Source organism: Nycticebus coucang, chromosome 19 (assembly GCF_027406575.1).
Source record: "Nycticebus coucang isolate mNycCou1 chromosome 19, mNycCou1.pri, whole genome shotgun sequence".
Taxonomy (NCBI): Eukaryota; Metazoa; Chordata; class Mammalia; order Primates; family Lorisidae; genus Nycticebus; species Nycticebus coucang.
Window position 1 is genome coordinate 23,393,104 of NC_069798.1, and position 144,179 is coordinate 23,537,282.

General features: G+C 40.0%; 2 protein-coding genes and 1 long non-coding RNA gene across 8 annotated transcripts in view; 2 read left to right on the forward strand and 1 right to left on the reverse strand.

Annotated features, from left to right (window-relative positions):
- Positions 1-5,257, forward strand: part of TTR (transthyretin) — a 6,348-nt gene extending 1,091 nt beyond the window's left edge. The window contains exons 2-4 of the mRNA XM_053571128.1: positions 452-582; positions 2,704-2,839; positions 5,022-5,257. Coding sequence (XP_053427103.1) covers positions 452-582; positions 2,704-2,839; positions 5,022-5,129 — 375 coding nt within the window. The 3' untranslated portion in view covers positions 5,130-5,257. The remainder of the gene's footprint in view (positions 1-451; positions 583-2,703; positions 2,840-5,021) is intronic.
- A 17,115-nt stretch (positions 5,258-22,372) lies between these two features.
- On the reverse strand, positions 22,373-85,978 carry B4GALT6 (beta-1,4-galactosyltransferase 6). Of its 2 annotated transcripts, none has more exons than XM_053571126.1 (9): positions 85,745-85,978; positions 63,738-63,854; positions 54,086-54,199; positions 40,888-41,012; positions 35,331-35,447; positions 27,161-27,348; positions 24,718-24,840; positions 24,331-24,432; positions 22,373-23,475 (listed from the first exon to the last, which is right to left on the reverse strand). In XM_053571126.1, exons 1-9 carry the CDS (start codon positions 85,857-85,859, stop codon positions 23,328-23,330), a joined length of 1,149 nt encoding a protein of 382 aa, XP_053427101.1. In that variant the 5' UTR covers positions 85,860-85,978; the 3' UTR covers positions 22,373-23,327. The 2 variants fall into 2 exon arrangements, 1 of the variants encoding a protein (XP_053427101.1); XR_008375927.1 differs by having other exon boundaries at positions 23,341-23,475; positions 24,708-24,840.
- Positions 85,979-86,952: 974 nt separating this feature from the next.
- Positions 86,953-113,288, forward strand: LOC128571595 (uncharacterized). Of its 5 annotated transcripts, none has more exons than XR_008375932.1 (4): positions 86,953-87,085; positions 88,523-88,615; positions 103,987-104,134; positions 112,538-113,288. It is a non-coding gene; the product is annotated as an uncharacterized LOC128571595 (long non-coding RNA). The 5 variants fall into 5 exon arrangements; XR_008375928.1 differs by lacking the exon at positions 103,987-104,134 and having other exon boundaries at positions 112,538-112,626; positions 113,034-113,288; XR_008375931.1 differs by lacking the exons at positions 86,953-87,085; positions 103,987-104,134 and adding an exon at positions 87,175-87,275 and having other exon boundaries at positions 112,538-112,626; positions 113,034-113,288.
- The last annotated feature ends 30,891 nt before the right edge of the window (positions 113,289-144,179 follow it).

Genomic DNA, 144,179 nt, shown 5'->3' on the forward strand with positions numbered 1-144,179 from the left:
CACCACCACTCAAATCTGAATTATTTTACAGTAAGAGGTAGTTACTATAATTATTTTACAGTAAGAGGTAGTTACTATAATAGCAACTGACTAAAATGATCTCAGTAAATACTATTTGGATCTTATATAGCAAATTATCTTTTCAGTCATTCTTCAAATGGAGCAATTAACAAAGCCACTGTTTTCAGAGGGCTTATTTTCTCCCTCAAAATTCATTATTCATGTCCCTGGTCAATAACAGCATGTCTGGAGGCAGAAACCATTCTTGCTTTGGAAACAGTTACGCTTGTGTTACGCTGAGTGGGGAAGCTCATTAACTGTCAACATTGACATTCCTGGTAATGGGATCACTGCACTTTCTATTTTACTCCAGATTTCTGACATTGTAAAGAATAAATCCTTTCACACTGACCAATTTTGTTAACTTCTCACTTGTCTTCTCCACGCCCAGGGTGCTGGTGAATCCAAATGTCCTCTGATGGTCAAAGTCCTAGACGCTGTCAGAGGCAGTCCTGCTGTCGGTGTGGCTGTGAAAGTGTTCAGAAAGGCTGCTGACGGGACTTGGGAGCCATTTGCTTCTGGGTAAGCCAGCAAAGAACCCCGTCACGGGCCTTGATCTTGTTTTCCTGCCCATCCGCTTGCCAGAGAGAGGGCCACAACCTGAGCTAAAGAATCTGCGAGTCGATTGAAAATGTGCAGAGGTCCAGTTGCCCTCAGAAGGATGCCCTCTTCCTGCTTCACTTAGCTGGGAAGTGACCAGGAAGCTGAACATCATTTGGAGCAAATGGTAGGGAACAGAAGGAGTCATAGCTTCTCTCCTCTAGCAGTGGTTTTTAGCCCTTTTGGATCATAGACCACTTTAAATAAGTGATGAAATATAGGTTCCATGTCCATAAAAATGCATATATACACACTATACAAAAACATATACATAATATCAGGAGTTTTACAGATTCCCTGGTGCCCCTGGGCAAGGTAAGAGTCTTTGCTTTAAAATTTTAGGAAATACGTATATTGTGTATGAGCCACACCTCATGTACACCTACAATTACCTTCTTAGTCAAAGGAGAGGAACTGCGGAGCAGCACAGGCAAGGCTCCAGTCTGCAGTATATTTGGATCAGCAGAAGTCAGGGCTCGTGAACACTTCAGTGCACCTACACGTGCAAGTCCAGGGGCTGTCAAGATCAGTTAAAAAAAAAAACACACAGAAAAGTGGGGCGTATTAGGCAAAGTACAACCACAGACAAATCTTGTAGTCGATTAACATCATGCAAGAATGACTTCTCACCTGTTCTGACCATTTCACAATTTTCATGGAATTTCTCTACCTCCACTAGCAAGAATTTCAAAGAAAATACATATTAACCAACCTAAGCAAAGTAACTGAAAGTAAGAACAAACAGAAAAGCCTCAGCCCCTAGCAGAAGAGGAACTGCTAAGTATGTATGTCTCCTGGGAGAGGAATTTCTGTTGGGTTTTAATTGCAAAACCCCAAGAACCACACTAGCAACTATCACTGGGAAGGTCATTTTCTTTGGTGTGGTTTTAATTGAACTCGTATCTGTTAATTCATTTATGTTTATATGTAATCCCAAGCACAACATGGAACTTGGCCAAGAGACTATTCCAAGTGTGAGATTACGTGGACACTGAAAATATTCCTATGTTCTTGGGAATCTTTTTCCTTGTGCCATGATTTTAAAAAAAGGAAGTGAAAAGGAGCGGGGGGAGGGGCATGAGCAGAGTTAGTAAAGACACCTACTTCTATTTTTATCTATCTCAGCTTTTGCAGACTAACAGGGAGCGATTTCTAACATTCAACTATTGAGCTAGTGTTTATAGGGAAAAGGAAGTGGTCTAGTATTTGTTGCTGGCAAAGAATTATCCAAAAGGTTAAATATGTGAAAGTGATACAGATACAGATTCTGTTCTTACTTTAGTTATCCCACTATGTGTACAAATGATATTATCTCTGAAAGGTATCTCTACAGGGGAAAGGAGTGAGACCCTACAGAGTTAAAGCAGCATAGGGCTCCTGCCAGGAATAGTCATGAACTTCCATCCAGTCATTGACCTTGAATCACAAGGATTCTTTCTTTCTTTTATTTTATTATCTCTTTATTTACTTTTGAGACAGAGTCTCACTCCGTCACCCTGAGTAGAGTGCCATGGTTGGCATTATAGCTCACAGCAACCTCAAACTCTTGGGCTCAAGTGATCCTCTTGTCTCAGCTTCTTGAGTAGCTGGAACTCTGGGCACCGGCAATGACACCCAGCTAGTTTTTCTATTTTTAGTAGAGATCAGGAATCACTCCTCCTCAGGGTGGTCTTGGACTCCTGAGCTCAGGCGATCCACCTGCCTCCGCCTCCCAGAGTGCTAGGACCACAGGTGTGAGCAAACGCACCTGGCCAGGACTCTTTTTTTGACATTATACCTGTATTTTACTTGCATAAGAGAAAAATATCTGTAGTGAGCTTTTAAAATATTTTTTTTTATAATGAGCTTTTTGAAATGTTTTTATAAATTTCTTGCCACTTAACTTCAAATGGTTACTAGAGTTTTCCACCTCTTGGTTGAGGAAAAATATATATAACACATGTACACAAACACACACACAGAAACATGTGCGTGCATGATGTCACGTTGCCATGCCATTTACTTCCTCCATGACTAACTTAACCCAGATTTCTACACTTACAGGAAAACCAGTGAGACTGGAGAGCTCCATGGGCTCACAACCATTGAGAAATTTGTAGAAGGGGTGTACAAAGTGGAACTGGACACCAAGTCCTACTGGAAGGCACTTGGCATCTCCCCGTTCCATGAATATGCAGAGGTGAGTGTGTAGAACTTTGAGTTGCTTTGGGTTTTGCTTTTAATTCTAGGAAATACAGATTGTCCTTAACATACTGTGAAAATGTCACAGGAAAGCTCTGAATGGCAGCTTCCCTTTCCCATTCTACAGTCAGAAATCCACAACACTCTGAGAAGCAAACCATTTTCTGAGCTGGTGAACTCATTTAGTAACATGACCTGAACTTGAATGATGCTATTTATAGTCTATCCATTCCATTTCTTAGGAATATTTATTTGTTTGCAGAAAAAATAATAAGTGTGAATAAGAGGCAGCCCTCCAGGCCCCATGTAGGGTAGAGAGACGCACCATTTTACTTTTCTAAAACCTAAAGCAGTCTTCATTCCAAAACACATCTCACTCCTGAGAAGTCTGGATAGGTAATTCTTGGCAATTCGTACAGGGACAATAGATTTAAAACAATAATGGCAACACAATGATAACATTTACAAAGCACACATCACAGGCCAGACACTATTGTGTTTTAATTAGTCCTCTTGAACGACCCATTGACAGCAGTCCTATTATTATCCCCATTTTACAGACGAAGAAAGTGAGTCACGGGAAAGTTAAATAACGTGCCATAGGTCACGTGGCTAGTAAGTTGAGGGTAGAAATGTTTATAACTAGGGCTCAGGCTGGGTTTAGCCTCAATTCTACTGGGCAACACCTTGTGCCTCAGGAAGCTTTTTCCTTGTGAGAAATCAAGCTAAAAAAAAAAAAAAGCCACATTTTTAATATACTCTCTTCTTCTGCTAATGAGGTGGTAAGGATCCCCGAACACCTCAAACAGGGATATATCTCCCTGCCTCCTCCTTGTGTCATTTTCTTAAGGCATTTAAAACATATGGCTGTCAAACAAATAGAATCCAGACATGTTGGTCGGAGTTAAAGATCAACTAATTCCATCAAAAATAGCTTGGCATAAAAGGGAACTATTCTCTCTGGCTTAGTTACAGATGAGATGTTCAATTGACATAAAGCAGTTCTCTCAGTAGACAGTGTTACCAGGGAAACTGCAGGGGCCTATTTGACTTCTGGGGCCCACAGTTCACTGAGACAGCCCCATCTACCAAAAAGCATGTCTCTGTTAGTCCCAGCCAGGCAGCAAGGCAGTGAGCCCAGTCAGGGCGCCCACCATGATACGATACGACTGCCCCTAGATTCTCAGCCCCTGCCCTTAAGCAACCAGATCAGCCTCCCTGGGAGCCTTATCTGCCCTGGGCCTTAGCCTGGGGGGACCATCCGAAAAGATTCACTGCCACATTGCCCACAGCACATAGCTCCTGTTCACTAGATCTTGGCTTCCTTGTCTGCTATGCACATTTTTTAGTATTCATTCAACAAACATTTTAAACATAAAACCTTCTATGTGTCGAGCACTCCACTAAATGCCAGAGATTCACAAGTGAAAACACATCCTTGTTCCTGGAATGAAGGGGGCAGGGACTGATCCAAGACAGACTGGCAGGACCACGAGCCCAACTCAGGGCCCAAATGGATATGGGGAACAGGTGAATAGAATACTCTGTATTTCATTTCTTGTTATATGCATATGAATATACTTCATGTCAGAACATTCAAAGAACAATGGGAGATAAATCTCTGTGCTTAGAGACAGGAAACTTACCTTCCTAATGTGGCTCTGCCGTTATAGGGACTGGGGCAACACAATAAACTCAAAAGATAGTCTGTAAAGTGAGAAGAAAGTTCCCCTCTAGCTCAAAAATTCTAGGTTTCCAAGTCCCTGGTAGGATTGGAGGTCACCATTCTCAGCAGGTCTTTGGTCCCGGAATGACAGTTCTTATCTTCTCACCTTTTTCTAACACCAAGAAGATAGGTGAGAGGCCTTAGGCTTGCTGGAATTTTCCTCTGTCAAGCTATTGCCACCCTGACTTTTCGTGTGAATTTGCAAACCAAGAGACCTAATTCCATAGTGAAGAATAGGCAACAGTGAAGAATTCTGGATTGAAAGTCTGTGCAAGGCTCTCGGGGCTTAGCTAGCCAGCAGATTTGGATGTTTGCTTTTTGTTCAAACTGCTCCAAAAAAAGAAAGAGAGGAATACAATAATTAATTTGGCACCGGACGTCCAGTCTCTGCTTGTCTGTGGTTCACATTTTTTTTGGGCTGGGTTGGAAACACGCTGTGTGTTTTCTCTCCTAGGTGGTGTTCACGGCCAACGACTCCGGCCTCCGCCGTTACACCATCGCCGCCCTGCTCAGCCCTTATTCCTATTCCACCACGGCCTTGGTCAGCAACCCTGAGGTCTGAGGGACTTGCGCAGTGGATCTGAAGGAGGGGACGGGATTCCATGTAACCAATTTTTACTAAAGCAGTGTTTTCACTTCATAAGCTATGCTAGAAACTCAGGCAGAGACAATAAAATGTTCCTGTGAAAAGCACTTCTCCTTTCATTTTAACCCGTTTTTTAAATATTTCCTTAAAAAAAAAAAAAAACACCCAAATTTTACAAAGAAGTCAAGGAATTCTAGAAAGTCTCTGGGCAGACCCTTGGGAGAGCCAAATTTCCAATGTCTTGCAAGCAAAGCGCTTGTTGAACATTATCTGCTGCCATTAACAATACACATTCTGAAATGAGAATGCTTTATTTTCCTTTAACCTTCAGTGAACAGCAAAAGACAAATTCTGAGGCCCACTTCTTTACTCTGGGCATTTCTTTTAAGTGCTTTACTGATTTCAAGAGTAGGGCAGCTCCAACAGGACATCCCCGCAGCAACTTAGGCCCTCTGATTTAGCTCGGACATGCTGCACCCTGTGACCACCTGAGTAAGAGACACGACCAGAGTCCCCTCCCACACCACGCTTACTGAGACTGACCCACACCTGTGTATGCAGAACATGCACCAGGCACTATTTTAGGTGATCTGAAAATAAAGAATAGGACCTAGCCCTACGTTTATCTAAAGAGCTCACAAGCCTTTGAGAAGATAACTGTGTCATCCTGGTTTGACAGAGGTTATAGTACAAGGCAAAGTGAGGGGCGAAGTTGAAGGGTGAAGAAGCCAGCAGCCTGGAGAAGTCAGAGAAGGCTCAGGATGGGCGTCACTTAATCTGAGTCTTGGAAGTCTGTCAGCTACAAAAGGGTGAAGGTATTCCAGGCAGAGAGAAGAGGGCTGGAAAGTCCACACCAAGTGAAACGACATTTCAAAATGGAGGGACTGGTTATCCAGAATGGATAAGGTAAGGGTATTTAGGTGAGCTAGGTCGTACTGCTATTAACAAATGACTCCAATCCCAGTGGCTTCCTAAAATCAAGATTTCTTTCTCTTTCATCCCAGGTCCAACATAGGCGTTCTTGCTCTGGAAGCACTGCTGGGTGGCTTTCCTGCTCATGGCGACTCTGTGACCCAGTTTGATTCAGTCTTTTGGCTTCAAGGTCACCTGGGTGACATCGAGCCAGTGGACTGAAGAGAGAAGGTGCGGCATTGTCTTTCTAATGAGAATATGTGCTAAAGTGTCACATGTGAGTCCCACTGACATCTCACTGGCCAGTGGTTGTTACATGGTCCCCATTCAGGGCCCCAAGGGATGTGTTCCCTGGCTGGGACTCATGTTCACTGAACAACTCTACTTTCTGGGAGAGAAGCACTAATCTCAGTTGTTCAACAACCATCTCTGCCACAGTAGGGTTGGGAGTGGTGGAAAATGAGGCGAGAGTGGAGACTGTCTTCACCTACCACCCATTAGAGCTGTGAATTTATCTTAAAGGAAACCTGGATCCATTGAGGGGAACCTTGACATCAGTCATCCGCCATGTGTCTGAGCAAGGACAGTCACTGGCTGACCAGTATCTACAGCCAGGATTCTCCAGTAACATCCGAGTCAGGCCCAGTGCAGTGGCCTATGCCTATTGTCCTAGCTACTTGGGGAGCAGAGGTGGGAGGATCCCTTGAGCACAAGAGTTCAAGATCAGCCTGGACAATACAGCAAGGCCCCATCTCAAGAAACAAAATGTAAAAGCCCGATATACAGCTTAGACCAAAATACAGCTAAGCGGTCTTTCCATTTCCCTCCAAATTCAAGTCTAAAATCTTGCTACCCTCTAGCTGGCCTCATAGAGAGAGCAAGAAATTTGACGAGATTGAAATGTAGGTTTAGACTTTTTGACATACGCTGAGTTTTCCCAAAATACTTGGCCAAAAGCAATGTCTCTGACTCTGTTCCATGTTGTTAGCAAGTTCTTGTTCCATGTATATTGGTGAATCCATATCAAATTGCCATTTTTTTGTAGATTAAGTGGTCAAATATTGGCAGTTTCATGAGATTCAATTTGTTACCTACAATGATGGTATTGATTACTAACCTGACTATTTATACAATGCTACATTTCCATTTGGATGGGTTTTTTTGTGTTTTTTTTTTAATTTTTATTTTTTGGCTGTTGTTAAATAGCTATGGATTTTTATAATCAAAACAGTTTGAAAATTTGAATCAATTTGAATATATGGATATATTTGTTTTAAGGAGTTGGCTCACTTGATAGAAATCCATCAGGCAGGCTGGGCTCCCATAGCTCAGTGATTAGGGCACTGGCCATATGCACATTTTGTACATAGAGCCAGACTTACTCTGTTTTGCTAAGGACTTTGCTAAGGGCTTTCAACACTCCCCTTTAAGCTCAGCTGAAAGCTCAGAGTTTAGCAAAAACTGCAAAATCCTGTGAAACCACAGCTCTCCTTTGTAAGCACTCCCCTTACCCTATTGATCTAACCTTGCAGGTGTTGATTTTTATGAAACTCAGCTTGCATTAAGGACTCCCCCTCCCCGACTAAAGCACCTTATAAAATGTTTATACTGTGCTTCTGGGGGTCAAGAGACTTTGAGGCGTGTAAGCCTGCTCTTGACCACCGGCCAATGAAGGCCCCCGGCAGTAACAAGTGCTACAAACCAGGTGGCTTGAAACAACAAGTTTTGTTGTCCCACAGTTCCAGAAGCTGGAAGTCCAAAATCAAGATGTTGGCAGAGCTGTGCTTCCAAAAGCTGTAGAAGATTCCTGGCTTATTCAAAACTCTCGGTAACTGAATGGCGATCTTTGGCATTCCTGGGCTTGCAGCTTTGTGGACTTGGGCTATAGCCTTTGGCACAATTCTCTCCTCTTCTACTTGAATTCCATTCTCTATTCTCACCAGCCTATGATGCTGCTGCAACATTGTGTTTTTCCAGCTTCCAGTGATCTTCCTCTCCCAGTCCTCTTTCATGCTGCCCAGAGATTGCCAACTGCACAAGTCTATGCAGTTGAATCAATTGGGTTTATTACTGTTTCCAGCAAGAGGAAACCTATGCCTTGGGACACTAGGGGGCGTCTCACAGAGAAGATGTGAGAAAGACCTGTTATAGAATTTGGGCTTTGGCTGGTGACTATAGACAGTCTGAGGAAGGGGAGATTAACTCTAGATTGGATGTAATTTGAAAGCAAGGGGCAATTCAATGATCGAGTGGGGTGAGGGGAAACATCCCCTTTCCCCTGAAAGTTCACTGAAAGATCAACTCATGATTAACGCCAAATAATAAGAGAAATAGGTTTATTTACCATGTGCATGGGGAGAATCACAGAGTAATTACCCAATATCCCAGGGGGGCCATTTTAGACTTTTAGAGGGGAGGAGAAATGAAGAATATAGGTAATTCTGTTTAGAGGCAATAAATCATTGCTAGGGAGGATGAATGGATGGAGCAAAGAGATTGACATACACATGATCTATTGGGGCAAATTAAATTAACCTGATAGACAGGAGTTATATTTAAAATGGTTTGGGTAGGTCTGGTTGCACCCTTGAGCTACTTTCTTGCAATATATATACTAAGATAACAAAAAGGAGAAGGGAAGTCAGTTGTTCTTGGTGGGTTCGTCTGGTTTGTACAGATAGAGGGAAAACCTGCTGACCTCTAAGGGCCTTTCATTCACAATACTCTTTACACCAGGGAGTCATATTTGGGGGTGAGGTTCCCTGAGCGTCTGCATTTGGGTGTCTCCTATAGCGAATGAGGCAAGAGCAGAGATAAAGGAGCAGCCGGTAAAGCAGCAGCAGTTACTCATTTTAGTGACAGGGACGTTTGGTGAGGTGTGGGTTTCGCAGTGATGTCACCTTTGTCTTGTTTGTCGTGGTCTCAGTGGGACTTTGATGTTGATATTCTGTGAGATTATGTCCAAGGGAACAACACAGCTCAGCTAGGAGAGCCAGATTAGCTTGTAATCACATTGAGGCTGGTTCTCACATGTCCGGATTCTTTATCTTTTCCTCTATTCCTCAACATCTAAAGAGTATTTAGAATAGAAAATCAGCAGGTAATTGGTGATAGCTTTGTCGTGGGCTGTGAGAATTGAAGGAGTCTCGGAAGTCCCAGGCTTCTCCCTGGATAACAGATGAGCCAGTGACTGGGCAGAACAACAGACTTGGAGTCAGAGATAATGAGTCTAATTTTAGTCACACTGAGCCTGAGGTAATCAGGCCCATTTGTAATCTCCTAACTTTGAAGTTGGCACTGTGTGCACACGTAGTCAGAAAACAAAAATCACTAATACTGTCTCCTCTAAACAAAATTTGCAAATATTAAAATGCATCTGAAACATTCTGACAGCATCTGTCAAATAAGAAAATTCAAGGTACTACATATTTCTGTCTCTAACTCCATTCTGTCCTCCAAGAGCTACAGCAGAGGCAGTGCTTGCCGAGAATTTTTATTTCTCATCCAAACCCTCACTTTTACAGCTAATTCCTTCCTGTGATTTCACAGTTCATGGAACACACCCACCCTGAGCCCCATTACTTCTTACTGCCTTTCAAAATGGAAATCAGCAAACAATCAATTCTATTTTCCTGGCTTCCCATTCTGTCTGGGTTAGAACTGCCCCAGTTAATTTGAAACCAAGGCAGATGGTAATTCATCTTTGGCAATCAATGCAAATGCTGAAGGTCTGCGCTGGACCCACTGTTTGCAGAGAGAGCCGGCCCCTTTCAGCCTTTCTTAAACAAACACTGGAGGTGTGCAGCTTTGCTTGGCTCAGCAGTCACCCACCTGCTGTTGCTGCCAGTGATGCTACTCCCCAGAAGGCTGGAGCCTGTGAAACTGGGCATGAGGCAGAAGGGGCCATCGTGAGCTTCAGAGAGGCTGCTGGGGCTGGCGGGAGAGCCCTGGGCAGCTGTGCGGACACGGACCTGTGCTGAGCTGAATGAACACCACTCCACAGGCATCATCTGGAAAATGTATTTGGAAAAGATATTGGAATATACTCCCAAGTATCTGGGGGACAGTGCCTAGCACGCAGTCAGTGCTCAATAACTACACGAGCAGCAGGGTCAGCAGCATCAATGAAAGGCTTGACCCCAGGCAGGAAAGTAGTTCTCTTGTGATCTCTTACCGACTCCATGGGCCTTACCAGGGTGTTTTTTCCTCTCATATAAATATGAGAAATGACACCACGGCCCACAGGTGTATGATAAACAGACCAATTTGTTGGGAAACACTAGAAAACTACCAGCTTCTGGGGGTTACGCCCTTCAAATATTGAGCACCAGTTTCTGCAGCCTTGAATTGATTTCAACAACTTAGAATATTTAAAAATAGAGCCACTCTGTTTAAAGTGTCCTTCTCACCAGGGCCAAGACCAACAGAATAAGGGTCTCTTCCTTCAAATGACAATGAAAGCCAACTGAAAGGGTTTTAGTTCAGGGTCTTGGAAGGCAAACATCCTCTGCTGTTCCAGGTCTCCCCACAGAGAGGCAGCAAGTGGTGGGAACCCCGCCCGGAGCCCCAAGGCACCGCTGGGCAATTGGAGCCTGCACAGACAGTGAGGGGCCTACTTGGGGATCTGGGGACCTCACAGGGAGTTTGGGTCCTGCTCCGGGAGTTGAAGCTTTGCCAGAAGTCAGGGCCATGCCTGGCATTCCTCTATAAAGGGGCAAATGCTGGAGAGAATTCAGCAGTATAATGACTATTACAGCCACACCACCCACAGCTATGTCATTCCCTCTCCCATTGAGTAGCAATAGAAATGATCTCACCCTTAGCTCTAGGAGGAGCTCACTGGTCTAAAGTGATCACTGAAATATTATCTTTGCCACGGTGTTCAATTTAGAGATGGGCAGGGGACCTAAAATGGCCCAATGAGTGGGAACCCAGGACTTCTCTCTTACTCCAAGACTGGACAAACACAACCCTGGCAAGTGCGGGCACCCATCCCATGAGGGTGAGGGGTGCCATTCTCGGGAGGAAGCCAGTTCCAGGAAAGTAGAATGTGAGTCTCGGCAACACCGCTGAGCAGCTAAAGCACTTAGTATTTGTAGAATTTTCACTGCCATTAATTGTTTCCTTTTTTTAAGTGAGTTTGATTCAGTTACTTTGTTACTTGTTACCAAGAATGTCTCAAGTGATAAAGCTGTGAAAATATTCATTTTCTCTTAGTAAAATAAAAGGAAGTACAAAAAAAAACAAACCCAGAAATGCATCTAAAACAGGCTTTTTGCTCACACATAATATTAAACTGAAAGACTAATCCTACAATTTGTTGAGAATTGTCAGAATTTTTTCAAAAGTATTTTATTAAAGGAAATTTAAAGAAATTAAAATTATAGTAATCCACAGTATTATGACAATAGAATGTTATTAATACATTATAAAAATATTTATAGTTTCATAATGTGAAATTATTTTTAAGCTTTAATACTTTTATCTCAAATAAGTTCTCACATTTTTCTGTAATCTTTATAATTTTCATTTTTGAAAAAAAAAAGGTGTTGTTTATATACAGCAACTTAATTATACCACCCCCGTAATGTGATATACTTAGTTTCAACTTAGTTTTTTGTACTTGTAGTTAGCGTTGCAATTAACATATTTATGAAGCATCTTTTTGCTTCTGCTGAATTTGAATTAAATAGCTGATGCAACATTCCTCGGAGTACATGACTCCTCAAGCTACCTGGGAGGTTCTGGCTCTATTATTACAAACTATATTATCTTGGACAGATTATATAAGGTTTCTTGCCTTCAGTTGTGTTTTGCCTTTTCATATATGAATGGGAATAATCATAGCTCCTACATCAGAGAATGTTAAAAACCAGTTGTCATAATAGATATAAAGGGAATTAAAACCATGCTTGGTACTTAATAAGCTCTCAAAGATACAGCTGTTATTATGTGGAGTAATATTAGTGCCTTAACACACGGCTGTATGGAGTTCTGTGACACGGCAGTCTTTACCAGTTCCTTAATAAACATGTTTTGTCAATTTAACAGATATGCCATTTCTCTTATGATTGCCTTAATTTTTATTTCTTTAATTACTAAGGCCATTTCTTCATGTGTTTATTTTTATATGTATTGTCTGTGTCTTTTAATAGACAACTTTATAAAGTATACCAAATTGTCTAAAGAGTCTGTGACTTACTAGTTTATATAGACATGTGTATTAGTTTCCTATTTCTACTAAAATGCATTATCACAAAATCAGTAGCTTACTTGTAAAACATTGGAAGTAGAAGTCTAAAGTCCAAGTGTTGGCAGGGCTGTGTTCCTTCCGGATGCTTCAGGGAGAATAGATGTTCTTGCCTTTTTCTGCTTTCTAGAGGCCACTTGCATTCCTTGGTTTATGGCCTTTCCTTATAAAAACCCTTACAATTACACTGAGTCACCCAAATAATCAAGGATAATTTCCCCATTTTAAGACCCTTAATTTAATCACAATTGCAAAGTCCCTTTCATCGGGCAAGGTAACATCCATAGGTTCTGAGAATTAGCGTGTGTAATCTTTGAGGGGCCATTATTTAGCCTTCAACAGCATGCATGTATCAATTCACTCAACACATGTTAAGCACCTACTCCGTGCCAGGTGCTGGAGCTATAAGATTCATGAAGATGTAGTATGTTTGCAAGGAATATTCTTAGCAATGGCAAGGGGTGGAGAAGGACGGGAGACAAGGAAGGAAGGGAAGGAAGAAGAAAAAAGTCAGAGTTGCCATAGAAATATTTAAAAAGCTATGATAGCAAAACAGGAAAATGTGCTCTGATTCCTGGGGGACCCGGAGGCTTGGAAGAGGAGGGGACAATTCTGTTAGTCCTTAGATGTGCAAGGCACCAGGCAAACAAATTGGAAAAAGCCATTCCTAGAGAGAAGACTAAATTGCACAGGGACTAAATTTCAGACAGAGAAAACCAACTGATTTGGTTTAGTTACAGGCTATGTCCCCCATGATCGGCAGAAGGAGGAACGGTCATGTCAAGAAATTAAAGAATCTGTGGTCAGGTCGTGGGGAAGTCAGTGACGGTGGGAAGGGTAATGAATGAGCTGATCTGATTGATATTTTCTGAAGCCCAGTCTTGTGGCTTACAGACGCTGAAGGAGGGCTGGAGTCGGAAGGCTGTGACAATCGCACAGTAGAGGGGTGCCAATTCCACTTACATTTCTCTTTAAAAAATTTATGTCTAATAAAAAGTAAAGGAAATGAACCACATGACTTAAATTGTGTTTCATGATCCCAATTCAATTTGTACCCCTAATGGGATTAGTAATTACAATACTTTAGCTTCTCGGCCCAGAGGGAAAAAATTACATTTACTTCTAGGAAATGACTTTTAAAAGAAGTTTTTAGGTAAGTAGCTACTAAAAGTCATTATTAAAAAATTATTTCCTCCAATGAATCCTGTTTTGCATTTCGATAGATTTTACTTCCTTTTTTTTTTTTTTTTTTTGGTAGAGACAGAGTCTCACTTTATGGCCCTCGGTAGAGTGCCGTGGCCCCTCACACAGCTCACAGCAACCTCCAACTCCTGGGCTTAAGCGATTCTCTTGCCTCAGCCTCCCAAGTAGCTGGGACTACAGGCGCCCCCCACAATGCCCGGCTATTTTTTTTTTTTGGTTGCAGTTTGGCCGGAGCCGGGTTTGAACCCGCCACCCTCAGTATATGGGGCCGGCGCCTTACTGACTGAGCCACAGGCGCCGCCCTAGATTTTACTTCCTTACAAAAGTTTAAAAGAAATGCCACCCTTTTTTTTTTTTTTAAGTTCAATGAAAACTACTTCTCTATATGGCTGCAGAGTGCTCCACTGTGTGGGTGACCCGAGCTCCAACAAGTCCTCTCTGGACAGTCAGGTGGATCCAATCTTTTGCTACCCTAAATAAAGCCCGCAGAAACTTGCCCCTATCCATATCCCTGGAGACACACCTAAGAGATGATTTCTGGGACAATTGGTAAATGTTTATAGTTATATTTTTGGATATTGCCAACTTCCCCTCCGCAGAGATGGTGGCCTCTAGCATCCTACTAGCATCGTATGACAGTGCCTGCTTGCCACAGACTAGTCAATGGTGTTTGCGAAACATTTGGATTTTTGCTCACTGATCAGAATTGATACTTACAAATAATTTTAATCTGCACCTCTCTTCCTGTGGCTGAAGTTGATCATCTGTCATGGAAGGCATTTATCTCTTTTTTAAATTTTAAATTTTGAGATGATTGCAGACTTAAATGCAGTCCTAAGAAACAATTCAGAGAGTTCCCGGAGCACCCTTTATCCATCCAGTCGTCCTCCCCATGGTAACAGCTTTGAAAATCACAGTAGGTCACAGCCATGATATTAACATTGGTACAGTCAAGATACAGAATAGCTCTTTACCTTTCTTTTTATGTTATGCTTTTATGTGAGTTGAATAAAGTGGGGGTAAATTCCACTTACTCCTCCCACTAATAACAAGAAAAAGAAAACCTTGCCAAAATGTGTGACTAACTTACCAGAAGACTATGAAAGGTGTGATGAAGAAGGCGAATTGACCACGGACACCAGGACTGGAGCAAGAGCCCAGCCATGAGTTCTGGGAACTCAGTTTTTCCTGTCTCTTTAATATCCCACCCTGGATGCTAGAAAGGCCGCACCCCAGAAATGCCAATAAAAACTTTTTTTTTTTTTTTTGAGACAGAGTCTCACTGTCACCTGGGTAGAGTGTGTGGTGTCATAGCTCATAGCAACCTCAAATTCTTGGGTTCAAGAGATCCTCTTGCCTCAGTCTCCCAAGTAGCTGGGACTAGCCCCAAACAATGCCTGGCTAGTTTATTTTTTAGTACAGACAGGGTGTTATCCTTGCTCAGACTGGTCTTGAACTCCTGAGCTCAAGCAATCCACCTGCCTTACCATCCCAGAGTGCTAGGATTACAGGCATGAGCCACCGTGCCTGGCCAATAAAACATTTTTTCAAAACTCCCATGAGAAAGTGCTCTCTGTAGTGTTAAGAACATAGGATCTGTAGTGTATAACACAGACAAGAGCAGCCCTTTTAACCATACTTGGTTGTCCTTGGGAAGAGCCCCCGGGAAGAAGCCACCCCCTTCCCTGCCTGGAGGTAGGAGGCTGTGAGGACCCTCTCCCTCACCATGTCCTTCACATGGCCTCAGGTACAACTCTGGGAACTTTTCTCTTTTTTTTTTACGTGACCCGTCCAAGACATTTACTCATTTTTTTGGTTTCTAAGTAGGTTATGAAATACTCAAAGGAAGAGAGGACTGGCCCTTTTGAGAAGCCCTTGGCAAGCATCTCCCCTTCCTGGCTTTGGGCTATAGTGTAAGGGGAAGGGGGAAAACCAGATCTCATGCCCCCACAGGCCTCCAGCACCGAGCACAGTGCCTGAGACATAGTGGGTATTGTTAATAAATGCCAAAAAGTGCTGGGGTTGGAGAGGCTGGGGACAAGGCTGTCTAAGTTGCTAGATGGGTTAAAAGACTGTATAATCACCCTATGCAAAATGACATATCAAGGTCAAGGGAAAAAAGTACAGTGAAGGGGAAATCTGGTTACCATAGTGACCCTGTTCTGCTGGAACAAAAGCACTCACAGGGTTTCACGAAGTCTCTAGGGAAATTAACAGCCATCATGATTATTCCTGATCCTAACAAAGATGGTGGTGAAGAGAAGGAACGGGACAGGGGAGGGGAAACTGTACAATCCTTAGAATAATCCTTGGAAATTACTAGATACATTTTAAAGATTTCCTCAGATGGAAATTATGTTCCAGAGGTAAAGAAACACCTCCTCTTTGAAGAACCAAACAGGTTTGCAGCATCTGCTCTCAAACTCTTCCATGAAAATATTAGCATTGTGAACATTATTTTGTGGGAAGCACCATTTCACTTTTCATGTTTGATTTTTTAAAAGAAAAACTGGCAGTGAATTCTTTGCTATTTTAATTAAGTTCTATTAACTTTTAATGTGGTAAATACTTTTAAATTTTAAAAATATGCTGAATAAAAAAGACCCTGGTTCTTTGTTCAGATATATTTGTAAGTGGGTCACACATTTCGACCATGGCCCTCTGGTAGTTACAATTAAAGCACTGATCCTACTTTTAACATGGTCCAGTAAATAGGAGGCACATGTATTGGGCAGTAATGAAGAATGCTGTGAAGATCTTCCCTACGAGATGGCTAACAGTGTCCCCTTGTCAGAATCATTTATTCATTTAGCACTGTGCTAAATGCTAAGAGTACAAAAATCAACAAGATACTAACTGGTACTTTCAGAAAGTTAATAGTCCTTGAAAGAAAAGAAAATTTGTTAATTGAGTAAATGCAACAATGTGAGTAAGCTCTGCTTTAATAGTTTAAGTACCACAGGGCAGGGGCACAAGAAAATGAGTGGCAAATTTTTCTTGGTCAGGGAAGCCTTCCAGAGGAGCTTAGTAATCGAGTCATAAGAGCTATGTAGTAAGTCGTGGATAAGGAAGAAAAGATGGTGTGCAAAGGCTGAGGGCCACCGTGAGTGGTGCACAGGTGGCTAGGGGATAAAAAGGGTGGGGCATGAATGAAAAGGTAAGTGTCATTCTGGAGAGGCAAACAGAAGTCAGATCAGTAAGGGCCGGGTACAGAATCAGAAATACTTGGTGGGACCTTATCCACAGACAATGAGGAGCCAGTGAAAGATTATTTTTTTGAGACAGAGTCACTTTGATGTCCTTGGTACAATGCCGTGGCGTCATAGCTCACAGCAACCTCAAACTCTTGGGCTCCAGCGATTCTCTTGTCCCAGCCTCTTGAGTAGCTGGGACTACCACCACAACGTGTGGTTATTTTTAGATGGGGTCTCTCTCTTGCTCAGGTTGGTCTTGAACTCCTGAGCTCAAGCAATCCACCTGCCTCCCACTCCCAGAGTGCTAGGATTACAGGCATGAGCCACTACACCTGGCCTCAAAGAAGATATAATCTTGCAGTAAGAAAAGATTAAGCCCAGAAGTTTGAGTCTAGCTTGAGCCACATACTGAGACCCTGTCTCTTAAAAAAAAAAAAGGAAGAAAAGAAATGATTGGGAAGGATCTGGGAAGTTGTTGAGAAAACAAAAGACCAGAAGGATTGGAGATAGAACTCTCAGGTGGAGAGTTAATGTTGACTGTGTGAAGGACAAAGGGGGAGGATGACTGATAGATTTGTCCTTTGGATGGAAATACAGGAGGAAAACTAGGGTTTGAAGGAGGGGATCATAAAGGAGTTTTGTGAACAAACAGGAGGGGACGACCAATAAATTGATAACATGGGTCAGGTGCTAAGAATAATTCTGAGGACTGGGGAGTTTCCTGCATATACCGAGGGGGTCTGTGTAGCTAAAGCTTTTGAAGTACAAGAGATCACCTGCTGCATTTGACTATTTAATGGAAATACAAATAAAACATCTGGTTCCTTTCGCAAGTCACATTTCAAGTTGCTAAGAGCCGTCTGTAGCTGGTGACTGCTACATCAAACAGCACGGCCATGGAACCCCTCCATCGCCATAAAACATCCCATTGGACATAAGGAAGTGAGTGTTGATCCAAAGATTGAAGATGGGGTGGGGTTGAATGGAAGGCAGAGGGAGACAGACCTTCCAAGAAAACTGAGGAGAGGATAGGTGAAAAGCCAGACTCAAAGCCAAAGTAGGAGAGAGTGAGCGGCTCAGGCACGTGGAGGACATTCTGCTTTTCTGTTATGAAACCAAGAGAATTAATAAAAGCCATCCATGAACTACGTATTGTAACAGGTGCTTTTCATGTTGTCCCCTTGAAATCACACAACCTTCTAAGGAAAGGGGCACTGATTCCTATTTGCTACATTTCTTCTCATGACTATCACAGACAGAGTTCAACTGTGCACTTTTACCAGTTTTACTAATTGTTTACATATACTGTAATCACAGACTCCATTTCCTAGTAGAATTAAATGCATCATTTTTTAAATATAATCCAAGATAATTTCTATGGAAGAAAAGCTTGCTAATCCAAAGCTGAAAAACTGACAATGTGAGCCAACCTTTGCTGAGTGTGTCAGGCACTGAGTAAGGGTTCCGTTTGCTCTGTTAGGGTCACGTCACCTTAATCATTGCAGCGATCCTTGGGTAATTACTATCATCCTTGATGGAGAGATCGGGGAACAGGACCACTGAGGTTTGACATTTTGCTAATATTTCACAGATGGTAGAGGATCCCTGAATTCAAGGACCAGTTTGATTACAGAGGATTTGCTTGTAACCCACCTTCCTCAGAGCCCTCCTTAAGCAAAAATGTTAACCAAATCCTTAAGTTGTACTGCAGAAGAACAATGATCTCAACTGCCTTTCTGAAGTGCACGTTTCAGAACGTGCTGAAAGACTGCACCGACAAAAACTGCTCGAGGAGCCTGACATGACTTTAGTGAGACAGAAAACCAGTGTCTGCAGAGGACTTACACAACAGCTTGTTTGACAGCGTGTGGCTCTTCTGGTGCTCCCATTTGACACGTAGAAGACATACATTCCTGAGCATAGGGAATGTCTGATAACTCGTGACATCTTCCAGAGCACAAACTTAAACTGATAAAATAGGGAAGATTAAATTAGCAGTGGTCTTCAAATCCACCAAAATGTTACAGGAATGTGTTGAGAAGGATGCAAGTTTTATTTCTCTTTTTTTTTTTTTTTGTGATTTTTTGGCTGGGGCTGGGTTTGAACCCACCACCTCCGGCATATGGGACCGGCGCCCTACTCCTTGAGCCACAGGTGCCGCCCAGTTTTATTTCTCAAATCAAATATTTTTCTTTTAATTGTAGCAAAGAGATGAATCCCCCCCCTTTTTTTTTCTGAAGTCACTTAAATCAAGAGCAATACAAGTGGATGCTTCTAAGCACAGCCTTCTCTAAATGAATTCTGGTCCAGGGTATATCCGTAATTTTAAATCCCTATGTTTAAAGATAGTGTACTTTAGCAAACTACATATACTTTATATATATAGATATTTAATGTGTCTATTATTAAATTGAGTTGGCATGTTTCACCAGAGGGCACATTAATACCATACATAGGTAGAAACTTGGGGCAAACTAAGCCAACTAAATTCTATTGCTTCAAAGGACTTAAGATGGTAATGATTTAATAACCAGTTCATTTGTGATATACAGCGACAATATCCCTACACATCATTCTATGCATAAAATCAATTAACACTTAAAATTCATTATGCAAATAGTAAGTTGACAGACACCACGATCTCACAATCCAGTCCCAAATACAAATCTAGTCCTCAGGTATTTCTGAGATTTGAATCTTTGCCTCACAGGTTGTCAATACTACTTGATAAAAAACAAGAAGTAAACTGACCATAACATACCAGCTTTGTTTATTATAGTTGTTTAGGGAGAAGAAAATGTATGCTAAAAATGAATTCTTAAATATTTATCTTGATACAATAGATTGCTCAGTGTACTAATGAAAAATGTGTAAATATTACCTTTTTTGAGGTAAAAGAGATGAGGTGATCTCTAAATATATTTATGCTGTAGTTTCCTTATACTTATGTTGCAACTCTAGTGTCAAACAACCAATAATTCACTTAAAATTTAGGATAACAATTTAGAGAAAGGGGGGGAGGGATGTAACCCCAAAAAGTTTCTGAGAGAAAATAATTACATCTTCACACAAAGTCTTTAGAACATTATATTTCGTAAAAGACAATGATAAAAAAGTACAAACATTTCCATGAGAAGCAAAAAAAAAAAAAAAAAAATGAGAGTACAAGGAATTACTAGCACTTATTTCAGTGCATTTATGTAGAAGCCTTTCATATCTTAATAAATAAAATAATCTTAAGTACACTTTCTCTTTCTGATAAACACAATGACCATTTTAGTTCTCTCAACTGGCATACCTGCAAGTCCAAGGCAATAAATCTAAAATACTACTTATCTGTAAGACATATAAAGAAACATAACAGAGTTAAGCAAAGCCAAAATAAAATGATACCAAATCTGCTTTCACTTTTAGGGAGCCTCCAGAAGGAGACTATCGTATTAGATACATTTCAATTTTGTTTTAAAATGGATATTAAGATCTTGGCTGAAAAGGAAAATAGGCAAGTTTTTAATACATAATTTTGAAATTACATAATATTGTAAATAAGGTTTTCTTACTGAACACCTGTTCACAAAATACAAACTAAAATTTCAATTTAGATTTAAAAAAAATACTCATTAAACCCTCGTTTTGGCAAAAATGACTATCTCCACCGTGAATTAGACATAATACTACAGTAAAAATACTACGTACTTTTCCTCTTTTCTACAAACAGGCCCCCTGAATCATTACTTCTCAAGCTGAAAGGCACGCCATCATTTTCCCAGTAGTGCCACAGGGAATCCTAATAGCTCTAGATCCACATATGCAGGTTTCTTGACTGCGAGACTAAGAAATATAACAGATAATTTATCAGAAAATGTCCTCATAATTTTAGAAAGGTTTCAATTTGTCTCACATGATTTGTTTAGAAATGAAATAATGCTCTTTCATATAAATACTCGGCAGTATGTATATGATACGAAGCAAGCAACACATTCATTAATAAATCTACAAAAAATAGTTTGCATTGGCAATATATGCATTAATCTTTACAGATTAGATTTACTGTCAAATAATGGAGACAACAGAGCAAAGGTCTGTCATTCTTATGGGAACATGTTATGGGAACATGTAAGGGTCACTGTTTATAGATGAAAAATAATTTCAGGTTTACACTTAAATACCAAAATCAAACCAAACAAAAAGCAAACTAGTGAGGTGGTTTACACAGGATAACATACTGCATTCAAAACTGAAAGAAGCAAAACGTCCGCTTCTCACTCCTACAACAAAAATTAATCTCAGGCATACTGCAGGAAAATAAGGCAGATGTTAGTAGTACTGAATTTTCTTGAAACTGTAAGATGTTTATCAAAATGAAAATATACGAAATGCGGGTAGTTCCACATTGGAAAGAGAAAAATGTTTCCTCTATGATAAGACTCAGAAACGGCCCTCGTGTTTCCCCACCACTAAAACATTTTAAGTATTATTGGGTTAATGATCAACAAATGTTAACCTTCCCAGTGTGTTTCATCACTTAACAAATCCATATTGGTATGAGAGATAGAAAATGAACAGATACACAAATTAAGTACAAATATCTTAATTTTTAGAACATTTGATTTTTCGTTATTTTGAATGCCACGAAAAAAATTAACAGATAAATATTTTGGACATATTCCTAAGAAATAAATATGGAAAAATTCTGTTTGGAATCATAAGGAAGAGGCTATCTATTTTCTCAAAGTATAAGAACTTTAGTTTTTTTATGATTTGGCTTGTGGTCATTTGTATCATCAATATTGCCATAAAAAATGACATTTCGATATCAAACTTACAACCTGAGATAAACAACCATATTTCTGTTTCAGGTGAACAATCCAAGAGGCATATATTATCCAAACATCTCCCATACACAGATTTCTATTGTTCTTCATGTTAAAGATTCACTTTATAGATATATAATTTTTTAAGTTTGTAAAAATATCTGAAGACATTTTAAGGAATCATTTGTAATTGATAATTTTCAAAATAAGAATATTGTTTGGTTTGGCCATGGAAAACTTCAAGCAAATTTAAGATAAATGTACTTGATATCAGGTAGTATTATGAACTGTTTTCAGAGAAGTGCCATAGTATCAGTGCACTTAAATAACTGATAAAGTATTTTAAGATAATTCTTCTAAATTATACTTTTAATGAGGAAATTTTACTAACATCAGAGATGTAATTTCTTAAAAGTAAAAAAAAATGATGGTGGTCCCAGCCAAACTGCAACAAAAAAATAGCCGTGTGTTGTGGTGGGCACTTGTAGTCCCAGCTACGTGGGAGGCTGAGGCAACAGAATCGCCTAAGCCCAAGAGCTGGAGGTTGCTGTGAGCTGTGACAGCACAGCACTCTACCGAGAGTGATAAAGTGAGACTCTGTCTCTAAAAAGAAAAAACGTTCGAAAGAAACTGGTTGACATTTAAGGGTCCCTTTCCAAAGTGAAATTCTATGTCTCAGAATTAAAACTTGCTTTTATCTACTAACCATTTATCTTCATAAAAATAGAACATTTAATTTCATATCTAATAGTATAATTCATTTGTATATTACAAGTACTACTGGGTTTTCCATAGATCATTCTTTAAAAAAAAAAAAACAAAACTGGATTTTTTTAAATGAAGATATTTTGGCTCTTCTGAACTAGAAATAATAAAAGTGCTGTTCACTGTGAATTAAAAAAAAAAATACAGCATATAAACACACAGCCTTGAGAACAGTTTTGAGGCACAAAATCCCTGACACTTACACCAGAGGTACATGAAAGACATTTGAACATAAAGAGGTCATTTATATCATATCACATCACAACTTTTAGGGTTTTCTTGGTTAATACTCATGCAATATGCATAAACCATATGGTTGTGATTTATAGCAAAATCTGATGAGGTTGCAAGCAAGGAAAAAAATAGGGAATCCCGGTAAGAAAAAAAGCTGTTTAAGTCCTTTCTTTTTTCCCTTTAAAGCCCTAAGAAAGCTGTGACTTCTCCACATGAAAGGCTGAGGTCTAAAGCTCAGAACTAGTGTAACAGTTTACTGTATTAGTTGGCTGTCAATTACTGACAGATCCTTCATTTCACACAGGGGTTAACCTTTGTTTAGTGACAGTTTACAGTGGTTTTTTTTTCATGCAAATTAAAAAATGTCTATAAAATTCCAATAAAGGCATAATCAATCACATGCAAAACTGCAACATATCTTCTTTTTCAACAATTTAAACACCTTAATTTATATCACATATGTACAAAATATGTCTAAATGGAAATAAAAGCATTCTATTGGTTAAATTACAGATTTTAGTATAAAAAAGCTTCTCTTTATAGGGAGCTCTCCATTTCCAATCTTAAGCAATGGCTTTGGGTTTCTGCACTGCTTGCTGTGGGGGTGCGTCTCAAAGCAGAGAGGATGGATGGAAGAAGGTCGATTGTATCTAGTCCCACGCTGTAAACATTGAGGACTGCTGGCTCTTCTCCTTTTCAGAGAACAGGGCACTGTGACATAACCGATCACTGACCTCTGTTAGAGTGCACTCCGAGTTTATGATCCAGCACTGTGGTCTATCTTGCCATGAGAGTTACTTCTCTAATAGTCTTCGATTGGAGCCAACTCTGGCATGAGGTTTACAGATATATTTGTATACAACCTATCAACCAGTATGTTTGGCCTATATATCAAATTGTTCAACCCATCGATGTACTGACGCTCTTTAGAATACCTTAGTAATTTATACCTATAGTGTTAGAAGAAGAAAAAAAAGTTAACAAAAACATGTTCAAAAAGGAAAATTGAAGAGGAATATGCTCAAATCAGCTTCTAATTAATGAAAGCATTTAAAGCTCTTTACAATTTCTGGTTCACGTGCATTAACTGAAAATGTCTAAACCCTTATTCTGAATTAGCAATTTTACTAGCCAAGAATTACCACCTGAAAAACAAATGTATGCAATTAAGTTCACAGACTCCTCCTAGAGAAAGTGCTATGTACTTCATTGCTGCATATCACTATCACCTTTGAAATACTCCCCTGGGGAAGGTTTGCACCGACGCCAGGGCCTAGCTCACTCTTCAAGTCAATGTTAGAACTCCTTCCTTAGAATCAGTTGTAGTGCAGCATACAAAAACATGCAGTAAGGAAGCCGCTAAGCAAGACCCCCCCACACATCAACATGAACACAGCTGTGAGACGCTGCTATGTCAAGGTAGGAAACTTCAGTGAGTTTGTCCAGTGCTGCCAACGTGAGCACATGGGGACAAGTTTGTGAAATTGTCAGGCCTCATTCTATGACTACTTGCTTTCAAGAGTCGACTGGGAACTGGCATCAGTGCATAGCTTCCCAAGGTGAGTACTTCAAAAGTGACCATCGTGATATTTAGCAATGAGGTATGTAGCACATTTTCTATGATGAGTTCATGAACTCATGTCAGACATCATATGTGCATCTCTTCAAAACATGCACCCAAAAAAATGCTTTCCTTCCACAAAGAAGATTCCCTTCAGCAGATCTTTTTGGGTGTAATACACTTTTATCTTTCATATATTAAGTAGCTTTGAAGCCCTGGTATCTGAAGATGACATTAAACTCACCGTCCTAAAAACTGGACTTCACCTCGATGGTGGTGAGGAATAGACTTGTACTTTCCTAAGTCTCCCTCTGGTCTGGTTACATTATATCCGGCATAGTGAACTCTACAATACAACATACAGAAATGAAAATATAAAAGAAATAAAAGTTCACAGAAGAATAGATTATGTGGGTTCAATTTTAAAATGCAAAAGAATGCTCTAATCTCTATGCTGACAATAATTTCAGAAGACAGTTTTAATGAAAAAAAGAAGAAACACAAACAAGATTTAGGAACCTCAATAACTTCCCACCCCATCCTTTCTTAGAATAGATGAATACTAGGATTTACCAAAAAGTACTAAGATGTATAAATATTCTATTGTGAAGCAATTTGTACCTCAACGCACCTGTTCCAGAGGTCATCATCTTCTCCGCCCCATCCCCAGAAGGCGTTAGGAAAACCATTGATCCTTCTAAACTGTTCCACTGTTAGTCCACTCACACCACCAAAAAACTCTTTGTATGGAAGACTAAAAAAGAAAGCAGGATATGGCCTTCTAAGAACGAAATCCTCACAGTTTGCCCTGTGAAATCAAGGTCTCTTTCATGTACTTTGCAGAATATACCCTTATTTTCCATATAAACAATTATGTTGATTAAATAGTATTCTGGAAAATGAGAAGTATTCCAAAATATGCCAAGAAATAAAATATTTTTAAATTCTACTGAAACAAGTAGTAAAATGTGTTGTTACACACATAATAAAACACTTGTGGCTACTGAAATTTAATATCTGAAATATAAATAAAACTCAAAACAAGACGCAGTGATCAAAATTTATATATTTTACAACAAAAGTAAACTTAATTAAATGTATCACTAACTGTCAATGCATGCCAAAAGTTGCTGAACTAAAAACATTCTACAAACTAAATGTACTGATAAATTTATTTATAAATTTATTTTTATTATATAAAGCAGGACAAACATAAACTATAAAAGACAACTCTTAGAGGTTACCTTTGACATGACTAGCTATTCCTATTCCTAAAATCATTTTATCTGTTGGGATTCTCTATTCCTCAAATACTCATGGATATTTATATTTACTTTTAATGTACTAATATTTAGAAAACTAACTATATTTTAAATTTGGGTTTTATTTTCCTTACCCTTCCTTAACTCATAGTCCAAGGAATCTGTCAAACTATACAGTAGTTTCTAAACTATACTTTTAATTATCTGAGTTGCTAGTCTGGATACAGATTAGTTTTCTGTTGTTGAGGTAGCATTCCCAGACCTGTCATCCTGAATAAACTCTCATGTCCAGAAATCTTCCTGTCTCTATATCCTCCATCTTTCACCCCGGCCCCTCCTGAGACAGCAAGACCACCCTCTCCTCTCCAGGCTCCTCCAGTGTATATTTTTCTCTTCTTTATGGATTTTCTTAATGACATTTTCTTTTCTCTACTATACTTTATGGTAAGAATACACTATGTAATGCATATACAAAATACATGTTAATCAATTGTTTAAGTTATTAGTAAGGTTTCTGGTCAATAGTAGGCTATTCTAGTAGTTAAGTTTTGGGGGAATCAAGTTATAGCAGATTTTCGTCAATGCAGGAGGCTGGTACCCATAACATAACCCTGCACTGTTTATGGTCACCTGTATTTTGCTCATTAGAAAAATGATACTTTCGAGTATAAAAAATTAATTCAGAATGCTTAGTGTACATGCCTTTTATATTTTTTAGTATAAATCAGTTACTCTGCAGCTAATCTGACCCTAGAGAAGATTGACCAAAATCAAGTTTCCAGAAGGGCTAAGAACCAGATTGGGAATAGAACCTTGAGGGCTTTCTCCACGGTAACCCCAGACCTGGAGTACAGAAAAAGGCTTTTTTTTTTTTAAATTAAATCATAGCTGTGTATATTAATGCAATTATGGGGTACAATCTGCTGGTTTTATACACAATTTGAAATACTTTCTGGTTAACATAGCCGTCACCGCATTTTCTTAGTTATTGTGTTAAGATATTTATATTCTACACTTAGATTTAACATGTACCCTTGTAAAACGCACTTTCTAATGACAACAATGACCAGTAAAGGGGGGGAGCATTCTTTTCTTTTTTCCTGTCTTAATGCTAATTTCTCTGCTCCACATCCTTGAGACTTTTTGCCTCTCTCTACTCTACAAAGTAGTACCAGGCAAACCTGTGAGTCAATATCTTCCTGATCCAGGCAACAAACAGCAGCCTCCTTTCCTCTCCCCTTCCATTAGCCAGTGACAACTGGGATCACGTTCCCAGATTAACCTGCATCCTTTCATGTCAAAGTAAGTCACTAGCTCGGGCTGATGACTGTTTATATTTTAAGATACCTCTAGCTGGAGAATGAAAAGATTTATTATTATGACTGAGTAAGTGAAGAGTGACTGTGAACCATCACTGGAGGGAGGAAGGCAGGGGCAGCCAACAGGAGTCCCGCACCTACCACACCGCAGGCCTATCAATTATTCCAGTGAACAGGAAACCAACCCGCTGAGGTGCAACTACTAACCAAGTCCTATAAGTATGAGAACCCAAATTTAAACCTGCACGTGCCTGACTGCAGAAACCATGCTCTCTTTTCCACCACACTGCACTCAAACCTCTGTGTAAAGAAGTGACCGGAAGAATGAAAGGCCGTGCTGAGTCCCGGCTCTCTAGGAAGATGTGTTGCAGTTGAAGAAGATTCTTCAGACTCCTGAGCTCTCTCAGGTGTAGGCATGTAATACCACCACCATTTCAATGCTGTGATTGTGCTAGTGTACCGTATGATATCGGGGATGGTGCCCACTACTTACATGTACATGTATTTATCCAGCTTTGCTGCAAAATGACGTGGCATTTCTCCACATCCATAATAGTTGCGGTCATTTTCAGGCAGATGATCCACATCATGGAAGATGACGCAGTCCCAGACACTGTCTTTCATGGCCTCTTTGAAACCCACATTGAAGAGCATCGCACGGTTAAAAGGCTGTGTGCCAGTCTTCACAGAGCAAACCCAGACAGAAAGGTACAAATGTGTTCATGCTTTGTCATCTGACTTTTCTAATATGTTCCATCATGGTCAAATAATAACAATATTATACCCAAATCAAACAGGTAAGTAATAAACATGCTTTAGGATTTTCCAATATACTATTTAAATTTATTTACTGTATTATTTTATACTTTAGTAACAGAGAAGAGAGAAATAACCATATTTCTGTTATTATCTGTGGGTGGAAAAGTAGATATACTTAAAGGAAGAGTCATAATATCTTGATGTGCTTGCATTGCTAGAAATAATGATTTGATAAACTCAAAACTAACTTTTAATTGTTTACTACAAGAGGTTTAGGAATTAAGAAAATGACTGCAAAGGATGGGCAGAGGAGACCAGAGACTGGACAGATGTGGATCAACAGAAGCATGGACCCATTCAGACTATGACCGCAATACTAGGTTTCTCCAGCTGGTTGTTAGAGCCACAGCCACGGTCTGGGCCTTAAAAATAATCAAAAGGCATTGTTAAAGTTCCATCTCTCCACGAATATGACTGGCTCAGAGGAGGCACAGCTGCCCCATCAGTAAGAGTTGATGCTGGGAGTCAGAAACAGTTACAATTAAAGAGCCAGATAGGCTTAGCACCCATAGCACAGTGGTTACAGTGCCAGCCATAAACACCTAGGCTGGCAGGTTCGAACCTGGTCCGGCCAGCTAAACAACAATGACAATTGCTTGCAACAAAAAAAATAGCTGGTGTCGTGACAGGCGCCTATTGTCCCAGGTACTTGGGAGACTGAGGCAAGAGAATTGCTTAAGCCCAAGAGTTTGAGATCGCTGTGAGCTGTGACGCCCCGGCACTTTACCATGGGCAGCATAGTGAGACTTTGTTCAAGAAAAAAAAATAAATAAATAAAAAATAAAGAGCCAGACAGATGAGATTAGCAAGAATGCCTTATCTTGCCTCTTGCCAAGGTGAGAGAGTATCCTCTTTCTCCCATTTCTCAGTATGGCATGGCCAGGTCGCCCCCACAAATTTCCACGTGTCTAATCACTCCTCGAGGAATTTGTGTGCATGGCCTAAATAGGGTCTGCAGCTGGTTTCCTGCCTTCAAACTGGGTCCCTCTGTTCCTTGTTTTGTGTTAGATACTTAAATAACTTAGAATGGGATAAGTAAGAAGTGAATCAGTTTGATTCAAGTAGCTACCCTATTTCCCCGAAAATAAGACAACAGTGTCTTATTTTAAGGTGTGCTCCCAAAGATGTGCTAGGTCTTATTTTCAGGGGACGTCTCATCTTTCCTGTAAGTAGGTCTTATTTTCGGAGGATGTCTTATTTTCGGGGAAACGGGGTAGTTTAAGACATAGTTTAACTGGGGAATGCAAGCTCAGCAAGAATTAAGATGTAAGAATTTGGCCTTCTCCTACTAGATGTATGAAATAAATACATAGCTAGTGGAGTCAGGGTCTTCACTGAATCCTCACAACTAGAGGCAAAGATCCCTTGGCCCGCACTGTTTTTAAACTTGAATCTGTGTCTGTCTTTTCCTTTTCCTTTATTCTTCCTTCTCTGCCATGCACTGGAAGGACCACAGTGAAGATTGGGGCTGGTTCCCAACAATTATCTCATCTACTGGTACATCATCATATTTATATAATAATATATTTCTGTTCTACTCCAAATGTATCAGGATATGTATTATTTGAAAAAATAATACAGAAAAAATAAACTCATTAAAAATAATATAGGCGTTATTTTTAGTGGTGCTTTCCATATGCCATCGAGACTAAGAGAAGCAGAAAACTCAAAGGTAACTCAACATAACAAAGCCAGGGAGATCTAACTTGATATTCTTAATGCTTGTAATAAAGAGCATATCAGGGGAAAAAAACAAAGGGAAATTATTATATAAAACCCAGCTTAATTTATTATAACCATTGACATTAGGGAAAAAACATCAAAGTGCAAGGGCAACAAGGTGTTTCTATTATTCTTGCATATGAGGAAGACCAAGGTCATGTTAAGAGACAAAAACAAAAACCCAACCTAACTTGTTACACAGAGCCCAACTTCCTATATTACAACCATTTCCTTTATTTACTAGTGAAACTATAGTAAGGTGAGCTGGCAATAAACAAGTTTCATTCTTTATCTAAAGAAAATTAAAGAGAATTTATTGATGTCTTAGCAACATTTCTCAAAATCATTCCCAAAGTTTTAAACAAGAAAGGATTATGACAGAAGTGAATGAGACACATGGCCACAGACATCACCAGAGGGCTTCCTCGAAAGTAAAAAATTACTAAGTTTTAGTCCTGGGTCTTGTACTAACTTAAGGTAATAAAAATCAGTTTACTTTTTTTTGAGACAGAGTCTCAAGCTGTCACCCTCGGTAGAGTGCCGTAGCATCACAGCTCACAGCAACAGCAAACTCTTGGGTTCAAGCGATACTCCTGCCTCAGCCTCCCAAGTAGCTGGGATCTCAGGCACCAGCCACAACGTCCGGCTATTTTTTTCTTTCTTGTTGGAGTTGTCATTGTTTTAGCTGGCTTGGGCCACATTCAAACTGGCCAGCCTCAGTTTACATGGCCGCTGCCCTACCCACTGAGCTATAGGCGCTGCCTACTTTTTTTTTGAGAAAATTTTTCTATTTTATTTTTATTAAGTCAAATTCACATTGATCATGAATACATTCATGCATATGTAGGGTACAATGTGCTGGTGCTGATTCTTTTTTTATTTTTATAATACAATCTGAATTTTTTCTATTTTTAGGAGAGATGGAGGTCTCACTCTTGCTCAGGCTGGTCTTGAACTCCTGATCCCCCAAAATTCTCCCTCCTTGACCTCCCACTTTACTTTTTACAACCTCTTTTCTTTCACCAATGAAATGGAAATAAAAAAGAAAAGATGGTTATTACTGATACAACATCAGAAGTTTTAAGAAACTACTTTCCTTTAAGGTTTTAAAAATGGTTTTTATTAAATATGGACATAATACTCATGGGCTTATAATAAAAATAAGTTCCGTGTCTAACCCATCTCATCCTCCAAGAGCAATACATTTCAACTCCTCCAGATGTTTATTCTGGTATTTGTCTCTGTATTCTGGGGTAATGACAGTTCTGATATTTCTTGCTTCTTTGACTGTCAACTCTTTAACTTCTTATCATAGTAGTGGAGAAATTAACTCACCATATCCACTGCCCTTATCTTCATTCTCACAAGATAGTTATAATTCTTGATTAAATCAATAGAATTCACATGATTCAGACTACACAAATAATTCTTCAGTGCTGAGTGAACTGATTCTGTTTTCCTTCTCAAACTAGGATTAGTCATAGTTTTCTATATAACTATTACTACTTTGTACAAAAGGCCCAAGAGATATGCCCTATACCTACTAATAACTGATGTAATCATCCAAGCACATCAATCATCTGTCAATTCTTTTTCCATCTCCCAAGCCCACCTTCCAGACCATGAGTGGCTATCACTGGGGCCTGTCATTTCCTAAATCCCCCGTCTCCAACTGGACTTGCTCAATCTTCTGAGGCACACATCCTTCAGGAGCTTCCTAAGAAAGGAATATTTCTTTTCCTAGAAAATAAGCTCTCAGTCAATGAATGATTGAAAATGCCACTAGTTTACCCTCACACTTGACTGACATTTTGCCTGAATAAAAAATTCTAGGTTGAAAATAACTTTTCCCTAGAAATTTAAAAGCATGCCTCCATAATCTTCTAGCTGTCAGCATTACTGAGAACATTCCTACCTTTCTGATTCATAATCATTTGTCATTTTTCTGGAAGAACATTTATTTTTTTTTTGAGACACAGTCTCACTCTGTCACCTTTGGTAGAATGTCATGGCATCATCGCTCACAGCAACCTTAAAATCCTGAGCTCAAGTGATCCTCCTGCCTCAGCCTCCCAAGTAGTGGGACTACAAGCATCCTCTACAATGCCCACCTAGGTTTTCTATTTTCTACTTTTAGTAGAGACAGGGTCTCGATCTTGCTCAGGCTGGCCCACATTAAAACAACAAAAAAGGCACATTTCTCTTCCTCCAGTATTCTATTTGTCCACAGCTCAGGAACCAGCAATGCCCTTCCTTGTTAAGGACAAAAGTCCTGGCATCATGTTTGACTATTCTCCATCACTCACACTACACACTCAATTCATCAGCAAATACCACTTTTAAACCCAACATAGTACAAACCCAACCACTCCTCACCACTCTTTCATGACTACAGGAGCCCACGTTGTCATCAAATGCTCCCTAGACAGCCACCAAAGCCTTCTAATGGCCCCTTGTTTCAGCCTGAACATTACAGCTTATGCTCAACAACGCAGCCAGAGTCATTCTGTAAACATAGTTAGACCAACTTATCCCTCTACTTAAATCCTCCAGTGTCTTTCTGACCTCACCTGGAACACTGCAAGTATTCACCTGAACTATTAGACCTCATTATTTGCTTTTGATCTCCTCGCCAGCATGCTCTTCCCCTGGCAACTCTGGTAATAGTGACCTCTCTGCTCAAACACATCAAGCAACCCCTTGCCCGGCCTGGAGTGACTCCCCCACATCAGCACTGTGCTCCTTCATCTCTTTGGCAAGGCCTTCCCCAAATACTCTGTGTAAAAGAGCATCCTTGCCTGCCCTGACTACTATCTGCCCTGAGCCTCCACCTGACATAGCACACAATTACTTACCACCTGTCTTTCTGCACAAGCACAGGAAGGAGCCTTTTCTTGTCTGTTCATTGCCACATCCCCTTTGTTGAAAAGAATGGAAGTGGGTGGCGGGGAGGTGATAAAGGGAGGGAGCAGGGAGCTGGCCTTTTCCTTCAAAGACCTCCAATGTCAGATGGGTTGTCTTTTTCCTGAGGCTCATCTATTTCTTAATAAAGACATCACTTATGTCCTGCCGTTCATTAGAGGGGTAAGGGGATTCATGCATGGCTGCTGGCTTCAAAAAGCCAGACAGGGAAAAGGCCAGAGGGTCCCCAACCTCCACAAGCAGACTCCCTGTCTTTAAGCCCCAAAAGGTAGCTGTGTCAATGCAGTCAGGAGCTTCTCAAGTACAATTTTTCCAGAGGATAAACTTTTCACTTCTATAAGATATAACAGAGTAATCCCCTGCAACACAAGCAAAGATGAGCAACTGGGGATTTGACTGTTTGGTAGTGAAACTTCTAACAACCTCCTTACTTTACCCCAGTGCTTCAATCTACTTTGTGACATCTTTCAAGTGCCGAGATTCTCAGAGGTCTGCCCAGAAAACTGACGCCATTCTTGTCACAACTATCTGCCACAAACACGTAGGTTTGGACATTCTCTGCTCTGCTAGGCAGCTGTCAGCACTCCACCTGCCTCCTGACAGCCAGAAATGTGTTGAAATCTCTCTCCTACTACCCTTTCTTTGTCCTTGTCATTGATAACTTTTTCAAAGTTCTTTCTCTTTCACTCTCACTTTAGGAGTTTGGAAAGGAGAAGAGGTAACCCCGTGTTCCACTTTGATATTTAACCAGGATTTCTGAGCTGCTCTTCTGCTAGGCACCCATCCAGCAGAAAAATTACTCTCTACTTCACATGTGGTGAAAATGGATGTTTCTAGCTTAAACCCACATGCTATCAATTACATGGTCCTGAGTCAGTATTGATTAAGGCTGAGACTCAGACTTAAGACATTTGGAAAGAAAAATGTGGATCTTAGTTGCTTTGCAAAGATTTCTTCATCACACCACACAAAATAATTCATCAGTGGAGAATATGCCTTTAAAATCCCAGAAACACAGTGGCTTACCCCTGTGTCTAGCAGGGAGGCCGAGATGGGTAGACCACTTGAGCTCAGGAATTAGAGACCAACCTGAGCAAAAGCAAGACCCGGTCTCTACTAAAAACAGAAAAAAAAGTAGAAAAACTAACCAGGTGTGGTGGCAGGTGCCCGTAGTCCCAGCTACTCAGGAGGCTGAAGCAAGAGAATCACTAAGCCCAAGAATTTGAACTTGCTTTGAGCTACAATGATGCCACAGCACTCTACCCAGGGTGACTGAGTGAAATTATGTCTCAAAAAACAAACAAAAAAAAACCCACACAGAGACAGGTATCTCCTTTCCCAATACATTATGGGAAACTGATTATTTAAAAAAAGGAAACCAGCAATTGAAAAAGCAGATTTAGAAATCTACAACTGCTGTTATCATAAAAGTGGCTAAAAATTTTGATTTGTTATTAGGTAAAAAAAAAAGTCTGTTTTCATTGTATAGATTATTACATTAAAAAGAACATATGCACTATATACATCATAATATGCATAAGGCAGAAAAAGCAGAGGCAAAAAGCTAAGAGAAATTTAAAAAAAGGGCTAGAATAAACCACAGGAGTTGGAGAAACTATAATCATCTTAAGAATATTTAGATGAATATTCACTATGAATATTTCTATCAAATAAACGTATAAATATAAGCCAGGTCACTTTGTGTATTATTTATATTATTACGTATCTATTGACAAACAAGGAAATAAACCTGGCATACTTTTTGGGAGGAAAGTGACAAGCAGATTGAATAGAACAGAATAATTACATTAATATAAAATGACTATGCACCACACGCACTGTATGAGAAATACAAGGTGACAATACCAAGCAACAGTGGTATAAGTGGAGATTTGGTCTTCAAGTGTTATCACACTGTTTTGGTTTCTGAAGTCTCACTTTATCCATGTTTAAAAAGAATGCAGAAAAGGTTCTTTGTATTTACACTTGACACAGCCTTTATATACAGACTATAAAAAGTGAGGGTCATTTCAACTCTATTTGAATTAGACTATATTGAAGAATTATGATTTACTCAGCTTTGGTAATATCTATTCAGAAACAAGTGATCTTCTTTCTTCTTTGCCTATACTTGTGAATAATACTCTCTTCCTGGTTATCTCTATTTCTGAAAGAATCACAGAATCTCAGATTTGAGAGAGTACTGGGCCATCCCATGGTTTCGTGCTTTGTTTCTGGAACCTGTCAGTTCAAACTGAGCCTCGTCTATATTCTGGAGAGGCTGGTGTTTCATTACTAATGTCAGCAAAATACATGTGGCTACAGCAAAAACAAAGTTCCTCTATTAAGAGAGATGACTTTGAAAATGAAAACAGGATAGCCGATGTTCAGTGTCCACTAATTTACCTGGCTCCCATTCAGGTGCCTCTGATTATCTAATGAAGCTGACCCAACATTGACTCTCAGGCTAGCCGAGCCAGCAAAGAAATCTGCAATCAAGAACCACCCATGCTTTGCTGTTGTGTTAAAAAAACAAAAATAAAACCACAAAACTTACCCTTCACTTTCTGTACTTAAATTCATGGGTCATAAACTGAAATGCTCTTTCAAAATTAAACACTGTGAACAGAACTGAGATAATTCCAGGGTGCTTCAGTATAATTTAGAATAAGACTTTGAGTTGCACTCCAAAGTGCACCAGTTATTGAGTCCAGATGGCAGAATGTGAGCCTAAATGCTCCCAAATACCCTGAATTAACAAAATAACCAGTTTCTCAATTAGATGAAACTTTATAGAGGTTTTCAGAAATAAAGATCATAAGCCTAACAAAAGCATAAAAGAGCAATACTATAAGCCAATGGAATATTTAATTCTATATGGTAAAATCAGTTATATAGTTATTTTTAAAAATCATACTTTGACAATCCAATGTTTAGAATGTAATTTAAATACATCAAGCCTATCTTACTAAAGTTAAGCATAGTTGCATCAACTCATTTGACAAAATTACAATTAGCACAAGAAAATAACAATTATTACAAGAAAAAAATGCAAACTCAATCTAAAATGTAATTTTATACAACCATAAACCAAGGATTTGAGTTACCTGATTAATCTTAAGTTAAATATTTTTAATCAAACCACATCTAAGAGTTTGAATCCTAGTATACTTGGTGACTATTTTGAAAAATATCCTCACCTGTTCAATGACATAAAAGGCAAATTCCAGCCGCTGTTTCTGAAGCATTGGAATCAGGTGCAAGAAAAAAATTGGAAGATGTTCATGGCGATTACGGAAAGGAATGAGAACTGCCACCTTTAAAAGAAAATAGTCATACATGTAAATAAAAGCAGTGGCAAATCCTAGAGGTAAAGATAAAGACTGATGCTTGAAAACTTCTTATGGCTTTAAAGCCACACCCTCATGAGTTTCTCACCAGAGATATCACAGAGAGCAGACACAGACATGGCCCTTGCCTCTATGCTGCTTGTGGTCTTGAGAAGCAGGGATCTGAAGGCCCTTCTAAGACTGTGGCTTTAACTTATGCACACCATGGGAAATTGTTTAAAAGAGAGACAAGTCAAATTTGGCAACTGCAAAGACTACTTTGGCGGCAGTATGTAGAGTAAATGGAGAGAACATTGAAGCCACCATGGCAACGCTAACCCCACAACCAAGAGGCCACTCCTATCCCAAGTAATGGCTCCCAAGGGGCTGGGAATTCCCTGCTGATGGGCTTTAGACCCAATGGGTGGTATATTCAAGGAGTTCCCAAATCAACCCACTGCCAAACCAGCTCAGGGGCCCCAGCTTTACTCTTAGGATTGGGACTGCTATGAGAAGAGGAAGGCGTCGACAGTGAGTACATACCCTACCACTGGCCTCATCTGAAGGGTGTCAGTGTGAGACTTTCTAGCCTGCTCTTCCTGGTTTTGCATTTGGCCACAAGCCGGCTGCCTATGACATAATATAAATGGACCGTAAAAGCAGTTAAGGCAAATTATAGACATTTAAGGGAAGAAGTTATTAAATGGCTCCAGAGTTCATATTAAAAATAGTCCGTATTAATTAAATATAACTAGGCCAAGTGATGAGTTGAACATTTAAGGATAAACAGAGGTAAATCTGCAATCAAGAATTACCCATGCTTTGCTGTAAAGCATAACCCCTACTATAGTAATTTTTTCACCGAAGTAAGAGGGTTTTCAAAAAATTTGTACAGAGGTAAAGCATAACCCCTACTACAGTAATTTTTTCACTGAAGAGGTTTGTTTTTTTTTTTAATTTTAGTCTTATAAAGAAACTGAAAATGAGGGGTATTTGCGAAACTTGGTAAATGTAGAATGTAAATGTCTTGGCACAGTAACTGAGATAATGCCAGGAAGGCTATGTTAACCATTGTGATGAAAATGTGTCAGATGGTCTATGAATCGAGGGTATGATGCCCCATGATCACATCAATGTACACAGCTATGATTTAATAAAAAAAAAAAAAAAGAAACTGAAAATGATATAAAAGAAAGAAATGACCAGTGACTTGGCAAATTCGAATAAGCTAAACTGACATTTTAACAGCAAATAAATGTCCAATTTTAATGAGGTAGTTATCAAAGACTGAATGACATGCCTAAAACCAAGGTATTTATTAAAACTAAACAATATCTTTCAAAATCCATCTGGCATGTCCCTTCTTATACCTGTGCAACAGCCACATTCTTAATAGTTTATAATTTAATGTCCAGAAAAAGAAGATCTCTGTGTTCTGTGATTTTTTATTCTGAGGTTTAATGGCCTTTGTTTCAGGACATTCTTACTTCTATCTGCCCTAATTTGCTGCTTGAGCCACTTCCCTGTTGCTACATCTCCAGAGGAGACCAAGAACATCTGGTCATTATCTTCTGAGGAAACAACACTTCGTCCTCCTGAATCTCTCCTTACCTTCTTGCTTGAGCAAAATTATCCCATTCAGTTTGCTCCCACAAAATCACTAATCTTAATGAATGTATACACCCTTTTTCTTCACTTATTTCCTCTAATGCACACTATGAGAAAACCATCAAGAAAGATGTTTACCACATCAATTTCTCTCACCATGTTTCTGTCCTGTTTTCAAACTTGAAGTATACTACCAGCTACAGTATCTCCAAATGCCACAGCTTCAGACTTGGTTACTGTAAGGTGAATCTAGCTATTCAACACTAAGTGGAAGCCACCAAGGAGCAATTCTCAGCCAGGAAGCACTTGATAAAACAATGCAAGACCTCCTCCACCAACCAACGGAATCAGAATGTCTGAGGACTGAGTCAAGAATCTGCACTTTCACCAAACACCCCAGGTAGTTTTAAAAAAGGTGGCTAAGACCCATCTTTGAGGAACCTTGGACTAGAAATGGAACTCCAGGCCTCTCAGTAGGTAACAGCATTAAGCAGCTGTCTGGTTTTTAAGCCTGGAGGTTAGACAGAAATTATTCAAGCTTTCTGCCACCTGAACTCTGAATGGAAAGGCAATGCCATAGGTAAACACTTCACTTTTAATTACCTGAAAAGCATCATCATCTTCCTCTTCCAACCTCCCTTCTAGAAAAAAGGTCGCCTCTATAAGGTGTCCACCCTGTGCTAGAATCTTCCCCTCAAATCTGCAGCATTCAAGAATACCTAGAACTGCTAGAAACACTAGTTTTGAAAGACATCAGTTCTAATTAATTGGACAGCAATTTTGTTGGTTGGTATTTTTTTTTAAGTAAAACAAAGAAAGAGGCCAGGCACGGTGACTCACGCCTGTAATCCCAGCACTCTGGGAGGCCAAGGGGAAGGGATCGCTTGAGCCCAAGAGTTTGAGACAAGACTGAGCAAGAGTGAGACCCTATCTCCACAAAATACAGAAAAATTAGTCAGGCCTGGTGGCAAGTGCCTGTAGTCCCAGTTACTTGGCAGGATGAAGCAGGAGGATTGCTTGAGCCCAGGAGTTAGAGGTTGCTGTGAGCTATGACACCGTGGCACTCTATCCTGGGCATCAGAAAGTTAAGGAACCTCAAATATTAAGAACCAAGTGGATGGCACATGTTTAACTAAATCTAGTTATTTCTTCTTTCTGTCTCTGAACTCTAGTAAACAGGCAGGGAGCAGAAGGGTGAGAATTTATGTATTAAATATTTAGTAAATTTATAGTTACATAATATTTATATGAGTATAGCTCACCTCCAAATAATCTCCAAAATTCATACCTTCAGTTGCATAGCTCAGAACTATGGGACTGTATTCTGAGAAGGGTTTGCTAAAAGCTGGAATAAAAGTAGCATTATCATACAGGTCCTGAATGAAATAATTTTTAGATCCTAAAATTAGTTTGCTCCCAGGAACTCCTTTCAATAAGGTTATCTACTGATTCAAGTGGAGTTTACAGTCTACTAATATCCGTAAGAACTACAAGTGTGATATTATGTATCTGTCTCCTGGAAAATGAGAAGAAAACTAGAAAATTTAAAATGCATCTGGTACAAACCACTGAGAAAAGGACACATATGCCTAATTTTTCCTACCCTAAATTATTCTACTACTATGCAGCCCATACACACCTGAGGGCACACTGTATCCTACATCCCAGAGACATGTGAGCATCGACTGTCATGCTCCCTCACAGCCTTTGTGGCTGGGCATGCTGTTTCTTCCTTTAGCATTCAGTATATGCACTCATCACCCAAGGGCTGAAAAAGAATTTATTTGTCCAGGCCATTGTTGAAAAGTGAAATAAATATGTGTAAACTGGGCCATATTTCACTCAGATACAAATGTAAGGAAAATCAATCAAGAGGGGCGGCGCCTGTGGCTCAAAGGAGTAGGGCACCGGCCCCATATGCTGGAGGTGGTGGGTTCAAACTCAGCCCCAGCCAGAAACTGCAAAAGAAAAGAAAGAAATATAAAGAGATTCATCTATTAAATGAATCTAATATGGGAAATAGATAAAGCAACTGTGAAATAGAACATTTTGCTAAAATTGGTACTAGAATCCAAGTAAAGCTATTTGAGTAGCTTTACAACTTGTTTAAGGCAATAACAAAGCTGACCATCTATTTAATCATTTGTATCAAGGCCAGAAAGGCATTATTTCTCTTGTAAAGTCAATTTAATAAAATTGTGTTTAGTGCTTACCTTACACAAGAAAACACGCTCTGTGTTAGGGATGCAGATATAAATAACATATGCCCAAACACAGAGTTCAAGGTCAAGGACGTCAGATGTCAGAGGTTCTTTCTCAAGAGTTTAACAACATACACTTCCTTCTCCTACCACTGATTTTTTTTTTGGTACTAAAATATAAATATTCTAGAAGAATACTAATATTTTAAAACAGAAATTAAAAACTATTTCTAGGAAGTAAAACTCAACAAAAATCAAGCGGGAGGAGGGAGGAGGAAGGGATGGGTAAATTCGCACCTAATGGATACAGTGCAACTATCTGGGTGAAGGCACACTTGTAACTTTGACTCAGTCTGTACAAAAATAAATTTTGTAATCAAAACGTGTGACCCACTAATGTTCTGGAATTAAAAAAAAAATGATTTCCAGATGAAGGTTACATCACAAACCTTTAGAAAATAACATTTGATTTAATCAATTGTAGTTTTCATTTGAATTACATAAATGCTACTTCTTATGCAAACATAACAATATTGCGTGAATACACACTAGTTAACCAATTTCATAGTATTGAGAGCAACTCTGGTCTAGATCATGGCTTCCCATTTTCTTAAAGCAGCAGAGGCAGACTCATCCCATTACCATTTTTCGATTAAAACACTAAACAGAATTCTGACATATCAAAAAGTTCCAAAGCTTATGCTCAGCCTTCTGAAACAGAGATGAAGAGCTCGAAGTCCTTCCTTTAAAGCCCTGCAGTGACCTCTGAGTATCCTTTTGAGAATTCTTGAACTTTTAGAATTTCCTAATTCTGAGAAACAGCTTAAAAACCCCAATGTTAGATCCAACTGAAAAATCGGGTTATGAAATCCTCCCATTGAGTTCTCACAGTTCCAGAAATTGGTGGCCCCAAAGGTGTCGGTAATAATGAGGGACCACTGCAGGAGGCAGAGAAACCACAGCCTCTCTCCAAATAGAACAGAACAACCACGAAACTGTTTTCCAAGCCAAATTCAAGTCACATAGTTATTACCAGGAACTCCAAGAGACCGAACACATGAGCATGTATTCTTTATATGCACACGTACATTTACGTCTCCAAAATAACACTATTTAATCACATCTGAACTGTAAACACTATGCATTAAATACAGAAATGTGGATGTTTCAGTTGTACCAAAACTTAAAGACATTTGACTCTATTTTGAATCAAGCATATTTTTTCTCAAATGCATAGTAATAGTCAAATTACTTATGAAAATGATTTATCTAGCAGTCAGGTGTAGTGGCTCATGCCTGTAATCCTAGCACTTTGGGAGGCTGAGGTGGGTAGAATGCTTGAGCTCAGGAGTCCAAGATCAGCCTGAGCAACAGTGAGACCCTGTCTCTACTAAAAATAACTTTGACTCAATCTGTACAAAAATAGCCAGGCGTTGTGGCAGGCACCTGTAATCCCAGCTACTTGGGAGGCTGAGGCAAGAGAATTTCTTGTGCCCAAGAGTTTGAGGCTGCTGTGAGCTGTAACGCCACGGTACAAAGTCAGACTCTAGCTCAAAAAAAAAATAAAAGAAGAAGAAGAAGAAAAGAAAGAAAGAAAGAAAGAAAATAATTTATCTCACCTTCCATTTGGGTTTACAGTCCTTAGGTCTCCAGTGACCTCCTGGCTCAATATCTAAATCCTTGGAGAAGAGTTGATGAATTTCATCAAAACTGACTTCACTTACATTGACATTGAGGAATCCACCTGGAAGTCAGAAACATGAAGAACTGTTGTAATATATTCTACCTCAAAGATCCAAGTAGGACAAATAATCAGTAGGGTGATGACACAACAGAGCTGCCATGACAGTACAGTTTATTTCTATTACACATATTACCACACAATTATTAATAACGCGCCCCCTTTTACTTTTGATGATAATCCATACGGTTATGTTTGGCAAATCAGCCAAAAAAAAAATCACTTTTTTGCAGTTGAGTAATATACTGAAAATGTTATGCATGCCATTATAACTTAGCATATCACTGTAATCGAGCAAGTATTCAAGTACAGTAGAACCTTCAAACTCTTGACCACCCCAGGGGACTAGAAGAAACTAGTCAACATAGGTAGATGGTCAACATAAGGAACTAGACCAACCACACTGATACATACATATGGTGCATGACCATTCTAAAAAAATTAGGTCAACTTAAGGAGGTGGTCGATGTAGGGAGGTGGTTAGCTATGAAGGTTCACTGTATTTTAAAACTATTTCCAATATAGGAGACTGATGTCTTAAAATTTAAAATACTTAAAAATTAAATAAGCAGTTAGATTGACTGGGAGCTTCAATCCCAGCTTCTGCCTACAGTGGAAATTATTTAACCTCTCTGCCTCAGCTTCCTCCTTTATAAGAGAGGACAGTGACGCCTGCCTCTGAAGGTGGTTGTACACTGTAGACAAAATAGTCTGTGCGAAGGATCAAATACAGTGCCAGGCTTGAGGTACACCCTGGAAGTGCTCCCTGCTGTTACTGGTACCCACTGACATTTCTTAATGCATACCAACTGAGGAGGAGGGCAGGGACTGACCCACTGCCTGTTTGTTTTTTACATGTTCTGTTGTCCCCCTTAAACAAGTGTACCAAATACCCTCCAGTGGGGTCAGTCACTTGTTATGCAACAGTACAAGAGGAAACATGCAAACACAAACAACGCACTGATTTTGAGCACCTACCATGTATCAAGCTCCTTGGTATACAAAACTGAAAAACCACAGACTTCTAAAATGTTCTAGACCTCCTAGGCACTCACCATCCAAGTTAAGAAATATTCCACATTATCAGAGATATCTTTACTAACAGTTTTTCTAATGTGTATCACTGAATGGAAAACCACTTCCACTAAAATGATCAAAAACAGAACCAAGAATCAGGAAGCTGGGTGGTGCCAGTGGCTCAAAGGAGTAGGGCGCCAGCCCCATATACCGGAGGTGGAGGGTTCAAAACCAGCCCTGGACAAAAACTGCAAAAAAAAAAAAAAAGAAAGAATCAGCGGGAAGCCTCAGGACCTTCCTCTGAGAGCTGAACAGCTGTGGCACAGGTAGCATCCCTTCAATGCAAGGCTGTCCACAATGTTTCAGCGCCACTGTGAATGGTGTATGACATGCTAGTAGAATGAAACTGTGATTATCTTTTAGCAGTTTTAATGTCATCTGTTAACTTCCAAATAGGTACAAATTGCTCTGGAAGGTTCCCCCAGCCAGACTGTCCTCTCTGAGCACCTCCTCTCATAAAATGCAAACCAACAAATGTTGAGGTTTTTCCATTTCAAGCCTTCTCAACCTCTTGTGGCCACAACTTCACATAAAAAAAAGTTCCTCTCGACAGAGCCCCCGCTTCCTCCTGCTATCCTGTATTCTACAAGGTCTTCACAATGGCCTCTCTGCCCATGCCCACCTCATCCTAACCAGGATGGACCCTCAGTATCCTCTACTCAGCACTGAGGAATGCTAGAGAGAAATATTTTAAATGCAAATGCCTACATTTCCCAGAACAAGATAGGAAAAAAATTGTAATCTTCTAATGCCTGCCTGTTCTACTGACAAAATCTATGGTCTTTTATAACCAAACACCCACCCTTTTGTGTGACAAGATATGCAAACTAGCTAATCTTGGAAAGGTCAGATTTACTTGGAAAGAAAAACCTATGAACTTGCAGAGAAAGGGGTAAGTCAAATGTAAGACTGATTAGTCAACATAAGTAAGACTATCCTGACTCAGCTGACAAAAACAGAATCTCGCACTGTAATCAAATAAATTTCACACAAATCTGAGGCATTTGACAGTATGCATGATTGCTGAAATGATAGTAATTAGGCTAAATAATAAGCAGTTCACATACGTAACTGAGTTGGTATTCTTTATGCACTGTTAAATCCCATTTTTTGTCTTTTTTTCCAGCTTTATTGCTTCAACAGCTGTAATCATCCTTATTGGCAGCAGTTTTCTCCAGCGTCATCTGCAGTTTAATTTCCATTTCCAAAAAAGATGTGCTAGCAAACAGGCCTTACATCTTTCTCCTCTATCAATAGAGAGGGTTCCTATGTCTTTCACTGTCCCCCACGACTGATGCATCTGAAACCCAGTCTTCTCCTGACTGTATCCCCCCATCCATGCCCCTCTGAGTCCCTTAGCAGCTTTACCAGATGACCGACTACCGCTCTTTGCTCTAAAATCCTACTATGTTGCTGGCTGAAGGCCAAAGATAACCAGTGGCATGACACCATCCTACCAGTGGTAATACCAACATCAGTATTGCTGAGGGCAGGGGGAGGGGTCCAGGAAAGGCACTGCCCGTGGGAACAGTGAAAGGTGTGATTGGAGAGAGAGAAAGAGAATGAATAAATGCTAATACAGGGTAGTGGTGTTAAGATGACCCTGCGCACAGGAAAAGGAAGGGAAAAGGGTATATTATAGAAAGAATGGCCAGGAGGAAGAACTCAACAGATTAACTAGTGGTGATTGTGGGGAAGAAATCCTCAGGACTCTGACAAAAGTACAACTATTTGGGAGACAGGAGAGAAAGAAAGCAGGCCAGAAACCAAGTTGCATGACTACAGCAACCCCCTCCCATACTCCTGTCAATCCCATGACCTTGACAAGGGTACACATCCTGGGAGGACAGGTAGTGATCAAAAGCAGGTCAGAGACCAAACAGCATGGTCACAGCAACCCTCTCCCCCACTCCTGAAATGCTTCAAGGCTGGTGTTCCTGGGAAGCATCAGGATCTCCTACCCTGGTCCTGGTTGGCTCTAGAGATAAAGCCTTCATGCAAAATTAACACCTTTTGTGGAAGGCAGTAATTTTAAAATCAGTCTGGGACACAGCATCATTCACTCTGCAGGAAAGATGACTTCCCTCACCTCTCATGAATCCCTCCCACATTCCAACTACAGAAGTGAAAGTCCCTTGAAATTGTGTGAGCTGAGCTGACTTCTGTTCAGACTCCATTCTGCTCCTTTAAAATAAAGTCTGTACTTAATCCCTGACTGGCCGCCTCTCCTTGCAGACTCTGGCACTACCCCTAAACCTCTTAATGATGTGCATTCCAAACTGTTCTCTCACAGGAAACCTGTGAGAGGGGAGGGAGGACTCTGGGTCCCCCAATATGGCCACTTTCATCTCTTTTACATTCTGTGTATCCCCTTCAGGTTTCACTCAAGAAAGTATTCCAGTGCTTTAAAAAAGCCAGGTGCAGTGGCTCACACCTGTAATAACAGCACTTTGGGAGGCCGAGGTGGGAGGATGGCTAGAGACCAGGAGTTCAAGGTTACAGTGAGCTATGATTGCATCACTGCACTCCAGTTTAGGTAACAGAGTGAGTCACTGTTCTAAAAATAATAATAATAAATAAAAGCATTTGAAATCCACCTGCTATAAATGAAGTCAGGAGAGGACACAGCCTTCTTCACTTGTAAAGAAGTGAAGAAATGAACCAGGCCAGGGCAGCTCCCTTTATTTCACATGCTGAGATTTCAAAGGCAACTGAAGAGAAAGAATCCACTGAGCTAGACAGAGAACTCCCAACCTTTATTCCCTGCTGGTGCTAAATCTGAGATTTTCAACTGGGAACAAGTGCTTTCTTTTCCCCAGTTAGAGATTTTAAAAGTCAAAAAAAATAAAGATAATGACTGAAATCCATTTATCTAATAGTGTCATCACAATCAACCAACAAATATAAACAATATCATTTACCAAATAATGAATTTTACTATGTTCACAGGCTGGAGTTAGAAAGGAAAGAGCAGGAAAACTGAGTGCCTAAGGCAGTGGTTTTCAACTGGTGTGCCACGACACGGTGGTGTGCCACAACACAGAGGTGTGCCACGATATGGCGGTGTGCCATGAGAGGATGTTAGGGGTGCCTGGAAATTTTTCAAAGGCCATTAATTAAATTATTTTCAAAAGAAATACAAAGTACAGTAAGTATATTCTTTGTCTTACTTTTTTTTTTTGATCAACATAATTTGAGTGTGCTATGGAAGTTTAACTATAGGTTCAAGTGTGCTGTGAGATAAAAAAGGTTGAAAAACACGGGAAGGGAGGAAAGGGCTGCCAGCTACCTGGAGGAACAAGGTGAGAGCACGGAATCTGCGTCAGCCATAAATAATTTCCCTCTCAGTGTCCTGTGCTGAGCTGCTTCAGTCTTGTGTCAGCACAACTAAGCTGCACCTCTGGCTATGCAGGACATTTACTGTAATTCCCTAATGCTGAATTTGTGAGATATCCAGCAATGACCCTCATGTGAGGAAGCTGGACCTGAATGGGGCTGGCCTCTGTTAGGCACACGTGGGCCCAAACAATAGACAGGCTTACCATGGTGTTGATTATGACGTATCCCATGACATGTAGGGTATTATTTTTCTATTAAGATTATATAATTTTTTTTTTTTTTTTGCAGTTTTCGGCTGGAGCTGGGTGTGAACCTGCCACCCTGGTAATCGGGCCAGCGCCCTACTCCTTGAGCCACAGGCACCACCCAAGATTATATAATTCTTAAAACAATAAATATTCAATATATATTAGTTACCTATATTTACATTTTTCTGACATTTCAAATCAAATTTAAGGCCAATTAAATTTGATTGGGCCTGTTTCTATTTTTTTTGCTACCTAAAGCCTAATTCTAGATACTTTGGCTTTTGTCTCTGTTTTATCCCCAGGGTTTTATATGTGCACAGCCCAAAGCTCTTGATGACAGAGTGAGAGAAAGATCTGAATTTCTCCTAGAAATAAATGTCCCTTAGAGTGAATTCCTTTTCAAAGCCAGAAAAGGATTTCCATGTTAAGACAGGATATTCCCTCCCCTCATCCTCTGTGCTGCCTGCCTCCCAAGTACAACTTCAGACTGAACAGTTATGAGTCATCCAGCCATGAGTCACCTACTGTCCCCTTTGAAGCCAACATTAGACACTGCCTATTTTAAATACTTTACTAAGCTTCTCGAATTCTAGAATTTTATAACTTCTTAACAAGTGATTTCTTACTTACCTATTCTTGAAACAACCAAACCTAAGCATTTTAAACTAAGAGAGTGTTACACATCCCCAATGGCAAGGGCAACGCCTGAACACAGGATGAATGAATCAATGAATGACTCGGAAGGCAAAGCTGGCTGTCACTCCTGTCTCACCCCTGCTTCTCTCCTACCTGCAATTCCACTCCCTGGCTCCAGCCTGTGCTAAAATATGTCTTTAGGACACTTGTGCAAAAGGTGACCCACATGCAGGTGATCCAAAATAACAGCCCCCAGCCCAATTTCTTGTCTCCTGATCTGAGCACAATACACAGTTAGTTCTTAATACCCACTTTCCTTCCCTGTGTATGGTTCTCTCTTGATTTATTCTGAATGACAAACTATAACTTCCAGGTAATAGTTTTGCTGGTGTGTCACCAGCTTTGCCTCATAATCCCCCTAATAAACCACTGGTCTACCCCTGGGGACTTCACACCTTTCATTACGCTCTTCCAAGTTGTTCTCCGACTCTCTATTGAGAAACTCATCACCTCCTTTAAAGTATGAGCCATAAACACTATATTACCTTATGTCACACACATCCATTCAGGATTATAGGGAAATAACCTACAACATGCATTTAATGTCTGCTTCTTTCTTATTCCCCAAAAGCCACTATTTAATTGAAGTATGTCTGTCAAGAAAATATGCTTTATTATCTATTCCTCCTGCCTTTTCAAATGTTTTTTTGAACAATTTAATTGCTAATAAATTTCCCTCTACTGTACCTCAATGTTTTTTCTAGAATACGACCAGCCCCCTAGCTCCTCATCTAAAGGAAACCACATCTTTCATTTCAAACTATGTTAAGTAAAATGTGCTCACTTTCCTAGATCTAGAATCTTGCAGTCAGGCATAAAAGGTATTCTTCAGACTCATACCTGCACCCTTCAAATACTCATCTACCTCCTTCTTTCTTGAGTTTACCTCCTTTGGAGTTTATGACCCTTAGCCAGACCACCCCCCAGTCTGCGGTCCCATTCACTGACAGGTCGCTGTGCATCATCACCGTGAGCCAGACCACCCCCCTGACCCCCAGGTCTGCAGCCCCATTTGCTGAGAGGTCACTGCGCATCATCACTGTGCACCAGCTCTGTGTCCATGCCCTGAGAATCATGTAATCTGGAACTGACTGACTTTCCACTCTGATACTGTTCCCTCTCATTAAAGCCTCCTTCCCTTTCCCCTTACCACTCCTCCCTTCCTCCTTCAATCTCATGGAGATTTCAAGTCCTCCCTAATATGTCCCCATTTTTTCTTGCCTATCTGCCTCCTTACGAAGTGGTTTGCTCATTTTGGTGGTGTGCCTAAGAATTACCAGGTGTGCTTGTTTAAAATGAAGATGACTGGCCCCACCATCACGGTTTCTGTGTCAGTTACAAGTTGGGTTATGGCCACAGGCTTTATCTGAACACATTTCATTTGCATGAACTGCCCACTGTTGACTTCTACCTCCAGAGGAAGAAGTTAGAAGCCACTCTCTAAACCAGGTGTCCTCAAACTTTTTAAACAGGGGGCCAATTCACTGTCCCTCAGACCGTTGGAAGGCCAGACTATAGTTTAAAAAAAATAATAAAACTATGAACAAATTCCTATGCACACTACACATATCTTATTTCGAAGTAAAAAACAAAACAGGAACAAATACAATTCACACTGCTTCATGTGGCCCTCGGGCCCCAGTTTTTAGGACGCCTGCTCTAAACCATTTGAGCAAGTGGGAGTAGTCACGACACCAGATTCACCTGCAGGAGGCTTGGGAGCAGCAGTGAATAGGAGATGCCTGAGAAAGTGGTCTGGCTGCTTGTTCTGGCTGCTCTACCTTTGAACCTGACTCTCTGGAAACCTAGATTTTCCCCAGGCTCCTTAGTTTCTTTTCATGTGTTCCTTTCCTCTTAAACCAGATAAAGCATATTCTGTGGTTTGCAACCAGGAATCTTTTGGTTTAGTTCTTGCTATAGGTCTAGAGTTTGGCTCAGAGGTCCTAAGTATCCCAGCTGATTTTGGTGCAGGTCATCCCTGAACCACCCCTAGAGAAACAGAGCTCTATGACCTTCACCCGTCACAGCACCTATACACTTGTGTAAACACCCCTCCCACCCGCTCCCCAACCTGCCACACCTGGGCTGCCAACCCCAAGCCTTGGAACCACAACTGTCCATGCTCAAACTCTCCACCTAATAAATAGCACTGAAGAAAATCACATAAGCACACAAGCCCAAGACATTTTGGTTAGAACATCTAATATACTGTCTTCAACATAGAAAGCTTTTAACAAGTGTTATTTGTGCATTTGGACCCAGAAGGGGAGTCTCGAGGCTGAACGTTAGTCACCCTGTGATTAAGTGACTCCACTTCTCGTTCCTCACAACTTTTTAAATATTTTCTCCTCTTGGCTGGGCGCCCATAGCTCAGTAGGTAGGGCACCAGCCACATACACCAAGGCTGGCGAGTTTGAGCCCAGCCTGGGTCTGCTAAACAACAACAACTCCAACCAAAAAAAAAAAATAGCCAGGCATTAGGGCGGGTGCCCATAGTCCAAGCTACTCGGGAGGCTGAGGCAAGAGAATCGCTTAAGCCTAGAGAGTTTGAGGCTGCTATGAGCTATGATGCCACTGCATTCTACCTAGGGTGACAGCTTGAGACTCTTATCTCAAAAAAAAAAAAATAATAATAATATTTACTCCTCTTTCAAGCATGCTCACACTGAACACTCTAACTTCCCAGTCTCCAAACGTGAAGCTGACCCTGCAATGCTTGTTTCGCCTCATGGTCACCCAGTCATTAGCCTGGAAATGAACCCAGCTCCCTCAGCCGGTTGCTGCACCTGGCCAGCGACGCCCCAGAGCTCCTGTTTGTGCCTCCACCTCTTTCCCTGAGCTTGTTGTCTCCTCTCAGCTCAGTGCAGTAAGTGCCTCATTAGTCTCCTGATTGCAGGACTTCACCCATTTTTCAGCTTCTCATCTGAACAATCCTTCTCAAATACAATCCTATTCCATCATTTGTCTGCCGAAAGCCTTCAATGCTTCTCCACTTCCCCAAAGCAGGTTTTTTAATTTCTGGCTTGGGTTTACCCTTTTTTGCCTTGAGACCCTGAGAAAATCAAGCACTCTCAACTCTCACATGTGCACAGGCTCACAAACCAACCCTCCCTAGAGAAGTTCAGCGGCTCTGCTCCCTCCCAAGCCCATCTCCTGGGCATCTAGAGATTCATGTAACCATGTAGCCCTCAGATTCCTTAGTCCTTTATGTAAAACCCTTCTGCCTCCCAGCTTCATTTCCCACATGCCCCACTTACACACCCTCCCCAGATGAAGCCAACCATTCTCCACTCCCAGAACACACAGGCCTCCTCCTGCCCTGGTGCTGTTCTTGGAACTGGTCCAAGGTCCCTTCTCTCTGATGTCTCCCTTTTCCTTCCAGAATGAACTGCCATCTCCCTTTTGCATTTGTACCCTTTTCAAGCAGCTCTTTCTCTGGGTGTGTCACCTGCTTGGGGCTGGGACACATATGGCCACGTTCACTTTGCTCCTTCCTCCTGCTCCATAACATGGGGCCCATCCCATAGCTGCTATTCAACCAACACAGGCTTGTTGATTCTAAAAGGGCCTCCACCTCTCTTTTTTACAATAAACAAAAACCATTACTTGAGCTTTTCTGAAGTTTAGTTGCTTATCTTTTCCCTCCTTGCTGATTTTCAGGTGAATTATTTAAATTCATCTCAAAAAGCCCTTGCTTTTGTTACATTCATAATGTTAGCAACTACAGAAACTATCCGGGTTAAAACATACAAAAAACTATTCTGCAAACAGTAAGGACAGAATATACAAAGGTCACTGCAAACGTACTCTATTTGAATAAGAATTAAGAGATAGGAAAACTAAAGGTGAAGTCTATTTTCATGTTAACACAGGATATACAATTGACATTTTCCATTTCTACCTCACCCAGAAAAATCAAAATCAAAACCTCCATGCTAAGCACTTATTACTTTTTAGCCCTAGATAAGGTGAAACTTCTATTTTATTCTGTTAGCACAAAGAATCTTATATAACTTCAATAAAGCTGAAATGAGTTTGCCCTGTGGAGCGTCTATAAATACTAACAATAAAAAGAATTCACTCATACTCTTCACATAAATAACACACAGCAAAATAGATTTTACGATGTCATTGACCACTATTCAAGATCAAACACTTTTGAAATCCCTGAAATGCATTTTATCTGAATTCCCCATTTGAAAAATTCACACTTTATGGAAATGTCCTGCCAATGATTCCACTGCTACACTAGGGAAAAATCAAAAAGGATTTATGGCTAGATAATCAAACACACCAATTTTAAGCCTTGAATTCACTTTTGGTGATTATAAATAAATATTACTCATATTCGAATGGTTTTCATCCAAGTAGATCTCATTCTTACATGGTTCCCTCCTAAGTATTATTTGAGGAAGTATAATATTCAATTATCTTGTGTGATATAATAAGATGTTACTCTTAGGTATTTTATCAAATTTTTCTCTACCATCACCAGGAAATATCCTATTAATTAAAAAAAATTAAAGATGCATAACTAAGAATAAATTTTAACTCCACACATTTCTTGTAGGTTTCTCATTCCCTTGATTATTGTAAAGTGCTGACTCCATCATTCAAAGAAGAAAGGAGAAGGTTAACTCCTGTTAAGCGTTAAGTGCTGTGGTCCATCCTGTCCTCACAACACTCTGAATGAAGATGCTATGATAACTCCAGGTTTTACAGATAGGTAAACTGAGGCTCCACTTTGCAGAGGTCACATGACTACTGAAGGTTTGTGCTGAGCAGCTCACGCAAGGGCCCCTTGGCAGAAGCCTTGTCATGTTGGCTGCACCTACGGTTCCTTTCCAAAGCATTATCTGGTGTGGCTATACTTTCTACCAAATAACCCTATTACCCTGGACACACAGGAGTGGGATGTGCTGTGACAGGATGGCTGGCCACACAGTGTGATCCACTTATAAAAGAATCAAAGACTCTGAGGGAAGCAGAGAGGAATAGTAGCGCCAAGACCTCCAGTGGAAAGACAGCTCACAACAGCCACACATCCCACAGGCTCTCATGGCAGTTCATGTGCTAGTGGACGGCAGGTGACAAGTGCCAGCAAAAGGGCCTCGCCAGCAGGCACTTTCAAACAGAGTCTAATGAGTACTCATAAAGCACTCATTATGAAAATGGCAACTGAACCAAGAACAGCAAGACTTTCTAACACATGAACCTCTCCGTGAGAATTATGAAATGAAATTATTGTAATCAATATTTCAGCAGAACATTACCCAGTTTCAGTATCACACAGAAAAAACAAGGCTACAATAATAAAGTATTCGCAAAGAGCCAGAAATCACTGAGCTCCATTTTCTATTACGGGACAGCAAAGAGATAACAAGATAAGCATCACCTGAGAATTTTATTTTTAAAATACACGGGTCCAGGCCCAGGTGAAAACGATAAAACCAGAATCTTAGAGGGTGGGCCATGAATTCTAAAAGCTCCCCAGGTGCTTCTACTGCGCAGCCGGGGATGAGTGGGTCAGTGACTCTCAAAGTTGGCCCATCAGTATTAGCATCATCTCAAAGAACTTTTCAGAAAAAAAGATTCCCAGCCCTATTCCAGAGCTACAAAATCAGAAACTCTGAGGGTGGGGCCAGACAGCTGTGCTTCACGAGACCATCCAGGTGATACTAGTGCACCCTCAAGTTTCAAAACCATGGCCTTATATATTGAAAGGCCAATCTTCCTTTTTATTGTAAATATCTATCTCTACCTACAATAAACTGAAAAATTCTACCAATACAATAGGCAAAGGCTAATATCCTCGATTTTAAAAAAGGGATGAAAAGACATATAAAACGTATTTAGATACTAAATACACAAGCAATTACAAATGTTTATTTAAATCTTTAATTATATAAAAATCAAGATGTAAACTTACCTTTACAGAGTATGGTTAAAATCATGTGGCAGGGGCAGGGAAAACTCACAAAGAAAAAAATGCCAAAATTACAGCCATGGTGGCTTCTGAGTCCTGAGAGTACAGTACAGTGGGGGTTTTCAAAATAATGATAATGTATCCACTTCATAATTTTTAAAAACTGTATGTTTAAAGCAACACACATACACAAAAGTTAAAAACAAAGTAATACAATTATTAGAATGAAGTAAAGCTATTTTTCTTGGGGCAAGAAAAGCTTTCTTAAGACCAAAAAAAAGCAAAAATTTTAAATGAATTGATGGATATGATTAAAAATATCATAATTTCTAACAAAATAAAAGACTCCATAAACAAAGAGACAAGCCCAGGGCTGTAAAAAGATTCTTACAACACACATAGCGGACCCAGGTCACTACCAGAATATAAAGAATTCCTACAGGTCAACGTAAACACCAAACAACCACCAAGGAAAGGATAAGAGCCATGACACAGCAACTCACAGGAGAGAAAATTTAAGAATACAAACACATGAAATTGAAACCATGAGATGCCATTTATTAAGCTAAAAGATTAGCAAAATTAAAAAGTCCATCAATATCAGGGCCGATGAGGTGGCTCACACCTATAATCCTAGCACTATGGAAGGCCGAGGCGGGAGGATCCCTTGAAGTGAGGCGTTTGAGTCCAGCCTGAGCAAAGCAATACCCTATCTTTACTAAAAGTAGAAAACTTAGTCAGGTGTTGTGCTGGATGCCTGTTGTCCGCCAGAAACCAAGGCAGGAGGATCACTTGAACCCAGGGGGGCTGGCGCTGCCGCACGCTAGCCTGGGCAACAGAGTGAGACCGTGTCTCAAACAAATAAATAGTCCTTCAACATCAAAATGGTACATTCATGCTTTGCTGTTAGGAATATAAATTTAGAAAGCAATTTGAGACAGTCTGTGAAAACTGCCGACTACCCAGTGATTCCACTGCTAGACATCAGCCCTCAAGTACGCATGCACGTATGCGCCAGTCTGTGCTACGTTGCTCTTTATAGCAAAAAAAAAAAAACACAAAAACCCTGCTATTATATTTTGTGATAGCAAAAGAAGCAGAAGTGACCTAAATGTTCATCAGCAGGGAAAGAGGTACATGAAATGGTGAAATGTTATACATTTATATAAAGATATACTATGCAGTAAGAGGGGAAATAAATGACATCTATAGGTTATCAACATGGATAGTTCTCAAAAAATTAAGTAAAAGAAGCAAGTTTCAGAATAAAATGTAATGTGTAAGACCACTTACACAAATTCTTAGAACATCTGTAGCAATATGTATTTTCTACATGTGCATCTATGTAAAAAATAATTTTTGTAATCTGTAAGAATATATAGCAAATTCACAACAGACATGAGGTTACTTCTGAGGAAAAGAACGGTAGTCAAAAAGACCTCGGGCTAATCTGCAACGTTCTAACATATTCAAAGTGAGACTACACATTAATTACTCTCCTAAACACTCTTTTAAAGGAATTTAGAAGCCAAAGTACTAATTTTTAAACCCTGGTGCGAGAAATAATGGTTGTTTGTCATTTTCATTTGTGTAATTTTTCATCAGCTTCTCAATCATTCCCCTGTAAAAAGTGCTTTGCCAAAAAAAAAAAAAAGTCAAATAACATGCTATATAAAATGAACATCTGCACCCACAGTAATGATCTAATCCTGACGCACTCCAATCGTGTGTTTTTTTTGATTTTATCATAACACAAGTAAACAGTCAAGTCAAAATTAGACCACACTTACGCATGTAAGGCAGCTTTTCTGGGCAGGGGAGGTATGGTGAGTACGTGAAGTTTTCCGGAAGGTAAGTTGTTGTTTGAACAAGGTAATCACTCGAATTATTGCCTTCAGGATAATCTTGGAGAGAGAGAGAAAAGTTACAACAAAAAAACTGCCTTTTGCTTTGCTCCTAAGTAGGAAATGTGTCAGTGTCACTGTGAGAAAACTATCATATTCGATCTATAGTAGTACTTAAAAGCAATTATCTATACAGAACTAGAGCGAAGAAACTGCTGCTGGAACGGCCCTCTCAGCATGATTTCCCAAGAGAAGTCTAGAGAGCAGCAAGCCCTTATCCTTGCACGCAAACACAGCAGTCCCATTTGCAACAGCAGCACAACACCTGCTCCCACCCCTTCCCTGGCTGAGCCAGATCTAAAAATAGTGTGAAAGTACACCAGGGAATCCTCTGCACTGTCACACAGCCACGGGCGTTCCTAGCCATCTCAGAGCGCAGTGCGCTGCTACTAGTATCCACAGAGCAGAGGGGTGGGAGTAATGTTTTCTCACCACCTCACACTTCAGAAACTGAGATTTACCCACTCAAGTTACTTCTGTAACGCTGCCCATTCTAAACGTTTAAATTAGTCATTCCCAGCCCATGGGCTGCAGCCCCTGGGGAGCCCTGGAGCTATTATTACATTAGGACCATTATCTTTAGAGTCAGCAAGTCACACCACGTATAAGACAGTGGTTTAGAGCAGTGATTCCCAACTTTTTTGAAACCAGTGACCAGTTTCATGGCAGACCACTTTTACACAGATTAGGGGTTGGGTGGGTCTGACAGAAGCGGTGATTCAAGCAACAGAGGGTGGCTGTAAATACATGTGAAGCTTTGCCAGCTCGCCCACCACCCACCTCCTGTTGTGTGGCCTGGTTCCTAACAGGCCACAGAATGGAACCCTTTTGGCTGCAGAGACTGGCTTCACAGAGGACAATTTTTCCATAGGGGTGGAAGGAGCTCAGGCAGTGATGCTGTACAGCCTGTTCCTAACAAGCCACGGACCCTGGCTGGGGACCACAGGTTTAAAGCACCAAAGTCAAATGCCTGACGTCAAACGCTTGCTCCAGCGTGAACTAACTGTGGGATACAGGGTAGGGCACACATTGTTTCTCATCCATGCCTGTGTCATATTGTCAGATGTCAATAAGATAAAATGTATAAAGTGCTTGGAACAATCTTGGGCCCACATAAATATTGAATAACTGTAGTTAAGATAGACTGGTTTAGAGATGAGCATCTGACCCATGAGACAGTCACAGGTTTAGAATTTTTTTTTTTTTTTGTAGAGACAGAGTCTCACTTTATGGCCCCTTGGTAGAGTGCCGTGGCATCACACAGCTCACAGCAACCTCCAGCTCCTGGGCTTAAGCGATTCTCTTGCCTCAGCCTCCCGAGTAGCTGGGATTACAGGCGCCCACCACAACGCCCGGCTATTTTTTTTGTTGTTGTTGCAGTTTGGCCGGGGCTGGGTTTGAACCCGCCACCCTCGGCATATGGGGCCAGCGCCCTACTCACTGAGCCACAGGTGCCGCCCAGGTTTAGAATTTTTAAACATGGAACCAGAGAGAGCACATTTCAGTCCCTTTCTGGAGCAAAGTTCTGAGATGCCAATCTGGGAACTGCCAGGCTGGTTTCCTACTGTGCAGTGGAAGGCAGCATAGGAGAACAAGATGAACATCCAGTAAGTAAGAAACAAGAGATGGAAACAGTTAATTAAACTACTGTCTCCTGAATCACAAAGCATGTACCACAGAAAACAAAACTCCAGCAGACACTTCAGGAAAATGTGAACTTATTCTTTCAATCTTCAGTAATCTGCTCCAATGACACGGACTATAAAAGCTAAGTCCTTGACATATGGAATAATGGCACAATCTTGCAGACTGGATATGAAGTATGTGAGGAACGCCAAAGAAAACTAAGCCCCTCTCCTGCATACCTTTACCTAATGTGAATATTCATTCATTATATAAATGGACTTGAGAGGGATGCAGCCTGGGAATCAGGACCATCCTTCAGAGCACAGACACCACCCCACTTCCAAGCCCATCTGATGAAGAGGGCCCCGCCAAGGCTGCTAAGCAGAGGTTGCTGGGGGTGGACAAAGACTCCAGGCTGGTACCAAGGAAGACAAGCCACAGGAGAGGGCTGGGCTCAGTGGCTCACGCCTATAATCCTGGCACTCTGAGAGGCCTAGGCGGGTGCATTGCCTGAACTCAAGAGTTTGAGACCTGAGCAAGAGTGAGGCCCCATCTGTAAAAAAATTAGCAGGGTGTTGTGGTAGGCACCTGTAGTCCCAGATACTCAGGAGACTGAGACAAGAGGATCACTTGAGCCCATGAGTCTGAGGTTGCTGTGAGTTATGACACCACAGCACTCTATTGAGGGTGACAAAGTGACGTTCTGTCTCAAAAAAAAAAAAAAAAAAAGCCACAGGAGAAAGTCCAATTCCAAAGGATTCCACAGAAATCCCAGTTATGAATTTTATAGACATTACTAAAGTGATGAGATAACCGTATTGCCAGAAGACCCCAACATGACAAAGACCAATGATAGTCAAACTGCTAAGGCCTATTCTACCAGGAGGTGGGAAAGCCCCAGTGAGAAGCCTCCCCAGTGTCTCTCCCTGGACAAGCCCCGGAAAGCATCTCACAAGGAATATCCTTTACTCCCATCAGGGTGACAGGGGATTCAGTGGGCACTACTTGTTTTGTATGCCCAGCAACAGACCAAGACCACAGAAACTCCCCTAGCAGCCCAGATTCTATGTCTCACCTATATGTATCTGAGTGAGTGCTCCAAGCATGAATTAGGTTTCCCTCCCACACTAAACGGCTAAGATCACTATTGTTATGAGTTTTGTGATAGCTTTTGGTCGTACTCATTGATTTGTATCTTGGAGTTGCTTACTTATCTTCTATCAACAATAATAACATTCTGGGTTTTTCATTTAAAAGGAAGATAAGGATACAGTTAGGAAAGAAAAAAGTCAAAATTAAAAATTGGTCTGTCAAAGTTTAAAAAAAAAAATCCAAAGATTATAATAAAGTCAAAGCAATCTCCCAGAAGGCAGAAAGAAAAGAAAAAGAACTAGAAAACAAGAGCAAAAAAAAAAAAAAAAAAAAAAGATAATAAAATTAGAGGATTCTTTCAAGAGTCACAAAATCTACAAAATAGGAATTCCAAAAAGAAGAGGAGAAAAATGGCGGGAAGACAAACAATCAAAGAAATAACCGAGGAACATTTTATAGAACTAACTAAAGGATAAGGGTTTCCATAATGATAGGCCCAACTGTACCTAGCAAAAGAAGAAAACCAAACCAAAAAGAGCCCAGAAAGAAAACACTGGTCCATGTACAGTAACTGCAATCAGAATGGCCATGAGAATTCTGAAAAGCAGCACTGGACGAGAGAAGAGCGTGGCATGGAAATTGCAAAAACTCTCCATTTATATGCCGAAAGAGCTTAGGAAAAATCAAAGGTAACTATATAGATAGCTCAGAAAAAGAAGGGGAAAGAGTTAACAAGTAACATTAATAAAAATAAAAAGGTGTACAAGACAATTACGACAATGACTACTTGACTCAGGAAAAGCAACCAACCAACCATTATCTACTTCTGCATACTCTTTACAACAGTGGTTCTCAACCTTCCTAATGCCACAACCCTTTCATACAGTCCAAAGGGGTCATGACCCACAGGCTGAGAACCGCTGCTTTACAACATAAATAATACTGATTGGGATTTAAATAATTAATTATATTGGGGAGTAAGGGTGGATAAAATTGGAGTTTGCAATAAAGTATACACTAAATGCCTTTCTTTGGTAACAGGAACAGTTACATTGATATACCAACAGAAAGCAGAACAGAAATATGAAGATGAATACAGAATAAGCTGTTAACAATTAAAAGTAGTTTTCACTAAGGATTAGGACTCTGAGGATGGAGATGGACTATTTTTTTAATAATCCTTTTCTACAATTAAAATACACAGGGGCTGAGCAGGGTGGCTCATGCCTATAATCCTAGCACTCTAGAAGGCTGAGGGAGGAGGAGGAGGGCTTGAGCTTAGGAGTTTGAGACCGGCCTGAGCAAGATTAAGACCCCATCTCTACTAAAAATAGAAAAATTAACTGGGTATTGTGGCAGGCACCTGCAGTCCAAACTACTCAGGAGGCTGAGGCAAGAGGATTATTTGAGCCTGGGCATTTGAAGTTGCTGTGAGCTAAGCTAAGGCCATAGCACTCTAGCCTAAGTGACAGAGCAAGACTCTGTTTCAAAAATAAATAAGTAAATAAAAAATAAAATTAGTACTGAAGAATGTAAGAAAGCTATTCACACAGTTTTCAATATGAATAAATGAAAGGTTAACATAATAAATTCTGAATGTCAAGTTCTTCACACGTTGGGTGGCTCTGTCACACACTCACACAGAGTACACCTTACAACTTTCTCTGCAGGTACCACCAAAAAGGACAGATGGGCTATCTACACAAAATGATGTGATTTTTAAGAAATTTTTTAAAAAAGAATAAGGTTGTCCTTGGGGGCCAACTGCCTTACATACTCCAAAGACTCATTTCCTCATAATCTTGAGGCAGAAAAGTATTTACATTTTCATGCAATCCTCAAGTAATTTCTCAATATCATGTGTTAACATTAAATAAGAGTATTTTCTTACCTTGCATAATTTATCAATTCTTACCATTAACGCTTGGGCCCCTCCTCTTGTAGCCACATGCTATAAACACACATCTAACTTACAGAAACTTTAAGCTCTCTAGACATTTCTGTAAAACAAACTAATCATTCCCCCCTTAGGAGTCCAGCAGCAACAGGAGAGACAGAATTATTTCACTTTTTATTTTGGTGTTAGAATGACTGAGAACACACTCATAACCTTTATCAGTTTTTAAAGCATCAAAAAAATTTTTTAAAACCTTAAAGTCATATAATTTCAATATATTCACTTCACTTGAAATAGGAAGTTTTAGAGCTGAATGTGTCATTCTTGGCCACGTCACTATCAGTGATCATAAGGAGCTAGACTCACTGCCGGACTGAGACAAATGCCTATACATTCCTGGAGGAGTGCTTTGCCCAGTGGTATTCATATCGTCCCAATGTGTTATGTTTATATAAGTCTATCCACCACCCCAGCCACTAGTCTCAGTATCTTTTCATTGAAATCAAACTGTCTTTGAAATCAAACTAACGCATCTATGGCATAATACTGCAAATAAACACTTCACAAGTGATCATACAGCCAATCATGATTTAAGCTTTGGGAGACTATCCTGTAATAAACCCACAAAATCTCTATTCCCACACAAGTGCTTAGATGAGCAATGTCATCGAGTATAAACACTGCTTTGCAACAGTTTTAAAAGGCTATGCATAACCAATGCTATTCAAAGTAGACATTATTTCATCTAATGAATGGATGAGAACAAAATGAGTTCTGGGCTTCTGCTTGATTCCTCCCTTCTGGAACCACAGCTAAGGATGGACTTGGTGGCTCAGGCCATAAACACAGCTCCTTGAAACTCTTAAGGCCAGGAGCTCAAGATCAGCCTGGACAACAGAGCAAGATCCCACCTCTAAAAAATTAAAAAATTAGCCAGGCATGGTGGCACATGCCTGTAGTCCCTGCTACTCAGGAGGCTGAGATAGAAGGATTCCTTGAGCCCAAGAGTACAAGGTTACATAAAATGAGCTATTGCCACTACACTTTAGCCTGGGCAGCAGAGTGAGACCCCCACATCTCTAAAAACAATTAAAACCAAAATTAAAAGCAGAACTGAAACCAAAAAAAAAAAAAAAAAAAGGGAAACACAAAATGAAAACTGCTAGACAGATCCCCCACTAAGCTCTCAAGAGGCTTTGACCCTTAAAAGAAAAGGAGAACAGGACTAAAAGACACTTCTCAATGGCTTCATTTTTCCTGCAAAAAGGGCAGCTTAAAACAAGTGGTAGAAACTTGGTGAGAATTCCAGTCTATTTACCACTAACTCGTCATTTCAGGCTGGTCGTGTCTGAGAGACTCACCTTGTAAGAAGTGTGCTGGGTTATTTCTAACAAACCCCCCAACTCCTAACACTACATGACCCTTACCAGCTTCCTCAGTAATTATGCAGTGAATACATCTTGTTTTCCTGTAGGCTACAAGGAAAGGCTCACCTGATTATGAGAATATAAAATTTCAAAATTATATATCAAAATATTATATATCTAAGCACAGGTACAGGGTTGACAACCTCTTTTTGAAACCAAATGTAGTTATGAATATTATGACCATTTAGTGTTCTATTTTATTTTATTTTATTATGAGACAAAGTCTCAAGCTGTCACCCTGGGTAGAGTGCCATGGCATCACAGTTCACAGCAACCTCCAACTCCCTGGGCTTAAGTGATTCTCTTGCCTCAGCCTCCCAAGTAGCTGGGACTACAGGCGCCTGCCATAACAACTGGCTATTTTTTTTTTTTGGTCGTAGTTGTCATTGTTGTTTGACAGGCCCAGGCTGGATTTGAACCCGCCAGCTCTGGTGTACGTGGCTGGCGCCTTAGCTGCTTCAGCTACTGGTGCCCAGCCTGGTGTTCCATTTTAAATGAGCCATTGCACATTAATCAAGTCTCCCCTAGGGCTCAGTTCTGTCTTTGTATAGCTTATAAGCCATCACTTCCTTTTTGGTAGATTATATCTATATATCTTTTTTGGCAGAAATAACCAGCTGCATTATAAATATTTATATTTCCATCTCTCCCAGATGCCTAGACATAAAGAGAGGATGTTCTTAAAGGTGCATCTCCAATATCTAGTTAAACATACTAACTATGATAATTCCATACCCACTGGCTAAATAAATAGGGTGGAGTATCTTAATTGCTGACTCTAATCCCATTTCCCCTTAGATAACAGAACCCCAGGTTCAGTCAGGGCTCCAGCACGCCCAGCTCAGAGATGGTAATTCCCAGTGCCACTGCAGATGGCCATGCAATTAGGTTCTGGCCAACGAGATGTACAGAGAAACACCCTGGGACCTCTGAGGAAGCTCTTTGGAAGGAGGCACCTACTTTTTCTTCCCTGTTCCTTTCCTCCTTCCTACTGACCCAAGTACAAACACAAAGCCTGGAGCGTGAGCTGTCCCATCTTAGATTGTGTATTAACCATGACAAGCATGTGACGGCTTACTTTAGGGAGCCTCCACAACACTCACAGACACCCAACTTCCAGACTTCTTTTACATGAGAAGCAAAAGCCTCTGCAGTCAGCTCTGTTACAACCAAACCCAACTCTTAACTGATGAAATGACTCTGGAGAATAGTTTTGCTGCCTATCAGTGAAGGAACCATATGAAAAGTGTTTAAAGGTTCATGGAGGTTAGCCAACGTTTTTTTCTTTTCTTTTGGAACAGGATCTCGCTCTGTCACCCAGACTGGAGTGCAGGGGCAGGATCATTGCTCACTGCAACCTCCAACTCCTGGGCTCAAGTAAACCTCCTGTTTCAGCCTCCCAAGTAACTAGGACCACAGGCATGCGCCACTGTGGGGAGCAGGCTGTGGGTGGCAGGGAGCGACCCCCAACCACATCTCCTCCTTTAATAGCATGCTTTCCACCTGCCAGAAGTCACATAGCCCATGCATACTCTCTCTCCTTGTTATCAGCAAACACACAGTTTTTCTTCTTTAAGGTTGATCTCTGCCTCATGGGCTAAGATTTATGTAACCCTTAACCCTGTTAAGACACCGTGTAAATACAGCTGTTTCCACGGGTCGGTTGCGTCAGTCCTCTCCGTGCCGTCCTACCTCCCATCTCATGTGTATTCAGTGTCCTTCGTGTCCCTCGTCTTCATTTCCCACCATTTTCACTCAGGTCAACTCTCCCTCCTTGTGTTTATTCTAAAGTTTTTGTAGAGACAGGGTCTCACTATGTTACTCAGGCTGGTCTTGAACTAGTGACCTTCCCACCTTAGCCTCCCAAAGTCGTGGGATTATAGGCATGAGCCACCGTGCCTGGCAAAATCAGCAAATTTCAATCAAAGTATGCATTGATTCTTTGGTTTTTATTGAAAATATGAGCTGGTAAAAGGAGAAAAGGATCTTCTCTTTTCATTGGGGGGAGCTGGGTGCATACAGTCTGCTAGAGGGAAGGTTTAACTTGCCCAACTAATGGTTTCTGCTAATCAAGTTCAGCCCACACGTATAATTTCCTCCTACCCCAGGAAAAACACCTTGATAATGCACAAATTTTTAGTACTCACACAAATACACTAACCTAACAATGCTTATTTCTTTTTAGTTCAACAAACTTTTAATGAACATTTTTACAATCAACTTATTTAACTAGCACAGAAGCATTAAAAATGTTTAAACTTTTGAAACTGACCTACTATTCAGAAGATTCTTTAATGCAAAAGAGCAGTTAGTAAAACTTTTACTGTAGTATTAAAATAGCAACTATGTTGAGACAGTTCTTCTTAAACAAAGTCCTTTAAAGTTAAAAAATTAGGAGAAAGCAAGAGTGTTTTGAATTGTGGCATCATAAATTAGATAAATGACTAAAAGGGATTCTGTTAAAGCACAAGTGACATTCAATTGAGAATCGGTATGTTGGAGTCCTAAATTCTCAGAAGGGTCTGGAACTGTTACCCACCTTAACATACATTTAAGAAAGAACACCTAGGTTGGGAGATAAGGAGAGAGTTTGTGTAGGTTTATAGTGGCACAAAGAACTGGTGACGCAAAGTAAATATTTATTTTTAACTATTTAAAATGAGAATATAGGGCAGCACCTGTGGCTCAAAGGAGTGGGTGCTGGCCCCATATGCCGGCGGTGGTGGGTTCAAGCCCAGCCCTGGTCAAAAACCGTAAAATGATAATATAGTAGGTGCAACAACTGACAATCCCACGGAACCCTTTAAAGTAACACCTAACAATACTTGGGGGGACACTGCAGCAGCACTGTCATACAGGGACGTGAGCATTCTTCCACAACAGTTAAATCCACTTGCATCAGTTCTACCATCACGGAATCGTTCTATTAGATTCTAACCATCAGTGATTCTAATGGATAGTCTACTTCCAGATAAAATCTCACAAGGACAAGAACAGCTACTGGTTTTTAGTTTTATAAAATTTCTCCTTTAACCCCTTAAAAAGGCCATAAAACTATTAAGAATTTCCCATAGTTCAAAACAAGTATTTTCTAGACCTAATTGGAAAAACATTTCAGGAAACAGAATAAGTATAGAGCCGTTAGTATGGCCAAGATGAATAAATTATTCATTGTGGTTAATTTCTCTTAAATGCAATAGGTAAATTGAAAAAAAAATATTTTGTTTACTTTGTTTGCAAGAATTAACTTAGTTTTATAAAAAACCACCACTTTTATGAGCACAGCTTTATACATCCTAAAAGAGGTGATGACAGTCCTGATTTGCACAGTAAAATAATCCACCACTACACTCAGTATAGAAGACCCTTTCATCTTTAACAGAGAGTTACCTAAAGGCAAAACCAGCGTTTGAAAGATTTGATTTATTGCTTTGTGACTACAATGGTATATGTAAGAAGTGGAAGCAAAGCAAAATTAAGCAGAAAGTAGTCTTACCTGTACCGTTGAGTGTACTGTTTTTATTTGTGTACAGCCTGATCATATGACCTATTGTTTTCACATTTTCTCTCAACATTATACCTCGAGCTTGTACCATAAAGAGATATGTGTTGGCTACAAAAAAGAAAGAGGGAGAGAAAAAGAGAGAATATCACGATCCAGTAAGTTTTCTTTATTTAATAAAATAACATTCAGAATTAGTGAACTGCCCAATAAGCACAAACTGACTCAATTAGCACATCCAAAGGAAAAACAGAAAGACGATAAATGTGACTAATTCCCACCATAAAAATCTGCAAAAACAGACTTTTTGAAACAATACCAAAAAAAGTTGAAATGACTAAAAATGAACAAACTGAAATATCATACTGAACCCCTTAACCTATAAATGATTTTCTACTATAAAATACGCTTAGAAATTTTAAAAACACATTTTATTAAAATTACTAAATCCTATAATTATAAAATTCACTCTCTTATATATTAATTTAATCAAAAACAAACTTCACAAAGGCAAAGACTCCTTATCTAATGCTTAATATATAACAAATCACCATAAAAAAACAAAATATCACCGTAATTTCTAGTGTGGATAAAGATCTTACAACAGATCCTACAATTTGCAATATGTTGAGGGGAGGCGATGCAGAATCAGTATGTTTTGGTGATTTCTGAGTATGTATACCTTTACACTCCCTTTCAATCACAAATCTACTTACAAGGATTGTAAAGGCAAATGAAATCAAAACCAATGTGCATTTTTAAAGTGGGTCAATTTAATTCTTTGTGGTAAGTGCTTCAAAAATAATTCCTTGACTTCTTCTATCAGGAGAAACCCATAAATTGACAAAGATTACGAAAATCCCAGACTTTCGAGATGCCAAACCTCCTTAAAGGCACAGAACTTTGGATGGCTCATTGTTTCCTCATTTTTGTTTGTTTTTGTGTGTGTGTGATTTTTGGCCGGGGCTGGGTTTGAACCCGCCACTTCTGGCACATGGGACCGGTGCCCTACTCCTTGAGCCACAGGCGCCGCCCCTGTTTCCTCATTTTTAATAAGACAGTGCTGCATTAGTGCACCTTCCACTCTAAATTCTCTAAATACAGAGCTGAAAAATCATCACCTCCATTCAGATGAGAGGCAGGGGGCTCATTATCACAGCAAAACCAGGAAACTGCAAGGCTCAGTTTTAATGACTCTTCCAATTTTGAGATAAGCTGAACACGGTAATGATACTCTCAGAAAATGAATGCAAAATGAAAAAATTAAGAGTGCCAGCTCATTTTCTTGAGTCCTGTTCCAGTTTCTCAAGATGGTACAGAGAGATGAGAGGAATATAATATTTACCACCTCCTTTCCTGTTTTTACGTAAATTTAAACTTGTTCAAAGTACAAATGAGTAAAGCATAAATGATACTAGTAGAAAAGCAGAGTGAAATAACATTTTTTCGTTCATCTTCAATCCATTAAAGATAAACAGAAATTCATGTTTCATCTAAGGTTTACCAAAATCATTTTTAAGAGCACGTCTCAGGATTTCTAGAAAGCAGTCCTGAAATTAGATCAACTTGCTTAGGTCTGAATTTATTATCCTGGGTCACTGACACCAAACTTTTTTTTTCTTTTTTTTAGTGTTTTTGCACTTGAGTGAATTTTAAAAGAATGAAGAAAAGAGACAAAGACAAAAAGAAAACTAAAAGAAAAGCTAACCAAAAATGTGGGAAAATGTTCAATAAAAGACAAGCTAACATTAACAATTTAGCCTAAACCAAGATCTAAAAAGTTCAACTGGAATGATGTTGTGTAGGGTACATCAAATAGGCTACTAAGGCCAACTGGTTTACAGAACCTTGGATTATTTAATGCTGAAGTTATATGTGAAATTTCTTATTAATGACAAATATCATATAATATTTGTTCTATCCCAAATTGTAAAAAGATCTGTCACAGAGTATCAGTGCTGAGTCACAAGTAAAAAACTCAGACTTCAAAAAATGGTACTGGCCTAAGCAAGGAGATGTTATGTAAGAGCATTATGTGAATTTCTGGGTGTCCTAGAAACAATTTTTAAAAATTATATAGCCCAGGCAACTAAGAGACCCTGCCTCAAAAAAAAAAAAAAAAAAAAAAAAGTTAAACAGGTATTTACCCTGGAAATGAAAGTATGGATCTGTACAGACATGAGTACTCATCACAGATGGTAATAACCAAAAACTATTATAGAATCAATCCAAATGTCTGACAGCTGAATAAATACTTTGTAGTATACACATCTATCGGAAACTGCTCAGCAATAAAAGGAGTCAACTACTGGCATACACACGGCACAACGCGAATGAATCCAACAAGAACTACGGAGTGAAAGAATCCAGACCAGGAACAAAACGCACAGATTGTATGATTTCACTGACATAAATTCTAGAAAATGCAAGTGAATCTATTGTGACACAAAGCAGAGCCGTGGTTGTCAGGAGATTAGAATTATGGGGAGGTACAAGCAGGAATGACTACAGAGGGGCCTGCAGAAACTTCTGAGGGGAATAGATATATTATCTTGATTGTGATGATGATTTTCTGGGTATGTATCAAAACTTACCAAATTGTACACTTTAAATGTATAGGTTTTATGTATGTCAATTATGTCTTCAATAAAACTTTTTAAAAAATAAAAATTATATATCCTACGGTTACAGATAATGAAACTGTTAAGAAAAAAATTATTACTGATTAATACTTGGGACAAAGGCAAAATGGTTACCAGAAGGATGCATTTACTTACTCACTAGATGGATAGAGGAAAAAACAATTCAAGAAAAGCTAGTCACCAATCTCTCCAATAGGAAATCTATTAGTTTAGTTTAAATCATTTACAGCTAATTGAGTTGCATCTCTTATGTTAATGGTCCTCATGGGACCCTAATGATGAAAACTCATTAGGGAATGAAGCTGTGTTTAAAAGGAGACTGGTTGTTAAGAGGAAGAAAGTGATGTGTCTGTGTATTGCAAGACACACTGAACCAGCCAGAGAATGGATCCAACTGTCTCATTTCCAAACATCATAAAACTATGTTAATACACTCAACCAAATATTTGATAATTATCATTAATATAAACCATAATGTCTCATTGGCAAGCCTTGAGTGAGAGAAAATCCTTGTCTAAAATTTCTATGCCAACTTTTAAGTAACTACATTTCAGAAAACAAATACGGAAATTTATAACTGCTTAATTAAAACCATGCTGTGTGTTCCCTAATTTCATTCATTTTTTTTTTTTTTTTATACCTCTGCATTGTAAAGCCACAAATCTAACTTACTTACCAGTTCTGCTTCCCAGGGGTAAAAAAATTACAAAAACCGGGGCGGAGCCTATGGCTCAGTGAGTAGGGTGCCAGCCCCATATATCGAGGGTGGCGGGTTCAAACCCGGCCCCAGCCAAACTGCAACAAAAAAAATAGCCGGGTGTTGTGGTGGGCACCTATACTCCCACCTATTTGGGAGGCTAATGGAAGAGAATTGCCTAAGCCCAGGAGTTGGAGATTGCTGTGACCTGTAAAACCATGGCACTCTACCGAGGGTGACATAGTGAGACTCTGTCTTAAAAAAAAAAAAAAAAAAAATTACAAAAACCCAACCTTCAAAACTCAACAGTTCATAAACAGTTTCTAGGCACCTACCCTGGGTTTGAAAGATTTACAAACTTGTCTCATTCTTCACTTAAGAAAATTAAGGGGGCGGTGCCTGTGGCTCAGTCGGTAGGGCGCCGGCCCCATATACCAAGGGTTGCGGGTTCAAACCTGGCCCCGGCCAAACTGCAACCAAAAAATAGCCGGGCGTTGTGGCGGGCGCCTGTGGTCCCAGCTACTTGGGAGGCTGAGGCAGGAGAATCGCTTAAGCCTGGGAGTTGGAGGTTGCTGTGAGCTGTGTGAGGCCACGGCACTCTACTTTTTGTCAATATTCCCTTTTACCCACCCCTTCTCTTTTCTCTCTCTTTTTTTCTTTCTTTTTCCCCCTTCTTGCTCTTTAATTTTCTCATCCTTCTGGTCCTGTACCAAATGGACTCATCAGAACACCAGTCCACAGGCATGGCAACTTAAAGAGCAAAAGGAAGTGAAAGGAAAATAAGGGCAAGGAAACAGATAAACGAAAACACTTATATGGAAGAATAAGAAAAATCCTAACAACATGAAAAACCAGTTCAGAGCAACCCCCTTAAGGGACCGTGAGGTAGCTACTGCAGAGGATTCCACCTATAAAGATATGTTAGAAATGACAGAAAGGGAATTTAGAATACAGATGATGAAAACAATGTAGAAAATGATGGAAACAATGAAGGAAACTAATAAAGTGGAAAACAACCAAAAGGAAATCCAAAAACAAATAAGAGATGAATGAATATGAAGAATATAGAAAGGATATAGCAGACCTGAAGGAACTGAAACAGTCAATTAGGGAACTTAAAGATGCAATGGAAAGTATCAGCAACAGATTATGCCATGCAGAAGAAAGAATCTCAGAGGTAGAGGACAAAGCTCTTGAGATAACTCAGATAGTTAAAGAGAGAGAAAGCAGAACATTCACTGACAGAATTATGGGACTTCACGAAGTGTTCAAACATACGAGTTATAGGTATCCCAGAAGGGGGAGAAGAATGCCCCAGGGGAATGGAAGCCATACTAGAGAATATTATAAATGAAAATTTCCCAAATATCACCAAAGATTCTGACACACTGCTTTCAGAGGGATATTGGACCCCAGGATGCCTCAACTCTAACAGAGCTTCTTCAAGACACATTGCGACGAACTTGTTCAAAGTCAAGACAAAAGAAAAGATTCTTCAAGCTGCAAGGAGTAACTGCCAGTTGACCTACAGGGGCAAATCCATCTGGGTGACTGCAGACTTCTCTAATGAAACTTTTCAAGCAAGAAGACAATGGCCATCTACCTTTAATCCACTTAAACAGAACAATTTCCAGCCCAGAATTCTATATCCTGCTAAGCTAAGCTTTAAAATTGACAGAGAAATCAAATTATTTACTAATGTACAAACAATAAGGAAATTCACCACAAGACCAGCTCTATATGAAATACTTCAACCTGTTCTACACACTGATCATCACAATGGATCAATAACAAAATAAGAACTCAGCAATTAAAGGACAGAACCTACCTTCCACAATGATGCAAAAGATAAAACTAAGCAATGAACCCTCACAAAATAAGATCAATAGAACACTACACACTTATCAGTCATCTCAATAAATGTTAATAGCTTGAATTCCCCACTCAAAAGGCATAGACTGGCTGACTGGATTAAAAAACACAAGCCATCCATTTGCTGTCTGCAGGAAACACACCTAGCTTCAAAAGACAAAACTCAGAGTTAAGAGTTGGAAGACAATTTTTCAGGCAAACAGAATTCAGAAGAAAAGAGAGGTTGCGATTTTATTTTCAGATACATGTGGATTTAAAGCAACTAAAGTCAAAAAAGACAAAGATGGTCACTTTATATTGGTCAAGGGAAAAATACAAGAAGATGTTTCAATTCTAAATATTTATGCACCCAACTTAAATACTCCCAGATTCTTGAAACAGACTTTACTTACTCTCAGCAATGATATCCTATAACACCATAATAACAGGGGACTTTAACACTCCTCTTACGGAGCTGAACAGATCCTCTAAACAGAAATTAAACAAAGATATAAGGGACTTAAATGAGACCCTAGAACAACTGTGCTTGATAAGACGCATATAGAACACTCCGTCCCAAAGATAAAGAATATACATTCTTCTCATAGCCCCATGGAACATTCTCCAACATTGATCATATCCTAGGACACAAAACAAACCTCAGCAGAATCAAAAGAATTGAAATTTTACCTTGTATCTTCTCAGACCACAAGGCACTAAAGGTGGAACTCAACTCTAACAAAAACGTTCAACCCCACACAAAGCCATGCAAATTAAACAACCTTCTACTGAATGACAAATGGGTGCAGGAAGAAATAAAACAGGAAATCATTAACTTCCTTGAGCATAACAACAATGAAGACACAAGCTACCAAAACTTGTGGGATACCGCAAAAGCAGTTCTGAGAGGAAAATTTATACCTTTAGATGCCTACATTTGAAAAACAAAGAGAACGCATCAACAAATTCACAAGCCATCTTATGGAATTGAAAAAAGAAGAACAATCTAAGCCTAAAACCAGCAGAAGAAAGGAAATATTCAAAATTAAATCAGAGATCAATGAAATTGAAAACAAAAGAATCATTCAGAAAATTAATGAAACAAGGAGTTGGTTTTTTGAAAGAATAAATAAAATAGATAAACCTTTGGCCAGACTAACTAGAAATAGAAAAGTAAAATCTCTAGTAACCTCAATCAGAAATGATAAAGGGGAAATAACAACTGATCCCACAGAGATACAAGAGATCATCTCTGAATACTACCAGAAACTCTATGCCCAGAAATTTGACAATGTGAAGGAAATGGATCAATATTTGGAATCACACCCTCTCCCTAGACTTAGCCAGGAAGAAATAGAGCTCCTGAACAGGCCAATTACAAGCACTGAGATAAAAGAAACCATAAAAAATCTCCCAACAAAAAAATGCCCTAGTCCAGATGGCTTCACACCAGAATTCTATCAAACCTTCAAGGAAGAGCTTATTCCCATACTGCAGAAATTATTCCAAAAAATTGAGGAGGAAGGAATCTTCCCCAACACATTCTATGAAGCAAATATCACCCTGATACCAAAACCAGGAAAAGACCCAACTAAAAAGGAGAATTTCAGACCAATTTCACTCATGAATATAGATGCAAGAATTCTCAACAAAATCCTAGCCAATAAATTACAGCTTATCATGAAAAAAGTCAAACATCATGATTAAGTAGGTTTCACCCCAGGGATGCAAGGCTTGTTTAACATACGCAAGTCCATAAAAGTTATTCATTGTATTAATAGAAGCAAAAACAAAGACCATATGATCCTCTCAGTAGATGCAGAAAAAGCATTCCATAAAATCCAACATCCTTTTCTAATTAGAACACTGACAAGTATAGGCATAGGTGGCACATTTCTTAAACGGATCGAAGCTATCTATGACAAACCTACAGCTAATATTTACTGGAGTAAAACTGAAAGCTTTTCCTCTTAGAACTGGAGCCAGACAAGGTTGTCCTCTGTCACCTTTACTATTCAACATAGTGCTGGAAGTTCTAGCCAATACAATTAGGCAAGACAAGGAAATAAAGGGCATCCAAATGGGAGCAGAGGAGGTCGAACTCTCCCTCTTTGCTTACGATACGATCTTATACTTAGAGAACCCCAAAGACTTAACCACAAGACTCCTGGAAGTCATCAAAAAATACAATAATGTCTCAGGATATAAAATCAATGTCCACAAGTCAGTAGCCTTTGTATGCACCAATAACAGTCAAGATGAGAAGCTAATTAAGGACACAACTCCCTTCACCACAGTTTCAAAGAAAATGAAATACTTAGGAATATACCTATCAAAAGAGGTGAAAAACCTCTATAAAGAAAATTATGATCAGTGTAACTGGCTTATTGTACCCTCAATGAATCCCCAACAATAAAAAAAAAAAAAAAAAAAAAAAAAAAAAAAAGAAAATTATGAAACCCTAAGAAAGGAAATAGCAGAGGATATTAACAAATGGAAGAACATACCATGCTCGTGGCTGGGAAAAATCAACATTGTTAAAATATCTATACTTACCAAAGCAATCTACCAATTCAATGCCATCCCTATTAAAATATCAACATCGTACTTTCAAGACTTGGAAAAAATGATTCTGTGTTTTATATGGAACCAGAAAAAAACCTGTATAGCTAAGGCAGTTCTTAGTAATAAAAACAAAGCTGGGGGCATCAGTATACCAGATTTTAGGCTGTACTACAAAGCCATAGTGGTCAAGACAGCATGGTACTGGCACAAAAATAGAGACATAGACATTGGAATTGAATGGAAAACCAGGAAATGCAACTAACATCTTACAACCACCTAATCTTCAATAAACCAAACAAGAACAAACACTGGGTAAAGACTCCCTATTCAATAAATGGTGCTGGAAGAACCGGATATTCACATGCAAAAGACTGAAACAACTAATACACCACACCTTCTTTGCCAGGCATCAGCAGAAGTACTTAATATATACTAACCTATTTAATCCTCCCAAGCAATGCTATCAGGAAGGTACTAGTACTACTCCCATTTAACAGACAAAGAAATTGAAGAGTGAAGTCAAGCAATTTGCCCAAATTCACACAGTTGTGGAGGAAGCTAGAATTCAAACTCAGCTGTCTGGCTCTAGCAAGCTAGCTCTTTACCTTCACATCATTTAGCCTCTTAAAAGCTCTAGTATGAGGTCACGTGTGGTAGCTCCTACCTGTAATCCTAGGAGTCCGGGAGGCGTAGGCAGGTACCCTGTTTCCCCGAAAATAAGACAGTGTCTTATTTTAAGGTGTGCTCCCAAAGATGCGCTAGGTCTTATTTTCAGGGACGTCTTATCTTTCCTGTAAGTAGGTCTTATTTTCGGAGGATGTCTTATTTTCAGGGAAACGGGGTAGATCACTTGAGCTCAGCTGGAGGAAGAGGGAGACCCAGTGTCTACTAAAATACAAAACTAGCCAGGTGTAGTGGCAGGCATCTGTAGCCTCAGCTACTCAGGAGGCTGAGGCAAGACGGTCACTTGAGCCCAGGGATTTAAGTTTGCTGTGAGCTATGATGCCACAGCACTCTGGGCTGGGACAACAGTGAGACTCTGTATCAAAACAAAAAAAAAAAAACTGCTAGTAGGGATCACTGTAAGCTTTCAAGAAAGCAGTTACAGAAAAGCAAGAGAAACAAACAAAAAAAATAGAAAGGATTTGGTGGATACTGACAAAGTGAAAGAAGTTTTAGAAAAGGAAAGTGATTATCAAAGTCAAGGGAAAGGTTGTTTGGAAGAGGAGAGACCTGATTGGTGACTGTGGCCTGAGAGTCGATTAAAACTTAAGGGACTAAAAGAAGCACGATGAAGCAGGGGAGAGAATATGTCCACTGAGGGCACAGTGCAGCAGAGGCTCTGAGCTGCACAGGTTCAGAGCACACCCAGGGAATGAGTCCAGCTTTGGCAAAGTTTGGTAGCAACAGAAAATAAGGTAGGAAGGTCCAAGTGGGTGGACGGTTTGCAAAAACAAAAGGGAGGCGTCTAGAGGTTGTTGAGAGAATGAGAGGTAACATTAACAAATGTGAGAAAAAGCCCAAGTGCCCATCGATCCACGAATGGATTAATAAACTGTGGTATATGTACACCACGGAATATTATGCAGCTTAAAGAAAGATGGAGACTTTACCTCGATCATGTTTACATGGATGGAGCTGGAACATATTCTTCTTAGTAAAGTATCTCAAGAATGGAAGAAAAAGTATCCAATGTACTCAGCCCTACTCTGAAACTAATTTATGGCTTTCATTTCAAAGCTATAACCCAGTTATAACCTAAGAATATGGGGAATGGGAAGAGGGAGGATGGGCGGAGGGAGGGTGATTGGTGGGATTACACCTGCAGTGCATCTTACAAGAGTACATGTGAAACTTAGTAAATGTAGAATATAAATGTCTTAACACAATAACTAAGAAAATGCCAGGAAGGCTCTGTTAACCAGTGTGATGGAAATGTGTCAAACTGTTTATTAAACCAGTGTATGGTGCCCCATGATCACATTAATGTACACAGCTATGATTTAAAATTAATAAAAAAAAAAAATGTGAGAACGGCCAGGTTAAGGCTGTGGTGTAGGGAGATGCAGACGCCCAAGACATGGCCCAGCAGCATGAAAATGGAAGACAAAGACTAGCCTCCTGATGCCACCAAGAGGCATGGGGACAAAGTGGAAGGTTCAGAATTGAGTACTAACTGCTGAGGCCTTCCAGGGATATAGAATCTTTGAGGGCACAGGTTTCTAAAGAGATGAATTAACATTGACTAAGTACCTACTTTGGTCAGACACTAAGCTAAAGGCCATAATAAGTATAAATATATGTAAATGCACATATATAATTATATGTCATCTAATACTTTTTGAAACAGAGTCTCACTGTCATTCTGGGTACAGTGTAAGGCATCATAGCTTACAGCAACCTCTAACTCTTGGGCTCAAGTGATCCTCTTGCCTCAGTCTCCCAAGGAGCTGGGAACACAGGTGCCCACAAGGATGCTAGTTTTTCTACTTTCAGCAGAGACAGGGGTCTCCCTCTTGCTCAGGCTGGTCTCAAACTTCTGAGCTCAGGCAATCCACCTGCTCCAGCCTCCCAGAGTTCTAGGATAACAGGTGGTAGCCACCTCACCAGGCCTGTATTTCCTCTAATTCTTACAACCACCTGTGGTTGACTGAATGGGGACCACATCCTAAAAAAGTATCTGTCCACATCCTAATTCCTAGAACCTGTGCATGTGACATCTAAAAAGGGATCTTCCCAGCTGGAGCTTAGTTAAGGATTGTGAGGTGAGAAGATGGTGCTAGATGATCTGAGTGGACCCTCAATACACACATGTACACACACACGTACTCTTACACACATACACACTTGGGCACAAAAACATGCACTCACATGGGAGAAGGTAACGTAAAGACAGAGACCGGGTGATGTGGCCACAGGCCAGGAAAGACAACAGCTCCTGTTGCTAGAAGAGGCAAGGAAGGAAGGATTCTGTAGATCCTCCAGAGAGAGCATCCAACCGACACCAGAACTCGGGGAAAATAAATTTCTATTGTGTTGAACCAGTGTGTGGTAGTGAGTACGGTGGCCCTAGGAAACTAGCAGACCACCCCATAGGAAGTACAGCTTCCTCTCTCATGAGATCAGAGAACAAACACAGGCCGACACAAACACGAGAGTCGTGTGTAGGCCTGAATGACACTGGAGCAAGGAATTTAGAAGAAGCCATAGAGGAAAGGGACAAGAAAAAAGGAATTTCCAATGTAAAGGTTGTGAGAGAAGTGACAACAGGAGAAATAAGCCAGATTTCCAGTAACGCGAAAAGGGGAGAAAGAGGAGGAAGGAGCCAGAAGTGATGCTTAAAGTTACAGGAGAAAACACTGTTTCCTACAGTATCTACAGAACAAACCAGAAAATACGCACTATGGAAAGAGAGACTGCTGTCACAGCTGCCCCTCACAGCAGCCATGGAATGTGAAGCAGGTAGCTCCTGATTTCTAAGAATTCACAATAATCTTCTAAAATACCTGTTTCAGATGTGAAAAAAGTTGTCTTTTTTCCACGTCTCCAGAAATTACTCATCCATGTTGATGAAGGAAAATACATATGTTATCTCCAATAATGACGGTGTAACCCCAGGATTAGATTAGACCATACAGAAAACCTTCCTCATACCATGCCTAGTACTAAGGTATTACGTGTATTAAAAACAAACAATAACCAGTTTTGAGGCTGTGCTAGGCTCTTACACAATTCTTTGTGTCAAAGTACTATTTAAACAGAATATCTTACAATGGTGATAATAATTCAAAGCCAAGTATGGGCTCAGGAACATTTGAAATGCAAATAATTACCAACCTGTATGCTTAATTTCCTCCTTTTTACCTTTCAAGTTAAGTTATGGGTTGACTAATGAATACAAAAAATTAAAGAATTCTGTGTTCACAGTCCCACTTTATCAAAAAATTAACAAATATAATGATATACAACTCAGCTCTATTTCAGACCTCAGTCAAAAGCTCAAACTTTGCAGATGTAAACACTGAAAATAAGAAATTCTTTTAAACAGGTGTCTTTCCCACTTCCACTCTGGAGTTTAACAGTCTGAAGTAGTTTTTGGAGATTATTTGTGTTTGAATACTGATCAAAGTTAAATATTTTAAAATAAAAGTTGACTTTTCCAGTGATCTTATTAAAGATGTGCAGAATAAAGATGTTTATCCACGTGTGTTTATTGAGTGCCTGCCATTTACCAAACAGTGCCAGGAATTAAGGAGCCATTTGGGTTCCTCTGTGAAGAACCATGAGACTAGAGGCACAAAACTACCTAAAACATCAGAGGACTTTTGCAACATTCGTTCCCCATCATAAGCCTGGTTGAAACGCAGACAATATACACACACTATGTAACAAAGTAACACTTGTTAATACACTGTTATTCACTTGAAATAACTATATGACTTCTTTAAAGCCTGGCAGGAGCCCTAAGCCCATGAGTTATGAACCACATTGGGGAAAGAAGACTCAGGAGGAAATGAGGGAATCAGGGAAGGAAGAATGCAGGCAAATAAACAGATTTTAAAAATCTAATCAGGAAACCCATTTAATGACATTACAGGCTAAAAAAACAAACCCTAAATAAGCATACCCAGGAAACATCTAATTTTTGAAAATTAGTAATTTCAGAGTACATAAGAAGAACATTAAATAAATCTCTATCAGTGAGAAATCAGTGAGAAATATTAAGGTATGAGCTATTTGAACAGTATGTTTTATCATTATCTCCAATTTTCTTATGTTTTGCAATAAAATACCTTTCAGAATTTCAACTTGCTCATTCATCAAAAGAAAATGACTCTAAAACAAGAAACAGAGCGGAGGACACTGCAAGAAAAATTAAATTCAAAAACTTCCAAAGCCAGAGTACATTTTCAAATCAGTAAAAAAGACATTTTTTAATTCTCTACCTTTGGTCTCTTGATTCAAATGAAAATAAAGTCCAATTTCTCTTCCTATGAGTTATACAGAAAATTGTACTATAATCGGAAGTCAGAGTCTCTGAGTGATTAACTTAATTACCAGGAATAATATATGTAACATGATTTCAATAAAATCTTATTAACACTTAAGCCTCAAATATAGGACAACAAAACAGGTCATAACATTCCAATCAAGATGTCATGTTATAGCAACAAACTTCACATACCTACTTAAATATACCACTGCAAAGATATTATAAAAACACCTTCCTAGCCAAGTGCTAGAAAATGTTTTGAAATTAGATAATCTTAATGACCTTTATTGATCTTGTTAAGTGAACAATAATATATCTTTCTAATAACTAAATCACTAAATGACAAACTCTGGGTTAACCTATGACCTAATCACCTAGTCACTGCAGATTCAGAAAGGAACAAACAATCCTGGTTGTCAGAAACAATGCATTTACCTGCCTATCTCTCTTCTGAAGAAAAAAAATTCATCATCAGGGTAGCTATCTCTATCTCCAGTAAAACATGGATGTTATAAACAAGTAAATTTGGTTTTCAAGACATAAGATTCGTGCTATGAAAAATTCAAATGATAAATTAAAATATGATCAATTGATAAAATCAAGCCTTTTGTGTGTGGGACATAACCACAAGAGGGACTCTAACAAAATCAAATATTTGACCTAGTTGTTTGTACCCTCACATTAACCTGAAATAAATTTACCTTTCAAAAAAAAAATTCAAATGATATAATATGATCAATTGAGAAAGTAAACCTATCTACCACTTAAACTTTTTCTCCCACCTTGGTTGGGTTTGTCAGAAACACAATTCTCAGGCTACAGAGTGACCTGGGTATATGTTAGAAATAAACCAGAATCAGAATCTCTGGTGATAAGAAACAAGTTTATTCAAGCACACCACCTTCAATAAGGCTTAAGCACATTCATATTTGGAAAGCATTACTTATATCAATTCCTTAAACATAATTAATAACACTTGTAACAAGCAAAACAGGAGAAGCTTCCTTCCATATTTATCTTATATTAAATATCACAGTTGACGTAGCTTTCTAATGCATCTACAATCCATCAGACATAGGAGAATCTCTGCTTCATACTTAATGAGCACAACGAGATGAGCACGAAACATGATTTAGTGGAGACAAAAGACTTTCAGAAATTCAATTAATAATGATAACAACAATGTAAGCAAAAAAACATACTTATTACAAATTTAAGATTGAAAATTACTAAGTCTATTCTCCTAAACATTTTGCTGAGCCTCACAGCCAACGATATAACTACTGACAGAAATATCCTTTAAGCTAAGTCAATTTCAACTGAAAAGGTATTGCTATAGCTTAAACCAAACACTGCCAAATTCTGTTATGACCAAAAACTAAGTCTGTCCACAGGCAGTCTGACCATGAAACATAACAAATCAGACTGGCCCAATGCTGGATTTATATGACAAAGAAAAATAAAATTGGGCCAGGTGTGGTGGGTCACGCCTGTACTCCTAGCACTCTGGGAGGCTGAGGCGGGTGGATTGCCTGAGCTCACCGGTCCAAGACCAACCTGAGCCGGAGTGACACCCTGTCTCTAAAAATTGCCGGGCGTTGCAGCAGGTGCCTATAGTCCCAGCTCCTTAGGAGGCTGAGGCAAGAGGATCGGTTGTGCTCAAAAGTTAGAGGTTACTGTGAACTACGACACCAGGGCACTCTACCAAGGGTGACAAAGTGAGACACTGTCTCAAAAAAAAAAGAAAGAAAATTAAAATAAAATTGGAGTGCTACCTGAAATTAACCAGTAGGCCCAAGGCATGAAGTAAAAATACCTAGCTAAAACAAACAGTGCTTAATTTTCCAGAAGTATTTTAAAGGCATTATATGCATCCTCCGAAACCCGACTGTCAACTTTTAGTGGAACTGATCTTGGACTCAAATCACACTTAGTACTTGTATATTATTCTCTTTGTTATTATCCTGATAAAAGGCAGAAACTGAAAGCAAAGGTCTTATACATATAAAATCACTGTGTCATCCAGAAATTAAAAAGAAAACAAAATAGTAGATTCAGAGTGACGAGGGAGAAAACGAGAAAAGAGGAAGCAAAGGGGTGGGCACAGGTGCTCTGCTTACAAAAGCCACAGGGGTCCAAGGCAGCCAAGAAAACGGACCAGAAAGGGAATATTGCAAGCACACACAGCCTAAGGAACTCCCAAATACAATCGAGGAAACCCAAGCGCTGGAAAAATCACTCTTTCCACTCTTCTCATGTCAGCCTCCCCTTCCACCTCCGCATTTCTACTTAAGACAAACATCAAAGACAGGCTTGAAAGGAAAGAGTAGTCACAAAAGGCAGTGTAGGTGGAATGGGGGCAGGACGAGGAACAGGCCTGACTGTGCGGGGTGAGCCGGGGTGCTGCAGGGTCTAAGAGCACTGTCAACACAGCACAGAGCAACAGGAGCCCAAGGGAATAACAGGTCTGTCCAGTTCCCAAGCAAAACACCCTCTCCAGCCTGAACAGGTGGCCATCTACCCTCACTTGAAAATGGGTAAGGAAAGCAGCAGTTATAAGGCCACTTATTTCATTGACTGCTAGTCAGTTACAAGTCAGTCTTTACAGTAAGCCTGAAATCTGCTTCACTGTAATGAATCTCACTGCTGAGGCGATCCAAGAAGTTTCACCCCTCTTCCACATGATACTCCTTCAAACTTTGGAAGAGAGAGCTCGTTATTTCCCCTAAATCTTCAACTTTCCAGAGCAAAATGATCTGTTCTTTCAACTCAGCCACAGAAGAGTCAGGTACCCTAAGCTATGTATTTCAGCTCTTTCAACAACAACATGTGAGACTTGGGGCAAGTGACGATCTTCCAGAATCTATCTATCCTTCTTTCTTCACAAACAAGGCTGCCTGCTGGCAGTGGGCTCAGGAGTGTGGCAGAGAGGATGCTGTGGAGCTCCACAGCAGTGGACAAAGCAGTGGGCTGCCTTTGTGCTTTTGCTCCTGTAGCTTCTCTGCCCTTGGCTTCGGCTTCAAAAACACCAATGTGTCTGGGTACAGGGTTCCCATGGCCTGGAGAAGAGCAAACACAGGGGCTCTGGTGGGGGCAGAGGTGGCCACAGCTGGAACCACCAGAGCATAAGGCCTAGAAGCACAAGTGCCCTGAGAAGCCTTGAAGTACATCCTGTGACCAGCTTTTCACAGGCTGGGTTAGGAAATTAACCACCGAAATGACACTGCCTCACAAGGGAAACACAGTCTGTTTCCAACCAAATTCCAAAGTGTTCGGAATATCTATTATATACAGATGCTACAAACCTAGAAGTTTCTTTTTTAAAAGGAACCAAAAATGTGGCTGTGTTTATCTTTAATAAACACTAAAAGGCAGTAATGATGAGCATTATGGCAGAAGAAACACATCAGTATCTCATTCTGCAACACTGTTCAACAGATCTAAAATTTATTCATCAAAGACTGTGGACAATGGCATTTAGCACTGCCATATTTCCATGAATTAAGTTTCCTTTCAAAATTACCTGATTTTCCACAAGGCCATAGGATTTAGATTAATTTACAGTGAAACTAGTTACCTACGCTACTCAAGAATGGTGATCTCACCGCGGCAGGCAGCCTCTCAGAGGGCTGAGCCGCCCCCTTGTGTGCGGACTGGACCCACTGACCTCCCATCTAACAAAGGCTGGGAAGTGAAAAGGGCAGTAGAACCTCATGGGATACTTGGTCCTCCCCCATATTCTGAGTCAACCTCCGTTCAAGGTTGATTCCACGTTTAAGAGTAGTAACTTAGTCATTTCTACTGGTAGGGGTGAATTTTATTTACAGTCCACTGGCCTCCTGGTAAGCCTCCTGGGTAAGCCTAAGTTCTTTTTGAGCCATTACAGTCTGCTTTGTGTTTCAAAGGCCTTTTTGGTTTCTTCCTCACCAAGCACTCTGATCTACCTGGCCCCTTTAAGGAGTTCTTGCAGGTGTGTTGGAGGAGAAATAGATAAATACATTCATCTACATGCCAAAGACACCCAAACCTCTCTCCTGGGCTCCAAGCCCTTATTTCCATCTGTCTACCTACTGACATATTCTTCCCATATATCCAACAGGGATCCCAATTCAATTTTTCTAAAACCAAAAAAAGCCCCTCTCGAAACATATGCCTTTCTATATTCCCTAGTAATAGTTCCCCAGTTGTCCAAGCTAGAATCAGAACATCATCTTAAAGCTTCTCTTTCCTTCAATACCACTGGTTCACATCTGCTTGACTCTGCCCTGATGCAAACTATCAACTTTGATCCAGTTGTAATCCATCACACAAGCTACCACAATGAATTCTCACCTTGTCCCCGCCACGGGCTCTGCCCCTCTACCATCCTTCATGCTAGAAAGATCACTCTAAAACAAAGGACCACCTCATTCCCCTTTTCAAAACTTCCAACTACTCAAAGGACAAAAATAGCATGGGACACATGGCCAGTAAGGGATGCCCAGCGGAAAAAGAGGCCCAATTCCATGGCCCAAATCAGAACTCCTGAAAGGGGCCACGTAGATGAGAGCACCTGGTGAGAAATAAACCAAAAAGACCTTTGAAACACAAAGCAGACTATAACAGTTCAAAAAGAACACAGCCAAACTCAAAAGAACACAGCCAAACTCACACAGCTGTGGCCAGAAAGTCAAGAGGCTGTAATGAGAAAGTCGGAGTGTAACCAGCTACCTTCTGTGGCAGTACACAGAGAAACCTAGCCAAAACGTCAGGGGGACTTCCAGCAAAAAAAACCTAACTAAGTCGCCTCTCCCACAACACACATGCTTCACATGTACCCATCACCACCAATGTCACCATTTCCAACAGGGCGCAAAACCCCTGGAGGCCCAAATTACAAAGCACATGGCCAGGTTATTTCTCAAAGGGACCCTAGGAATCCAGATCCAAGTGATATATAGCCAAAGGACAAAACAGCCTATTAGCATGGCTAGAAAAGTCAGGGCTTCTGGTGAGCCAAGTGGACAGTGAAGTCCCTACTCCCAGGGAAGTTACGCAATCCCCGCCCCCCACACAAAAAAAATCATACTGCCCCATTGACTTCAAGCCTATCAATTTCTTTCATAATAAAGACAGCTTTGATAAAGATGTGTGAGCCAAGACCAGTGTCTGTCAGGAATTTTTGAGACCTCAAGTGCTTGAACACCAGGGCTGGGCAAGCAGAGCCTGGGGAGCCCTATCTGCTATCCCATGGCCTAAGCAATAGCCAGATGGAACTACTCCCACTTTCTGGAACCTCTGCTCTTATAGTTCCCTTTGACTAGCCTCCCTTTGCTCAGTCTAGACAAATCCTATCCATCTTCAATGGCCCATTCCAACCACTGTCACCTCTGAAATTCTTAACCAGCCCTCACTCTGCTCATGCCCCCCACCCCACATGCCTTTCAAGCATTTGCCATAGCTGTTATGGGGGTCATCCCATTACACTATGAGGGAAAAAACTGAGCCTTAACCATCTATCTTCCACACCTCGATGTCTAGCCTCTCTCAAGTGCACTATTCGTCTTTGTTGAATGAACGTATGAGTCAGTCGGCTCATCTTCTTGGATACGACAGCAGGAAAATGACTGTGTTGTGTTGGAAGTTATACTGAAAAGTTTTCTATTAAATACAAGTCCATCCCCAAATCCAGCGAGGTCAAAACCTTGAAGGGAAACTGCACTGTCTTTTTTGCAATGATGCACAAAGGTAGACACAGAATGAGAAGCAATTCGTGGCTGCTACCTCTACTGGGTGGGCTGGGGCAATCTGTCCATGGACTTACTGTGGTGTGGTCAGGGGGCAGGTGCACACCATCCAGTTTCCCTCTGTACTAAAGTTCATAACATAAAGACTATCCCTGCGTTTCCTTCATGAATAGAAATTTCAAGGAAAATGTTACAAGTCATTAAAATAATGAGCTTTTAGTTCTATGGAACTCATTGTGGATTATGACCCGAGTAGCCCAGACAATGCTGAGCAACATCAGAAAATGTTGGAAACCACACAGATTATGCTGTCCACACCTGTGTGTATTTGCTCAGAAGGGTGGGAGGGAGGGACAAGGGAAGGACAGCAAAGAAAGGTAACTAAAATGACAGAAGGCCTGCCTGGAGGAAAGCCCACAACAAACGTCTCTAGACAGACCAGGTGAGTGTCATTGAAGGCCACCAAACAGGTTGATGCAGTAGGATTAATAGGGGCTGCTTAACAGAAGACATCTGAAAACACTTATTCAGACAAAAAGTACTCTTACACAACACATATTTTAGCCATAAAACATTTTACTCCAAGATGTAACTCAGGCTAAAGTATGAATTATTCCAAGAAGAATCTATGTACATCTGAGGAGAACTAGTTACAAGAACCTAATTAGTTGTGGATATATCTCATAAATAAAAGTTTGCAATGAAATGGGAAGTGTGCATACAGCTTGTGTTCTGTATAACAAGGTACCATGGTTATATCCAGAAAAATCACTTGGGCAACTGATTGTTGCAATAGGAACTAGCCACATTTTTCATGGAATGTCATTTTTACTTGAGAGAACAACTGAAAAACTACAGCTATTTAAACTTGTATATCTGCCCTACATTTTCTCAAAAATGAACAAAGTAAGCTGGACACTTCAAGAAAAACTGACAGCATTTGATGCCAATGATAAAATTAGGGCTTTCAGGCAAAAATTGGAATTCTAGAAAACTGCTTTCTCAATGTTTAAAGATACAAAAGATAAATACAGAAGTTCTTCTTTTTTTACCCTAAATGATATATAGTTTTGAAAATACATTCTGCTTAATAAATTCATAGAATTTTGTAACTTTTGGTTTTTGCTTTTCTTACTGGTTTTGATGATTTTTTAAAAATAAGAAATTATAAAACCCACAAAGAGCAGTTTAAATCATGTCAATTTAGCTGCCTGCAAGACAATTTGCAAAAAGTTTCATGACATTTTATTCATGAGTATTCTATGGCAAACATTAAACATTCAAGTAAGAAAAATATAAATATAAAATTATAACTCATATCAATTAAATCTCAAAAATCTATAGACTATATATCAATGCCCTTAATAAAACATTTTTTAAAAGATGACTACGGCTGGGCATGGTGGCTCACACCTATAATCCTAGCACTCTGGGAAGCTTGGATGGGTGAACTGCTTGAACTCAGGAGTTGGAGATCAGCCTGAGCAAGAGTGAGATCTCCACCTCTTCTAAAAAAATTTAAAAATTAGCTGGGTGTTGTGGTGGGGGCCTGTGGTCCCAGCTATTCGGGAGGCTGAGGTAAGAGGATCACTTGAGCCAGAAGTTTGAGGCTGCTATGAGCTCTGAGGCCTTGCACTTACCCTGGGGCAGCATAGTGAGGCTGTCTTAAAAAAAAAAAAAAAAAAAAAAAAAAAAGACTATTAAGTGAAAGCTAGAATTCTATTTCATTCAGTCAACCTTTTAAATAACATAACAAAATGTTATTCAAAATACCAAGAAAGGAGGGAAATTTTTATCTAAGTGTCAAAAAGCTTTTTCTCCAAAATCTTTCAAAGTTAAATGTCTGGTAAAATAACACCCCCAAAGAGTTACATGAGAAAGTAAAAATTTATGTAAGATAAAGAGTAAATTTATAAGACTTCCAAAATGGCAAAAAAAGTTAAGAAAAGTCACTGCTGACAATGTCAAATCCAGTAAGGTACCACTGTCATTAGTACTTCAGGCCTCAAGGGGCAGTTTTATTGATTTAAAGAAAAAGCTGCAATAATGTTAAAATGTTCCTGAAACTATTTGGGGATACATTAAGGTTTCAACAATTTACGTCTTTTCAAGCATCATCTAAGCTTATGCATCTTCCTTGACTCCACAAATTTAGTATAGAAAAAGACTCGTAAGTGGTTTCCTATTTGGTTTTATATGTGTAAATAAATGTGTAAAGTAACCAAATACTACTGAAATTATTCTCTTAGCATTTATAATTTTCAACTCTTACTATGTTTGTGTGATATTTTAATCAAAGTGGTTGAGATGTTAACAGTGTTCTTTGAAAAAGTATCTGTAAGGTTTATAAATGTTTGAAATATCACACAAAAGCTGATTAAAAAAAAAAAGAAAAAGACTCATAATTTTGTTTTAAGAAATGAAGCAGTCTGAACCAAGTTTGCCCTTCCTTCCCCCTACAATTCAATACAATAACCTATCACACCCAAGACAGTGCCTGGATAATAACTCCATCTGAGAATTCTGCAGGTGTTTTCACTCTGTAGGAGGCATTACATTTTTAGCTAACTCTAGGAAGAAACAGCACTGGCTCAAAAGACTACTATGACTAACAAGAAATGATAGGAGATGTGCACTGTCACTAGGTAATCTGACATTAAGTATATAATCAAAAAAACTTCAAAGCTTTGAAAATATGGTGTATTTAATGTCCATGTGAAGTTCCTATTTTTCCTTCACTAGAATAATGCTGCACTGGCTCCTTTTCAATAAAAAGGGATGAGGAATTATGACATTTAATAAAGAAGCTAATCCAAGTAGATTATACAAAAGCATATTTTGGACCAAAAGCCAAAAAATAAACAGAAGGTAAAAATTTTTATCTACAAATCGCTTTAGGTAATTGTTATTTCAATCAGTATTTTATCTCAGAAGTTATCCTAACAGGTAGTAGAGGCTACCACCTTTAAAAAGCAGACAGGAGCAAACTAAAATCATGGACCATTGTTTTTACAAAACAACTCATCCCCATCGCCTAAAAGTTCCCGAAGTATGGCACAAATGTTAATTGACCTCATTCTAAAAAAGTGACCTAGAACATTCTTGAACTCAACCACATTCCCAGTTGTTGGGTTCTCCATCATATTTTTACAATCAGTTCTTACATTTGAGAGTGTTTGTATAAAACTACGATTAAGCACCGAGCTTAAGCTTAAAGCCTTGACATTACGTGGTGAAGCTGTCGCGAACACTCAAGAAAGTGAACAGAACATGCCGGGCCAGCATACCTAATTCTGCAATTTAATGCATTTAAGGCAATTTGTTTAAGTTATTCAAACATGCATTAACAAAATTCACAAACCAAAGAATGCCCCGAAGCAGTCTGACACTTCTGAAATTAAATTTCAAATAAAATGCTTCCTGTGAGCCCCCGTTTGAACACCTTCCAAATCCCAGAAGTAGCATTCTTCACATCCTGCACTGCCTTCAGTGTGACGGGGGAAGTGAGGGTGTGTCTCAGTGCTTACCGATGCCCGGAGCCACATAGATGAAGTAGAGACAAGACGAGGAAAGCGAGAAGAAGAAAATGAAGGCGAGGAGGGAGCGATTGGAGAGCCGCATCACCCGCCTGAGCACAGACATCTTCCTCTTCCCAGCCAGCAGCTCCGGCTGCGCTCTCAAGCCGGACTCCGGGCCGCTGTCCAGGCCCTAAACTTCCATGAATGCGCTAAAAGCCCCGAGACTGCGGCGGGGCCCGGGCGGGAAAGAGGAAATGGAAGGTAGCGGGCGGAATGAATGGGAGACCAGAGAGTCGCGGAAGTGGAGGTGCGGGCGCACCCGGGAAAGGGGTGGGGGAGGAGATGGGGAACCCGGCGTGGGGCCTGGGGACTCAAGACCAGAGGCGGCTGAAGAAAGGCGAGGATGCGCGTTCTCTGCCCCAGGCAGCGACAGGAGGAGGGGCCGGCTGCAGGTGGGGAGAGGCGCAGGCTGCGCGCCACGGCGCCCCTGCGGAGAGAAGCAGCCCACTGCGGCACTCCCGGCTCCCCGGCGGCTCCCGCAGCCCGCGCCCGGCGGGGACCAGGAGGCGAAGTCCCGGCGCTCGGGGTCCGGCTGGCCCGCGTTCGCTCCGCAGGCCCGCGACGCCTCCTCCTGCGGGCCGCGGCGTCTTAGCTTGCGCGGGGCTAGCGTGGGCGCCGGGGCCGCAGCCGGCGCACGCCACGCGCGGGGGCTCTCGGGGGCCCTGGGGACCGAGGAGCTGGGCGCCCGCTGGCAGGCAGCCTCCTCCTCATGCCGCGCCGGAGCCCGGCGCCCCGCGGCTGCCGCGGGAGCCTCGCGCAGGCCAGGGCGGCGTCCCGGCCAGCGACGAGTGCGCTCCGGCTCTGACTCCAGTGGCCGCCAGCTGCCTGCCCGGCCGCGAAGGCGGCAGCGGCATCACAGCCGCCGGCCGAGGGTGAGGCACCCCCGCCGGCGCCGCCCCCGCACGGCCCGCCGACACCGGCGCGACCCGGCGACTCGCGCTGCGCGCAGAGCACAGGAGCCCGCAGAGGAGGAGGCCGAGGGCCGGCGGAGCCGCTACTGGGTCGGAGAAGGGGGCGGATCTGAAGGAGAGGGCGCGCCGAGACCGCCGCGGGCGGCGCTCGCCCGGAACTCGGCAGGCGGCGCTGCGCCGGGACCCGAGGAAACCTGGAAGACCCCCCCACCCCCGCCCCTCGCAGGAACATCGCGCGTCCTGATAGGCCCGCGCCGCCCCGCGCAGAGCACCACCCCCCAGCTGGGGCCCATCCGCCTCCTACGTCACAGCCGTCCCCGCCGCCTGGGGTCCCCCAGCTCGCCGCGCCGGGGGTTGACGAACGCGTCACGAGCCTCGGGTGCGTTCCACTCTGGGGATCAGAAATGAAGGATGATGTACCTGAAGGAAAAGGGGTATCTCAAAAAGGAGACTTATATGATGCGATTTCCTCCAAAAATACTCCTTTGGGGAACTAGGTGTATTTCCGACCTGGATTAATGAATCTCCCCGCCCCAACCTAATCTTCCTCTGGAAACTGTCAGAATGTGGTAAGGGTGCACGTATATGCCTTACACCTGGACTGGCCTTCACATCTGGAGGTGGATTCTGGGCAGTCGTATACTGTGGCTCTGTCTATTCCGGTGGAGCGGAGAGGACCTCTCGGTGCAGCCAATAGGCCCTTGAGCGCTGCAGCCGCGTGGAGCTTCTGTAGCCAAACCGTCATGTTGTTTAATACACTCCTAGGCCGTGGTCTCCCCTTTGTTCAAATGCTTCTTCCTGCTAACTAAATTAGTCCTGGTCCTTAGCTTAGTCACATATTCCAAAGTGTGCGTGCAGGTGTTTCTTTTTCAACCAATCATGCGGAAGGTGGTCGGGTGTCCTACTGCCGTTGTTTTCTGAGTGTTTCCAGATTGAACAATCATTGATAGCTAGCAAATTTGGTACCTTCTTACCAAAATTCCTGTGTCTTAGATGTCTCTGAGATAGTGCTGTGTAATGTGGCACTTGAAACACCTAGTTTATAACCCTAGGCCTTTTGTGAACTGTGAGACCTATGACAAGCTACTATTTGTGAGCCTGTTTTCTCAGCCCCCGAACAATAGATTATAATACCACTTTGCAGGACAATAAGATTAAATGGTATAACTGTGCAAAATGCTAAGTACAATGTCTGGCACACAAAATGATCCCTTATATATCCCATTAGTTCACTGAACAGGATCACCAAGTTCAAATTCATTTTTTGTCCAGGTGCAGTGGCTCACATCTGTAATCCTAGCACTTTGGGAGTCCTGAGCTAGAGAATCACTGGAGACCAGGACTGGGTGACCAGCCTGAGCAAAAGTAAGACCCTCGTCTAGAAAACACAGAAATATTAGCTGGGCGTAGTAGCACATGCCTGTAGTCCCAGATGTTCAAGAGGCTGAGAGGCAGGAGGAGTTTGGGTCTACAAGGAGCTATGATCATACCCCAACACTCCAACCGCAGGCAAAGTGAGACCCTGTCGCAAAAAAAATTACCATTTTAAGTATTTTGCTTTTTTGAGTACTTACAAGTTACTCAATTCTCTAGCTAATTTAATATTTTATGTGAAAGGTAATGACATCACTTTGTAACATTTTTATATGCTTAAGGGCATGTGAAATGCAAAGTGGAACAACATATTTAAAAAAAAGTCACCTGTAAAAAACAAAAACAAGCATCTATGCAAGCAAAATAAAATCCATGAAGGGTGAAGAAGCAAAAATATTCTCTCCAACCCCACTGACTTTTCATATCTCTTTCTTTGTGCCAGTTCAACTGATCGTCTATAACGCTAATACTACCATCCCATTGATCTAGAGAGAATTCCATACCTTTTCCGGTCTTAGCAATGGACTGTTCTTAGGTAAGCTTGGCTTTTCTTAAAGGGAAGTTTAGGTCAGAATTGAGGAAAGTATTAATATCATAGAAATTGATGGTTGATGTTTTTTTTTTTTTTTTTTGTAGAGACAGAGTCTCACTGTACTGCCCTCAGGTAGAGTGCCGTGGCGTCACACGGCTCACAGCAACCTCTTAACTCTTGGGCTTACGTGATTCTCTTGCCTCAGCCTCCCGAGCAGCTGGGACTACAGGCGCCCACCACAACGCCCGGCTATTTTTTGGTTGCAGTTTGGCCGGGGCTGGGTTTGAACCCGCCACCCTCAGCATATGGGGCTGGCCCCCTACTCACTGAGCCACAGGCGCCGCCCGGTTGATGTTTTTTTAAGAAGAAATTTGAAGTGTCTGTACAGATGTGCCTGGCCTAGGTGACTATCTCATAATTTTAACCCCGTCTCTTTTGGGTTTTGTTAGCAAGTACACAGGGGTACCTCTTGAGACCGATTCCTTCTCCCCTAGAGTAAACATCATATTTTGTACCAGAAAACAAGCTCAGTCAGTACAGCCATTAATGTGAGGATTAAATTAAATGAGTTAATGCCTGTAAAGAGCATGAGAGTCTAGTACGTGTTAAGCACTATTTAAGTATTTGAAAAATTTATTTTTAAAAATCTCCCCTTCGGATTACTCTCTGCCAATAGTAATAAGTGATGCTTGTCTCTTTCCTTTTAAACATCAAATTTCCTAGTGAGTAATCCATTAAGTTGGTCTCTAATAGTCTGAGGGATGCAGCATGGTCTCAACTCATTTTTAAAGCAGAGATAGATAAAATACTCAAGAGCCCCCAAAATGCTTCCCAAATCTTTTCAAACCTGAACTATCAACCGTTATTCCTAAGGAGCCAAATGAGCCACACAACAGAGGAGAGACCTTATAGAAGTCTAAAAGTTTAGTTTTTAGGACATCAGAAAGTCCTTAATCCTATAATAGTAAGACAGAGTAAATTTTGTTTAATGGTTTTGTTCAAAATTTATTACCACCAAATAGTCTTTTTATTATTAATATATTTTGTCTACTAGATACCCCATGCTCTTAAATATCTGAATTATCAAACTGAATAAATTAAGTCATAACTAATGGTTTTCTCTTTATATTAAAAAGAATTATATCATGGACATTGCATTTAAAACAAAAAAGGAAAATGTACTTGTTTAATGAGATAGATGACATTTTATTTAGTCCATATTGTCTAACTGAGGGAGGATGAACAATATACACTAGGTGTTTGGATTTGCTCACAACCTTGGTAAAATAAAAATTAATATTTTTTTTCTGTGAATTAGGGTGAAAAAGTAGGGAAAGAAAATAGGGTACAGAACCTCACTTTTATGGTTGCTAAAGGTTCAGACCTCTATATTACAATCACTGATAAAATATAGTAATTATCTATTTAAACACCTAATTAAGAAAATTATTAGGTTGATGAATTATGCTTAGACAATTGAATTTTTATTTACATAATTTAATTTACTACTATAAAAGACATTGGCCTGATCCATAAAATGGAATATATATACTCCAAAATGTGATACAAAAAAACTTCCCTTAAATAAAAATTTTCATTATTACTATGGTCAGAGTTCTGCTGTGAAAAAAATGTACTGGTCCCTTTATCTTATTTAGATTATGTTAAAGAAATTTTAAAATATATATGTCACACATCTGAGAGTACACACGATCACTTTAAAGCTAGGTTTCCCCAATCCTGCATATGAAAGAATGCAGAACTTTATGATAATTCTGTGTTGTAGTTTAAAAAGAAAACCACCATAGTGGTAACAATCCTGATTTCAGCATTTGACTCAAATTTCATGCTAATCTCAAAGTGCCTCCATCTCTCACCTTAGATCCAAGATTGTTCTTTCACGTCCTGTGAGTGCCTTATAGCATTTTCAAGTATTCAAACCACTTTGAGGTCACTTTCACAACATCCCTTTGGGGTTGGTATGGCATGTCATTTTGAGATGAGGAACTAAAGCTCAATGAGGTAAAAATAACTGGCCTGTGGTCACTTAGTAGGAGAGAGCACAGGTGGGAGAGAGCCAGATGTTCTCAGCCTAGTTCGGTGCTCTTTCTACAAACCACACCAGCTCCCATTTTGATGTGAATTACTTTGCCTAGAAATGAGCATATGCAATCCATCTTTCAAACTTTATCAAGTTTATGAATAAACTATGTGAATTATACTACATGGTAGTACACTGGGAAGTAAAAAGCAGTATATAAAGTTAAGGCCCCACTGTCTAGTCCTTGCCTGGAATCAGTTGATAAAATGAAGAAATTAATGGATTGTGTTCACTTTATCCATTCCTTTTCTCTGTTTAATGCTAGGTTTACTTAATAGATTGCTAGTTTTGCCTTAAAGGGAATCTGAGTGGCCCCTGACTCAAGACCAGCAAATTCTAGGAGGTCTTGGAAAAAGAAGCCTGCCAAATGGAAATGAGAATTTGATCAAAAAAGTATGGGGTTGGAGGGTGGGAGGACAGACATTAAAAAGCAAAGATCAAAGACTCAAGGAGTAGTTAAGTCACCAATGCAGTGATCAGTGCCTTCCATGGAAAGGGGTGGTTCTTTACCAGGGTAATATAGGAGGTTTCCTTTGCCTGCCTGAGGCTTCAGCTGTGTGGGCCCTGGTAGTACCTGCCAAAAGGCTGAGGGAAATCAAACTTTTGGCACATATGTAATCCAGACACACAGGGAACCTCAAGTGTTATGTACACCCACTGGAAACTCAACCCTAGAGAGAAAGTCTATAAACTTGGCTATTGAACAGACAGAATAATGTCCACATACCTCCCTTGAATTCTACAGTGGTTAGTCTTGCGCATGTCTGAGAGATACTTTTTTTATTGACACATATCCTTGTTTTGTTTTTTTTTTGTAGAGACAGAGTTTCACTTTATGGCCCTCGGTAGAGTGCCGTGGCCTCACACAGCTCACAGAAACCTCCAACTCCTGGGCTTAAGCAATTCTCTTGCCTGAGCCTCCCAAGTAGCTGGGACTACAGGCGCCCGCCACAACACCCGGCTATTTTTTGGTTGCAGTTTGGCCGGGGCTGGGTTTGAACCTGTCACCCTCTGTATATGGGGCTGGGTTTGAACCCGTCACCCTCGGTATATGGGGCCGGTGCCTTACCAACTGAGCCACAGGCGCTACCCGACACATATCCTTGTTAAAAAGAAAACAAAAATTATTACTTGATACAGTTCAAAATAATTGACTTAAGATGATGAAAACCGTCTACACTCAGTCATTTAATATTTAAGAAGTCATTTCCTGAAAACAATTCTATTTTGATGCTATATAAGAGAATCCAAGAACCTAGTACAAAACAGAACAGTAAGTAGTTATTTAATTAGTGGATACTCTTAACCTCTTGCATAATTATGTGTATTCCTTTGGATTTACTGTAACAAAGAATGCAAGCATGTTCACCTTAAGTCACCCACAGTGCACCATCAAAAGAGCCATCTGCATAGGCAAATGACTCATAAAAATAAAAGATAAAATATATAGATGAAAAGTAAGTACATAACGAAAGTGGCTTAGCGCCTATAGCTCAAGTGGCTAAGGCGCCAGCCACAAACACCAGAGCTGGCAGGTTCGAATCCAGCCAGGGCCTGCCAAACAATGGCAACTACAACCAAAAAATAGCCGGGTTGTGTGGTGGGCACCTGTAGTCCCAGCTATGAGGGAGGCTGAAGCAAGAGAATGTCTTAAGCCCAGGAGTTGGAGGTTGCTGTGAGCTGTGATGTCACAGCGCTCTACCCAGGGTGACAGCTTGAGGCTCTGTCTCCATAAAAAAAAAAAAAAAAGTATGTAATGAAAGTATTCTATCTTATCAAGAATCTCATAATTGTAGCCAACAAAAGTAATCAAGAAATGCAATTATGATACAGAGTAACTTTTTAAAAAATTTATTAATAGTTTATTTATCATTCATATTCATAGCTCAGGAACACAGGTCAGTGACAAACGTCTATGTAAATCAGCCCAAAGTAATTCTTTATATTCCAAAATCACTTTACACTCTGAAAGATACCAGCCTTCCTCATCTCCTCAAAATCTTTCATAGATGCATAATTTCTGTAGAAATCTCATATACCTTCTTTCTTGGTTCAACCACACAAACTTATAGAAAGCTGCAACCCTCGGGGATACAACATATGCTCCAACAATGTGAATCCGCAGGTGCCTGGCCAAGAGGCCAAGCACTGGACGCCATGGTAGTTACTGTCCTTGATGGGTATACCAACCTCAACGCGTCCTTCCTGGCTGAGGTACACACGAACTGCCCAGAGTAACTTTTAATGAAGAGTATTTCTAGACCATTTCCTATTTTTTATCATATGTAATGCCCGGAGGCTCATAGGATTTTCTCAATCTATTCTTTTAGTGACTAAATCTTTCTCTGGAAAAAGTTTCTGAGTTTTAATGGTTTAATATTGAAATAGGAGGAGAGGCGGAGCAAGATGGCAGCCGAGTAACAGCTTCCTTGCATCTGGGCACCGTGAGTCTGGGGAGATAGGACTCCAGGCATCTCTGGCTGGTGGGAACTGCCTATCATCACTCCTATGAAGATACAGGGAGTCAGCGAGAGACTTCTGGACCCCAAGAGGAGGACTAAAACAGTGGAAAACCGGCAAGAGGTCGCGTGTGTTCAATCCGTCTAAACCCGCCCACAACTTCCACAGGCACAAGAACTTAAAGAGCAAGAGGAAGTGAAAGGAAAATTAGGGCAAGGAAACAGATAAAAGAAATCACTCATGAGGAAGAATCAGCAGAAAACTCCAGGAAACATGAAGAACCAGTCTAGAACAACCCCACCAAGGGACCATGAGGTAGCTACTGCAGATGATTCCACCAGTATAGAAATGTTAGGAATGACAGAAAGGGAATTTAGAATACACATGTTGAAAACAATGAAAGAAATGATGGAAACAATGAAGGAAATTGCTAATAAAGTGGAAAATAACCAAAAGGAAATCCAAAAACAGAATCAAATAAGAGATGAACGATATGAAGAATATAAAAAGGATATAGCAGACCTGAAGGAACTGAAACAGTCAATTAGGGAACTTAAAGATACAATGGAAAGTATCAGCAACAGGTTAGACCATGCAGAAGAACGAATTTCAGAGGTAGAAAACAAAGTTCTTGAGATAACTCAGACAGTAAAAGAGGCAGAAAAGAAGAGAGAGAAAGCAGAACGTTCACTGTCAGAATTATGGGACTTTATGAAGCGTTCCAACATACGAGTTATAGGAATTCCAGAAGGGGAAGAAGAATGCCCCAGAGGAATGGAAGCCATACTAGAGAATATTATAAAAGAAAATTTCCCAAATATCACCAAAGAGTCTGACACACTGCTTTCAGAGGGATATCGGACCCCAGGTCACCTCAACTCTAACCGAGCTTCTCCAAGACACATTGTGATGAACCTGTCCAAACTCAAGACAAAAGAAAAGATTCTGCAAGCTGCCAGGAGTAAGCGCCAGTTGACCTACAGGGGCAAATCCATCAGAGTTACCGCAGACTTCTCTAATGAAACTTTCCAAGCAAGAAGACAATGGTCATCTACCTTTAATCTACTTAAACAGAACAATTTTCAGCCCAGAATTCTGTACCCTGCTAAGCTAAGCTTCAAAATTGACGGAGAAATCAAATCATTTACAGATATACAAACATTGAGGAAATTCGCCACAACAAGACCAGCTCTACAGGAAATACTTCAACCTGTTCTGCACACTGACCACCACGATGGATCAGCAGCAAAGTAAGAACTCAGAAATCAAAGGCCAGAACCTAACCTCCACACTGATGCAAAAGATAAAACTAAGCAATGGACTCTCACCAAATAAGACAAATAGAATACTACCACACTTATCAATTATCTCCATAAATGTTAATGGCTTGAATTCCCCACTGAAGAGACATAGATTGGCTGACTGGATTAAAAAACACAAGCCATCCATTTGCTGTCTGCAAGAAACACACCTGGCCTCAAAAGACAAATTAAAGCTCTGAGTCAAGGGTTGGAAGACAATTTTTCAGGCAAACGGAATTCAGAAGAAAAGAGGAGTTGCAATCTTATTTTCAGATACATTTGGATTTAAAGCAACTAAAGTCAAAAAAGACAAAGATGGTCACTTTATATTGGTCAAGGGAAAACTACAACAAGAAGACATTTCCATTCTAAATATTTATGCACCCAATTTAAATGCTCCCAGATTCTTGAAGCACACCTTACTCAGTCTGAGCAATATGATATCTGATAATACCATCATAACAGGGGACTTTAACACACCTCTTACAGAGCTGGACAGATCCTCTAAACAGAAATTAAACAAAGCTGTAAGAGATTTAAATGAGACCCTAGAACAACTATGCTTGATAGATGCATATAGAACACTCCACCCCAAAGATAAAGAATATACATTCTTCTCATCACCCCATGGAACATACTCCAAAATTGATCATATCCTGGGACACAAAACAAATATCAACAGAATCAAAAGAATTGAAATTTTACCTTGTATCTTTTCAGACCATAAGGCACTAAAGGTGGAACTCAACTCTAACAAAAATGCTCAAGCCCACCCAAAGGCATGGAAATTAAACAATCTTCTGTTGAATAACAGATGGGTGAAGGAAGAAATAAAACAGGAAATCACTAACTTCCTTGAGCATAACAACAATGAAGACACAAGCTACCAAAACCTGTGGGATACTGCAAAAGCAGTTTTGAGAGGAAAATTCATCGCTTTAGATGCCTACATTCGAAAAACAGAAAGAGAGCACATCAACAATCTCACAAGAGATCTTATGGAATTGGAAAAAGAAGAACAATCTAAGCCTAAACTCAGTAGAAGAAAAGAAATATCCAAAATCAAATCAGAGATCAATGAAATTGAAAACAAAAGAATCATTCAGAAAATTAATGAAACAAGGAGTTGGTTTTTTGAAAAAATAAATAAAATAGATAAACCATTAGCCAGACTAACTAGAAATAGAAAAGTAAAATCTCTAATAACCTCAATCAGAAACGATAAAGGGGAAATAACAACTGATCCCACAGAGATACAAGAGATCATCTCTGAATACTACCAGAAACTCTATGCCCAGAAATTTGACAATGTGAAGGAAATGGATCAATATTTGGAATCACACCCTCTCCCTAGACTTAGCCAGGATGAAATAGACCTCCTGAACAGACCAATTTCAAGCACTGAGATCAAAGAAACAATAAAAAAGCTTCCAACTAAAAAATGCCCTGGTCCAGAAGGCTTCACTCCAGAATTCTATCAAACCTTCAAGGAAGAGCTTATTCCTGTTCTGCAGAAATTATTCCAAAAAACTGAGGAAGAAGGAATCTTCCCCAACACATTCTATGAAGCAAACATCACCCTGATACCAAAACCAGGAAAAGACCCAAACAAAAAGGAGAATTTCAGACCAATCTCACTCATGAACATAGATGCAAAAATTCTCAACAAAATCCTAGCCAAAAGATTACAGCTTATCATCAAAAAAGTCATTCATCATGATCAAGTAGGCTTCATCCCAGGGATGCAAGGCTGGTTTAACATACGCAAGTCTACAAACGTTATCCACCATATTAACAGAGGCAAAAATAAAGATCACATGATCCTCTCAATAGATGCAGAAAAAGCATTTGATAAAATCCAGCATCCTTTTCTAATTAGAACTCTGAAGAGTATAGGCATAGGTGGCACATTTCTAAAACTGATTGAAGCTATCTATGACAAACCCACAGCCAATATTTTACTGAATGGAATAAAACTGAAAGCTTTTCCTCTTAGAACTGGAACCAGACAAGGTTGTCCTCTGTCACCTTTACTATTCAATGTAGTGCTGGAAGTTCTAGCCAATACAATTAGGCAAGACAAGGAAATCAAGGGAATCCAAATGGGAGCAGAGGAGGTCAAACTCTCCCTCTTTGCTGACGACATGATCTTATACTTAGAGAACCCCAAAGACTCAACCACAAGACTTGTAGAAGTCATCAAAAAATACAGTAATGTTTCAGGATATAAAATCAATGTCCACAAGTCAGTAGCCTTTGTATACACCAATAACAGTCAAGATGAGAAGCTAATTAAGGACATAACTCCCTTCACCATAGTTTCAAAGAAAATGAAATACCTAGGAATATACCTAACGAAGGAGGTGAAGGACCTCTATAAAGAAAACTATGAAATCCTCAGAAAGGAAATAGCAGACGATATTAACAAATGGAAGAACATACCATGCTCATGGATGGGAAGAATCAACATTGTTAAAATGTCTATACTTCCCAAAGCAATCTACCTATTCAATGCCATTCCTATCAAAGTACCTACATCGTACTTTCAAGATTTGGAAAAAATGATTCTGCGTTTTGTATGGAACCAGAAAAAACCCCGTATAGCTAAGGCAGTTCTCTGTAACAAAAATAAAGCTGGGGGCATCAGCATACCAGATTTTAGTCTGTACTACAAAGCCATAGTGCTCAAGACAGCATGGTACTGGCACAAAAACAGAGACATAGACACTTGGAATCGAATTGAACACCAAGAAATGAAACTAACATCTTACAACCACCTAATCTTTGATAAACCAAACAAGAACTTACCTTGGGGGAAAGACTCCCTATTCAATAAATGGTGTTGGGAGAACTGGATGTCTACATGTAAAAGACTGAAACTGGACCCACACCTTTCCCCACTCACAAAAATTGATTCAAGATGGATAAAGGACTTAAATTTAAGGCATGAAACAATAATAATCCTCAAAGAAAGCATAGGAAAAACACTGGAAGATATTGGCCTGGGGGAAGACTTCATGAAGAAGACTGCCATGGCAATTGCAACAACAACAAAAATAAACAAATGGGACTTCATTAAACTGAAAAGCTTCTGTACAGCTAAGGACACAATAACCAAAGCAAAGAGACAACCTACACAACGGGAAAGGATATTTGCATATTTTCAATCAGACAAAAGCTTGATAACCAGGATCTATAGAGAACTCAAATTAATCCACATGAAAAAAGCCAACAATCCCTTATATCAATGGGCAAGAGACATGAATAGAACTTTCTCTAAAGATGACAGACGAATGGCTAACAAACTTATGAAAAAATGTTCATCATCTCTATATATTAGAGAAATGCAAATCAAAACAACCCTGAGATATCATCTAACCCCAGTGAGAATGGCTCACATCACAAAATCTCAAAACTGCAGATGCTGGCGTGGATGTGGAGAGAAGGGAACACTTTTACACTGCTGGTGGGACTGCAAACTAGTACAACCTTTCTGGAAGGAAGTATGGAGAAACCTCAAAGCACTCAAGCTAGACCTCCCATTCGATCCTGCAATCCCATTACTGGGCATCTACCCAGAAGGAAAAAAATCCTTTTATCATAAGGACACTTGTACTAGACTGTTTATGGCAGCTCAATTTACCATTGCCAAAATGTGGAAACAGCCTAAATGCCCACCAACCCAGGAATGGATTAACAAGCTGTGGTATATGTATACCATGGAATACTATTCAGCTATTTAAAAAAAAGGAGACTTTACATCCTTCGTATTAACCTGGATAGAAGTGGAAGACATTATTCTTAGTAAAGCATCACAAGAATGGAGAAGCATGAATCCTATGTACTCAATCTTGATATGAGGACAATTAATGACAATTAAGTTTATGGGGGGGGAAGAAGAAAGAGGGATGGAGGGAGGAGGGTGGGGCCTTAGTGTGTGTCACACTTTATGGGGGCAAGACATGATTGCAAGAGGGACTTTACCTAACAATTGCAATCAGTGTAACTGGCTTATTGTACCCTCAATGAATCCCCAACAATAAAAAAAAAAAAAAAAAGTTAAAAAAAAAATATATTGAAATAGGATTCAGATAAATCCAAGAAAAGATTTCTGTATACAAAGGTCCTGACTTACGCTAAAATCCACAAGTTCATAATCACAGGAGTGATTTTAAATTAATATAAAAAGACATGTAAAAAAATAAGAACTTTAGGTATATCAGAGCTATCTAAAACAGAGAAAAAAGCCAAAAGCATTTCAATCTGAAAAGTATGACTAATACCAATTTACCATGACCATTAAAGACTGCCCCAGAAGTTCAAGCACCTAGCAACATTAGGCAAATTATTTACATACGCCAACATATTAGGTCAAAGAAAAACTACAGTATTTTTCTTTTTAGAGTAGGTAATTGTTTCATATACCACAATTTATTTACCTATACTATTATTAAGGGACATTGCTTTTCAACGCGAGTCAATAATAAATAAAATCAGTGTAAGTAAATGAACATACATATGCATTTCTATTCGTTATATACCTTGTAGTTGAAATTCTAGATTATATGATGTATATATTCTCAGATTAAAGAGAAACTGGTAGACAGGTTTCCTAAGTGATTATACCAATTTACAGTCTCTTGAGAGTTCAAGTTGCTTACATTCTCACCAACACTTACTATAGTCATCCCTATAACTGTTAGCATTTTAGGTAGAATGTAGTGATGTCTCATTTTGGCTCCAATTTGTATTGTCCTGAGAGCTAATAGGATTGAGTGATTTTTTCATACAGTTATTGGCATACAGTGCCTTTATAAAAGCCAGAAAAGCATTGAATACAATTAAACAATTTCTGTTAAAACTCTTCATAAAATTGAGGTAGGGAGATTATATTTTCATTTTTTTTTTTTTTTTTTTGTAGAGACAGAGTCTCACTTTATGGCCCTCAGTAGAGTGCCATGGCCTCACACAGCTCACAGCAACCTCCAACTCCTGGGCTTAAGCGATTCTCTTGCCTCAGCCTCCCGAGTAGCTGGGACTACAGGTGCCCGCCACAGTGCCCGGCTATTTTTTGGTTGCAGTTTGGCCGGGGCCGGGTTTGAACCCGCCACCCTCGGGTATATGGGGCCGGCGCCTTACCGACTGAGCCACAGGCGCCACCCTATATTTTCATTTTGTAAAGAGCTGTCTCAAACAAATCGCATCAATGTGATTAATGAAGAATCCTCTCCATTCAAGTCATGAAAAGGACATAGATTGGCAAGAATTAGCTAATTAATGCACATAGTTAAAAATTTAAGAAGTAAAATAATAGCAAGTAATAAAAATCATCACTGTTTGTAAGTTATGTGATTCCCCTCACTGACTAAAGCGTTAGTTGGTGCAAAGTCTGGTGAATATGGGACAGAGATTTCTCAAGTGCAACTTCTGTAGTTTGAGCAGCAGTGTTTGTGTGAATGGGTGGAGCACTGTCTTGTGCTCCTGGATGAGCTGTCTCTTTTGACCAATCTCAGCTGCTTAATCACAGGCATCCTCACCATTTAGTCCCATTGGTTGCAGTAGACACCTGCTGCAATCAGTTGACCAGGTTTCATGAAACTGTAGTGAGTTTCATCTAGACCACCAGATACCATTGACTTTTTTTGAGGAATATTTGGTTTTGTACTATGTTTTGGTACTTCATCTTTATCTAACCATTGTGTCAAACTCCTGCCATTGTCAAAAAAGAACCTTGTTTCATGATATGTAGCAATGTGGTTCAGAAATGATTTGCCTTTAGGTGGTGACAGAAAAGAAAGGAGAGTGCAAAGGCGATTTCACTTCTGACACTCGTTTAATTCATGCAAAAACCATCTATCCAGCTTCTTCACCTTTCTGATTTGCTTTAAATGGCCCAATATTGCTGGAATAGTAATGTCAAACTTTGCTGCTAGCCACGCATAGGTTGAAAAGGATTTGCTTCCACTGTACCTTTCAACTCATCTTTATCCACCTTGTGCTCCCATCTCCCACTTGACTCATTTTCAAGATAAAACCACCAGGCTGGAACTTCTCAAACCATCAGTATACTGTGTGTTCATTAGTCATACCCTTCTCAAATGCTTCACTGATATTTTGAGCTATCTGCACTGCATGGTGGAACTCAGATGCACAAATAACACGAATTTTTGAATTATCCATGGTTTCACAAAAATTGCTCTAAAAATTTTTTTGAAAGCCAAAACATGTGTTTAAAAATACGAAAAAGTACCTTCACATTAAAAATAAAACAAGAAGTGTCAAAGTGAAATGTCAGAGATATCAACTGTCAAACTTAGTACTTAAGGAAATTGGACATTTCATACTTAACCTAATATAAGGTCCTACGGTTCTTCTGGAGAAGTATTTTAGGCATTGTACTTAATTGATTGCTCAATCCTCAGTCTTGAGAAATGTTTTTTATGATAGCCTTCAAAATATCAGAAGATGTCTCCTAATCTCCTATTATTCTTTATTCTCTGCTTCCTCAAATTTTTTCTTAAAAGCATCATAAGTTACCAAAAAATGTATGTTCTAACCAACTTCTTGACCCTCTGCTTTGGTCCTTTGCAGAACACCATAATATCATAACTTTGGAAATCAATGCATGTCAAAATTATTCACCAAAACTCAAAACAAAAATCGGAAGGAGAGTCTTGAGTCAAGAAAACCACATGCAGGGGGACGGCGCCTGTGGCTCAGTGGGTAGGGTGCCGGCCCCGTATACTGAGGGTGGCAGGTTCAGACCTGGCCCCGGCCAAATTGCAACAACAACAATAAGTAGCCGGGCATTGTGGCAGGTGCCTCTAGTCCCAGCTACTCGGGAGGCTGAGGCAAGAGAATCGCCTAAACCCAGGAGCTGGAGGTTGCTGTGAGCTGTGACCAAGGGTGACAAAGTGAGACTCTGTCTCTAAAAAAAAGAAAAGAAGAAGAAAACCACATGCATTACAGAACCACTCAACTCAGGACGGTTTGGACTTGTGCTTGTTGGTTGTGTTTGTTGTTGGTGTAGTTCACTAGTGCATCCCTGGGTGAACATATCATGGTACTCAGAGCATAGAGAAGAAGCCTGTTAATATGATAATACATGTTAATAGATTAATATGTAAGTGCCTCTTTTATGTATATCTATTTTTTAAATATCACAAAAACTAATAGCAAATGAGAGATATACCAAATTATATTACAAAATTGATAAAATTGATAGCTTACTCCGTATAAAACCTGTCAGAGGGGCCTGGCATGGTGGTTCAAACCTGTAGTCCTGTAATCCTAGCACTCTAGAAGGCCGAGGTGGGTGGATTGCCTGAGCTCAGGAGTTTGAGACCAGTCTGAGCAAGAACAAGACTCCAACTCTAGTAAAAATAGAAAAACTAGCCAGGTGTTGTCATGGGTGCCTGTAGTCCCAACTACTTGGGAGTCTGAAGCAAGAGGATTGCCTAAGCCCAAGCATTTCAGGTTGCTGTGATGGCAGCTCCATGGCACTCTACCCAGGATGACAGAGTGAGGCTCTGTATCAAAAAACAAACAAACCCTGTGAGATCATATAATAAACAGCAACAACAAAAAGCTCTCAAATATAGCAGCAACAAAATGTAATACCTATCAATAAACTGAAAAGGAAATGCACAAAGCCAATATGAAGGAAAAATATCACCAACAAAAACAGAAACAAAGGCTTAAAGATGTAAAGGATAGAAAATTCAGTATTATGAAAATGTAAATTCTCCCTAAATGCTATTGTGAATGTTGGAGATCGAGCAAGGTGTAGAATTACCATCACTTACCTGGGAAATAGATAATTTAGGGCAGAACAGTCAGCATGCTTCCAAGGCAAGCGACAACACCGAATTATGATATAATAGTCACCAGCAGTTATGTCTCTAGTATTCTTCACCTGACTAGGCATGAAAAATACAGGTTTTTCCAAGGTGGGAAAGAAGGTTAATCTATCTTTAAAAAATGAAGATTTTACTTCAGGAAGATGGAAACAGGAAGAGTTTCCAGACTAATCTGCTAAGGAGTCTGAAGTGTAAAAGATCAACACTTGGAAAGGATTCTTCCTTTGTTGTGAAGCCGTACTGCTTACATCATGTACAACACCCCTTTGCTTATTCAGCATACAGATGTGTCCCAAGCAAGACTGGACATCTTTTTTTTTGTTGTTTGTTTTTTTAGAGACAGAGTATCACTTTGTTGCCTTGGATAGAGTGCCGTGGCGTCACAGCTCACAGCAACCTCCATCTCCTGGGCTTAGGCCATTCTCTTGCTTCAGCCTCCCGAGCAGCTGGGACTACAGGCGCCTGCCACAATGCCCAGCTATTTTTTTGTTGCAGTTTGGCCGGGGCCAGGTTGGAACCCGCCACTCTCGGTATATGGGGCCGGCACCCTACCCATTGAGCCACAGGTGCTGCCCAAGGCTGGACATCTTTAAACACTCCAACCTTTTCAGGACAATAGAGTTCTAAGATAGAGAACAGCTGCTCAGAAGCTCTCTAAACTGCGGTGGGTTGGAAGAGCTAATGAACCAAGGATCCACTGATGAAAAGAAAAAGCACCTGTACAGTTTTTTTTCCCACAGGGCTATTTATTGCAACTGGCAATTATTACTGATTGATTAAGGTTTTGGTCCTGATACAAGTTGTCTTAAAATAACTAATTTCAGTAAAAATTTTCTCTATTTTTTGCCATGTGGTAAAAATTTCTCAACTAAAACACCACTTTATCAATATAAAACTTCTTAATAATAAGTGTAAATGTGAAATCAAGAATATAAAACAACTGAAACGAATTTTACTCCTCTGTATTTTACACACCAGTTACCCCAGACCTTGTAAGTCTTTAACTGTTATTGCTAGAATAATTTTAGCAAGATGAATTCATAGTGATTAACAAATGAACACTTAATTCTAAACACTCTTGATCAAGTTCCTGACCTTACTTGTAAAATTGGCATTAAAATCTCCAAGAAGCTTTTATCATAATGGCAAATCTTAAGGGCCATGCTATACTGTGGAAGAGGAATATTAATGTTAGGAAGTACAAGTCATTAAAATAAGGTACAAGGTGACTTTTTACCTACCTTTAAGAAAAAAATTTATTCACTGCCACAGAGAAAAGGGGCTAGAACAAATATAGTATTTGTAGCAAGAGGAAAACATTATTAAAGACAGGACTGGCGGGTTCTAGTTTAAACTAATGAAATAAAACATCTCTGCTCCTTCCTCTTCCTGAAATTAACAAAGCATTTTCTAAGATGCCAGAAAACACCTAAAAGGCTGAACAATAGTACATGAAGAAAGCCTGGGCATATTGCCCCACAGTCAGGGAAAATGCCAGAAGATGATTCTCATTCAATACATTCAGGACAGAACTGTCAGAGGGAAGAATTCTCTGAAGTAGTGCAACTTCCCAGAGGCAGAACATCCAGCGCCTCCGTTGGAAGTGGAGGCCATGTCTGGGCTACCTGGAGACTCCCTGACCTCTTTTGACAGTGTGGGAGGGGACGAGGTATTCAACCAGCAGTGCACAGAGGCACCATTTCTGTAAGAAGCAGACTACCGATGTGCTGGGTGGTGCCCAAACCCTGGATGACATACAGCCCAGAGCTGCCAATTTGTGTAATCTGTGGAGTAGTGAAAGGTAAGTCAAAGGTACACATACCAGAAAACTACATCAAAGAGCGATTCACAGAAAACCAGTTTCTCCTTGCCTGGATTAGAATCACACCACAAGGCAAAATTCCAGGGTTTGGGGCATTTGTAGGCAACATTTTATAACCCAGCTGCTCCTCAGGTCCTCTCCCGGCCTCATAACTGCAAATATAACGAGAATAACTACATTCAAAACAGAAATGGTCAAAAAGGAGCCAGGATAAAACACAAAAAGAGGAAGAAAAAAAATATGACATACAAAAGGTAGATTTTCACATATATATAATTCTTGAAAGATTATATCAAGATTGAGATTAAAACTTAATAAGAATTTTTACACACACACCCCTATCCCTGGGAAATAGAGTTAAAAGGGCTCAAGGAAGCAGACCAAAATGAACTGGCAGAGCTAGGGAAGAGAAATGAAAGAGAAAATAATATTATCACAAAGTCATCGCCATGTGAGCAGAAATAAAAAGATAACAGACATTGCAGAAAATACAGTCAGAGATACGAGTGATACCAGGCTTGAGAAATCTGAGCAAAGTAAAACAACAGGGAAAAAATATGAGAGACAGCCGATATAAACTACTATTTACACAGCTGATATTGCAGAAGAAGTAAACAGAAAAAATGTAACAGAAAAAAATGCAAAAATATAATCAGACTAAAAAGGAGAAATTTTATTCAGTATACATTCTCTTGGCTTTTTTATTCCTGTCAAATATTGCAGTTGATTAATCAACTTTTATTTCATTTTCTTTTTCTCTTCACTATTTTCTATATTCCTGTTATTTTTTTCATATCCTCACATTTTACTATGCAAAATTAAATTTTTATTATTTTTAAGTAATTCTTAAATTATCAATGTCTATTCTCAACCAAAGGCCTAAAACAATTTAGTTTCTCTCCAATCTTCATTCCACATCATTTGCCATGCCTACTATTTTATTTCGATTTGTTCTAAATCCCATGAAATTGCTTTTTTAAAAAATTGTTGTTGAAGCTGGGCGCAGTGGCTCACACCTGTAATCCTAGCACTCTGGGAGACCCAGGTGGGTGGATTGTTTGAGCTCACAAGTTTGAGACCAGCCTCAGCAAGAACAAGACCTCGTCTCTACTAAAAATGAAAAACTGAGGCAAGAGGATCACTTGAGCCCAAGAGTTTGAGGTTGTCATGAGGTTGCCGTGACAAATTGATGCCAGGTTGTTTGAAGTTGCCGTGTCAATGATGCCATGTCACTCTACCAAGGGCAACAAAATGAGACTCTGTCTCAAAAAAAAAAAAATTGTTGTTACTGTTGCTTTTAGGATTAATGCTTATATAGATATTTTCCAAGATATTTTACCCATTTCTCTTCTCCATATAACTTCTTGCACCTGTTGTTTTGTGTAGGTTTATTTTCTTTCTTCCTGAAGTATGTCCTTATAGTAGCTGTCCTGAGCCTTTTTTGGCACCAGGGACTGGTTTCATGGAAGACAGTTTTTCCACCTATGTGGATGGGAGTGGAAGAGTGATGGGAGTGGGTCTTGGCATGCAGAGCTCAGGTGGTGATGTGCTAGGTGGGGCTGCTGGCAGGCAGTAAATACAAATGAAGCTGCTTCACTTAATCACCTGCCTCTCACCTCTTGCTGTGCAGCATGGCAGCCTCGTTCCTAAGTTCCATGGAACACAATTTTTACACAAAAGACAATTTTTCCACCAGGGTGGGGCGTGGAGGAAAGAAGTAGTGAGGCTGACTTCTGCCAACCAGACTCCTAATAGACTAGGGCCCAGGGGTTGGAGGTGCAGCTTTATAATTTTTTTGTTGCTGTTGTTTGTTTGTTTTTTAGCTTTATAGTTCTAACAGGAAGGGTCTGTAGGCCATTGAATAAATTAAATAAATTTGTCTTTATTTTGCCCTCACTACTCAATGATTGTTAGGTTGGTATACATCTCAATGTTGACAGTTTTTTTTCTTTTCCCAACCTTTGAAGGTATCGTGTCTTGTGGTGGCTATGGCTATTATTTGTCTAATTGTTATTCTTTCGTAGATAATTTTCCTCCATCATGATTACAATGTTCTCTTTTTTCTGGTGTCCTGCGGCTTCATATTATGTTTGTGACTAATGTGTTTTTATTTATCTGGTAAAGATTCGGTGTTGGGATGTTTTTCTTAAACTCTGGAAAGTTCTTGGCCATTAGGTTTTTGAATATTGCTCTTCTCACATTCCTTCTAGATGCTCCTTCAAGAATTCTAAGTGAATGTTGGATCTTCCCATTCCTGCTGCCCATTTTTCACCTCCTTTAATTTTCTATCTCTCCATCTCTGTATGTTTCATTCTGTGTTAGATTCTCTGCTGTATATTTAATTTAGCTATTGTTTCACTTTTCTATCCTTGTTTTTTGACTCTTTTCAATGTGATTACAATGGAAGGAAGGTTTCCCTCGTATAAATTCAGACTAACATCTTACAGGTAGTTGAAGGCTACAACTAAGTCAGTAGTTTATACGAATACATATGCTCTTTGATACAGAATTATTATTTTTAAAAATCATCCTGTAGGGGGAGGAGGGAGGACATGTGGCAAAAGGAGGGAGGGCAGGAGACGGGATCTCACCTAATGTGCACACTGCGAGGATGTATAAAACACCCCCTGGGTGAGGGGCTCTTCTACAAACGGAACTTTACCCTGGAAGTAAGAACAATGTAACCTAAATATTGTACCCTCATATTAATTTAAAAAAAGATAAATGAAAATCATCCTGCAGTTCCATTTGTACATTAGTGCAGAGATACAAGCACAAAGACATACGTTTGCAGCAATGTTACACCCAGGATCACAGGATCACAGGATAACCAAAACAACCTAATTGCCACCAATAATAGACTAGGTAAATAATTTACAACAATGCAATTGAAAATTATGCTTGCAAAATTAAGCTTGTGAAGACCTAAGGTAGATTTTACGCGCGTTGATATAGCCTGACATGTTAGCTCCAGATGTGTTCCCATTTGTATTCTGGAGATCCCTGCAGACAACAGATAGCAGAGTCAAGCTGATCATCTGTGTTTTAAAAGGAGACTAGAAATTCTGGGTGAGCTATGGAGAAACCTCTAGAGATAGTATGAAGTACTGTAGCCACAAAAAGGTCTGAAGAGGTGAAGGAAAGCCACAATTATTGGAACTGGAAGGATGGGGTGGTTGGAGAGAGCCACCAACAGGACCCGAGGGAGCAGGACCAGGCCCCACCTCTATCTTCTCTTCCTCATGTCTTCCAACATGAAGCTGGAGGTGAGAGAATCTGAGCTTGGGAAGAGAGGTCTAGAGCGGATATGGAGGAGAAAGGGGAGGTACGCAGCACATTATTTTTCAGATAATGGTGATATATTTATACTTACATACCCAAGAAACTGGCATGTGGAGATACTTTGGGAAAGTGAACCATGAAACTTAGGGTCTTTGCAGTATGGGGTGGGAGGAAGTCACACTTTCTCTGCATTTCATTTTTACCATTAGAATTTTTATTTATTTATTTTTATTGTTGGGGATTAATTGAGGGTACAAAGAACCAGGTTACTTAATTGCATTTGTTAGGTAAAGTCCCTCTTATAATTGTGTCCTGCCTCCAAAAGTTATATCACATACCATACCCCCCCACCCCCATCCCTCCTTCCCTCTCTCTGCTCTACTTTTCCCCCCACACTCCTCCTCCTTTCCCTGTCTTTCCTCTTCCCTTCCCCCACCCCCCTCCCTTCTTGCCTCTCTCTGTTTTTCTCTCCCCCACCCCCCCTCCTTCCTTCTCTTTGCTCTCCCCTTCCCCACCCCCCACCATGTACTAGGTCATCAACTGTCCTCATATGAGAATCGAGTAAAATAGGATTCTTGCTTGTCCATTCTTGTGATGCTTTACTAAGAATAATGTATTCCACTTCCATCCAGGTTAGTACAAAGGATGTAAAGTCTCCATCTTTTACCATTAAAATTTCTTTTCTTTCTTTTTTTTTTTTAGAGACAGAGTCTCATTTTGTCACCCTTGGTAGAGTGCTGTGACATCACAGCTCATAGCAACCTCCAATTCCTGGGCTTAGGTGATTCTCTTGTCTCAGCCTCCCAAGTAGCTGGGACTACAGGTGCCCGCCACAACACCCAGCTATTTTTTTGTTGCAGTTTGGCTGGGGCCGGGTTTGAACTCACCATCCTCAGTATATAGGGCCGGCACCCTACTCACTGAGCCACAGGCGCTACCCACCATTAAAATTTTTTTTTAAATCTTACCCATATAGTATTTTTTTTTTTTTTGAGACAGAGTCTCATTATGTCACCCTCAGTAGAGTGCCATGCCACAGCTCATAGCAACCTCAAACTCTCGGGCTTAAGCGATTCTCTTGCCTCAGCCTCCCAAGTAGCTAGGATCACAGGCGCCCGTCACAATGCCCAGCTATTTTTTGTTGTGGTGGTTGTCATTTTTTAGCAGGCCTGGGCTGGGTTTGAACCCGCCAGCCCCAGTGTATGTGGCCAGTGCCCTAACCACTGAGCTACAGGCACGGAGCTATATATATAGTATTCTTTTGATTAAAAAATTAGCTGATAAGGGGAGAGCAGAGAGAGAAAGAAGGAGGGAGGGGTGGAGAAAGGAATAGCAGAGAGAGGGAAGGAGGAAGGCGGGTGGGGCCTTGGTGTGTGCCACATCTTTGGGGGGCAAGACACGATTGCAAGAGGGACTTTGCCTAACAAATGCAATCAGTGTAATCTGGTTTATTGTACCCTCAATGAATCCCCAACAATAAAAAAAAAAATTCTCATCCTAAAACCAAAAAAAAAACAAAACAGATTAGCTCATGGCAGAATTTTGTTTAGGGAGAAAAAGTTTTTTGTTTAGCAAAGCATCTTAGTAATCATCCTTAGCTAAAGAAAAGGAGGTCTGAGAAGCGAAGGAGCAAAGAAAAGAAGAGTCTGGGAACCAACTCTCTTTCATAAAAAATTATAGTTTGGAGAGGAGAAAGGGAGCCCAAGAATGAGTAGAAAGTGGAGAGAAGCAAAGGATTTGAAGAGAGAGAAAAGGGATCTAGAAATGCTGGGTGAGGGAGACCTGAGGAGAAAAAAGACAACAGGGATGACCCAGATGTCTGGGGACAGGCTCTCTATTCCTCAGTTCTGTACCATGCTGCTCCTTCTGAAGAACCAGCCCCATCTACCACCTTGAGTTTATGGTATGTGGTTAGGGTGAGTGGCAGAGAGTAAAGGAACAGGGATTCTGTTTGCTGTTTGGATTGTTTTAGAAGAATTGAGAAAAGCTACAATTAAATACATACTAAAAAGAAATTGAGACAGAACCTGACTTGAGAAAACATGAGCCCCTAGAACTAGGAGAAATGCTGATTTTTGCCATAGTTAAGGTCAGAGATCAAACCAGTATTAAGAAAAGCATGAGCCTTAATAGCCAGAGCTCTGAGCCTGCCTGGTGAGCTGTGTGATATATATAGAATAAAAGCACTCAAGGACATGTCTGACTCAGGTACTCCTGCAGATGTCCGAGAATCCATATAGAGAAATGTGGAAAGCTCTGAGCTCAACTCCTTTGCATTGGCTCTTTTGCAAATCATCAGGGTTAAGAGATTTAAATATTACTTTGAGAGTTAATAGCTGGTGTTTCTGATTGAGACAGGGCTATTGGACATTCTCTAATCATAATAAATCATACATCTTGGCCCAGGATTTTAATCCTTGTTTGTTATCTCTGTCTTCAACAAAACAATATTAATGACAAGAAGAAGAAAAAAAGCTGAATGCAAAAAATTGGTCCTAGAACTTTTGCAATAAATACTAAGTCAAAACATCAAGTACTACTACTAATAATAATTATACAGGGCGGCACCTGTGGCTCAGTGAGTAGGGCGCCAGCCCCATATACCAAGGGTGGCGGGTTCGAACCTGACCCTGGCCAAAGTGCAACAAAAAATAGCCGGGCATTGTGGCGGGCCCCTGTAGTCCCAGCTACTTGGGAGGCTGAGGCAAGAGAATCGCCTGAGCTCAAGAGCTGGAGGTTGCTGTGAGTTGTGACGCCATGGCACTCTACCAAGGGTGACAAAGTGAGACTCTGTCTCTAAAAAAAAAATTATAATTATACAATTATTACAGTTACTAATCTGAAGAACATAGAGGCCTTTAAGAATAATAGAATTGGGTAGGCAAAACCATTATCTTCTTATGAAATAGCATAAGAGAACTCATAAAAGGTCTGCATCTATTCCTAGTACAACTTTTATCATGCTTTATTCCAAAGATATAAAATCTAATAAAACAAACAGATAGTTGGACTTGTTTTTCTAAGAATAATAATGAGTTGGATTTTTAAAACATACAGTTATATAGGGTTTTGCTCTTTCCTGACCAATAATACATAATTGTGAATTAACCAGTTGGTTTAAGGATCCCAGCAATGGCCATCGAAGATTGTTTTCCATATCAAAATTAAACAACCTGTAACAATCTCATTGTATAATATATACAATAGCCAAGTAGGGTTTGGAGCCTACAGTCTTAGGAAAATGAAAAACAAAACAACACAATTAATAATTAATCTACAGCTTGAAAGCTATATAGACAGAAATGTATATAGGCATACAAAGTTAAATCTGTACTGATGGCTAGACGTGGTGGCTCACACCTATAATCCTAGCACTCTGGGAGGCCAAGGTGGGTGGATTGCTTGAACTCAGGAGTTTGAGACCAGCCTGAGCAAGCTCAAGACCCTGTTCTCTACTAAAAATAGAAAACTGAGGCAAGAGGATCACTTGAGTCCCAGAGTTTGAGGTTTCTGGAAGCTATGATAATGCCATGGCACTCTATCCAGGGCAACAGTATAAGACTCTGTCTCAAAAATAAAAGAAATCTGTATTGAAATCTTTCTATATTAATATTCTGCCTATCTACCAAAAGAATTTGGTATAACCTCTAATTTAAAAAAAAATCACATACACAAAATCAGTCAAACAAGAGAAATAAGACAAAAATCAGGTAATAAATTTGAAGTCATGTAATAAATATGAGCGATATAAATATAGTTAATTTATAGATAGGAACATACAGGAGAGATTACCTACTCAAACTCAGGCCTTTTTACTACTTTATAAAGTGTATATGATTTAGCATATTTAAAACTGGTTTATTTTCTTAACACTACTAAATTAAGGAAGAGAATAAAAGTACTTAACATGACAGGGTATGTTAACAGATATTATCTAAAACTTGTATATGAGGCAAGAAGAGGCCAGCCCAAGCTTTAAGTATCATCCCGGGGCATTATTTAACCAGCCCTCTCATGGATTGCTCATTTATCCAGGGCAACTTTCCTTCAGCTTTTATACAGATCTTTTTGTGTGATTTGTGATGCAAGTTAAGAGTTTAGACCAGTGTTTTTCAACTTTTTCTAGGGCATGCTTGAACCTATAGTTAACCTTCTGTGGCATACTTAAATTATGTTGATCAAAAAAAGGAGTTAAAAAAACATACTGTATTTATTTATTTATTAACACAAACAAAATGCATTAGCATGGCCAAAAAGTAAAACAAAACAATTTATTATGATTTGTAATAAAAAGATAACAATTAAAATTCTTATTTACTTTTCTGATTCTTAAAACTTAACATTTAATGAGATACGTGAGCTTGACTTTCTTTAGAATATCTTCTTTGCAAGGTTAAATTTTGGACAGGGAAACCCTTAAATCTTCTTCCAAGTATTCTAGCCATGATTTATTGATTTTTGTTTTTAATATTATTCATTGTAAGAAAGCTTACTTCACACAAACATGATGTTGAGAACAGAAGAAGTATTTCTTTCCATTACTTTTTTGGTAATATTTGGATGAATCTGCAAGAAATGCAACTTTATTGCACTAAACCTCGTCTCAAAGTAAACCGAGAATGTTGCATTTTTAGAAAGGTTGAAATTTCTTCTTTTAATTCATAAAATCTTTATAGAACTCCTCAAGATAACCATCTCACTTCTGTGCGCAGTAAGAGTTACATATGAGAAGCATCCATTGAGAAACAGGTCTGTGAATAATCCTGATTGCAACAGCCTGCTTTTTATACAATTAACAATTTTAATAGTGTCCTATAGAACCTTTTGTAATTCAGGCACTAATGATTTTGATGCTAGCCCTTCTCTGTATAGAAAATAGAGTGTAAAAATAATTTTTGGAATTTTTTTTTGCACAAGTGTAACAAATCCTTTTACACCTTTGGACATAGACAGGACTCCATCCATACAAATATTAATGCAGAAACCCCAAGATGAGTTTTAGAAATAAAGTAATTATCGATCAAATAAAAAATATCTTGGCCCTTTGTTGTTTGGTGTGGTCAACAAAATAAAAACTGTTCTTTGATTTCTTCTCTACAGGCAAATCTACTGAATGCTAAAAATTGGGGTTTACCACTGATATCAGTAGATTCATCCAACTGAGTTGCAAACATGTTTACTTCTTTGAGGTGAGATTTTACTTGACATTCTGTATTTTCAAAAATCCTTAACAAGCTGAGAAATTATATTATCTGAACGTAGAATTTTTAAAATTTTCTTTTAGTATTCTTGTCCAAACCCTGTTTTTACAATTGCACACCAGGCTAGTAAAATAACAGATTCTGCAATTGGATGAGATTTCATTTTCCTAGCTACTAATTTCTGCAATTGCGTAACTCCCTCCCTGTGCTTTATCTGGTATCATTGCATATTTCACTTGATCGTAGCCAAAAGGCCGAGAAGTGATTGTCATTGCATATTTGGTCCATACTTTAGCTTTTTTTTGTATTACTGAGTATGAATCATTTGAAATATTCCACCAGCTTTTGGGACAAGTGGTAATGTCTGGATTGTAAATGTCTCTTTAATTTTCTAGGAATCACAGCTTCATTTACTAATGTTTTGCCACAAATTACGCATGTGGGACGTGGTGGATTTTTTTTTACTACGTATGAAACCAAATGATAGACAATCTTTGTTGTATTGATGACTAATTGTTTTTAATTTAGTTTCCAATGTACTGGATGCAACAATATGTGACGCCTTCTAATTTTTGTTTCTTATTAAAAAATCTGTCCATTTTAATTGAATGCTGTATAATAAAAATTAAATATGCCAAGTCAAAAATAATAAAAACAAGTAAATAAACAACTCATGCTTTTTAAAAAGAAATATAGGTATTAATTAAACATACTTGGAAAAATTTCAAAACTAGGATTTGCAAGGTAATGTTGTCCAACTACTGCACTATTTTAAATCTGAACAGAACTGTACGACAGGTGCAAGCTACCCCTCCTTATTACTTCAGGTACAACGAGGGATTGCTGAGTTGTATGGCTATGTTCACTTCGGGTGATTTGGTTTTTTCTTTTTTGAGACAGAGTCTCACTGTGTTGCCCTGGGTAGAGTGCTGTGGCATCACAGCTCACAGCAACCTCCAACTCTTGAGCTTAAGTGATTCTCTTGCCTCAGCCTCTCACGTAGCTGGGACTACACGTGCCCCTCACAACGCCTGGCTATTTTTTTTGTTGCAGTTGTCATTGTTGCTTTAGCTGGTTGGGGCTGGGTTCAAACCGCCAGTCTCAGTGTATATGGCTGGCGCCCTACAAGTTACGTATTTTTTTTATTGTCCTCTTATTCTAACATTCCTCTTATATGCCTATGAACATCCAGTTCCTCAAAACACTCTTTGGACCACCTTATCATGCTTCCCTCATTAATGAGTTAATAAATATTTAACATAGGTTCTTTCTGTATTAGAATGAGAATCATATTTTTATCTTTTTGAGAATTATATTTAAACAGGTAGTTATGATGGTTAAATTAGGAAACATGCTTAGAACATACCAAATACTCAATAAATATTAGAATGTATTATATTCCATGCCTTAATTCCTGCAATATTATAAGAAAAAAAGTGTAGCATTATTTACAGAGGGAGTAAATACACACGTGTGTGTATAAATGTGTTTGATGCATTATATATACGATAATTTATTCAAATATATGTTATAGGCAAAATGAGTATAGCTATACGATACATTATATGTTATATTCATCAATCATTTATTATCAGGAATGTCATATAACTTCTAAAGAATCTTTCACATTCCTATGACTGGCTTTAATGTTTTCTAGAAGAATATAATATTAATAACTAATAATAATATATTCAAAATTGATTTTGCCATAGATTTTCTAACTAAAAGAGCTTAAGCAGACCAAATCAGAAACAGTGTCATAAAGATACCTTCCCGCGAATTGTACGAATTGCATAGGAGGAGCTTACTGAGGGCTGAGAACTCTAAGACATTAGTCATGTCAGCATACCTCTATGCATTCTACATGCGTCATTAGTAAACAGGAGTGCCTGATTTAAATTAGTTTTCACTTCATCAGGGCTTTTATCTAGGTACTTACTTTCACACCTGTTGCAAATTACAAGTGTAATTTAGAATCAATGGAGGTGAATGGAACACACACTAAAGACTTAGTGCACTCTTTCCTATCTAGTGTGATCTGTTTTTTTTTTTTGTTTGTTTGTTTTTTTCAGTTTTTTTTGGCTGAGGCTGGGTTGGAACCCGCCACCTCCAGCATGTGGGGCCAGCGCCCTACTCCTTGAGCTACAGGCGCCACGCTAGGGGTCCTCAAACTACAGCCCACGGGCCACATGAGGCGGTGTGATTCTATTTGTTCTGTTTTGTTTTTTTACTTCAAAATAAGATATGTGCAGTGTGCATAGGAATTTGTTCATAGTATTTTTTTTAAACTATAGCCTGGCCCTCCAACGGTCTGAGGGACAGTGAACTGGCCCCCTGTTTAAAACGTTTGAGGACCCCTGCCCGGGGAGCTTGATCTTTTACATACCAGTTTTTGCCTGTAAAATGTGTGTGCTAGATTAGATTAAATCTGCAATCCTTTTTATTGCCATCATTCTTCAATTCCATGAAAGAGCATTTTGTTTCATTTTGTAACCAACCCCATTTCAGAAAAAGAACCTTTTTAAAATTATAATTTAAAAAGCCATGGGCACTTGGGTATGTGACAGTGAATGTTCTGCAGCCCTTAAATATGTAGCCCTGGGCATATCCCATGTTCAGGCCAGGGGCATGTGCCTATAATCCCAGATACTGGGGAGGCTAAGGTGGGAGGATGGCTTGAACCCAGAAGTTCAAGACCAGGCTGGACAACATAACAAAATCCTGTCTCTTGAAAAACAAATAAAAAATTAAAAATATAAATACAGCCTACTGTAACTTTTTTCATACATCATGCATCAGATACCATATGTTATTCTGAAACATAGAATATATATGTCAATTATATGATGGTTTTCATATTTCAATGTTAATCACTCTGCAAAGACTGACAAATTGGGAAATGATGTCTCTAGGATATCAACAATTGAAAACAAGTTGCACACATACAAAATTTAGGCTCAAACTCAAAAGATTACCCAGCCACAGTTCAGAAACTTTTCATCTTTTAGAAATAAGAAATATGGGTGGCTGGGCACAGTGGCTCACGTCTGTAATCCTCGCATTCTGGGAGACTGAGGCGGGTGGATCGCTTAAGCTCATGAGTTCCAGACCAGCCTGAGCCAGACCATGACCAAGGCTCTAAAAATAGCAGGGCATTATGGGGTGGGTGCCTGTAGTCCCAGCTACTTGGGAGGCTGAGGCAAGAGGATCACTTGAGCCCAGGAGTTTGAAGTTGCTGTGAGCTGCGATGCCACAGCACTCAAACAAAGGGGACAAAGTGAGACTCTGTCTCAAAAAAAAAAAAAAATAGAAATATGTAGAGAGCTTGAGGTTCTGGTCATAGCTTCTCTGCTTTGGTCAGGGAGGCTCTGACACAGCTTCTGTCACCCTGGGACCTGCAAGCACTGGGATATCTATGTCTAACTCACCAGAATACCTCAGAAGCTGGGGAATGAGTTCTGTGAGTAGTTCCAGCAAATTATTCACCCTGAGGAAGAAGTCATGGAAGCTCCATGACCATCTTTATCTACTCCTTATCAAGGCTTCTCTTCCCTTTGGAAACAGCTATTTCTCAGTAAATTCTAACCTAATCTTCCTCCATCCAAGATACTGCCAAAACATTGGAAGGTGGCTTGTCCTCTTTACCTTTGTAAACAAAACAAACTCAACTTTGTCTTATCAGCAGAATACCTTGGTTATATTTGAAGAATTAGTTTTCAATAAAAAGTTATATAAGTAAGATCTGCATGAATAAATGATGACCTCCTACCATGGTAGCCATGGTGCATTCAAGTGCCAATGAAGACTTATGAGTGTGCCGTATTATATGGGTAATGATTACATTTCCCAACTACTACTACAACTATTCTGATATTTACAGCATTTAAATTGATATGTAAGCACCTGTTTTGTACTTCTTTCTGTGAATTTTGTGAATAATTTCATGCATATGACTTTAAGTAGGAGCATATTGCTCCATGAGTACTCTATACCAGTCTCTTAAATTACTTGTTCAATCTCTGTATTTGTCCATTAATTTTAATTTGTTTATCAGTGAATTATTTTCTTTTCATTTTTTTATTTTTTCCTTTCTCACTATTATATCTAATACAGAAGAAGTCTATAATTATTGTGATAGTATCATATAATTTTGATTATTTGGTATTTAGTATTTGCTACTGTTTTTCTAACTAATGAATAGAAAGTTTCTTCATTTCCTTCCCTCGCCTTTGCTCTCTTTCTCTTTTCTTTTATTTCTTTTTGAGACAGAGTCTCATTATGTCAACCTCGGTAGAGTGCCTTGGTGTCACTGCTCACAACAACTTCAAACTTTATCTCTTTTATTCTTTATGATAAAAGTTGATGTCAGTGCTGGGTGGCGCCTGTGGCTCAGTGGATAGGGCGCTGGCCCCATATCCGAGGGTGGCAGGTTCAAACCTGGCTCCCACCAAACTGCAACAAAACATTACCGGGCGTTGTTGTGGGCGCCTGTAGTCCTAGCTACTCAGGAGGCTGAGGCAAGAGAATCACCTAAGTCCAGGAGTTGAAGGTTGCCTTGAGCTGTGACCACAGCATTCTACCAAGGGCGATAAAGGGAAACTGTGTCTCAAAAAAAAAAAAAAAAATAGTTGATGGCCATGCTTATCCAATCTCTTCCTTTGGAAAATATCATAATTCAATTTTATTGATAAGTTAAAATATTAGTAATAAGAAATAAAATACAGCATTGTGTCTACTTTAATTAAAAGAAACTATAGATATTAATGATATAAAAAAATAATTTGAACAGTGATTTAGATAAAGCTAAATAAATACTTACATCTAACAAAATTATAGCTTATTTATGTAATTAAGTTAGAAATATAGCTCTTTATGATAGTACTGTATCAATGTCATTGTTTTTATTGATAAACATTTTTAATTTAATGACTTACTCAAAGTTTATTGGCTAACATTGAGTATATATATATATTTTTTTTTTTTTTATTGTTGGGGATTCATTGAGGGTACAATAAGCCAGTTACACTGATTGCAATTGTTAGGTAAAGTCCCTCTTGCAATCATGTCTTGCCCCCATAAAGTGTGACACACACCAAGGCCCCACCCCCCTCCCTCCATCCCTCTTTCTGCTTCCCCCCCCATAACCATAATTGTCATTAATTGTCCTCATATCAAGATTGAGTACATAGGATTCATGCTTCTCCATTCTTGTGATGCTTTACTAAGAATAATGTCTTCCACTTCCATCCAGGTTAATACGAAGGATGTAAAGTCTCCATTTTTTTTAATGGCTGAATAGTATTCCATGGTATACATATACTACAGCTTGTTAATCCATTCCTGGCTTGGTGGGCATTTAGGCTGTTTCCACATTTTGGCGATTGTAAATTGAGCTGCAATAAACAGTCTAGTGCAAGTGTCCTTATGATAAAAGGATTTTTTTCCTTCTGGGTAGATGCCCAGTAATGGGATTGCAGGATCGAATGGGAGGTCTAGGTTGAGTGCTTTCAGGTTTCTCCATACTTCCTTCCAGAAAGGTTGTACTAGTTTGCAGTCCCACCAGCAGTGTAAAAGTGTTCTCTTCTCTCCACATCCACGCCAGCATCTGCAGTTTTGAGGTTTTGTGATGTGGGCCATTCTCACTGGGGTTAGATGATATCTCAGGGATGTTTTGATTTGCATTTCTCTAATATATGGAGATGATGAACATTTTTTCATGTGTTTGTTAGCCATTCGTCTGTCGTCTTTAGAGAAAGTTCTATTCATGTCTCTTGCCCATTGATATAAGGGATTGTTGGCTTTTTTCACGTGGATTAATTTGAGTTCTCTATACATCCTAGTTATCAAGCTTTTGTCTGATTGAAAATATGCGAATATCCTTTCCCATTGTGTGGGTTGTCTCTTTGCTTTGGTTATTGTCTCCTTAGCTGTACAGAAGCTTTTCAGTTTAATGAAGTCCCATTTGTTTATTTTTGTTGTTGTTGCAATTACCATGGCAGTCTTCTTCATGAAGTCTTCCCCCAGGCCAATATCTTCCAGTGTTTTTCCTATGCTTTCTTGGAGGATTTTTATTGTTTCATGCCTTAAATTTAAGTCCTTTATCCATCTTGAATCAATTTTTGTGAGTGGGGAAAGGTGTGGGTCCAGTTTCAGTCTTTTACATGTAGACATCCAGTTCTCCCAACACCATTTATTGAATAGGGAGTCTTTCCCCCAAGGTAAGTTCTTGTTTGGTTTATCGAAGATTAGGTGGTTGTAAGATGTTAGTTTCATTTCTTGGTGTTCAATTCGATTCCAAGTGTCTATGTCTCTGTTTTTGTGCCAGTACCATGCTGTCTTGAGCACTATGGCTTTGTAGTACAGACTAAAATCTGGTATGCTGATGCCCCCAGCTTTATTTTTGTTACAGAGAACTGCCTTAGCTATACGAGGTTTTTTCCGGTTCCATACAAAACGCAGAATCATTTTTTCCAAATCTTGAAAGTACGATGTAGGTACTTTGATAGGAATGGCATTGAATAGGTAGATTGCTTTGGGAAGTATAGACATTTTAACAATATTGATTCTTCCCATCCATGAGCATGGTATGTTCTTCCATTTGTTAATATCCTCTGCTATTTCCTTTCTGAGGAGTTCATAGTTTTCTTTATAGAGGTCCTTCACCTCCTTCGTTAGGTATATTCCTAGGTATTTCATTTTCTTTGAAACTATGGTGAAGGGAGTTGTGTCCTTAATTAGCTTCTCATCTTGACTGTTATTGGTGTATACAAAGGCTACTGACTTGTGGACATTGATTTTATATCCTGAAACATTACTGTATTTTTTGATGACTTCTAGGAGTCTTGTGGTTGAGTCTTTGGGGTTCTCTAAGTATAAGATCATGTCGTCAGCAAAGAGGGAGAGTTTGACCTCCTCTGCTCCCATTTGGATTCCTTTTATTTCCTTGTCTTGCCTAATTGTATTGGCTAGAACTTCCAGCACTATGTTGAATAGTAAAGGTGATAGAGGACAACCTTGTCTGGTTCCAGTTCTAAGAGGAAAAGCTTTCAGTTTTACTCCATTCAGTAAAATATTGGCTGTGGGTTTGTCATAGATAGCTTCAATCAGTTTTAGAAATGTGCCACCTATGCCTATACTCTTCAGTGTTCTCATTAGAAAAGGATGCTGGATTTTATCAAATGCTTTTTCTGCATCTATTGAGAGGATCATGTGATCTTTATTTTTGCCTCTGTTAATATGGTGGATAACGTTTATGGACTTGCGTATGTTAAACCAGCCTTGCATCCCTCATTGAGTATATTTTTGTGAAACATCAAAAAATGACAAAAACAAATTACTTAGGAGGTTTACATTTAAATTTATTTATTTTGACAGGGATTAATTTTCAGCCCATATTAGATATGTTTTATCAAATAAGTCAGAAAAATTATTAGATTTTTACAGTAAATTTTATTGTGTACTTTCAAGGTATACCTCATAATGTAATGGTACACATGTAGATAGTAAGATGATTACTAGAATAAAGCAAATTAATATATCCTTTATCTTGTATGGTTACATGATTTTATGTTCAAGAGCAGCTAAAATCTACTCATTTAGCAAAAGTTCTCAATACACTATAATTTTATTAAGTATAGGTTTTAAAATTAAACAGAGTACTTCATACCAAATTCTATTTTAATTTTTATTTTATAATTTTATTCTAATCATAAAATAACATATTAATTAAGAATAATACTCAAAATGGTAAGAAGAATAGTTAAAGTCACCCTACACCATTTCATTTTTGAGACCTCTTTATACCCACACACACAGAGTGATACACAAATAGGCAGGTATTTTCACATGGGCAGCACTACCCTTTCCCCTGTTTCTCTGTCGCTCTGTTTCTATGTTTAGCTTGTTTTCTTTCTTCCCCCATAAACACTGGCATTGCTACTCTCTTCACCAGCTTGGTACCGGGTGGGACATGATGCTATTGTTTATTTTAATTTATTTTTAATCTTTTTTATAAACTGACAAGTTAAAATTGAATATATTTATGGGGTACAATACAATCATATGTGTATACAATACAAAATTATTAAAACAAGCTAATGATTAGTAATGTGAAATATAATTCTATGTCGCCTTCTTTTGAGAAATGGATATTTTCCTGTGTAGGTATTTTGTCCATGTTCTAATCAGATTGTTTCTCGTTACTCAGTTGTAGATGTTTATCATACATTTTGGATATAAACTCATTATCAAGTAAATAGCTTGCAAATATTTTCTCCAAAAAAAAAAAAAATAGAAATATGTAAATGGTAACTGTGCTTTTCAATTGCCTGGTAAGAGTAAAACCAAACCACACAAGGACAAAATGAAGGACTGCCTATACTAAAATAAGCACCAAGTGAGTGACAAACATTTGAATAACAGTGAACTGACACAAATAAACAATGCAGTAATTATGTGACATCAGATGGAGGTTTTTGCATGCTCACTGACCTGAAGTTTTACCTTCCTCCTCTTGCAATGGGTTGAATGGTGGCCTCCCAAAGGATGGATCCACCCAGAACCTCTGGCTATGATCTAATTTTTTAAAAATGTCTTTAGAGATATGAAATGCAATTTAGGGCAGCCCTAAACCCAATGCCAAGTGACATTACAACAAAGGAGAAGGCAATGTGAAGACACGGCAGACAGGCTCGGCGCCTACAGCTCAAGCAGCTAAGGAGCCAGCCACATATACCAGAGCTGGCGGGTTCAAATCCAGCCTGGGCCTGCCAAACAACAATGACAACTACAAAAAAAAAAAAAAAAAATAGCCAGGCGTTGTGGCAGGTGCCTATAGTCCCAGCTACTTGGGAGGCCGAGGCAAGAGAATTGCTTACGCCCAGGAGTTGGAGGTTGCTGTGAGCTGTGACTCCACGGCAGTCTACACAGGGCGACGGCTTGAGGCTCTGTCTCCAAAAAAAAAAACAAGATGCAGCAGACATAGGAATGATGCTGTCACCAGCCAAGAAGTACCAAGGAGTGCTAGCAGCCGCTGGGAGCTAGGGAACAGGCAAGGAATGGACCCTCCCTCAGAGCCACCAGAGGAAGCCACCCTGCCAACATCATCTTTGGACTTCTGATTTCTGGACTACAGAATTGTGAGAGAATAAACTTTTATTTTGAACAATACAATTTTGGGAATTTGTCATTGCAGTCATACAAAACTAACGCATTTCTTGAAAAATATAGTTTCCAAAATATTGATTTGCCCTCGGTTCCTGAACACACTGTACACACGCACACATAATTCCGGAATCTTTTGAGACAGAGTCTCTCACTCTGTCACACTGACTAGAGTGCCATGGCGTGATGATAGCTCACTGCAATCTTCAAATTCCTGGGCTCAAGCAATCTACCCGCCTCAGCTTGCTGAGTAGCTTGGGACTGCAGGCACTCACTACCACTCCCAGTTAAATTTTTCTATTTTTAGTAGAGAAGGAGTTTTGCTCTTTTCAGGCTGGTCTGAAACCCTGAGTTCAAGTGATCCTCCCACCTTGGCTTCCCAGAGTGCTAGGATTACAGGCATGAGCCACTGTGCCTGGCCTAAATTCCTGAATTTGGGGGGTATTAGGTAGTATTGGCCTAAACACTACTTCCATGACCTATAACAGTCAAAAACCCTCCTCTATAAGTCCTGTGAGCTTCTGCACATACTTGTTCATGGTTGGGGCTGCCACATTGAGTTGTACAAACTCTCTGGTTGAAAGGCCTTCTGCAGTGCACGGCCTGCAATATACTAGCACTCTACCCTCAAAGATATGCACCCTGCCTCCGGGCTGCAATGCCTCTCTTTGCACAAAGGTATTGAGAGAAGATACCTGGAAAAAATAAGGTCGGAAAGAACAGAGGTGTTCTCAAGGAGACCCCAAGAATACACCTGCGAGGTCCTCCCTGTGGTGACTCAGCTCTTAGGAATTTGTAAAAACTTAACTTCCTGGGGCCTGGAAACTTCTACTTCTGTAAAAGCCTGTGGTTCTATAAAAACTCGAGCCTCCAAAGCACTCAAGCTAGACCTCCCATTTGATCCTGCAATCCCATTACTGGGCATCTACCCAAAAGGAAAAAAATCCTTTTATCTTAAGGACACTTACACTAGACTGTTTATTGCAGGTCAGTTTACAATCGCCAAAATGTGGAAACATCCTAAATGCCCACCAACCCAGGAATGGATTAACAAGCTGTGGTATATGTATACCATGGAATACTATTCAGCTATTAAAAAAGTGGAGACTTTACATCCTTTGTATTAACTTGGATGGAAGTGGAAGACATTATTCTTAGTAAAGCATCACAAGAATGGAGAAGCATGAATCCTATGTACTCAATTTTGATATAAAGACAATTAAGGTCACGGTGGGGGTGGGGGAAGGGGAGAGCAGAGAGAGAAAGAAGGAAGGAAGGGTGGAGAAAGGAAGAGCAGAGAGAGGGAAGGAGTGAAGGGGATGGGGCCTTGGTGTGTGCCACACCTTTTGGGGGCAAGATACGATTGCAAGAGGGACTTTGCCTAACAAATGCAATCAGTGTAATCTGGTTTATTGTACCCTCAATGAATTCCCAACAATAAAAAAAAAAAAAGGAAACAAGATAGAATTGACAAAAAAAAAAAAAAAAAGAAAAATCTGTTGATTGAGCAAAGTTATTAGGCATAGTAAAGGATGAACAAATTGAATGTATTATCATATCCAAAATTGAACTTATCTCTCCATCTTGAAGCCAACTTTACTTCTAACGTTCCCTAACTTAGCACCGATATTCACCCATTGCTCCACTGAGAAATGTCTTTATCTCTACAGCCTGTATTCTTACCTCTTCCTTTGCTATTAGCCAAGTGTAGGTAGGCTTGTATGAATTATATGAATCACTTACACTGCCTCTTGCTTCCAACCGTCTGTTTCCAGATGTGTTTTCATATAATTCATTGCATTGAAATCAGAGGTTTAATTAGTGAGCTTGGGCTGCCATAATAAAATGCTATATTAGGCTTGAAAACGAAAACGAACAAAAAAAGAAACTGGAGCCTGCTTCTCCAGCTTGGTTCAAACTGACCAATGAGAAAGGTACCCTGGACCAGAACTTTTCAACTATGGATAAAAAGGAGCAGACCAAGCCTGTCAGGGAGCGCAGCCATTTTGAATTCTTCTGTGCCATTGCTCCACCTGCTGAAATGAAGCCTTTCCTCTTTTAAACATGGTGTTTGGGTGCTCTTTCTCTCCACTGGGCCTCGTCTTCCTGCAAAAGTATCACCCAGTTCCAAAGAGGTATCTCTTAAAATTCTGTACAAAAATAGCATATTGTTAGCAGGAGGCATGGTGGTTCTCTCTGCTTGCCCTCTAGCCACTGGTCCTGTGGTTTCAGCTCTCCCAGGACTGGAAACCACAAACAATTCTGAAACATCAAGCACTTCCTAAACCTAGTAAAGTTACCAAAGATGGAGTAGCACAGAGGAGAGAGTACATCACATACCACACAATTTCACCAACATCTTCGTTTTTCATTCATATTCTCTACTTTCCAGTGTTCCAAAATGACTCTGCTACTGATATAAACCACACCACCAACCCTCTCTGTACCCCATAGTCTGGAGAATGAAAATTCCTCATCTTCTTTAACTAATTTTAAGTTTCTGAACCTTTGAACATGTGGCATCTGTGCTTGGAATCCCCTTGTCCACCTGGTAAACCCTTGTTTTTCTTTTAATCTTTCAAACTCTATTTCAAAATGAAAAGAAATTGGATTATTAAAAAGATTGTGCAGTCCTCCAAATTTACTAGTCATTGTCTGTCTCGTGCAGATTAACCTCTGCTCTTTTCTACCTCTCTGCAACCCCTCACCACTTGTTCCCACCATCCTGTGTTTAGCATATTTATTTTCTCACACGTTTGTTTTCTAAGCATTTTTCTCATAGACAAAGATCCTTAAAGGAATATGGTCATTTAAGTTTAAACTCCTGTCATTTTCCAAAAATAAATAACATTAAAAGTCTGACAAATTCTACTGACCTCTACGTCCTCCGATGACTTAGCCAGAGGTGATAGCGAAAGCATTTTTCTCATTTACATTAGATTTCTGCAGTAGTTTGTGGTTGCCACTGTTTTGGGCTTTTCTACTGGTAGGTCTTTCCTTTTGCTTTCCTGGAATAGTATCTTTCAGGAAGATCACTTTCCCTTGCTCCTTCCTAATTCCTTTGTTACGCTCACATTTTACATTCACTATCCTCTTTTTAAGGACTTTTTGGTGATGTTATTCTCCATCTGAATTTGATTTCTTTTTCCATTTCTGATCCCTTTCCAAATCCAAATTAAGAATGCCACTGGGCAAAGAACAAAGTGTTAATGAACCTGTCATCTTGACAGGCTCGAAAGGCAATTATTTTCTTGTGTAGTTTATTAGATTATGAACAATATGATTAATGCAGAAAACACAGGAAAACAATCTTTTAATTTCATTCCCTCTGTATAGGCTCCAGCAATTTATTTTTCATTTATTAGCAAAATTGATGCATTTTCTTTTTCCTTACACCATTTAGTTCTCACCAGTTTCTTTCCAAAATTGATTTTCTTATCTAAATATAACAATTATGAATCAAAGGCAGGGCATGGTGACTCATGCCTATAATTTCTAGCACTTGGGGAGGCCAAGGCAGGAGAATCACTTGAGCAAGAGCAAGACACTGTCTCTAAAAAATAGAAAAAATTGGCCAGTTGTTGGGGCTGGCACCAGTGGTCCCAGCTACTCAGAAGCTGGGAGCAGGAGGATGGCTTGAACCCAAGAGTTTGAGAGTGCTATCCGCTAGGCTGATACCATAACACTCCAGCCTGGGTAACAGAATGAGACTCTCTCTCAGAAAAAAAACAAAACAAAAAACTTATTAATCAAACGAAAGTAAGTTACTTTCTAGATTTTAAGTTTATTACTAAGTATGGATGCTAAGTACTTTTTTTGTTTTGTTTTGTTTTGTTTTGTTTTTTGAGACAGTCTCACTCTGTTGCCCTGGGTAGAGTGCTATGGCGTGATAGTTCACAGCAACCTCAGACTCCTGGGTTCAAGCAATCCTCTTGCCTCAGCCTGTCAAGTAGCTGGGACTACAAGCACCCACCACAACACCCAGCTAGTTTTTCTATTTTTAGTAGAGATGGGTAGCAAGATCCCTCTTGCTCAGGCTGGTCTTAAACTCCTGAGCTCAAGCAATCCACCCACCTCTGCCTTCCAGAGTGCTAGGATTACAGCCATGAGCCACCATGGTTGGCCCCCAAATCCTAAGGCTTTATATACCTTGTTCCATTTGGGGCCTCCTAACAATACGAGATAAGTATCATTACTGGCTTCATGTTTCAGATAGAGAAACTGGTTTTTTAGAGGTGAAGGGACTCGTCAAAAGTTGTCCACGTAGGGCATGGCGGGTCCAGCATGCACTCCTGCTGTGATAGGGCCTGGAAGCCTCTGCTTTCCTGTATTTGACCTCTGGTTTTTGTCAGTCTAATTGGTAAGGCACCTCCTAAGGCCCAGACTCCTAAGGTAAAATTAGGAGTTTAGTCTTTTTTATAAAGGTGAAACTGAAATTGTTTTTTCAAACAAAGGGTCCTAAAACCATAGGCTTGTGGCAGCCAGGCAGGTAAAATAGTAAACAGGTAAAACAGGCTGAGTATAAAGCAAAACAAAAGCAAAATAACCCCAGATAAACTCAAGTTTACTGGTGCCTTGAAAGAGTGTTGTGAGATAGCCTGTTATTTTCAAAAGAAGCGGAAATTGAAGTGTTGATTTGAAATCTGGCGAGTATTAAATGTTGACAACTAAATTAAATCAGGTTGGTTGGTTGGATGGTTTTTGTAACTGTGCAACCTAAATACGTCTATGTAGCCCGCAAATTGCCAGCCAATGAGTGACCTTGGTACAGTCTGACCTTGGCCCTTAAAGCACATGTCAACATTTAAATATTGACATGGGTCACATGCAATTATTTAAATTTAAATTTTAATTAAGATTAAATAAAATTAAAAATTTGATTCTTCAGTTGCACTATCAACATTTCTGGTGTTCATTAGTCACGTGTGACTGTGGCTACCATACTGGACAGGGCAGAGCATTTCTATCATCTCAGAGAGTGCTATCAGAGAGCACTGGACTGGAGCAACAAGAAAATCAGAGCCGTTTTTCTACCCTCCATCGTGTTCACCAGCCAGTGTTATTATTCTAAAATTACTGCCCTGCCACGACCATTACTGATACTTTTCTTCTTCCTAAAGAGAGGGAGGTTGCACAGACAACCCACCTGGCCCGACTTTGCTGTTCCTGAAAACAAGTCACACCTAGGGCAACTGTAGCAGCCCATATAGCCTATGGCTAGGAGGAGTGAGAGTTATAATACCTGTATAGCTCAATAATGGAACACCTTGGTGAAAAGGGCATGGAGAGGGATTTAGCTCTCCTAACAAGCATGAGAGAATTCGGGAGATGAGAGCAGTTGTGAACTGGCAGTCTCTACACCTATGGTGTTGACAGGCACGAGATCAGCCTTACATTAGGCTGGAAGAGAAGGCAGTTGGGAGCAAGTGCATTCTGTCACGGACCCGCTTACTCTGACCCTGTCACTTCTCCTGCCTGCAGAACGCTAGCACGGCATCTCTCGGCTGAAGATTATTAAGCTCTGCTAAAGACTAAGATCTATCTTTCTAAGAAGACTGCTTGACTCTCTCAAAGACTATTCCCCTTGCCCCCCTCAGCTAAAGTAAATAGCCCTTAGGCACTTAAGAGCAATTGTTCCTGAGTGAAATAACAGCATAGTGGTCTGTGTCCAGAACCTAGTTCAGCCAGGGCTAGAAACCAACCAGTCCCAGGCCCTGATAAGTGGCATCCACAAAGGGACCCCAACAGGCAACCCCAGGAACAAGACAAAGGGTGTCTTTAGTGTCCCCCACATCCCTGCTCTGGGACTTAGAGTCAGGCCACCACCCTCCCCTTTCTACGGAAACCAGGGTCTCGTATTCTCTTTGCCCACTCTGGAAAACTTATTTTTAGGCCATTCAACTATCATGAAGTGTAATAATGGAAATTTCTACCCTTCCCTTGTATGTTTACATTGACAATACATAAAATTCTAAGCGTAAGTGTCAAGTCTAGAGGAGATAGTGATGCAGGATTTTATGTTCTCATGGAAGACCATGATCACCTCCCTAGAGCGCCCACAATCAGGCCATATAAGCAGTCAACTCATTTCCCTGGTTTTAGGGCCAGCTCCACTCAGGATATAGGGCAGTAGTTTCAAGAGCAGATTGTTCATGAACATCAGCTGTTTAGGGTTACCCTCCTTAACGAGGAAATGTGCAAGATTCCCCATTAAATTTCAGTTTCAGATAAACAGTGAATAATATTTTTAGTGTAAGCATATCCCATGTGCTATATAATATGGATTTTATCTGGAAATTTTATACCTATAGGCCTCTTATAAAAGTATTAGAATTGGGGGGAGGGGGTTGGAGGAACTAACTCACATCCTCATTCAGTTTTAGGAACCTTGATTATGTTTAATTTATCTGCCTCTGAGCAGTGTTCCATTTCTTAGTCAATTTTCCATCTCATAGAGAATAGTCTATTTCAATGGAATCAGTTTTCTATTGTGGAATGTCAAGCTACCCTGACTGTCACCTTCCCTGTGAGGTTCTATAGTCACAACAACCCTGTAAAGTAAGAAAGGCAAAGAGTCTGCCCCGTGTCAATGAGAAAACTGAGGCTCAAAGACATAAAGACATTTTTCAGGTACAACTGGTAGTAAATAGTACACCGAGGAATCAAACACATGTCTCTGGCTTCCAATTTCTTTCTTTTCTTTTCTTTCTTTTTTTTTTTTTTATTAAATCATAGCTGTGTACATTAATGCGATCATGGGGCACCATACACTGGTTTTATAGACCATTTGACACATTTTCATAACATTGGTTAACATAGCCTTCCTGGCATTTTCTTGTTATTGTGTTAAGACATTTACATTCTACATTTACTAAGTTTCACATATACCCTTGTAAGATGCACCGCAGGTGTAATCCCACCAATCACCCTCCCTCCACCCCCCTCCCCCTATTCTTAGGTTATAACTTGATTATAGCTTTCATGTGAAAGCCATAAATTAGTTTCATAGTAGGACTGAGTACATTGGATACCTTTTCTTCCATTCTTGAGATACTTTAGTAAGAAGAATATGTTCCAGCTCCATCCATGTAAACATGAAAGAGGTAAAGTCTCCATCTTTCTTTAAGGCTGCATAATATTCCATGCTGTACATATACCACAATTTAAGAATCCATTCATGGATCGAAGGGCACTTGGGCTTTTTCCATGACTTAGCAATTATGAATTGGGCTGCAATAAACATTCTGGTACAAATATCTTTGTTATGATGTGATTTTTGGTCTTCTGGGTATATGCCTAGTAGAGGAATTATAGGATTGAATGGCAGATCTATTTTTAGATCTCTAAGTGTTCTCCAAACATCTTTCCGAAAGGAATATATTAATTTGCATTCCCACCAGCAGTGTAGAAGTGTTCCCTTTTTTCCACATCCATGCCAACATCTCTGGTCTTGGGATTTTGTGATATGGGCTAATCTTACTGGAGTTAGATGATATCTCAAAGTAGTTTTGATTTGCATTTCTCTGATGATTAAAGATGATGAGCATTTTTTCACATGTCTGTAGGCCGTGCGCCTGTCTTCTTCAGAGAAGTTTCTCTTCAAGTCCCTTGCCCAGCCTGCGATGGGATCGCTTGTTCTTTTCTTACTTATACATTTGAGTTCTCTGTGAATTCTGGTTATTAAACCTTTGTTGGAAACATAACCTGCAAATATCTTCTCCCATTCTGAGGGCTGTTTGCTTGCTTTACTTACTGTGTCCTTGGCTGTGCAGAAGCTTTTTAGTTTGATCAGGTCCCAGTAGTATATTTTTGAAGCTGCTTCAGTTGCCCGGGGGTCCTCCTCATAAAACACTCGCCCAGACCGATTTCTTCAACTGTTTTCCCTGTACTCTCTTCAAGTATTTTTATAGTTTCATGTCTTAAGTTTAAATCTTTAATCCAGTGAGAGTCTATCTTAGTTAATGGTGAAAGGTGTGGATCCAGTTTCAGTCTTCTACAGGTTGCCAGCCAGTTCACCCAGCACCATTTGTTAAATAGGGATCTTTTCCCCACTGAATGTTTTTAATTGGCTTGTCAAACATCAAATAAAGGTAAATAGCTGGATTCATCTCTTAGTTCTCTATTCTGTTCCAGACATCTACTTCTCTGTTTTTGTGCCAATACCATACTGTTTTGATCACTATCGATTTATAGTATACTCTGAGGTCTGGTAGCGTGATTCCTCCTGCTTTGTTTTTACTTCTGAGTAATGTCTTGGCTATTCGAGGTTTTTTCTGATTCCATATAAAACAAAGTATTATTTTTTAAAGATCTTTAAAGTATGACAGTGGAGCTTTAATAGGAATTGCATTAAATTGTATATTGCTTTGGGTAGTATGGACATTTTAACAATGTTGATTCTTCCCAGCCATGAGCATGGTATGTTTTTCCATTTGTTAACATTTTCAGCTATTTCTTTTCTTAGAGTTTCATCATTCTCTTTATAGAGATCTTTCACTTCCTTTGTTAGATAAACTCCCAAATATTTCATCTCCTTTGGCACTACTGTGAATGGAATAGAGTCCTTAACTGTTTTTTTGGCTTCACTATTGTTGGTATATGTAAAGGCTACCGATTTATAAATGTTGATTTTGTAACCTGAGACGCTGCTGTATTCCTTGATCACTTCTAAGAGTTTTATAGTAGAGTCCCTGGTGTTTTCCAGATATACAATCATATCATCTGTGAAGAGCAAAAGTTTGATCTCTTCTGACCCTATATAGATACCCTTGATCGCCTTTTCTTCCCTAATTGCGGTGGCTAAAACTTTCATTAACAATGTTAAAAAGCAATGGAGACAATGGGCAGCCTTGTCTGGTTCCTGATCTGAGTGGAAATGATTTCAATTTAACTCCATTCAATACGATATTGGCTGTGGGTTTGCTGTAGATGGCCTCTATCAGTTTAAGAAATGTCCCTTCTATACCAATTTTCTTAAGTGTTCTGATCATGAAGGGATGCTAGATATTATCAAAAGCTTTTTCTGCATCAATTGAGAGAATCATATGGTCTTTGGTTTTTAATTTGTTTATGTGCTGAATTATACTTTTAGATTTACATATATTGAACCAGCCTTGAGACCCTGGGATAAAACCGACTTGGTCATGAAGTATACTTTGTTTGATGTGTTGCTGGATTCTGTTTGTTAGGATCTTGTTGAATATTTTTGCATCTATATTCATTAGTGATATTGGTCTATAATTTTCTTTTCTTGTTGGGTCTTTTCCTGGTTTGGGGATCAGGGTGATGTTTGCTTCATAGAACATGTTGGGTAGTCTTCCTTCTTTTTCTACCTTTTGGAACAGGTTGAGTAATATAGGTACTAATTCCTCTTTAAAGGTTTGGTAGAATTCTGATGTGAAACCATCTGGTCCCGGGTTTTTCTTTTTAGGGAGGTTTTGTATGGTTGATGCTATTTCAGAACTTGATATGGGCCTGTTCAACATTTTCAGTTGATTCTGGCTAAGTCTTGGAAGGTGATGTGCTTCCAAGTATTGGTCAGTTTCCTTCAGATTTTCATATTTCTGAGAATAAAGTTTCTTGTAATATTCATTAAGGATTTTTTGAATTTCTGAGGAGTCTGTTGTTATTTTGTCTTTGTCATTTCTGATTGATGAGATTAGAGATTTTACTGTTTTTTTACCTGGTTAGGTTAGCCAAAGGTTTATCTATTTTATTGACCTTTTCAAAAAACCAACTTTTTGATTTATTGATCTGTTGTATAATTCTTTTGTTTTCAATTTCATCTAATTCTGCTCTAATGTTGGTTATTTTTTTTTCTTCTACTGTGTTTTGGGTTGGAATGTTCTTCCTTTTCCAGTTGCTTAAGATGTCCCATTAAGTTGTTAACTTCCTCTCTTTCTGTTCTCTTGAGGAAGGCTTGTTGTGCTATAAATTTCCCTCTTAGGACTGCCTTTGCGGTATTGCAGAGGTTCTGATAATTCGTGTCTTCATTGTCATGTTGTTCCGAAAATTTGGCAATTTCCTTCTTAATCTCATCTCTGACCCAGCTATCATTCAGCATAAGGTTATTTAACTTCCATGTTTTTGTATGAGTATGCAGATTCCTGTTGTTGCTGAGCTCAACTTTTATTCCATGGTTGTTCGAGAAGATGCAAGGAATAATTTCGGTTCCTTTAAATTTATTGAGGTTAGACTTGTGACCTAAAATGTGATCGATTTTGGAGTATGTTCTGTGGGCTGATGAGAAGTATGTGTATTCAGTTTTGGGGGGATGAAATGTTCTGTAGATGTTTGCTAAATCCAAATGTTGGATGGTTAGGTTTAAATCTAAAATTTCTTTGCTCAGCTTCCTGTTGGAGGATCGATCCAACACTGCCAAAGGAGTGTTGAAATCTCCAACTATTATGGAGCTGAAGGAAATCAAGTTGCTCATGTCTGTTAGAGTTTCTCTTATAAATTGAGGTGCATTATGGTTGGGTGAATAGATATTAATAATTGAAATCTAGTCATTTAAGTATTACCCATAACAAATATGAAGTGACCATTCTTATCCTTCCTTACTTTTGTTGGTTTACAGCCTATCGTATCTGCAAATAGAATTGCAACATCTGCTTTTTTCTGATTACCATTTGCCTGAAATATTGATGACCATCCTTTCACCCTGAGTCTGTATTTGTCTTTTAAGGTAAGATGTGACTCTTGTATGCAGCAAATATCTGGCCTGAGTTTTTTTATCCAGTCAGCTAACCTGTGCCTCTTTAGAGGACAGTTTAAGCCATTCACATTAATGGAGAATATTGATAAGTCTGGTAAAATTTTGGCTATCGAGTTTTTCGAAAGTCCAGTGGACATTTTTAATCCTTTCTACACTGTGGAAGTTGGAGTTTGATCAAAAGTATCTGAGTGAGTTTACTTTTGTGCTAGAGGATTGGGCTGGTCATTATGGAGGATAGGTCTGAGAATATCCTGAAAAGCTGGTTTGGTTATGGCAAATTTCTTCAACATATGAATGTCATTAAAGTATTTAATTTCTCCATCATAAATGAAACTTAGTTTAGCTGGATATATATCTGGGGTTGAAAGTTATTTTGCTTTAGGAGATTAAATGTCGATGACCACCCTCTTCTGGCTTAAAAAGTTTCAGCAGAGAGATCTGCAGTCATTCTAATATTCTTGCCTTTGTAGGTAATGGATTCCTTACGTCTGGCTGCTTTCAGAATTTTCTCCTTCATATTAACTTTAGTAAAGTTAATTATGATATGCCTGGGGGATGTCTTATTGGGATTGAGTCGTGCTGGGGTTCTGAAACTGTCTGCTCTCTGAATTTCAGAATCTCTTGGCATGTCTGGAAAATTCTCTATCATAATTTCATGGAGAAGGGCCTCTGTGCCTTGCAAGGCCACTTCATCACTTTCAGGGATTCCAATGAGGCAGATATTACCCTTCTTCGAATTATCCCAGAGCTCTCTGAGAGAATGATCCGTTTTTGCTCTCCATTCCTCTTCCTCTTTGAGAGTTTGAAAGCATTCAAAGGCTTTGACTTCAATGTCAAAAATCTTGTCTTCTGCTTGCTCTACTCTGTTACTGAGGGATTCTACTGTATTTTTCATATCTTTGAGGGCTGCAAATTCTTGCTTCAGTGTGTCTAAGTCTTTGGTGGTTTTGTCTTTAAATTCGTTGAATTCTTGAGACAACTTTTGAATTTCTCCTCAAATTTCTAATTCCGACTTTTGAATTGCTGCTCAAATTTCTAATTCCAAATTTTATTAATCTTGTTTGCAATCCAAATTCTGAATTCGATTTCTAACATCTCAGCCAGTTGTTTATGAATGGGATCTTCAGTTACATCTGCCATATCTTTCCTTGGCGGGGGGAGGGAGTTGATCTATTCTGGTTGTTCATGTTACCAGAGTTTTTCCACTGATTCCACCCTATGATTGTTTTACACCATTTGATTTTTCCCCTGGAGCTTTGTTGAGGACCCATACAGTGCTATGGCCTGAGAAACTGGGGACCTGTTTGGTGTGGTGAGGCTAAGTGGTTCTGTCTTGTTTTCAGCTGGTCTCTGTTCAACCCTAGTGAAACAGTTACTCTGGGTTGAAGTCTCAGCTGTGGTATAATACCAGCAATTAAATCATCCCACCCTCAACAGGCAACAATTGGAAAAGGAAAATCAAACCTTCCCACAACCACACACCCAGGGCACCCACCTGAATAGTCCTTGGGCAACTGGCTCAGTTCAAAAGGTCCAAATCAATTGTCTCAGTCAGCACCTGTCTCAGGTGGGAGAGTTTAAAAGGTCTCTGGCAACTAGATTGCAGGGGTCTGGTGACTACTCTGATATGGCTTGCTCCAGTGCTCCATGGAGTCAGAAGGACCCACCCAGCAAATAGATCAATCTGGGAAGGTTGATGTCTCCATCCCCACCTTGCACCTCTGTCACGCCCAGTCACTGATAGTCCTGCAGGGCTTTGACCCAGTTGCCTGTAGTGAATAGATACTCCAGGGGTTTGCACCTGAATCACAAAGAAATCTGTTTCTGCTCAGCCAGGCCACTGCGCTCTGCCTCTATCTAGCAGGGGGAGGTGAGGCCTGACAACCTTGGGTGCTTGATGGAGGCTCAGGGGTGTTTACTCAGTTCCAGCCCCGCCCTTGATTGATATTACTGACAGTACAGAACAGAACAACTTTGCAGGAATTTGTTTCTGTCCCTGCTAAATTCCCCTGCAGAAGAGAAGCTGTTTTCAGTACCCAGAGCCTGCACCTCAGGCCCTGTCTTTGCTCCTGCAGGTTTGTATTTGGTTACCTGTCAGTTCTAGCCTTCTGTCTTCCTTTGTCTATAGGCTGATGATCCCTTGAGGGCCAGGTGCATCATAGGCTCAGTAAAGCCATCCTCTGGGTCAGCCCCGCCCTGGGAACTTCCCGGCTCTGCGCGTGTGTTTCTAGTCCCCGCACTCCACCCAGGCCGGTACCGCCTCAGGCAAACCCTTTACTCACAGGGCCTGCGTTTCCGTCCAAGATCTGTTCCGTGGTGGTTGCCACCTGAGTAGATGCCTGGCCTCCTCTGGTTGCCCAGGGAGACAGGAGGTGTGGCTTCAGAATATCCAGGAGTGAGCCCTATTGTTGCTAAAAGATGGCTGCTGCTCTGTGCCTCAGGGCACTGTCGCTCCGGTGTGGTTCCCTCTCAGCCAATCGCCCTCTCCTCACTCCCATGCTCCAGAGTCAGCACTGACCAGCTGCAGTTTAGCCCCTGTCCACACCCCTTGAGAAATCACCCAAGCATCTGGACTCCTGGGGGACAGGCCTTCAGATCTCAGAGTGAGAGTGGAGGGGAGTGCTGGAAGCTCAGAGTTGCAGGTAGGGAATATGTACAGTTTTATACACTTTTATGCCTGGCAGGAGAACGCCGTGGCACCCTAGTAGGGGAGGTAGGTTCAGTTTTTAGAGGGTCTCTCCCGTGGAGTGTAGTGGGAGGAACTTTGAACTCTGCTCATTTGTTTGTGGGGCACTCTGAGCCATTCTCATGGGGGAGGGGACTCCTGTCCACTTGGTGATGGATTTTGTACCTTTTGTTTATATCCTTGGGGTCGCAGCTCACCTCAGCGGGGTTGATGTGCATTCTTCAACCTTCTCTCTTGGTGCAGCTCAAATCCACCCAGTTAACTTGCTAAATTTCTGTCCTTTAACTCTCCTTCTGGACAGGAGCCTCTATGGAAAGCTGGCTTCAGTCAGCCATCTTGTCTCCAGAAGTCCTCTGGCTTCCAATTTCAATGTTGATTCAACAGTGCTGCAAGAAGACAGCAATAAGGAGAGAGAGACGAGAAGTTCTCATCACAAGTGTGGCTAGCTGACTATGACTTACACCCTTCCGGCCCACCAGTCAATTTTGAAGCCAAAGGGGAAAACCTGGAACCCAGAGTTCGAAAGGCTCCAGTTTCTAGGAATCTAGGTGTTTGAGAGAGTTCAAACTGGGTAATATAATAAACTCAGAACAATCTAAAAGACAGCTTAGGGGCTGGTAAGGGCAGTGACAACACAGAATGCCTGAAAGGTTGTTTTGTGCTCAGAACCGCATTTAAACTGAGTAATGTGCTCAGAACCTCATTTAAACTGAGTAATGTGCTCTGATACCTGTAATTTACCTCAACTACCTAGTTCATGCCCTGGAATTTCCTCACAGTAACGTAGTAATGAGTAGCTGTATGCCTGGACTAGCTCCCTGAGCTGTGTTGCAGTGAACAGGGTCACAGAAAGGTCACCACTGTAAAAGAGGCAAAGTGGGGCGAAACCTCAATACCTCAGATCTAGGCTCCAGAAGAGAGACAAGGAACATGCCTCAACTGAATGCCTGGTGGTGGTGGCCAAAGCAGAGCTTCCCCCAGAACTCACCTCCATAAGCTCTTTGCTGTTGAGAGTGATTCCTTGGAAATACCCTCAAGTCATCACACATCCACAATCATAAGACATTAGCGTGTCACCAGAATAGATTCCTTCAATTCTAAGAAATAAAATTAGTAAACTGAATTTCCCAAAGAATTAGAAGAGTTGTAGCATTATCTATCCCTTTTTGTACATCTCCTGTTTAGTATTTTCTGTGAGCTGTTAATATACAGAATTCTGTAATGTCTCTGAATACTGGCACTTGGTTGAAGGTACCCACTACAGACACAGGCAAGATTTCAAGCTCAATCAGCACTTGATGCCTGGGTAACAGCATGTGTGCCACCACGCTGTAACTCAATCTGTGTTCTTAATAACCTACTCTGAGCTGTAGCAGAGTAAATAAATTACTGTGTTAAGCCTTTGGCCTTTGACTCTCATTAGAAAAGCTTAAATATAGAATCATTTTTGGACTTCGGTTATTAATGGTAAAACACTTGAACAGTGTTCCTAAATGATATATACCATTATATTCCATGGCAAAAACACACCAAATGCTGAGCTTTCTCTTTCACTCTTTCCTAGTAATGAGGCTGAGAATTTTTAAATATACCAATAGTCTGAGGTACAAGAAACCTAAAGCATTATTTTCCACATTTAACAATAGAAAAGAACTGAAAAATTATTTTCTGAAGGAAATCTTTTGACTGAGGCTGTAATCATCATGCTGTTGCCTTTCATCAAATATAGTAGAACCTCTGTAAGTTGACCACCAGGGACTGAAGCAAACTGATCAGATCAACATGTCTAGGTGGCCAACATATAGAATTAGGTCTACTGTGCTGATACATACAGGTGATGCATTTCCAGATAATGAAAATTAGATCCATTTAAGGAAATTGTGAATTTAGGGAGGTGGTCAACTATGGGGGTTCTATTGTATCAGATTCTGTTCAAACAGGGTCCTTGAGCTCATGAATTGACCTAAAATAGTCATCTTACATGAAAATGACAGGGTTAGAGGTCATAGGACTTCATAATTTATTTCTAGACCTATAATATAGTAGCAAATGTGTGCACTTACAAAATAAAATATTCAAACAACAAATATTTTTTCCTACTGCTCAGTCAGCATACCTCGGTGTTGAAAGAAAATAGTAAGCATGCTATTTCTTTTTTTTTTTTTTTTTTTTTAATTTGGCCAGGGCTGGGTTTGAACCCGCCACCTCCGGCATGTGGGACCGGCGCCCTACCCGCTGAGCCACAGGCGCCGCCCAGCATGCTATTTCTTTTGAAGCAGATGTTTCACTGGATCCATTTTGATATTGTGCCAAGCATACTACTCGGTCTCAGGCTTGGTGCCAAAGTTGCTGGGTGACAGCATGTACCTGCACAGGCAAACTGAGATCAGCCATGGGTCACCGTCAGTGGGCATCACCTACTGTGTGTAGTAGGACTTCACCAACCCTGGCAGAAGACAGAGAAGGAGGGACTCGTAGAAACTTCTAGGCATAGAAGCCTTGTCACTGAAGCCTTGATATTTGCTGGAGATAGACAATGACTTTTATGTTGGTACAACTCAGACTTGCTTATTTTCCCTCAGGCTGTAAGTTTAACATTTGCTGCCGTGGGTGATCTTGTCTGCTGTCATGGATGCCGCTGCTATGATGCGGAAGAAAACCTAGGCTGGGATTAGCTGTAATAGTTTTCCTTCTGACTGCTATTTCTTCTAGAAGCTTGAATCTTCTAGGCTTTCGGTGAAGTGACTTACCTAACACTTCAGATGAAATGTAAGTGCTTTATTGTTCAGAATAAGCACGGCAAACAGACTTTGCCTCCTGTATAAATTCCTGTCAGACCCCACAGGGACAAGTGCCACGTGCCTCTGTCCCGGGTGTGAGTGGAGAGCTGAAATATGGGCCAGGTATTTGCCATCTCTGCATTTGAAGTCAGACCTGAAGCACTTAATGGCGAAATGTCAGGGCATTCCTTTCATAGTGAGGAACGAGGAAGGAAGTTACCGCCACTAATACTTTCTGAAATGTTTTAGCCAAATAATATGACAGAGAAAGAATTAAGTGCTAAAATTATCGAAAAGACAATGACAAAAATTGTCTTTTTTTTTTCAGATGACTTGCTGCTTCACCACAAATCTAGATGTACTACACACAACTGTGAGACTGAGTGAATCATGAAATTAAAACCTGGCACAGGATTGATACAAAGATAATGAAAGAAAAAAATGTGGAAAAGACCAGCAAAACTTAATCATAGATAAAGCATAGTCATCAGAAAATTATTCTTATGACACAGCTGAGACTTGTAATCAAACATATCAACACGAATTTTAAAAACTTAGACGAGGGGCGGCGCCTGTAGCTCAAGGAGTAGGGTGCCATTTCCCATATGCCGGAGGTGGTGGGTTCAAACCCAGCCCCGGCCAAAAACCACAAAAAGAAAACAAACAAAAAAAACTTAGACGAGAAATTGCTGCTATAGCAGAATATAACAAAGCAGAAACTGCAGAACCCAGGGAGAAAATAGATGGAAATAGGGAGAGATAAAACATCAGCTGGAAGAACTTTAAAAGAGAAACAGAAGAAAAAAATCATTGCAGAAACGAAGAATAAATTTAAAGAATAAAATAATAAACAAAATTTAAACACTAAGATGGAGATAGGAAATACATAGGGTAGGTGAAAACTTTTTATATATATAAAATCTTGGGATTGGAAAGGCTTTCCTAAACATGACCCCCCAAAAAAGAGAAAAACAATAAGGAAATATTGATGAATCTGATTATATTAAAAATTACATATTTCTGTTTATAAAAATAAAAACAAATTCTGGGAAACTTCTGAAACATATGATAAAAGTTGATAGTCTTAAGACACCCACACGTATCTTATGGGTTAATAAGAAAAATATAATATCTTCATATTAAAAACAGTCAAAAAATATAACAGACAACTCACAAATAAGAAATGCAGATTGTTAGTGAGCATATGAAAAGTCATTCAACTTCACTAATAAACATAGAAATGCAAATCAAAACAGGGAAACAGGCTCAGCGCTGTTCAGTGAGTAGGGTTCTAGCCTAGCACAGGACTGCTAAACAACAAAGACAACTGCAACAACTACAACAACAAAATAGCCGGGCGTTGTGGTGGGCCTCTGTAGTCCCAGCTACTTAGGAGGCTGAGGCAAAAGAATCACTTAAACCCAAAAGTTCGAGGTTGCTGTGAGCAGTGATGCCAAGGCACTCTACCGAGGGCAACAAAGTGAGGCTCTGTCTCAATACAAAAAAAAAAAAAAAGAAGAAGAAAGAAATGTAAATTAGGCATGATGGCTCATTCATGTAATGCTGTAATGCCAGCACTTTGGAAAGCCAAGTTAGGAGGATCACTTGAGGCTAGGAGTTGGAGAACAGCCTGAGCAACACAGCAAGACCCTCTCCCTAAAAAAAAAAAAATATATATATATATATATAGATTAGGCTCAGCGCCTGTGGCTCAAGTGGCTAAGGCGCCAGCCACATACACATGAGCTGGTGGGTTCGAATACAGCCTGGGCCTGCCAAACAACAATGATGGCTGCAACCCCCCCAAAAAAATAGCCTGGCATTGTGGCAGGTGTCTGTAGTCCCAGCTACTTGGGAGGTGGAGGCAAGAGACTCACTTGAACCTAGGAGTTGGAGGTTTCTGTGAGCTGTGATGCCATGGCACTCTACCCAGGGCAACAGCTTGAGGCTCCATCTCAAAAAAAAAGAAATGAAAAAGTTTACAGAATAAAATATCAAAATAAAAAAAAAAAATTAGCCCAGCAGTGCAGTGCATGTGTGTAGTCTTAGCTACACTGGGAGGCTGAGGTATAGGATCCACTTGAGCCCAGGAGTTGGAGGTTGTAGTGAGCTGTGATGGTGCCTCTACTGCACTCTAGCCTGGGCAACAGAGTGAGACTGTGTCTCTTAAAAAATTTTTTAAAGTAAATTAAAAGCACAATGAATTCACATCCATTAGAATGTCTAAAGTCAAATAAATGTACTGAAAACACTAAATGATATGGAATATATAAGTACCCTACAACCAGAAAATCTATTTCTTAGCCATATGATCAAGAGAAATGAAAAAGTATGTGCGCAGAAAGACAAGGTTGTTTTATTCAAAATAACCTAAGAATTAATCCCAAATGTCCAACATAGGAGAATGGATAAACAAATTATGATATTTACACACAAAACAAACTATTTAATCAATATACCTTAATAAAGCTATTAAAAAATAAAAAATGTTACTTATCAATAAGAAGCAATAAACTTGGTACCCGCAAAAACATGCAGAAATCTGAAATGCCTTTCAATAAGAAAAAGAAATGAAAGATATGTACTTTATAAACCTATCAATGCAAAAATCAAAAACTCAAAATAGCAGTTGCCTCTTTGAACAAGTTCTACTGTTTGGAATTTACTGGAAAGAGTCACAGGACATCGTCTGGGTGATGCAAATGTCTGTTATCTTGACATTTGGGTGATGGTAACTTTGGTGGGTACATTTGCGAAAACTTACCAAACTGCATATAATCTGTCCTTTTTCTAAATGTAAAATATATACCTCAATAAAGAAAATAAATGGCTAGTTAAAAAACCATAACTGATATAAAATTATGATGTTCATATAATAAAAGACTATACATTTAAAATTATGAATGTAGATATATATTTATAGACATGGAAATATGCCTACAATGTATTATTAAATATCAAAGAAGAATTCAAACAATGGAAAATACCGTTTTTGTAAAAAAAAAATTATAATGTAAATATTTACAGGGGAGGAAATGCCATGCACTAATAAAATTACCAAGATATTAAAACTGGTTACTAACATAAGGTCCGACAATTAGGTTTGTGAACTAATCCTAGAAAAAGTGCTTTGAAGGGTGGACGAGGTGCCGGTGATAAAGCACAACTTCCCAAAGGGAGCACTTTGAAGGTGACTGTAGTGACATTCAGCAATGAGGTAGGTAGCACGTTTTCTAAGATAAGTTCACTAACTTAATTGTCCAACTTTATATTTTATGGTGAGTTTAATTTTGCAAACAGAAACAATTAAGATACTTCCACATTTTTTGAAAGCACACAATTAAAGCATTGCAACATCAAAATAAGACCAAGGTCCAAATCAGTGTTTCTCAACAAAGGTAATTTGCCCACTAGGGAACATATGGCAATTTCCGAAGATATTTTTGGTTGTCTCAACTAGGAGGAAGTGGTATTAACATCTAGGGAGTAGAGGCCAGAGATGCTGCTTTACCTCTTAGGGTGCCCAGGACAGCTCCCACAGCAAGGAATCACGCACTGATTCCTTGTAGCACTGAGGTTCAGAAACCCTGGTCTATTTAAATGGAAATAGGGTAAGACCTGTTTATAAGACAGATGTAGTAAGAATATTGTAGTGTTGACTTATTTCTTATGATTAGAAATCTCATATCAGAAATCTCATATCAGAAATCTCAAGGAACTATTTATCTCAAACTGTTCAAAAGTTGTGCCACATTCAGAATCTCCATAAATCCCAATGGCAACCAGCTTCCTACTGCATCTAATGTTACCAAAAAACTGTCCACTTTCCCTACTTTATATCAACCACAAGGAAAGAATGTCCAATGGATAATGCCTATGGGTTTTTAATTATTTGGCTAAAGAAGGAGGGAGACTTATGTTCTAAAGCCACCTTCTCCCCGAGCTTCAGGACGGAGGAGGCATGTAAGCACGTACAGGATGGAGTTTCGGCCGGGCAGTCCCAGTTCACGCACACACTTTCTCATACAGCAAGTGTTCAGAAAATGGCAGAGATTGGGGAAGTGGGGGTGATTTTTAGTATTATAATGATATGTTAATTAATTCAAGGTAACTGGATGCCTCCTGCTTTGGTCTGCCCTGGCTTTGTGCAGGTCTGGACTTCCTCTCGGGCATCTTGTGATGGGATGGAGCAGGGCTCAGGTGGCTATTTGTAACATTTGAGCAGCTGTGCTTTTAAATAATGAGACTGAAGAAAGATTTTTAAGGAAAGAAAAAAAGAGGGGAAAATACTGTTGAAGTTTTCCATCCCCTTTGTCAGGGCCATCCCAGTGACACTATGACAACACTCGCCGTGTATCTGGATGAGTGTTGCCTGGGAAATAAGTTGTGCAAAGCGGCTAAGAGGCAGCTCCTTCCTCCTCGTCAGAGAGGATACCTGGAGAGGCAGAAACCTCCGAGATGGATGTGAGTGCCCCAAGGGTGAGCATGACATTCCACTGCCAGCTGTCGCTCCCTTCCTGAGGGAGGAAGCCCCGGCCAGGAAGGGCAATGCTGCCTGTAGAGCCAGCTCCATCCCATTAACCTCTCTATGGACCCTCATAACCAGCTGCTGCCCAGAAGAAAGCTCTAAATGTTGCGTTTCTGATAACCAAAGTAGCTTTTCTTAAATCCCTAAAAGGATGTTATCAAGGCAAGATTTGGGGAGAGAGAAATGGTTTTCTACATTCTGTGAGTCCTAAATAAACATAGCAAGATTCAGGTCCTGCTGACTTTACCCTCAAGCCAGGGATGGAGAGAACAAAGACTCTGCTGGGAAGGAGACCTCGGCCATGGGGTAAGGGAGAAGCCCGCATATTTCATTCCCAGAGAAGGTGGGAAGGAGAAAAAGAGATGAGGGAGCAAAAAGATATACGTCTTCTGGAAACCTGCTCCAGGCCAGATTCCCAGAGGGGAAAAAGCCAGGGACACATCTAGATGAAGGTGAGGGAACTTCGAAGCTGGTTGCTTCCTCACCAGGTATAACCAAGGGGAGCTGAGCCCCTCAGGAAAAGATCATGTTGTATCACATCTGATTAGAGAAAAAACCAGGTGAGAGGACCTGAAATACTGTCCCTGCTCCCTGAGCAGATACTGCTGTGTGGCTGGGAAGGGGCAAAGAGGCGCTGAGACATGTGGCTCCCTGAGGTCTGGGATGGGGAGAAGGCAGGATTTCGAAAGCGAGGGCGAGCAGTAGGGCTTCTGCTCTGGTGCCGCTACGACACCCCGCCCTTCAGAGAGTCTCTGTAGTTGTGTTAACCTGTTTAGGCCATGGTGTGCGCCAGGCCCAGAGCAGGAGCCAGGAGAGCACAAAAGGACTGCCCCCTTTCATGTGGAACAGGAGTCCCTTGATTCCTTGTCACCATGAGGCCCTTGAAGCCTTCCCTACCCCTGAATGTATCCAGATGCCATTTTGTTTATTTATTTTTGAGACAGAGTCTCATTCTGTCACCCTATAGAGTGCTATGGCATCACAGCTCACAGCAACATCAAACTTCTGTGGGCTCAAGAGTTCCTCTTGCTTCAGCCTCCTGAGTAGCTGAGACCACAGAGGTTCTCCACAATGCCTGGCTATTTCTAGTAGAGACACGGGGTCTTGCTCTTGCTCAGGCTGGTCTCGAACTCCTGAGCTCAAGCAGTCCTCCTGCCTCAGCCTTCCAGAGTGCTAGGATTACAGGTGTGAGTCACTGTGCCTGGCTTCAGATAGCATTTTAGAAAAGAGAAACAGGGAGGGGAGGAATTTGATGATAGAACATTTCCCTGAAAGACACTGTGTGAACTGAGAAGGACTGAAATATTCAGCATGTGTGTGTCACCGGCTCACCTTCACCACCCAGGGCACAGGGTCCTGGCAAGTAGGTTTAGGCCTGTCAGACTAAATAATAGAGAGCCACTCTCCAAAGACAATGAGTTCATTGGGAAGTGCAGATCTGGGATATACAGACTTGGGGGACCATAGGCATGTCCAAAGAGGTTGGGACAAGGGGAGCATTTAAATGTAAAAGAGAGAAGTATGTATAATTTGCATTGAAACAAAGGAAACATTGGCTGTAGGGGCTTATCTCATGAGTTGATGCCAGCTCTTTGTGGAGACAGTGTGCTGGGTAAGTGCTCTTGTGAATCTGACTAGCTGTCCTGTGACACATGTAGCAACCTGCAG

Coding starts and splice junctions, on each gene's coding strand:
- B4GALT6 (XM_053571126.1), bottom strand. CDS start 85,859: ATGTCTGTGCTCAGGCGGGTGATGCGGCTCTCCAATCGCTCCCTCCTC. Junction 63,855..85,744: donor CTATGTGGCTCCGGGCATCG/GTAAGCACTGAG, acceptor TCTTTTTTGTAG/CCAACACATATCTCTTTATG. Junction 35,448..40,887: donor ACTGTAAACCCAAATGGAAG/GTGAGATAAATT, acceptor TTTCTTTTAAAG/GTGGCAGTTCTCATTCCTTT.